Consider the following 144,179-nt stretch of genomic DNA (forward strand, 5'->3'; position numbering starts at 1 on the left):
ATATTACTCAGTCATAAAAAGAACAAAATAATGCCATTTGCAGCAACATAGATGGACCTAGAGAGTGTCATACTGAGTGAAGTCAGTCAGAGAAAGACAAATACCATATGATATCACTTATATGTGGAATCTGAAAAATGATACAAATGAACTTACTTACAAAACAGAAACAGACTCACAAACTTAGAAAAAAACTTACAGTTACCAAAAGGAAAAGGTGGGCAGGGTGACAAGTTAGGAGGTTGTTATTAACAGATACACACTAGTGTATCTAAAATAGATAAACAACAAGGACCCACTGAATAGCACAAGGAACTGTACTCATTACTCTGTAATAACCTATATGTGAAAAGAATCTGAAAAAGAATAGATATATGTAACAGTTCAGTTACTCAGTCAAGTCTGACTCTGCGACCCCATGGACTGCGGCATGACAGGCTTCCGTGTCCATCAACATCAACTCCTGGAGCTACATGTATAATTAAATCTCTTTGCTATACACCTGAAACTAACATAACATTGTTAATCAACTATACTCAAATATAAAATAAAAATTAAAAATTCTTAAAAAAAAAAAACCAAACAAAAACAAATGAGAGTGCTCGCTTCGGCAGCACATATACTAAAATTGGAACGATACAGAGAAGATTAGCATGGCCCCTGCGCAAGGATGACATGCAAATTCGTGAAGCGTTCCATATTTTTAAAAAAGAAAGAAAAAAAAAAAAACAAATGAGAAAGAAAAATTCTGGGTATAGGGAGACCAATTAGGCAGACCTGTTGTTAACGCTGGTAGAGCTGGGGCAAGAGTACAAAGGCCCATACACCATGTGTGAAAATATTTAAGAGTTGCAGATAAAACCGATCGATCATTAAATAAATTATGTTTTATCTTCCTATCTTGACAAATACACATTCGCAACAACCTGAAGAGCCAGGTTGAATTTTAAATTCTCAGAAACTCATATCAAAATGTGACATCACAGAACGAGCTGACCCTGTCTCCCTGCCCCTGCTCCAGCACCCACCCCCTTTTCTTCGTCTGATACCATCCAACTCTGTGACCATCTCTCCCACACCTAAACTGCACGTCCACACCCAATTCAAATAGCTACCTCTAGATCCAGCTACCCCTTTAGATCCAGGGCTGTGCATACTGATTGCAACATTCACGGCAGGGGGACGGATGCCAGGAAAAAGCCTGCACAGGCTCTAGAAGCAGGCTTAAGACTATTTGGACAAGAAATTCCAGGATCTGGACAACAGCATTCCACCAGTGGCCTAGAAGTGGGGGCTTGGACTTGGGGTTGCTGACGATCTCTCAGTTTCGTAGTATCCTCTTTGTGCAGAAGGGCACAGTGGAGGAGGGCCAGGGCCAGGGCCCCTCTTGCCAGGGTCTAAGGATGGCACTGCAGTTAGAAGCCTCTTGTAGAAGTCGCAGGGGAGGGTCACAAGGCTGGGACCAAAGGGATGAAAAAGAGATAGTGATTGGAAAGATCGCACAGGGAAAATTACCAAGTTCTTGGAAACTACCAAGATGTGGGAGAACAAAAAAGAAAAAAGACAATGTTTCAATCCTGGATTACCAGTAGAGCTGGGGGGGAACCCTCTGACCTAGGAATCTCAGATTTTTGTTAGCATGTATGATTTTTTATAACTGAGCAAAACCCTTTCTCTTATGTTTCAGGTGGAATTTTCACCCATTCACATGTACTCATAACAGTGCAGAAATTTAAGCACTGCTCCAAGCATCAGATATAAGGGTACTTTTACTTAGAAATGTTTATGAACAGAAATATCTTAGGGCAATACACTTTAGGAAGATGTGTGATTTCTATTTAAATATCATGTTACCTCAAGTTGTACAATTACTTCATTTTATAGCCTTTATGACTTAGAATTTGATCATCTGCAAAACAGGGCAATTGAAATTGCTTTATTACTAATTTTTAAAGTCCACTGCCAGGGCATTTTCCCAAGCCTGTATTCTCAAAAGTCTGAGACATGACTTTTCCTATTATAGATCAATACAGTTGAACTATATGTGGGTTATATGTAAATGAATATAATTATTCTGATTGGAATAGGACCATGAGAGCTAGCTAGCCAACATTCCAGTCATAAAAACAATGGTTATTTTTTTCATTTCATTGCTTTTTATGAGACACTGCAACAATGGTTTGTGCCAGAAAACTCTGACAATGTAATTGAATTCTAGAGCTACTATTCTAAACTCGGTTACAATATGAGAAACAAAAATGTGTCTTTCTTTAATCCATCAAATTTTGCTTGAAAGATAAAAATATTCGGTGTTATGAAAGGTCTCATTGACAAATAATGATGATATTCCCACAGTGGTTTTTCCTAAAGGATAGGAAGAATTAAAAAAAAAAAAAATTAATATTTATTTATTTGGCTGAACCAGGTCTTGGTTGCAGCATGCATGACCTTTTCTAGCTGCAACATGGAAATTTTTAGTTGCATCATCTGGGATCTAGTTCCCTGACCACAGATGGAACTCAGGTGCCCTGAGTTGCACGTACAGATTCCTAGCCTCTGGGCCACCAGGAAAGTCCCGGGACTTCTAAAATGGTACACTCTTTCCTTGATACTGACGTTGATAACTATGCAGGGAAACCAAATAGATTTAAGTGTTTCTTAGGGGTGAGGGCTCCTAGAGCACTTTGGATAGTCTGGTGATCCATGGTGTGCCCCGAATTAGACCCGGTAGGACACTGGAAGGGAGTAGAACAGGATATAACTTGGGAATGCCTAGGTCTTTATCTCTAGAGTTAGGTGTCCTCCAGGCCACAGAATACATTTGACAAACCCCAGGTCCAAATGAGGAGGACAGGGGAAGATGACGGCTAGGGGTGGAGGCGACGGCAGGGGCAAGATTGCTAAGATAATGTTATCAGAATAGATGCTAGTTCTTCATGGTGCACTGAGAATCTAAGGGGAGAATTCTTTTCTAAGCACATCTCCTCAAGTTGTTGACATCTTAGGGATGCCAGTCAAACCCATGCCTCCTCCCCTCAGGTTCTGAGTCAGTTGAGAAATGGGCAGACCAATCTGGTGGGAGTAAAACCACACCTTTGCTCACGCTAAAGCTGGACTGGAGAACACAGCTTGCACCTGTGGGCTCGGCAGGAACTTCAGCTGTACCTGTGGGTCAGGAGAGCTGCCTGCAGGAAAGAGAGTTTCGGCCCTCACTCCCCATCAGACTCAGGGAGACATCGGACTCCAGAAGACAGGCCCCCACCCTGCTCTGCTTGCCTCATGGAAATGAAGTCAGAGAGAAGAATGCGCGGGCAGGCTTCAGTCCGAGAGAACGAGCAAGCAGTGTGATCTTTACCCCCATCCTCCTGGTCATATCAATCACTCTTCCCCAAAGGGCACTGCCGGGAGCAGCTTTCTCTCCTGCTTCCCAGAGAGAACAAAGTGTGGGCAGAAGTTACTACTTTCGAGGTCAATGATGGGGCATGAGAAGAAGGAGAGACGCAGTCCCTTGGTTGATTGTCACGTGACTCAGTCTTATCCCCACCATAGAACGTTCCAGGACAGTTGGGTCCTGAAAGTTCCATTTTTATTTTTTTTTTATTTTTTGAAAGTTCCATTTTTAAGTGAGCCCAAGTTTTAATCCGGACAGAGCCAGGTGACATTCACTCATTATTGTTCATGGGTGGGTGAGTAGGGGAAAGCATTTGTTGGAGCGTTTGCAATGAAACTCTGAGATGGATCTTCAAAAGGAGCCAAGGAGTCCCACCTGAGAGCCCCACAGGACTTATTTGAGGGAAGAAAGTCATTTATATTTCTTTTCATTGGAAGCTGCCTCTCCCTTTTGAGGCCATCAGGGGAGAAAATCCTGGAGTATAGATGGGGGACTGGAAGGGGAACCTGGTATATATATACACTGGCAAGGCTGAGAGTTGAACAAGCTTGAAAATTAGGTTCATCTTTCTTATCCTCAATCTACTCTTCGGTCTGCTACCTTATAATTCCCTCATCTTCCAGATGACCTTTCCAGCCTTCCAAACTTGTCCAAACAAGCACTCCTGCATTCCTTCAAGTGCAGCTCACAGGTAGACTGTAGGAGAAAAATAAATTAATTAAAATAATTAAAAGTGAAGTGTGAATCTTCACCCTCCTTAACCACCTTGGATGCATTTGGGTTTTAAAGGAAAATGCTGGTTTATAGGTATAGATATTTCAGTGGTTTAAGTTTCAGGCAGAATAATCCTGAAGCCATTTGCCTGGGAATCGGGGATGGAATTGTTCCCAGTGCCGAGTAGACAATACAGCCTTCTGTGAACACATGGGATGAGTAAGGACCAGGCACAGATTCAGCAGAGGTCAAAAAGGATGAAGACAAAGAAATGACCATTGGTTGGCATCGAATGAGATCACTGCTAACTTAAAAGAGCTGGGGAACAGCAGTAGCAGTGATGACGAAAGATACTACAGATGGCATGGGTTTAGTTCAACCATCAAGATTCGGGGTACCAGTTATCTGCTAAGCCCTGGGCTGGGTACAAACAAAGCCACAGGAAAAGGGTATACTCACTTGGAAGAAGAGGATAATGCTTGAGAAAAGTAGTAGAATAAGCATTCTTTTTTTTTTTTTTGGCCCACCATGCAACATTTGGGGGTCTTAGTTCACCAACCAGGAATGAACCCACACCCCCTACAGTGAAAGCTTGGAATTTTAACCACTGGACCCCTGTGGAAGTCCCTAGAACGAGCATTTTAATTCTCTAGACTGGTAAATATACTTTGCTGTTTTCTAAGCAAACCTCTAGTCTTGAACAAAGGAAATGCCAATTTCTCCCTTTCCAACTGCAGGATTTATGTTCTGTGGGGATGGTAAGGTCTGCCCTGGGTCAGTCTCCTTATCCACCCAATATGTGTTCTGTTCCTCCCCACAGTGGTCCCTCTGCACAGCCAAGCAGGCACCTGATAGATGCCTCACATCATTCACACTCTCTCCTTGCCTCGGCCCTGGCCATTCCCCCTACCACCTCAAGGTATTCATGCCCCTTCTGAATCCTGCACATCCTTCCAGGCTGACTCAGGTTTCCACACACTTCCTCCTCTGAGCAGGCTTCCCTTCGTACCAGGACCCCTCCTTTCTCTGAACTCTAGGTATTGTATTAATAATCAAAGCGGCAATGATCACAGCAATAATAATAAAGCCCTACATTAGAATAGTAGGGGCTTCCCTGAATGGCTCAATGGGAAAGAATCTGCCTGCCAATCTGGGAGATGCAGGTTCAATCTCTGGTCCCGGAAGATCCCCTGGAGAAGGAAATGAATACCCATTCCAGTATTCTTGCCTGGAAAATCCCATGGACAGAGGAGCCTGGCAGGCTATAGTCCACGGGGTTGCAAAGAGTCGGACACGACTTAGCGACTAAACGACATTAGAATAGTGCTAAGAGTTTTTCAGAGTGCTGACACATACTGTGTTACATTTGTGCATCCCAGGATCACTCAAAAGATAGGGATTAATATTACCCTTACCTAAAAACAAAACAAAAATCAACAAGGAAACTGAAGTTCAGAAAGAGTAAATTCTTCTCCCCAAACCACATATTCCAGGATGCCTTGTAGTATCTGCCACTTGGGTTTCTCTGATTTAATTTATGATTTCTGATTAAAGGTTACCTCTGTTTTCACATTCTTTCCTGTTGCTAGTCTTGCCTCTCTAATAAGATAATGCTTTTCTTCAGAGCAGAAGAAATCTCATACATTTTTGTATTGTCTCAAAATCCCATGGACGGAGGAGCCTGGTAGGCCACAGTCCATGGGGTCCCTAAGAGTCGGACATGACTGAACGACTTCACTTTCACTTTTCACTTTCATGCATTGGAGAAGGAAATGGCAACCCACTCCAGTGTTCTTGCCTGGAGAATCCCAGGGATGGGGGAGCCTGGTGGGCTGCCGTCCATGGGGTCGCACAGAGTTGGATGCGACTGAGCGACTTAGCAGCAGCAGCAGCAACATATCATACTGAGAATCATATTGAGTGCACAATTTTGGTTTAGAAAATGCTGCATTGATGATGTGAAGGGTCATGTGTTTATATTTCACACATTGTGTGACGTGGACATCAGAGTTCACTGGAAGGTACTGTGGCCCATTTGACCCTACTTTGGGTTTTGGAGATCACAGGGCACATATAGACCACATATAGGAGGAGCTCTCTGAGACGGTAGTTACCGTGAGCAATCTAAAAGGCCTTCAGTATTGGTATAAAGCTAGGAAGGATTGAAACATCTCTGTTTAATGTGTCACCTCCATAGCTCCTACATTATTAAGTGTACTTGGAAACATGCATCCTGCCCTCATCTGATTTCAAATTCTTTGCCTTCTTCTCTCCCATCAATAGTGGTATCTGATGAAAACTCTAATTTGAAAAGACACATATACCCCAATGTTCATTGCAGCACTATTTACAATAACCAAGACATGGAAGCTACATAAGTGTCTATTGACAGAGGAATGGGTAAAGAAGATGTTGTACAGATATACTGTGGAATATTACTGAGCCATGAAAAATAGTGAAATAATACCACTTTCAGCAGCATGGATGGACTAGAGATTGGCTAAGTGAAGTAAGTCAGACAAAGAAAGACAGATATATGATATCACTTATATGTAGAATCTAAAAAAAATGATACAAATGAACTTAGTTACAAAACAGAAATAGACTCATGGACATAGAAAACAAGCTTATGGTTACCAAAGGGGAAAGTAGGGGTGTAGGGAGGGATAAATTAGGAGTTTGGGCTTAACAAACACATACCACTATATAAAAAATAGATGAACAACATGGAGCTACTTACTGAACATCACAGGGGTTATAAAATATAGTCAATATTTTGTAATAACCTATATGGAAAAAAATCTTAAAAAGAATATAAATATATATGTATTTGAGGAGAAGGGGGCTACAGAGGATGAGATAGTTGGATGGCATCATCGACTCAATGGACATGAGTTTGAGCAAACTTCGGGAGACAGTGAGTGACAGGGAAGCCTGACATGCTGCAGTCAATGGGGTCACAGAGAGTCGGACATGACTGAGTGACTGAACAACAATAGCTGAGTATCTTGTAGCAACCTATAATGGAAAATAATCATAAGAATATTATATTATATTTTATATTTATATAAATAATATGTATACATATCTGAATCACTTTGCTGTACATACACCTGAAACTAACTCAGCACTGTAAATCAACTATACTTCAATAAAAAAAGAGTAGTATCTGAGCTGTATGAGGTTCAGTGAAATCCCCGATTCCATGACCGATGGTGATAATGCTGGCAAAGAGAACGAGTCGGGAAGATGAGTGACTATGCTGATGGCTTTAGGGTTTTTTAGAGGCAAACGGGGAGGCATGAGTTGGCTCTCTCTCTCTCTCTCCCAGGGCTTTGAGGAAAAAGGAGGTTCTATGGGTTACTGCTCTGGTTCAGTGGTTGACCCTTGAGGGAGAAGAAAGAGGAGACCTGCATAAGCTCCAAACCAGATTCCTAGAAGGTGAAACCACTGAAAATGGTTGCAGTTGACATGGTCAGGGAAATTTGGGTTTCAGTTCAGGGATGGGCCAACCCCATATCTCAGAAGTGATGAAGCCACTGGTTGATGTATCTACTGGCATGTTGCCATACGGCTTTATGTCCTACACTTAGGGTGTGCAATCTCAAAATATAATGATATTGGAAGCTTTGCTTAAATTTATATCTGAAAATATAGTGGAACATTGCAGTTTCAAATACTTGGAGCAAATCCTACTAACTATTGATTACTATATAAAATGTTCATTTAAAACAGCATTCAAATTCAAGTATGGAAACAAGCCAGTAAGATTTTTGAGGCAAAAAATATCAGTGCCTTTTGGTTTCTGGAGCATTCTCATGGATAACTTTTAATAAACATGTAACACCTACTTCACCTCAAAGTAATGACATCAAATGTTCCAGAGAAATTTGACATTCTCCTGAGGGAAAATGATCAAACTATGATAAAATAACAAACACCATGAAACAAAGATAAGAGCAAAGGAAATGAAAAGAATATTTATTATAAGTATTATTTCCTTTTCCAGAATTTTGACCCTCTGATTGAGCAGACTAAGAAGTCTTAGTATAGGCTATAAAATAAAAACAAATAATAGTTTTAAAATCTGAGTGAAAAATATTTTTCATACTGTTTAAGTATAAAATCTTACTAGTGAGCCAAGACTGGCAACAGGAAATAATTTGAAAACAGTTAAAGATGACATTTAGTCAGAGACTAAATTTAGAGAGACCAAAATAATAGATATAATGCTGGTACGTAGTTGGAGCAAATACTCAAATAGCAAATACTCATCTAGTGTTAATTGTATGCCAGGCACTGTTCTAAGTGATGTAAATATATTAATGAATTCAGTTCTCATAACAACCCAGCAAGATAGACTTTATTATACTCATTTTATAGGTGAGGAAACTGTGGCACAGCTCAGTTAATTAATTTGCCCGAGGTCACACAGCCAGTCAGTGACAACGTTGAGGATCTGACCCCAGGCAATCTAGTCCCAAAGTTTGTGATATTAACCACTTGGCTTTTCATGCTTCTTCTACTATTAGTATTAACAATAATTTAAAATTGTTATTTCCTATGTTAATACCTGAAGCAAAGCTTTGGGGGTTAAGTAAAATACATGCATGCATGTTACTGGCCTTTGCTTTATAACAAGCTACAACCAGAATATCCCATCTCCCAGATTATAATGGACACGCTGTATAAGCAGCTTATAGCCTCGAGGTGTTTGTGGGCCCACAGCCTAGGAAGTTGCTTTGGTTGCTCTTCAGGAATCTTGATCACATAGGTTACTCTTATTTGTGCCTCGGAGACATGATCCACCATCTCAGGCACAAACACCCACTCCATAAACAACCATCTTAAAGACTGGCCGGTGACCTAAGTAAGGATTGGCCTCACCTGAGACCTCCAGCCAACATAGTGGTGACTGGACAAGTCAGACTCTCTCCCTTGGAGATACGTAGTAAGGCAGAGGGGAGATGCTGAAGGAGTGAACTGGTGTGGGCTTAGAGAAAGACACAGAGAGCAGTAATGAGGAGGCAGGAGCCACAGAAAATATGAATCAGCAGGGGCCTAGAGGTGGGCAGGGGTAGCAGGGCAGTCGGTCTGCTGTGGAGGAGAAGGGAAGAAACAGGAGAATGGCAGGCTTTACTTGGAGGAACTGTCACAAACACAGCCACGATGGAGATTGCAGTTGAGCCCTGAACTGATACTGGTCACCAGGGCCATATGGTATCTTGAAATGACGTGAGTGACATTTTTATGAAGCCAGCATTGCAATTATGGAAATGGCTCCTTGTCCCCTTTAAGTTTCCAGGTATCCTTATAATTCACTCCCACTCACAGAGGTGTTCTGATGATACTTTTGCATCTTGCAACCTGAAAGGACCTGACAAGCCCAGGGGTTCCAGTCCTAGCTTCTCCTCCTTGTTTCCCCTCCTTCCAAATGCCAGTACCAACTCCTGCCACCTCTGTCCTCACATCCCTCCTTTCTGCACCTTCCTCTTGATGGAAGAGGTCCTTAGTCCTATCAGCACAGATGCTGTGAACTGGCAGAGCTGGCTTTAAAAACTCAGAAATATAACTTTCCAATTTATTTAGAATTTGTTCTAATGAAGATTTTTAATGGAGTTTGGACTCATTTCTTTTAAAAAAAAAAAACAAAAAACACAACCTGTAAATCAGGCCCATCTGCATGCTCAGTCATCAGTCGTGTCCGACTCCTTTGCAACCCCATGGACTGTAGCCCACCAGGCTCCTCTGTCCATGGGATTTTCCAGGCAAGGGTACTGGAGCAGGTTGCTGTTTCCTTCTGCAGAGGATATTCTTGACCCAGGGGTTGAACCTGCGTCTCCTGCATTTGGAGGTGAATTCTTTACCACTGAGCCACCTGGGAAACCCTTCTGACTAGTATGCTATTAATATTACCACTGATTGAAATCAGAGAACATGGAAACTTCCTAGCCAAATTTCAACAAGAATGCTTGCATCATGGGTATGTTGGATTGAAATAATAATAATAATTATCATGACGTATAAGCACCCTTCTTCCTTTGGGTCTGCTTTGCTTTGGTGAGGTGTCTTTCATCAGCCATGACAGCCACTGAAACCCAATGTCAAAATATACTTGTCTTCTGTAAGTCATTATTTCCAAACTAATGACTCATAGCCCATCTCATTGCTCAGCGGAAATTATTCATTTTGTTTTTAGAAAAAAATATTAAAAATAATTTTAAATGCTTATTTAACTAATCTCCTTTAAATTTTTTTGAGTATATGCTTTATAGTGAGCATATTAGTAGAGAGTACAAATGTTCTATATGGGGTACAAGATTTAAATATTTTAATGTGATTTTAAAAAAATACCCTGGCCTAAATGATAAAGTGCTAGGTCTTCAAGACTTTTCTCTAGTCACCCTCCCCTTGCCTCACCTGTGCAGCCTTATCCATCACAGTTCCTCCCGCCGTCAGGCTTGCCTTTGCACCCGTGCTCCTCCAAGCTTCTCTCCACTCTTCTAGCCCATCAGGCAACCTCAGTTGACATACTTTTTTATCCTCCTTCCACCAATCCAGATGGCCAAATGTTATTCTTTTAGAAAAGACTTATGGTTCCTAACTTTTAATTTCTTGCCCATGATTGCAGACTCTAGTTTAAAATACACTAGTATCCAATACCACAGTTAGGACCTATTTAATTTTTTGTTGGACTGCAAATTAGATACTAATGTCATAATGTTACACCAGCAGCGTGTGTCTAGATGTACCTCCGTGGTGGCAAACTTACTGGCTCATCCTTCTTTAAAGCACACCAGACTTTCTTCCACAATCAATTTCCCAGTTTTCCTGCAGTTACATGAATAGCGGGGCTTTACTGGTGGCCCTTCATATCAGCCCAGGGCCCGCTTCTAATTCTCGGCACCTGTCACGGCTTGAGGGCTCTGTCTGGCTGCTGCCACCCTGCTGCTCCCGTCATGTGCAGGCAAGGGATATGTGGGAGTAATGCCTCCTGGGGAGCAGCCCTCCAGGAGGTCTGGAGGGAGTTGGTGGATGGCCCAGCTCTCTTGCCCTTTGGCAAGGAAAACCGGGACGCTTCACGCTGGACCCAGGTCCCTCAAAATGATGAAGCTCCCGTCATCCATAGTGGTGACCTGCTTGATGATACGTCTTTTCCAGCCTCCTTTTCTTTCCCCTCTCATATCCCCACTTGCCTACAAGTGTTTCCTGGGGTCACCTCTCAAACTACTTTCGCTCAATCCAGAGCATTTTCTTCAGGGAACCCAAAGACAAGATCATTTAGAAGTTCTCTTAATACAGGTTTATTGGTAACAAATTCAGTTTCTGTTTATCAGAAAACACCTTCATTTTATTATTGCTCTTGGAAAATGGTTTTGCTGGATCACTATCCTAGGTTGTCAACAGTTTTCTCTCAAACTTTGAAAGTATTATTTCATTATCTACTGTCATTCTAATTACCATCCTTTTGTAGGTGACCTGCCTTTTCTCTTAGAGAAAAGATCTCTTTGTCTCTGGTGTTCTGCAGGTTTCATTATGATACAACTGGGTTTAGATTTTTAAGAAATTAAACTTCCTTGGCATAGATTATTTCTTCCTCTATCTGTGGACTCTTTCATCCTTCTGGAAAATCCTCAGCAATGATCTCTTTAAATACTGCCTTTTGCATTCTCTTATTCCTTCTGAGACACCGATTAGACATATTCTAGACATTGTTCTTTTTTCTGTCTTTTCTCTCTTTGCTACATTCTGGTATATTTTTTAAGACTTCTCATTCAGTTAGCTGATTTTTGCTTCAACTGTTTCCAATCTGTTATTTCATCCCTCCATAGAGTTTTAAAATTTTTCTATACTTATGTTTTGTGTTTTAAAAGTTCTTTATAGATCTTTTCTCAATCAAAGTCATTTTTTTCCCACTTCTGTGATTCGGACTTTCATTTATCTAGATACTTCATATATTATTTATTATTTATTTGATAATTCCAGCAGTGAAATAAAATTTATATTTTAAGGCAGGTCAAGAAAAAGGTTAAACACAAAATTCCCTGTGTGTGTTTGGTCCTCCTGCTTCCCTCCCCTCCTCTTTCCCTAAAGTGCAGTGTGCATTACACATGAACCAGAGCCCCTCAAAGCTGGGAGTGCCTGCTCAACCCTGAAGAGCAATTCTTTTTCTTTCTTCTGATGCTAGCAAGGCAATTTCTTAAAAGAACAGTGTTCTTTTGTGGCTCTGTAGTGGGTCATGGTGACTTCCTGCTGGCTTTGTATATGCTTACCTAGGCTATGTATCCTTGGTGAAAGTGAAAGTGTTAGTCGCTCAGTTGTGTCTGACTCTTCACAACCCCATGGACTGTAGCCTGCCAGGCTCCTCTGTCCATGGGATTCTCCAGGCAAGAACACTGGAGTGAGTTGCCATTTCCTTCTCCAGGGGAACTTCCCAATCCAGGGATACAGCCCACGTCTCCCGCGTTATAGGCAGATTCTTTACCATCTGAGCCACCAGGGAAACCCAATCCTTGGTGAACTTTACAAAAAATGTCAGTATATCATGTTGATATACGATCCTTTGTCTTGAAAATGTATATGATTGTACCTTCTAACAGATGGAACAGTTCTCAGAGCTTTCTGAGAATCTGCTTCCTAGGTTATACTCCTCAGTTTGAGTCAAATAAAATCCCCCCTTTTTCTTAACTTAATAATTAATTGAATGTTCGTTGACACTAATATTTGTTTAAAGTTTTGAGCGGTTCTAACCCTGCTGTCTGTTGTTTTTGCAGATGCTCACTCATGGTGCCTATTTTTCTTATTGATCATTGGTAAGGAGTGCATATGTATTTGCTACTAATCTACAAGGACACTTATGGCCTAAGACTGGGTTACTTTCTTTCAGGGAATGTTTTCATTTATCTCTGCATACAGGGAGCACTTGGGTTTCTCTTACCTTGGACGTGGGGTCTGACCTGCCTCTTGAGAAACCTGTATGCAGGTCATGAAGCAACAGTTAGAACTGGACATGGAACAACAGACTGGTTCCAAATAGGAAAAGGAGTACGTCAAGGCTGTATATTGTCACCCTGCTTATTTAACTCATGTGCAGAGTACATCATGAGAAATGCTGGGCTGGAGGAAGCACAAGCTGGAATCAAAATTGCTGGGAGAAATATCAATAACCTCAGATATGTAGATGACACCACCCTTATGGCAGGAAGTGAAGAAGAACTAAAGAGCCTCTTGATGAAAGTGAAAGAGGAGAGTGAAAAGATTGGCTTAAAGCTCAACATTCAGAAAACTAAGATCATGGCATCTGGTCCCATCACTTCATGGCAAGTAGATGGGGAAACAGTGGAAACAATGGCTGACTTTATATTTTGGGCTCCAAAATCACTGCAGATGGTGATTGTAGCCATGAAATTAAAAGACACTTACTCCTTGGAAGGAAAGTTATGACCAAACTAGGCAGCATATTAAAAAACAGAGACATTACTTTGCCAGCAAAGGTCCATCTAGTCAAGGCTATGGTTTTTCCAGTGGTCATGTATGGATGCAAGAGTTGGACTGTGAAGAACACTGAGGGCTGAAGAATTGATGCTTTTGAACTATGGTGTTGGAGAAGACTCTTGAGAGTCCCTTGGACTGCAAGGAGATCCAACCAGTCCATCCTAAAGGAGATCAGGCCTGGGTGTTCATTGGAAGGACTGATGCTGAAGCTGAAACTCCAATACTTTGGCCACCTCATGCGAAGAGCTGACCCATTGGAAAAGACCCTGATGCTGGGAAAGATTGGGAGCAGGAGGAGAAGGGGATGACAGAGGATGAGATGGTTGGATGGCATCACTGACTCGATGGACATGGGTTTGTGTGGACTCCAGGAGTTGGTGATGGACAGGGTGGCCTGGCGTGCTGCGGTTCATGGGGTCGCAAAGAGTCGGACACGACTGAGCGACTGAACTGAACTGAACAGGGATCACTACTGACTAGGACCTTTTGGTCCCTTCCAGGATTTTTGGCCTCATCTGGAGCCAGGACTCAGGGCTTAGACTCTGTTATGGGCTGGACTCTGCCTCCCTCTACTTCCCAATTTCTCTGTTGAAGTCCTGGTTCTCAAAACCACAGAGTATAACCACGCTAGGAGATAAGGTCTTTGAAGAGGTGATAAAGTTAAAAAAGAAACTGTTAGGATGGGACCCTCATCCAACATGACTGGTTTTCTTATAAGAAGAAAAGATGCTAGGGAGGCCTGAGAACAGGGACAGCCATGTGAAGAGACAGCAAGAGGGTGACAGTCTTCAGGCCAAGGAGAGAAACCTCAGAAGAACCGAATCTTAGGATTTGGCACCTAGATCTTGGACATCTAACCCCCAGAAATGTTAGAACATACATTTCTGTTTCAACCCCCTCCCGGTCTGTGCTATTGTCTTACAGCAGCCTGAGCAGACTGATACAGGCTCCACAGCTCCTTCATTAGGATTTCCCCCCAGGGTAACCACAGTTTCGCTCCTGTGTTCTCATTTACCACTCTGGTTTTAGCCAGCATTTTAATTTCTGCTCCAGGGAAATTCCCCTTACTTCTACAAGCTCCCTGATGCAAAGGAGAGTATATTTCATTGTAGGTCTAGTTGTTTTGTTGGAGGATCTGTTCAGAGTATCTAGTCTGACATACTGCCAGCAATGCCTCAAATTCTATTGTTTTCTTAAGTACCAAATTCCCTGTTCTTTCTTCTACATCTGCTTGAGTCATCTCCCACGGTAACTGCTTTACTTTTTAAACTCTCAGCATTTATACATACATTATTCATTGCCATTTATGCTACCCTAGAATTACTCCCCAACTATTTCCTTGAAATCAGAGGTCAAATCCTATACCTTCCTCTCTCCCACAGCTCACAAGGTAATCCCAGACACTGTAGGCACTGATTTCATGTTTATGAAATGAGTAAATGTAAAATGAGAAACAAAAGACCAGAAATCTGTTAGCTGTCAAACCCATGCCCTTAGAGCCCGTGCTCTGCAATAACAGAAGCCACCGCAGTAAGAAACCTGAACACCCCATCAGAAAGTAGCCCCCACTCACCGCAACTAGAGAAAGCCCGCATGCACCAATGAAGACCCAGCACAGCCAAAAATAAATCAGCACATCTTTTTAAAAAATGTACACTTAAAAAAAAAATCCATTGGCTGTTAAAACTACATTGAACAGAATACATGAGTCATAGAACTGATGGTGGCTATTAAGTGGTCCAAATATGTTTTAACCACAAAAAGATCACATTTGAGGCCTGATTCCCAGAGCCTTTGAGGAGTTAATGAAAAGATCTTGCATTATTCCTTAGAAACAACCCTGTAAGGACATGAACATTGAAGTAAATCAGATCCATGAGCCTAAGCTATTCTGCAAGTTCTGCTCTTACTGAGAAACAACAAAAGTAATAGAAACCAACTTTACCTTGCACTGCCTCGTGCTAGAACCTGCCATGACTCATGCAGCCTATTTGGCAATGATTTCCAGATTCCTCTTCCAGTTAAGAAGTAAGACAGAAAAACCACAGTTGTTTAGTTAAGTCTGTGTGGCAATAGATTTAGACTCTAACCACATGAAGTCCTTTGTCATTATGGGGACTTAGTCCATAAATGAATTCTGAGTTTTAAAGTTTCTGAGATTTCAGATGTCTTCTAGCAACTGTGTCATTTTACATTGCTGAAGAAATTTTAAAAAAAATGTTAGGTGGAATAAAAAAATTTAATAGTTATAGAGCCACGTGGTCAAAATTATTTTATGATTTTAGAGCTTGACTTTTAAAAGGTTAACAATGAGATCCAACGTAAAGAAGAGAGATGAGCAATCAAGAAGCAGGAATGGAGGTGAGAGATGAAGAGAGGCCTCAGCCAAGAACCCTTGGGTACCAAGGTTACTTCTTGGAGGTGACTCAGAAATCTGGAAGTGACCTCCCTCCCCTCCAGCCCTGAGGACTCCTTGAGAGGTTCCAAAAAGGTATCTGGAGTCTGGAATAAGGCAGATAGCTAGACGATATGTATTACCCTTCCCTGGCCCATAACTGCAAGCATTCTGTGTCAGCAACAGGTGAGCAGCCAGTGTTTAGTTTGCCATGATCTGAGAAACTACTAGAAGCAAGCGTATCCTTAGACCAGTGTGAACACAAAAATCCTGGATTGAATTTTATTTAGATTTTTCAGTGGGCTCCATTTTCTAGAAGGCTGTGGAATGAAAGGATCATGTAGCAGTCTAGTCAAAATTTTGATGATCTCTATAAGCGTATAACTTCCTATTTTTCTTTTTCAAAACAAACTCACTACTTCCTTTAGTTTACCTTCCTTTCATCTAAGGGAAGGGGTGATAATCTTTAAACGGGCCTGGACAAGTTCCTTTCTAGCCTAACTCTTGTGTCATTAGTGGCTTACAGAGATGTATTTTGACTTAAGTGATATGTCTGCATCCTTCCTTTGTTAATGGATCTGTAAATCAGTACCCCTTCACTCTCTCATTTGGTGAGAAAAAAAATCCATAATCCCAATTTCCTAAGAATCTGTGTAGCACACATACTTCAACTTCCGTCTTCATCTCATAGACAGCATGATCAATTTCCTGTTGACTTGATTTGTCTCATGCATGTGCCATTATATCTTATGACTAATGTACACCACCTTCTCAAGAGGACTTCAATAGCCTACCTGTAATTCTAGTTCTTTTGTAATAGACCCACATCTGGTTTGTCTGCCTGGTGTAGTTAAGGCAGGTGATACGAAGGTAATTTTTCTCTCCCTTTCCCCATGGGGATGGGGGGCTCTGGTTAGCTGCCCATCCCTGCACTTTCTTTTGTCAGAAATAAAAGAAAGATGATATCCAAGGTGTTTTGGAGGTGGGGGAAGCACAATAAATAGTTTTCATTTATTACAGCTTTTACAGTGCAATTCTCCAGGAGCATAAAAGCAGTACACTGAGGTAGGGCAAATGAGTCTAAGTGTCAGATCTCAGCTTTCCTGTCTCAGAGTACACCCAGAGAATACCTGAACCTCTGTGTAAGCCAACACCAAGGTTAAAAATACCACTCTGCGCTCTGGCTGGGAGAGAGCAGGGCTTTACTCTGCTGAGGGGCGGCAAAGGCCAAGCTGCCCCTGCCTAACCAGGGCATTCTCCTTCTGTAAGGCTGCCCAAATATTAATACAAGCATAGCCCCCACTATGCTCTCTCAGAAGTGTTGTAGGACTAGTCCAGTCCTGAGATGTCATAGAAAGTTGAGGAGAGTTGGGAAAGACTTTCTTCTGCGTAAAATAGTATATTTTCCCTTCCCTGATAGCCAGCCACCTGAAATGCTATCACTGACAAATGCCTTTAGCTGAAGACGTGAAAAAGCAACTCCTTTTGAGAGTGGTTGCCTTATGGATGGTTTGTTTAATGGTTGCATTAAACAACCAACCAACAAACTCATGATTGTTGAAAAAGTCATATGTGACATGGTAAAAGAAATCAAATAGTACAAAAGATCATACAGTAAAATTAATCTTCCACCCCATATTCTCAAAAGTTACTTAGTCATGTCTGACTCTTTGTGACCGCATGGACTGCAGCCCACCAGGCTCTTCTGTCCATGGAATTCTCATCCTCAACTCCCTGCAATTATACCCATCAGGCTCTTACATATCCTTCCAGAAATAGACCATGTATATGCAACCATATGTAAAATCGGTGTTCCTTTTTAGCACACCACCCTCCATTTTTTACCTGCCTGTAAGCACACAAGCGTGGGTCCTTGCCTCATTCCCCCCCCTTTTTTTTGGCCCCTGACTTTTTTTTACTGACTAATTTACTCTGAGTATAACTGAGCAGTTGAAGAAGGAGCATATCCTTCCTTCCAAGCTGCTCACCAGTGTTCCATGATTACCATCACAGAAAGCAAAGCTGACCCTGCTTAAGGAAGGTCCAGAGGCTCCGTCTTTCTTGGAACAGAAGAAATGGCCGAGATCACTTGGAATTGGCTTGTTCCTGTAAGACACAAGCTCATAGAACGAATTATCCATGCCACAAAACACAGGATATTATTTAGAACTTGGGGTAAATGAAATTTTGAAATGAGGACTCTTGAAAACTGTGAGAACAAGGTAGAATTTCGATCTGGATTTGTGTTTGCTTCTCTTGATCTGTCCCCTAGGGGGTTAGGGTGAGGTAGGGACTGGGCAGAGCAGGCGTGAAGTGGATGGGCTAGATGGGGGCCAGAACCAGGAGTTGGGTTGGGCTAGGGCTGTGAGTCAAAAACTGGAGATAGATCCATTCCTAAGAGAAAACAGGCATGTTTCCTGATTTCTTTTATATCAATATCTTCTAAGCCATATGAGACTACAAGTTTGTGACTTACAAGATTTTAAAGGTAGAATTAAAAGTAAACTCCGTCCATACAATGGATAAGGAACTAGGTTTTGTGTTTCAGGAGATTAAGATAAGTGTGGCCTAACAGTTATAGCAGTTCATGCATATGTGAGACTTTATGTATTAATATGATTGTCATTTATGCCATTTGGCTTTTCTGTGGGACACTTTCTCCATTTTACAAAATACATTTAGATTCAGGTTTCACCTGAAACTCTAACTTTCAGATATAGCTTCCAGGTTACAGGAAAGTCAAGGGATAGAGAGATAAGCCAAACCTTATCTAGAATAAGTCTTTAGAAACACTCAGGAGGCAGGCATTCTGCAGTCAACTGACCCCATGTCTCCAAATAGTCAGTCAGTAGCCTGAGAAAAGAGAATGTTGTAGATTAAGACAATAGGGGACTTCCCTCACGGTCCAGTAGTTAAGAACCGCCTGCCAATGCAGGGGACACAGGTTCAATACCAGGTTCCGGAAGATCCCACGTGCTGCAGGACAGCTGAGCCCATGGGCCACAACTATTGAGCCCATGATCTCTAGAGCCTGTGCTCTGTCATGAAGAGAAGCCCCTGCTCACCACAACTAGAGAAAGCCTATCCTCAGCAACGAAGACCCAGAGCAGCCAAAAATAATCTTAAAAAAAAAAAAAGACAATAGGGGCTTAAGAGAATGTGCAATGAAGGATCTTGTTATTGGGTCCTAGTTTATACAAATCAGCTACAAAGGACATTTTTAAGGACAGTTTGAGAAATTTTAATTTTAACTGGAAATTATATATTGAGGAATATAATTATATAATTTAACTTGGCTAAATATGAAAATGTTCTTTTGACTCTAAAAAATGTTATTTTAAAAAGATGTCCACTGAAGTTAAAAAACAAAATGTGGGTTTCCCCCACCTCCCACCCCAAGACCTTGGAGTTCTTAAAATGAAGGTTACCAGATCAGGATAGGGTGACGGGACGGGGCTACAGTTTCACTTTCATCCTGGTGGAAACAAGTATCACCGTGGGCAATCTCAGGTGGGGTGTGTTTGCAGCCTTGCCTGGCTGTCTTTCTTGAGTTGCCTCTTTGAAGGAGTTGAATTCTTGTATTAAGTTTTGCACACTCAGCAGAGTGGACATGTGTTATGTAAAACCAAGAGTTCTTGCGTCACACTCCTCAAGCCCTCTTACCCACATCCTGTTTCATTCAGCTGCAGATGTGGCAAGAGCCTCAGAGGCAGCACAGAAGGCCTGGACAGCAGGCAACCTGTGTTTGGGCCTCAGTCTACCATGGGTCAGAGTGAGCTGCGGGGACTCTGGGTGGGAGGGAAGGCAGAAATGGGGTGTGTGGGACTTCAGGGCTTCCTGGTGGCTCAGACAGTGAGTAATCTGCCTGCAATGCAGAAGACGCAGCTTCCATCCCTGGGTTGGGAAGATCCCCTGGAGAAGGGAATGGCTACCCATTCCAGTATTTCTTGCCCTGAGAATCCATGGATAGAGGAGCCTGGCGGGCTATACTCCATGGGGTTGCAAACAGTCGGACACCATTGAGCGATTAACACTTTCACTCTTCAGTGTCCCCCAAGCAGACAGGCCTTAGGATCGTGTCTGTGCCTTGACATTCTAAGTAAGGCATCCTTTCTTGGGAGGAGCCAAGGAGAGGGACCACTTGTGATCTGGGCCCTCCAGCTCCCTGACGACTGGCTTGGACTAGACCTTGAGACACTCACAGTGACGGTTGCCTTTGGTGGCCCCCAACCTGGACTGGATGAGACACTCAGGAACCTCTCCTGCTGCGGCTGGTTCCTGAAGTTCTCCCTGTCAGTCCTAACACCTCTTGAGCTAGGATCCCTGCTGTCTCTGAAGGCCGTGTCCTTCCACACATCCTTCTAACCTGCTGCTTTGTTGGGAGGCTGGGGGGCAGTCAGGATGCCAGGTGGTAAGTGTTCACTGGGCAGGCAGCACAACGCTCATCTGTCCATTAGCAGGAGGTTATGGATTAGGAGTGGTAGAAAGGGCATCTTTAAATAGACTTCTGTTTTGTTTGTTTGGTTTCGGGCCTAGTGACTGAAGTCTCTCTGGGAGAAGCTTCACAAGTACCAGGAAGGTCTGTTCACAAGTTTTGGGCTCTATGTTTCACAACAATTATCCTCCCATTGCAGTGGGGTAAAGTTAAGTCAGGTTCTGTAGTGGAACAAGGAACAAAGTTTCCCAGGTTAGAAAAATCAGAATATAATGCATCATTAAAATACTTATTTTAGGGAATTCCCTGGCAGTCCAGTCGTTAAGACTCTGAGCTTCCACTGCAGGGGTGTGCCAGGTTGCTTCCGATGTGTCTGACTCTTCGTGACCCCATGGACTGTAGCCTACTAGGCTCCTCTATACATGGGATTCTCCAGGCAAGAATTCTGGAGTGGGTTGCTATACCCTCTTCCAAAGGATCTTCCTGACCCAAGGATTGAACCCAAGTCTCCTGCATTGGCAGGTGGATTCTTTACCACTAGCATCATCTGGGAAACCCTCCACTGCAGGGGGCATGGGTTCAATTCCTGATTGGGGAACTAAAATCCTGCAAGCTGTGTGGCTCAGCCAAAAACACTGAAAACCAACCAAACAAACAAAAATCGAAATTAAAAAATCCCCAAACCCAAATCAGAAATAACCATATCTTATATGTCTTAACCATTATGGGGAGGTTCATCTTGGTTAGCATACCTGAACTTCATCAGGGACTCCTTGGTGCCCAGTACCAGAAATCATCCACCCCTGTCACCTGGGAGCCCACACCAGCACAGATGAAAGGCAGGAGCTTAGGATGGGCTTCCTCTGCCCCATGGAAGGGGGATTGGACTCGTCAAAGTCTTGGCTTGAAGTTCTAGTTCTAGCACTTGCTGGCTGTGGTCTCTCCTGCCCGCTTGGGGTTCACAGCTACCAAAAATGGCTGAGACACTGAGGTCAGGTTTTTGATGATGGGAGAGGTTCTGGGGTTTGGGAGAGAAGACAGCAGAGAGAAAAAGAGAAATGAGTGGAGTTCCTCCCAGGTCCACTGTTCTCAGAAAAACCAACAAGACATTTGGTTAACAGTCTCATTTAAAAATTATTAAACTTTTATACTGTTACTGAGTTACAGTTTCTTTGAAGGTCTCTCAAATGTGGCATTAGCACCTGGTGGAGGCAGTGCCCAGGGCTCCTTCCTGATGCCCCAGGCTGGGGTGAGAGCAGGGTGGGGGTAGGGTGGAGTGGATAAATCTGCCTCCAAGCCTTAGATCACTGTTTACAAGTTCTTTCCTCTATGCCTCATCACTTAAGTGTTCATAAATAATGGCATCACCCTAGAGTGACTATATCAAACAATGACAATGTCACCTTTATCCCCTATCTCCAGGACATCTCAGGGCTTCACCTACCTCTTTAAGCTCATCTCTCTCTTCTTGGGGTTCACTGATGAGAAACTGATCAAGTGCTGCCACCTGCTGGCCAAAGGGTAATATAACTAAGGAGTTGCAGCCTGGACAATGTTAAAACCTTGGGTTCTCAACCACCAGGCCATTCAGGCATGACCTAAATCAAATCCCTTATGATTATACAGTGGAAGTGACAAATAGATTCAAGGGATTAGGTCTGATAGGTTCAAAACATTGTACAAGAGGCAGTGATCAAAACCATCTCCAAGAAAAAGAAATTTAAAAAAGGCAAAATGGTTGTCTGAGGAGGCCTTAAAAATAGCTGAGAAAAGAAGTGAAAGGCAAAGGAGAAAAGGAAAGATATACTTATCTGAATGAAGAGCTACAAAACATAGCAAGGAGAGATAAGAAAGCCTTCCTCAGTGATCAGTGCAAAGAAATAGAGGAAAACCATAGAATGGGAAAGACTAGAGATTTCTTCAAGAGAATTAGAGATACCCAGGGAACATTTCATGCAAAGATGGGCTCAATAAAGGACAGAAATGGTAGAAAGGACAGAAGCAGAAGATATTAAGAAGAGGTGGCAAGAATACATAGAACTCTACAAAAAAGGTCTTAATGACGCATACAACCACGATGGTGTGGTCACTCACCTAGAACCAGACAACCTGGAATGTGAAGTCAAGTGGGCCTTAGGAAGCATTACTACAAATAAAGCTAGTGGAGGTGATGGAATTCCACCTGAGCAATGTCAAATCCTGAAAGATGATGCTATGAAAGTGCTGTACTCAACATGCCAGCAAATTTGGAAAACTTAGCAGTGGCCACAGGACTGGAAAAGGTCAGTTTTCATTCCAATCTCAAAGCAGGGCAATGCCAAAGAATGCTCAAACTACTGCACAGTTGCACTCATTTCACATGCTAGCAAACTAATGCTCAAAATTCTTCAAGTTAGGCTTCAACAGTTGGTTGAATGAGAATTTCAAATGTACAAGCTGGATTTCGAAAAGGCAGTGAAACCAGAGGTCAAATTGCCAGCATCTGTTGGATCACAGAAAAGGCAAGGGAATTCCAGGAAAACATCTACTTATGCTTCATTGACTACACTAAAGCCTTTGACTGTGTGGATCACAAAAAATTGTGCAAGTTTTTAAAGAGATGGGAATACCAGACCACCTTACCTGCCTCCTGAGAAACCTGTATGCAGGTTAAGAAGCAACAGTTAGAACTGGACATGGAACAAAGGACTGGTTCCATTGTTAGGAAAAGGAGTACATCAAGGCTGTTTATTGTCACCCTGCTTATTTAACTTATATGAAGAGTACATCATGAGAAATTCTGGACTGGATGAAGCACAAGCTGGAATCAAGATTGCCAGGAGAAATATCAGCAACCTCAGATATGCAGATGACACCACACTAATGGCAGAAAGTGAAGAAGAACTAAAGAATCTCTTGATGAAGGTGAAAGAAGAGAGTGAAAAAGCTGGCTTAAAATTCAGCATTCAAAAAACTAAGATCATAGCATCTGGTCCCATCACTTCATGGCAAATAGATGGGGAAAAAATTGAAACAGTGACAAACTTCATTTTGTTGGGTTTCAAAATCACTGTAGATGGTGGCTACAGCCATGAAATTAAGAGACACTTATTCCTTGGAAGAAAAGCTATGACAAACCTAGATAGTGTATTCAAAAGCAGGAGACATCACGTTACCAACAAAGGTCCCCCTAGTCAAAGCTATGGTTTTTCCAGTAGTCATACGAGAGTTGGACCATAAAGAAGGCTGAGCTCTGAAGAACTGATGCTTTCAAATTGTGGTGCTGTAGAAGACTTTTGAGTGTCCCTTGAACAGCAAGGAGATCAAATCAGTCAATGCTAAAGGAAATCAACTCTGATTACTCTTTGGAAGGACTGATGTTGAAGCAGAAGCTCCAATACTTTGGCCACCTGACAAGAAGAGCTGACTCATTGGAAAAGACCCTGATGCCTGGACAGATTGAGGACAGGAGGAAAAGGGGGTGACAGATGGTTGGATGGCATCATCAACTCAATGGATATGAGTTTGAGCAGACTCTGGGAGATAGTGAAGGACAGCGAAGCCTGGTGTGCTATAGTCCATGCCATCGCAAAGTGTCAGACATGACCGAGAGACTGAACAAAACAACAAAGTTTCCAAGTCAAGGTGCTTCGCTGTAAGTGACTGGGCTACTGGTTTTCACACTATTCTGTTAGCAACCTATAAAGCAAAGAAGGAACCCACAACTGGACTTTAAGAGAAAAATGAATTTGGACATAGTTGTTTAAATCAAATAGTTTAAACTTTTTATGTTGAAATAATTTTAGACACATAGAAAAGTTGCACAGATGGTACAGGGAGTCCTGTTTACCCTTTATCCAGCTATGTCTAATATTCACATTTTACATAACCATAGTGCAATTGTTGAAACCAGGAAATTAATGTAGACACAATACTTTTAGCTATTCTAAAGACTTAATGTGAACTTGGACTGGTTTTCCACTACTATCCTTTTTCTTGTCCAGAATTCAGTCCAAGAGCTCACATTGTCATGTCTCCTAGTCTCCTCCAATAGTGACAATTCTTCAGTCTTTCTTGACCTTAACACTTTTGAAGAGTACCAGTCAATTAATTTTGTATAATGTTCCTCAGTTGTCTGATACTTTCTCATGATTAGATTGAAGAAATTTATTTTGGATAGTATACTGATGTTCATATGTGTTATTTATAGGTGACTCAGACAGTAAAGAATCTACCTGAAATGCAGGAGACTTGGGTTCAATCCCTAGGTCAGGAAGATCCCCTGGAGAAAGAAATGACAACACATTGCAGTTTTCTTGCCTGGAGATTTCCATGGACAGAGGAACCTGGCGGGGTCCATGGGGTTACAAAAGAGCCTGACATGATTGAGCAACTAACGTCTCCACTTTTTTACTTTTCACTAATGCTAACTTTGATCTCTTGGTTGAGGAGCTATCAGGTTTCTCTGTTGTAAAGTTACTATCTTTCCCCTCTGTAATTAGTAAGCATCTTCTATGGAGATACTTTGAGATTTTGCACATATCCGATTTCTTATCTTTTACCGATTTTAGCATTCATCAATAGTTGTTGCTTGTAGCACTTATTATGGAGATATTTGCTTAGTGGTGATTAACTATTTCAGTCTCTCATTTTACATTTTTTAAATTGAAATTCTACTCTAGTAAAGGCTGCCCCTCCTTCCCATTTATTTATTCAGTTATATATTTATGTTAGTATGAACTGGTAGATATTTATTTTATTGTATGGGTTATAATCCAATACTCATTATTTATTTTGCAGTTCAAATTGTTCAAACTGAAGCCTTTGGGAGCTCTTTTAAAGTCTTCTCCTATACCCTTCAACAGGTCTTATTGTTTAAAAAGTAATAGCATAATTAAGATATAATTCACATAAAATTCATCCTTTTATATTGTACAGTTCAGTGGCTTTTCACATTTTAAAAAGACTGTGAAACTATCACCACTGTCTAATTCTACAACATTTTAATCACCCTGCCCAAAAGAAACCCCACAGCCATTATCAGTCATTCCACATTTCTCCATTCCCTCAGGCCCTGGCAACCACTAATCCACTTTTTTCTTCTGTGGACTTGCTTATTCTGGACATTTCATGTAAATGGGATTGTACAATATTTGGTCTTTTATGTCTGTTTCCTTTCACTTAGCATAGCATTTTTGAAATCCATCCATGTTGTAGCATGCATCAGTTCTTTTTATAGCTGAATAACAGCTCAATATATGGGCATAATACAAACTGTTTATTCACTTAGCCAGTTAATGAACACTTGGGTTGTTTCCACTTTTTTGCTGTTATGATTAATGATGTTATAAGCATTTGTGTACAGCCTTTTGGGTGAACATATGTTTTCAGTTCTTGGTTCTATACCTACTAGTAGAATTTCTGGATCAAAGGGTAACTCTATGACTTACAGTTTGTAGAACTGCCAATTTGTTTTCTGAAGTAGCTGTACCTAACACCCCCACTGGTAACATATGACCATTTCAATTTCTCTACGTCCTTGCCAACACTCGGTATTATCTTTTTTAATATAGCCACTCTAGTGGGCATGAATCGTTCCTGGTGGGTTGGATTTGCACTTCCCCAATGATTAATGATGTAGCATGTGGGATCAGGTTCTCTAAGTGAACCTGGGCCCCCTGCATTGGGAGCATGTAGTCCTACCCACTGGACCACCAGGGAAGTCCCTAGTTACTTCTAATACTTTTGTCTTTTAACCTTTATACTAGAGGTAATTGGTTAACCTGCCACCATATTATATATTATAGTATTCTAAACTTGAATATATACTTACCTTTACTGGTGTGTTGTATTTTCATATATTTTCACTTTAATTAGCATTACGCAAACCGTGAACTGCTAGATGTCCAAGTTGGGTTTAGAAAAGGAAGAGGAATCAGAGATCAAATTGTCAACATCCACTGAATCATAGAGAAAGCTAGAGAATTCCAGAAAAATATCTACCTCTGTTTCGTCGACTACACCAAAGCCTCTGTGTTGATCATAATAAACTATGGAAAGAACCTAAAGAGATGGGAATACCGGACCATCTTACCTGTCTCCTGAGAAACCTGTATGCAGGTCAAGAAGCCGAAGTTAGAACCCCGTATGGAACAACCGATTGGTTTAAGATGGAGAAAGGAGCACAACAGAGCTGTCTGCTGTCACCCTGTTTGTTTAATCTGTATGCTGAGCACATCATGAGAAATGCCAGGCTAGATAAGTTACAAGCTAGAATCAAGATAGGTGGAAGAAACATCAACAACCTCAGATATGTGGATGATATCACTTTAATGGCAGAAAGCGAAAAGAGCCTCTTGATGAGGGTGAAGGAGAAGGGTGAAAGAGCCAGTTTAAAACTAAATATCAAAAAAACTAAGCTATTATTTCATGGCAAATAGAGGGGGAAAAGGTGGAAGTAGTGACAGATTTCCTCTTACTGGGCTCTAAAATCACTGTGGATGGTGACTGCAGCCATGAGATCAGATGTTTCCTTCTTGGCAGGAAAGCTATGACAAACCTAGACAGTGTGATGAAAAGCAGACACATTACTCTGCTGACAAACGTCCATATAGTCGAGACTATAGTCTTCCCAGTGGTCATGTACGATTTTGAGAGCCGGACCCTAAAGGCAGAGCGTGGAAGAATCGATGCCTTCGAACTGTGGTGTTGGAGAAGACTGCTGAGAGTCCCTTGGACACCAAGGAGATCAAACCAATCAATCTTAAAGGAAATCAACCCTGAATACTTGTTGGAAGTACCGATGCTAAAGCTGAAATTCCAGTATTTTGGTCATCTGATGTGAACAGCTGACTCATTGGAAAAGTCCCTGATGCTGGGAAAGATTGAAGGCAGAAGAAGGTGTCAGAGAATGAGATGGCTGGATGGCATCACCAATGCAATGGACATGAGCTTGGGCAAACTTCGGGAGATGGTGAGGGACAGAGAGGCCTGGCATGCTGCAGTCCATGAGGTCACAAAGAGTTGGGCATGACTGGGCGACTGAACAACAACAGCATCTTTTCATTTCAGCTTAAAAAATGCCCTTCAGCATTTCTTAAAAGGCAGGTGTAGAGGTAATGAACTCCTTTAGCTTTTGTTTGTCTGGGAAAGTCTCTTTATCTCTCTACTTATGAAGAAATGTCTTTGCTGGATAGTATGTTTTTGACTGACATTTTTCTTTCAGCACTTCGGAATATATCACCCTATTCTTTCCTGATCTGTAAGGTTTCTGTGGAAAAAATCTGCTGATAGCCTTATGAAGTCTCCCTTGTAAGTTACAAGTTTTTCTCTTCCTGTTTTAAGATGTTCTCTTTGATTTTTGACAGTTTTATTATAGTGTGTCTAGAGAAGATCTCTGAGTTTTTGAGGGTACCTATGAGTTTTGAACTGTGGTGTTGGAGAAGACTCTTGAGAGTCCCTTGGACTGCAAGGAGATCCAACCTGTCCATCCTGAAGGAGATAAGTTCTGGGTGTTCATTGGAAGGACTGATGCTGAAGCTGAAAGTCCAATACTTTGGCCACCTCATGCAAAGAGTTGACTCATTGGAAAAGACCCTGATGCTGGGAGGGATTGGGGGCAGGAGGAGAAGGGGATGACAGAGGATGAGATGGCTGGATGGCATCACTGACTCAATGGGCATGAGTTTGCGTAAACTCCGGGAGTTTGTGATGGACAGGGAGGCCTGGCGTGCTGTGATTCATGGGGTTGCAAAGAGTCGAACACGGCTGAGCAACTGAACTGAACTGATGAGTTTCATGAACTTGGATATCTAAACAGCTGAGAAAAGAGCAAGGCGCATTCTCTTCCATCACCTTCTTTGTACCCATGCATACATACTGAGGGCATCATACTCCGCACAAGTGTAATCACTGGAAGTGAGGACCTGCTCAGGAGGGAAGAAATAGGAAAAACTGTTTTAGAAGGAATTGAAACCAAATAAAATTTATAAATTATGTTTGCCATCAGCAAGGAGTATGTATACACCTTGTTTTCAGCTCTTTAATGAAACAGAAGAGAAATGCTGACCCCATCTGGAGGCTTCCATATTTCTTCTGGCTTTCTTCCCCTGGACTTCATTTGTAACCCTTCCTCATGAGTGCATGCTCAGTTGCTCGGTCACGTCCCACTCCGGGACTGTAGATTGTAAGGCTCCTCTGTCCATGGAATTCCCTAGGTAAGAACACTGGATTGGGTTGCCATTTCCTCCTCCAAGGGATCTTCTCAACCCAGGGATCAAATCCATGTCTCTTGCATCTCCTGCATTGCAGGTGGATTCTTTACCACTAACCACCTGGGAAGCCCCAAGGGGGTTTTAATCCTCCAAGGTCCTCTCTGTGGAGCTTTCCAAATCTCTCCAAATTAACTCCAGTCTCTTACAGAATCTACAGTTGAAGCCTTTAGGGAATGGTGTTTGAGATGCTTCCAGGAGTCTCCCCATCCTCTGTAAGTCTCAAAGTCAACTCACCCCTCAAAAACTGCTACCCAGTGGATAATTCTTCTTTCCTTTCTGGTACCTTGGTCCTTAGATATTAAGATAGACATCTTTTTTCTTGGGGACGGTCTTGATCCCTGCTTCCTGTACAATTCATGAACCTTCATCCATAGTTCTTCAGTCACTTTGTCTGTCAGATCTAATCCCTTGAATTTATTTCTCACTTCTACTGTATAATCATAAGGGATATGTTTTAGGTCATACCTGAATGGTCTAGTGGTTTTCCCTACTTTCTTCAATTTAAGTCTGAATTTGGCAATAAGGAGTTCATGATCTGAGCCACAGTCAACTCCCGGTCTTGTTTTTGCTGACTGTATAGAGTTTCTTCATCTTTGGCTGCAAGGCATATAATCAATCTGATTTCGATATTGACCATCTGGTGATGTCCAGGTGTAGAGTCTTCTCTTGTGTTGTTGGAAGAGGGTGTTTGCTGTGACCAGTGTGTTCTCTTGGCAAAACTTCGTTAGCCTTTGCCCTCCTCCATTCTGTACTCCAAGGCCAAATTTGCCTGTTACTCCAGGTATCTTTTGAATTCCTACCTTTGCATTCCAGTCCCCTATAATGAAAAGGACATCTATTTTGGGTGTTAGTTCTAGAAGGTCTTGTAGGTCTTCATAGAACCATTCAACTTCAGCTTCTTCAGCATTACTGGTGAGGGCATAGACTTGGATTACTGGGATATTGAATGGTTTGCCTTAGAAATGAACAGAGATCATTCTGTCATTTTTGAGATTGCATCCAAGTACTGCATTTTGGACTTTTTCATTGACTGTGATGGCTACTCCATTTCTTCTAAGGGATTCTTGTCCACAGTAGTAGATATAATCGTCATCTGAGTTAAATTCACCCATTCCAGTCCAGTTTAGTTCGCTGATTCCTAAAATGTCGATGTTCACTCTTGTCATCTCCTGTTTGACTACTTACAATTTGCCTTGATTCATGGACCTAACATTCCAGGTTCCTATGAAATATTGCTCTTTACAGCATCAGACTTTACTTCCACCACCAGTCACATCCACAACTGGGTGTTGTTGTTGTTTTGGCTCCGTCTCTTCATTCTTTCTGGAATTATTTCTCCACTGATCTCCAGTAGCATACTGGGCACCTACCGACCTGGGGAGTTCATATTTCAGTGTCCTATCTTTTTGCCTTTTCATACTGTTCATGGGGTTCTCAAGGCCAGGAGAACTATCAATAACTTCAGATAAGCAGATGACACCACCTTTATGGCAGAAAGTGAAGAAGAACTAAAGAACCTTCTGATGAAAGTGAAAGAGAAAAGTGAAAAAATTGGTTTAAAACTCAACAGTCAGAAAACTAAGATCATGACATCTGGGCCCATCACTTCATGGCAAATAGATGGGAAAACAGTGGAAACAGTGACAGACTTTATTTTTGGGGGCTCCAAAATCACTGCAGATGGTGACTGCAGCCATGAAATTAAAAGATGCTTGCTCTTTGGAAGAAAATTTATGACCTAGACATAGGTCATAACATATGACAGCATATTAAACCTAGACAGCATATTAAAAAGCAGAGACATTACTTTGCCAGCAAAGGTCCATCTAGTCAAAGCTATGGTTTTTCCAGTAGTCATGTATGGATGTGAGAGTTGGACCATAAAGAAAGTTGAGCGCCAAAGAATTGATGCTTTTGAACTGTGGCGTTGGAGAAGACTTTCGAGAGTCCCTTAGACTGCAAGGAGATTCAACCAGTCCATCTTAAAGGAAATCAGTCCTGAATATTCATTTGAAGGACTGATGCTGAAGCTGAAACTCCAATGCTTTGGCCACTTGATGCAAAGAACTGACTCATCTAAAAAGACCCTGATGCTGGAAAAGATTGAAGGCAGGAGGAGAAGGGGTCAACAGAGGATGAGATGGTTGGTTGGCATTACTGACTCAATGGACATAAGTTTGAGTAAACTCTGGGAGTTAGTAATGGACAGGGAGGCCTGGCGTGCTGCAGTTCATGGGGTTGCAAAGAGTTGGACACAACTGAGCGACTGAACTGAACTAATAGAGACCCTTCCAGGGTCAACCCACTGGACCACTTGAGAGAGCCCCACTCATATTTTATTCTACAGCTTCTCCCCACTCCCACCTTTGGAGAGTATAATGTAATTACTGGGATCATGTCAGGAAATAACCCTGCTTTTATATTAAAAAAATCTTTTTAAACTGAGTTAGAAATTAGTGTTTTCCTTAAACTGGAAAAAATCTGCATTTTAAGATTAAATTTACCAATAATAATGAAAATAGATAAGATTTACTGAAGATTTGTCATATGCCAGACACTATGCTAAGCTTTACTTACTTCAAATTTCTAGTCTTCACAGCAGCCTTGTAATATATTTATTCCCATTTTACAGATGAGGAAGCTGAGATTTAGGGAAGTTAAATAATTAAATTATCTGCTCAAAGTCACATAGCTAGTAATCAGTATAGCAGGAATTCAAACTCAGTTTCTGTTTTTCCTGAGCCAAGCCTCTTAATCAATCAGTATATTCTATCATTCCATAAAATATAAGAATCTTGATTTCTTAGCCCTCCCTTAGCTCCACACACATATGACACATGCACACACACACACACACACACACACACACACATGTTATTTTATCGGAGAGGACTTTTAAAGGCCATGCTCTCTAATAATAATTTTCATTTCTTCTGAGGGTCAACTAGGTTAATATAAATGGCTAACATCTTCAAATAAATTGTCCAGCTTCCTTTTAAAAAATCCTTCTGCTCCAGTAGAGAATACCTCTTTCTTCCCCCCACCTTAATTTTTCTTTAGGTCATGGCACTGGCTTGAGTTTTCAAGCATGTTGTCCCCTTAACTTCACCCTTCCTCCAAAGAAAACCCACAAGCTACTCACTGAGGATTGCAGAGAGAATAAAAACAAAAGAAGGCAAGAATTGTCTAAATTTAAAGTGCTGGAAAATCCAACATTTTATTTACTACATTTTGGTGACTACATAAATGCTGAAACATTTTAACACTGAAAAGCATGATGGCATCATCACTTGCTTTTTTTTCTTTTTTTCTTTTTTGCTTAGCAAACACAGCAGATGATATTGCACGGCATAAAGTGAGAACAGTAGCGAAGCTTAAAGAAAATGAAAGAAACCTTGACGTGGTACAGGAGATACTCATAAACAAACCAGGGTAATGCCTAATGCATCACACTTTTCGTTGCTACACACGAAAATACAGAAGAAGCATTGGACAGAGAGAAAGAGAGAGAGACAAAATATTAGCAAACAACCATAACTGGGTACAATAATCATTTAGTCTGAAATGTAGATGCAACGTAGAAACTACCACTGCTTTCTAATTGACAAAGAAAATGACAGCAACATTTGTCTTTTATCAAAAATCTTCTAAGCCCCTCATGATTAGGTTTTAAAATTAATTAATTATGTATTTACCTTTTTTTTTTTTTTCATTACTAAGGAAGAACTCCCTCTGCTCTTGGAAGATATTCTACTCTACTGATCTTTTTTTTTTTTAATTTAATTTTTTTTTTTTTTTTTTTACCTGATGATTGTCTTAGGCACCCTCCTTACATAATAAACCATCAAGCTAACTTGAACAGGGAAACTGAGTCACACTCAAACATGAGCTAAGGTCAAAGGTACTGAAAATAGGAGAGGGAAAGGGACAGGTCTACGTGAGTGACAGATGGGCTGACTTTAGAAGGAACGAGAAACTCAGGGAGATATGAAGACAACTACCGAAGCAAGTGGAAGACAATGTTTTAAAGTTTATTTTGTTAAAAAATACTTGTCACTTGGTTCAGACGGCAAATGTCAAATGAGCCCACAATGATTATGTAATAAATGCAGAACATACCACAAAAAAATTGAGACTAACACAGAAACAGAAAATAAGACCTTATGAATACAACTCTGTTCAGCGTTTCATTGCTGATGGTGAAAGTCAACTCCCTCAACCATTTTCCTGGGCTTTCTGTAACTCACTACACAGCATTTGTATTAAAAACAAATAATTAATCAATGCTTACCAATAGAGCACTGAATGATCCTGCAACTCAGAGCAGATTTATTGCCCTATTAAAATACATAACAAGTATAAAAATGTTTCTAAGAAAATGTAACATTTGACCCAAAGTCTAAACCCTCCCTTTCCTTCCCCCACCCCAAACACCCCTGCAAAAGAAAATAAGGTAACATTCTTGTATTGGGAGAAAAAGTATTTACATCTATGGATTTATGTCATGTAGTTGAAACAACTTACTTAGCAAAATTAAACAAAATAGTGGGCACCGGGTCTTCTGAGGACGCTCTGGTCAGCTGAGAATTCTCTGTGTGTGCTGATCTGAAGCAGGGCCAAGTGTTGATTAAAGGGGCTTGGGGCAGGGACCATCTTTAGTGTGGGCAAGAAAACTAGTGGGAAGATGACCAGTGAGAAGAGACAAACTCAAACAAGTCTGAAGTTCATTCACCCTTGGGACTGTGGCATTTGAGAATTCTTCTAATTTTGGTTGGGGGTGGTGGTTTGGGGAGGGAAAAGGGTAATTGTGGGTAGTAGATGCCAAGAATAAAAAAAAAAAAATGAGGTGGCATCTGTATCTTTGAAATATTTTTCTTAAATTTGATTTCTAACTGGGGTTCAGCAATCGTGTTTTGCTTCTTCTGCAGGTTGGCTGGACAGGCAGAGGCCAGGTCTGCTGCTACTTAGCCTGACTTTCTCTCTAAGGTCACAGGCCTGTGATGATCTCTTAGGTCTGGAAAGGAACTGTCTCCAAGCCCTGCCTTGAAGCACTTCAGAAACTTAGTGATACTTAAGAGGATTTCCAAATTCAAGTTAGCTTGTCTCTTCGAGTTTTTACACTTTTTACTTCTCATACCTGGGCAAATGTTTTTTTTAATTTTTTTTAAAAAGTGGCAAAATATCTCACAAATGCCGGTGCTTTGAAACATTAAACAAGTCTTAAATTCTTTGGAATTTCAGGTCTAACCTGCAAAGCAATCTTTTCTTAAAGAAAAAAAAAATTGATAAATTAAAGGAAGAACATGAACAATGCCTTTCTTCTAAGTGACAGAAAAGACTACCTTGAAACACCCATTTTGGCATGTACAGATTTTTTGAGGGGGGAGCCTGGCAGTGTTCACAACACACACTGAAGTGCCTGCTAAGAAAAGCTGAAGATACACCCTGCAGTTAAGAGAAGTTCTTGCCTTCAGCTAATCTTAGCATAGAGAACAAAAAGATTGTAACATAAAGCTTTGGCCATTTCCATTCTACTATATACATTTTAAAAACTACACAGTCATAAATTAACACAGTGATTAAATAAGCTCATATAAAATGTAATTTAAATTAAAAAAAATCACAGCACATTATAGAGAAAAATAGGAACCAGTTTCACAAAAAAAGATTATATATACTTCTTTACCCTGTGGAAACAAATTTACTACGAAAACACAAAAACTTCATAAGTAACCGTCAGAATGAAAATCATTTCTTATTCCATTCTTGCATTTTTACACAACCCTTCACCCACCTGGGGAACATTTCCAGAAATTAAGTCTTCCTTGAGCAACAGAGCAGTTCTTCTGAGAAAATAAACCCCAAACCAAAGTGGGGGTGGGGTGGGGGACATCCCAAACATACAAACTACAAAATAAATAAGAATTATAAAGTTTTTTTTAAAAGTAACCTTAACAATTATCAAACTAGTAAGTTCTGCCTTATCACATAGACTCTCTATACAACATAACCCTAAAACTTTATTACTATGAGGTATTTGGAGGAATTGGTAAAAGTGATGCACGGCCTGCCTGGGGAAGGGACTCGGTGAAGTTGGGGGGAGCTTTGAGAGGGAATGAGGAGGAGGAGCTTTGGTTTATCAGCAAGAAATTGGGGGAAAAAAGTCATCCTTTGGTATCAAAGAAAGTTTCATTGCATGGTTGCACGGAAAAAGCACCACGGTGATTAATTATTCCTTTTTTTTTTTTTTTTTCATTAGTGGCCTTTCTAAGAGGCTGAGGTATTCAAAGAGTATAAGGTGAGAGAGGTCAACAGCGGTTTAACACTTTGGTTCAAGCAAGGCACTCGTCCTAGGAGTTTACAAAGTTTGCAACATGTTTGCCTAGAGATTTACAAGTAGAACTAGCAGTAGTAAGAGTATATTTCCTAATGTTGTTGTTGTTGTCATTATCGTATCATTATTATTAAGAATGAAGACAAGTTTATACACTGAGTGAAGAGTGAGGCGGGGAGAGGAGGCGGGGGAGCGGGGAGGGGCGGAGTTCCCTCTGCAGACCAAGGCCGTGCATGAAAATATCTTTGGTATTCTTTGGTATCATCAATGTGATTAAAATCACCAATGGAAATCGAGTGAGGTAGCGTCTTTGGTTCACACTATAAATAGTAGATCTTTACACATTTTTTTTTTTTTTTACATGTGGAAGTAGCTATTTCTTACCTTCTGCTTCTTTGTCCTTACTATTTAGTAAATAGTTACCAAATGTACTGTAAAGCTAACCACACCACAAGAATCATCCAGAAGGCCCATGGAGTCTCAAAACGGCCTCTGGTGTTTGAATGCACCCTAAACGACTAGATAGGAAAGGGAGAAGTGCTTTCTCTTTGTTTGCTAAATGCATAGTTTTCATCCTTTATGTACAAAGAAGGGAGGCCCTTTCTTAAGGAAAATGTCTTTATAGCTCGTGTGAAAATGTCCTAGGACTCTTTGGTATAGCAAAGTCTGCATTTAACCTGCAAAGACCGGTTGGTCGTTCACCTGGGGTAGCAATGGGAGTGGCATGAATCTGAAAGTAATATAGAGCTTTACTTTTTTTTTTTCCTGGAAAATTAATTATGCTTTTGGGGGGGTAGAGTGAGTGACATGTTCAGTTGGAACGTCTAAATTTCCCCACACATTTTTTTTTCTTTTGGAGGGGAGGGGTCATCTATTCCGGCTGTATCCAGGAACTGGAATACTCAGTGCTTGACAAAAAGAATTCTTTTACCTGAACATTTACTGATGTCTGGGCTCTTGGGGTGTCCAGACATCATAATTCCCACTCTTTCTCTTGGCCCTTTTTCAGGGAAGCTTCTAGTCATGAGAGGACCTGAATGATTTATGGCCAAAAACAGTCTAACTTCCATTCCACCAAAAAAAAACAAAAAACAAAAACAAACCCAAAACATGCTATTTGAAATACAGTTTTGGAATAAACATGCATACAAAGAAAAGAGTGCGGTATCTTTTTAGGTGGTTTCACTAAAGGACTGAGAAATGCCGGGTGAACAAACAGCACTGTTAAGTGTGGTAGGTGAAGACATCTGAGAAGTAAATTAACGCCAGACTGAACAGGAATGGAAGCATTTTCTATGTGCCAAGTCAGAAGCAAGAAGGAATCAGTCATACATGATGTAATACGTGTATTGCTTGTGAGAAGCTGAGTTTGTCCATTAGGATTTCTAAAAAGCAAAGGTTGTGAGTATGCCTAAATAGTCAAGTAAAAAAACTGCTTTTCAGGCTCTGATTTGTGCATCTGTTTATGAGAAAATATATCTCTAGGCCCTGAAATTGCATAATGGGTGCAAATTCAATGCTGGTATGAAAATTATCTTTGGTGTTAGCAAATAGGATCACTGGTCATTTGAAAAAAAAAAATTATGGGGAAATACATGGCCATCCATCCAGTGGTGAGGATTTAATGCTTTCACTGCTTGGGGGCACGGGCTCGATCTCTAGCTGAGGAACTAAGATCCCGAATGCCATGAGGCTTGGCCAAACAAAACAAAATATTGTGGTGGGAATATTAAAAGTGTAGCAATATTCCTTAAGACTGTGTCTACACAATACCAAAATAATTGGTTGAAAATGTAAATTGTGTTGGTTGAAAATGTAATCTAATCTGAGTGGGTAACATAGGGAAAATGAAGCAAAAGACATGGTTGTCTGAATTCAACTTTTGTTTTTCCTGGGGTACTGAATCTGGTAAGGTTGTGTGTAGACACAGCTTGAATTTCCCTGCATTTAAAATTCTCATGTTTTAAATAAAAAAGGCTTTCTTCCCTCCTAAGTGATAAATATATTGTATTGTATTGTATTGCCCCCCTCTTTTTCTGGAGAGAGAAAAAAATGTTCATCAGTTTTTTTCTTTTTCACTTATGTCATTGAAAAGATGATATTTTTAGCAAATCTGAGAGGATGGCCATTTAAATGGTTTCTTTTAATAGCTGAACTATAATTGTGCCATATTTAGAAGGGGAAATTTAAAGATGGAATTTGGGGTGAGATTAAAAATAAGACAAAGACAAAATGTGTCAAGGCAAATGCAGTTTCATCCAAGGAGGAGTATGTCTTGGTTTCCTTTTCTCATCCCACGGCAGACACAAAGGAGACACAGATGGCTTGTGGGTTCATCTCTCCAGGTGCCTGCCTCTTCTAGACCTGGACAAGATGCTGATATTTGATTCTAAGGAGTTAGGTTTTGTGTCAGAATGGTTCAATTTTTAATTTAGCATTTAAATGAGTCTCAGTAAATAGCTTATTATTGAGATAATATTTAATTTTATATTTCTAGTTAGGTGTGGTGATTAAGAGTACCCAATTCTTTAACCTACTAGTACAAAAGGTATCCACTTACATGGTTACAGTTCAACTGATCCCAAGAGAATTTTTCTGGGAACCAAGTGGTTCACTTGGGTACTACTAGAATAACTGTATTACCTTGTGTGGGTTTTGTTTGTTTGTTTTTTTTTTTTTTGCCTTGATTACTATAGCCCTGATTTAAGTGATTTGGAAAAATAGAAATTTAAAATTTTGTATTTGGAAAATTTTCAGGTCTAGTTTTTAACCTGTCCCTGTTAGAGAGTGGAATCTATGTTATAAAATTTCCAGCTTAATGTGGTAGCAAGAAAGAATGTAGTATGTTTTGGAGGTTATGCTTAGTGAAATAGATAGCTTAATACTTATGGAACCCAAGGTCTTACCTTCCACTAGAATTCTTGCTTTCTCTATGCAGTTCCATAATTTCTTGGTTGCACCTGTTATTTTTATTGGTGTCCAAGTCACAAAATGTCTGGGATTGGCAATCAAATCAGCTCGATTATATTTTCAGGATATAATGAACTGGATAGTTCGTTTTAATAATAATGTTGGTCTGCTTATTTTGTGTGGTTGTAAAGTATTTGAAATAGGTATTTGGTGTCAAATGTATAAGGCAAATTTTAGTCAAATTTACCTAAGTATGGGGTGCTTCATTCAGTGGCATTTTACCGAAAAGAATGACTTTGAACAAATTTTCTAGTTTAGCTACATGTCCTGTTAAACTTAGTTTTCTAAGTTTACAAATGGGTCCTACTTTGGAAGAATCACCAGGTTTTCTCAGCAATGAACAGAGCATGGAGTCATGTCTATATGTTTACTTAAGTGACATTTATAGATCCCAAAAGGGAATGTGCCATCTGGATGTACATGTATACTGCACTGACCTCTCTGTTATGATATAAATTGCTTCCCTGAAGCTACATTCTTTCTTGCCAGTTCTGAAAACTAATATTTCAAATGCTTCAAGAGTCATAAATAATAGTCATGATTCTACGTGGTATGTGTATTATAGCTAGATCAGTTCATACGTATAACTTTACATAGTATCTTGTGTAAAAATAGCTTTGGTTATTAAAATCATTGCAATAAAATACCTGCACTATAATATTAAGTGTGTTCTTTGGTACCTAGGTGATTTTCTTTCTTTAATGGATGGACTCTTGTTTCATTTCTTAAAAAATATCTGAACATTCCTTAACAAACAAAGAGAATGCACTGGTTTAGGTGTCATTCAAATTTCTTTGCTGGGTTTGAATCTGCGTTTAGGTTGTGGGCCTGGCAGGTTCAAACGCTAGGCTAGTTGAGCAAAATCAAGCTCCTAATCCCATGAACTCAGACAACCCCACACTACGTTGGTTGCACTACTGTAGCACAACCCTTCCTGAAGACCAGCCCTGCCTAAGTCCCTAACCACTGGTGGTGGTCGTGGTGGTGTGCGTGTGTATGTGTGGGTGTATTCACGCACACACCCACACACAGTACTGAGACACCATACACCTTCATGGCGCGGTGGAGTGGATGAGAAAGTCTGATCTTAAAGGGGTCCACTCGATGGCTCAAAATCACTGTGCTCCAAACCACAAGACAGCCAAGCACAGCCAGGATGATCGCGGACAGAAGCTGTGAGATCCAGTGGTGCCTTCCTGCTCATAATTTTTCTTGCCAAGTTGTCACCCGGCTGAAGTGTGTGTCTCCGAACAAAGTCAGAATGCAGGTGAGCTATGTCTTTGGTTTCTTTGGACTATAAATAACACTTTTTTTTTTCTTCAAATATTTCTAAGTATAAACCTGCTATCTTGAGGTCCTGGTCTTTAAAAATTTTTTTCTTTTTATTTAAAGCTTTTCCACCGAGGTTTCAGTTCGTGGTTATTCCTTCATGCTTTGGTACAAGTGCTTGATGAAGAAGATGAGTTGCCTGAATTGGAGCCGCCCTCGTCCTGCCACTTGTCCAGACTCCTCCTCCTCGCATTCATGAAGAAGTTGCTGACGGTGCTCAGCTCCAACCCCAGCTGCTGGGAAATGGTGATTTGCAATTCTTTGGATGGACGCTTATTTTCCTTGAATATTGCGTGTAGAGTTCGACGCTGGACATCTGTGAAGACCAACCTGGGCTTTTTGGGTGTGTTGCCTCTATCCTTCCCGTGTTCTTGCTCTTTCCTTTTGCATGCTGCAAAGAGACACAGAGGCTGTTAGAACAGACCGACTGGGAGACTTGAGAGTAGAAAGGCCCAGCCCATTCAATCTGTTAGGCATTCCTCACGGCCACTTTCTATCTGCTGACCTCTGGTTTTAGCACTATCGTGGGCTGGGAGGGAAGTGTAACAAAGGCATGGACAATGAGGAGGAGATAGAGTTTTGTGAGTAGTGGGCATGGGTCCTGGCTTTGACGAGTATCTGTGTTTTTTTGGTGGTAAATCAATTAACGGAGTATGGACCTTGATTTCTCATCTGTGGAATGCTGGGTTTTAGATAAGTGAACTTATTATTTGAACTTTTTCTTTTTTATTACTCTCCATAAAGTAGATGTAAGAACATCTACCTTACTGGGTTGTGGTAAGAATATATGAAACAGTATGTAAAAGTTAACATAAACTAGAGGGCTTCACAAACACAAAGTCTTATCACCTAGAAGTGAGTGTTGCCCTCAAAGGATTTACGGTCTGCTGCTGGTGGAATACTAAGAACCTAATTGAGGGTCTAAAAGCCAAAAAAAAAAAAAGGAAAAAAAAAGGAATTGCATTTGTTTCCCTTCTGGTTGTTTTTGTTCCCTAGGAAACAAACTAGGAAAGAGTTAGTATGCAAGAAAACTCCATAGTGTCCTACCATGCCCAACAGTTTTCCACCGATTCTTTGGTGGAATCAGGACCTGGGGAGCAGGGATGAAGTGCACTTCGTCACCACTGGGGCTAAACTGTGACATTAGCCTTGTCCACTTTGGGGTGTCCCTGTGCTCCTTTCTCTTCTTCACGAGAGTCTTGCTGCTGGAGTTGCCCTCTTCCCTAGCCCCATCTCCCACTGAGAAGGCCCATTTCCTGCCCATGCCCATACAGGCAGCTCCTGTATCATGAAGCTGCCTCTTGGCTGCTAGAGCTATTCTGGTGCATCATCCCAATGTGGTCCTCAGGTCCCCAGGGTTTGGTGCTGGATCGGGGGCTCCTCACCTCAGATGCCATACTCCTCTTTCTCAGCTAAATTGGCTCACTGGCTTCTCCCTGCCAAAGGGGCACTGAATTGCTAATGATGCCCTCCCCTCCCTCTCCTGCCCACCTCCCCCATCAATGAATCCCTGCAGCCATCCCCACAGAACCATGCAACTGAAGTAAAAACAGTGTTCTCTGGCTATGCTAATTCAACTTTAAGACAAGGCTCTGGTGCTGTAATCCCAGTCAGTTTCCGGCCCCTGGCCAGGGTTTGCACCTCCTCCCCCTTCCTGCCGCCTCCCCCACCCGCACCCCCCATCCCTCTGCCACCCACCCAGTGCAGAGGTTCCTGAGCAGCCTCGGTTATCTTCACAGCTGGCTACTGCACCCTGTATGGTGTTCACTCCCACCACAGCAAAAGGCAGACAGGGCATCTTCTCGGTGGAGATGGGGCCTGCCACTCTTTCATGTTGCTGTAGCCGGCTGCCCTATCTACTGCTGTCTCCTGCTCCCTCTTCCTTTTTGAATTCCAGGTTCCTAATTCCTTACTAGGTGGTTCACCACCTCTGGCTGGGTGCAGCCTCCGTTCTCTCCCCAGTTAGCCCTGCCCTTACCTTTTGTACCCTGTTGTTCCACAAGGTGGATTCCCCTAAAGCTTTAGGTGTCCATTTAGCACAAGTCAGTTGAGCAATCAGAGCAGCTAAAAAGCTATTGGGTACAGGTTGAAAAAGCCCCCAGTCTTCAGAGTACAATCTAGGAGTCTCCAAGTCTTTTTTTAAAAAATCATGTGCTATTTAGTAAAGTGCTTTGAGTATTACATTCCCTTATATTATTTCTTTATACATGATATGCATGTGTTACTATACAACTGTGTTACAGACATTATAAAGCAAACACAAAATACAGAAAGTTTTAAAGGGGTAAAATAACATAAATAGATATAGAAATTCTCTTCTACAGTTGCATCAACTTACTCAGGACCCAGAGTGCATCATTTGCCTCACTCCAGGGACCACAGGTCCAATATATTGGAAATATAAGAACAAGAATTTCAGAATGGACATGAGGGATTGTTGTTTAGTTGCTAAGTCATGTCTGACTCTTTTGCAACCACACGGACTGTAGCCCACCAGGCTCCTCTGTCCATGGGATTTCCCAGCAAGAATACTAGAGTGGGTTGCCATTTCTTACTCCAGGGGATCTTCCATACCCGGGGACTGAACCCATGCCTCCTGCATTGGCAGGCAGATTGTTTACCACTGAGCCACCTGGGAAGCCTCGACAGGATGGGAGGCCTCTCTTTTATGTCCTCGGTTATGAAAGGGAGATTTTAGGCTAGTCAGGTCTTCTGGTACCTTTTATAACACATTCCATAGATCACTGGCTATGTCCTTTGCCCACCATGACAGAAAGCGTCTACATAATGGGAAAGATTTATTAAACACCCAACTCCCTCAGAGCATTGAGCTGTGCATACTGAACTAAGTGAGACAGTCCCTCCCCCCAGGGAACCCACAGCCTTCACTGGACAACCAGATTAAGTCCCTGAAAAAATAATCTGACTAGACTAAAGTCAAGTCTAGTTAGTTTGTGTCAACCCAAGTAGCCACAGCTTTACGTAATACTGATGCACATGGCTGGTTGATTCATTCACTTACATTCAAAAACGAATATAACACAAGCCTTTCTCTTAAGGAAGTCAATCTAATGGTTATGTAACCTAATAACTGCAGGAGTATGACAGGAGCCTACAGGATATTATCTCTGCTCGAAGATATTAAAGAAAGCATTGCACAAGAAGGATGCTTATGCTAGGCCCTAAAGGATGAGTAGGAGTTTGCTAGTGAGAAAAGTGGGAAAAACTCATTCCCAGCAGGGGGAGCAGCACTTGTGAAGGGCTGATAAGTGTTAGTAGATGGGTGGTGGAGCAAGAGTGCATGCAAGGAGGAAAGCTGTGGGGGACAAGGCTTCACAGGTAGACCAAGATCAGATACGAATTATATTGTGGGTAAGGTTTTGAGTAAGAGTGCTGTGTGATTGAATTTTAGTTTAGAAAAACCCCTCTGGCAGCGTTGTGGGGGGGTGAGGTGGAAAGCAGCAATTGAGGACATGTATGCTGACATGTGCTACTTTGACTTCCTTTAGGACACTCATTCTTGCACCTGTTGGAAGAAGCTGGTGACTCTCAGCTGAGGTCCATGCTGGGAACTGCCCCTGGCCAAAGGTTATGCCATCCCAGAGACAGGCTGGGGGGCTAGACACATCCAGTGGGGGATTGGCAGAGTAGGGGATGGGAGTATGAGGGCAGAGGTTGAAGACAGTGGAATGAATTGGTTTAAGGCTCCCCCCACACCAAACCCTTGCATCTAGTAGGGACAACTTTGAAGCATTGTCCAGCTCCAGAGTACCCTGTAGGATGGGTTGAGGCTATTTTTGCAACTTCATTAAAGTTCAACTCCATTTGCCTGGTCTTACTTCCTCCATGCCCTTCCCCACTCGAAAAGGGTTAATCTCCATAGCCCTCTTTCTGCATGCAAGTATCAGAGTCTGTTTCTCAGAAAACCTGGCCTAAGACAGAAGCCAATTAGAAAATCAGTGTAATAAGGACCCCAAGATAGACAGTGGCAGTTCAATATGGAAAACAGGAAGCAAATTTAGGAGCTTCTTGGAAGGGAGAACCAAAAGGAATTAGTAACAACAACCCTGCTGGGAGGAAGGAGTTCAGAAGCCTCCCAGGCTTCTGATTGGATGGTAGTAAGGGGCCATGAGGAATGCAGATAGAGAAATGAGTTTTATGAGAGCAGTTGTAAATTCTATGAGGGACAAATCCATCTGAAGTGCATGTCGGACATCCTGTTAAACATCTCCAATAGGTGGGGGTCCAGCAGATAGCAGAATACATGGGGCCTGGAGCTCGGGGGAGAGATCTGCGTTAGGAACATAGACTGGGAGTCGTTAGGGGTATCGACACCTCCCTGTGCAGAAGCTGGAGTGGCCGAGTAAGAAAGGAGAGAGCTCTATGGAGTGAAGAGTGGACTAAATTACACAGAACACATACCTATGTAAAAACACATAACTGAGCATCAGGTGCAGACTCTACTTATTTATCATTTAAAAGGCAGAACTAAGGGAAATCACAAAGAGATATCTATTTTCAACCTCACTAGGGTAACTGAGGGCTTTCCAGGTGGCGCTAATGGTGGAGAACATACCTGCCAATGCAAGAGACATAAGAGACTTGGGTTTGATCCCTGGGTCTGGAAGATCCCCTGCAGGAGGACATGGCAACCCACTCCAGTATTTTTGCCTGCAGAATCCCCATGGACAGAGGAGCCTGGCGGGCTGGGTCCGTAGGGTCACACAGAGTTGGACACGACTGAAGTGACTTAGCATACACACACACAAGGTAACTGAATAACTTCAGTGTGGTCCTTAGCACTTGGAAGGACTTGGCTGAAGCTACTCCAGAGCACCCTTTTCCAAATGGCATCAGAGGCATGATATTGTCTCAAACACGAGTTACTTGAAAAGAGGGTTTGCAGGCCAAGTACTTTCAGAAAAACCTACTATATATAGCATCTTCCTCAAAATGCATAATATGTGTTTAGCACATATAATTATGTTTCTCAAATTTATTTAATTCCAGAACTCTGTTTGGTAGAGACTGTCTGTCTATGTCTTATACAGTACTAATTCTGGGGAAATGCAGTTTGGAAGTTCCTGCCCTGAGCTTTCAAGCATTGCAAATGTCACTATGTCATAACCTGGGAAGTGGGATTCTCCTGGGGCAAGGAGCCTGGAGAACAGAACTCATTCTGTCTCTCCAGGGCAGGCTGCCATAGTGCTTGGCTGTAAGGGGAGCTCAGTACTCATATGGGTACTGGATGGGGTGACTAATTAAATGTGTGTGATTATATCTGGAAAGAGCATTGTACAGAAGTTGAAGTGGCCGAATAAGAAAGTAGAGATATCTATAGAGTGAAGAGTGGACTAAAGCTTGTTGAAGGTCAGTGTGTAACCTCAATGAGGTGCCCAGGAGAAGGAGCCCACAGAAACAAAATCATGCTTCTAGAAGCTTGTATAGAATTATAGATGTGAGACCTGTTCAGAGAATATAAATGAGAGCAATGTTTTGGCATTTCCATGGAACTCATATCAGGGTACATGTTGTTGTTGTTTAGCAGCTCAGTCGTGTCTGACTCTTTTGCGTCCTCTGTCTATGGGATTTCTCAGGCGAGAATACTGGAGTGGGTTGCCATTTTCTTCTCCAGGGTATCTTTCTGACCCAGGGATCAAACCCGCATCTCCTGCATTGGCAGGCAGATTCTTTACCACTGAGCCAGCAGGGAAGCCCCAGAGATTACCTAATATAAGGTTGGAAACCAGAAACTGGTCCATAAAAGTATGCAGTGGACAAAGAGAGAGAATGAGAAAGTGGGAATAAAGTCTGACAATAGGAACCACTGCTTAGGGAACAGTATTACATGTGTTTTATGGGAAAATCATATTTTTGTGTGGGTATATAGTTTTCACTAAAAATAGAGTAGTTATCACAGAACTAGACTAAAGGGAAGAAGATTCCTATTACATGCAAAAGGCAGTCCTGAAGAGGAAGAAGACTCGTCACAAGTCACCTCCATGAAGGTGGGCAAGTAGATATGTTTGCAGGATGCAGGGGCCAAGTGTAATGGGGCTGTCTCAGGTGACTTTGATCTTCTCTGGGAGCCAGGTCCCCTATAGTCAGTACTGTGTGGGAGACAGAACCAGGTATGGAAGATAGTAAAAGGCAGAGAATGATTTTGTGTATCACAAGAATAAAGGATTATAAAGAATTGTTTTTTTTAAAGGCAATGCATGAGGACATGGGCAAAGGACAAGCTTTCATCTCAGGCATGCCTGGGGCCCATGCTTTGCCCAAAGTTGGCAGGAGAGAACTAAGGGTATTTCAAGAAATATGAATTCTGAAAGATGTTGAAAGGCATTCCATGAACAATGAGTTTTGAGGTCAGGCAGTTTGGGAAATGCTGAGTTAATGATTAAGCAAGCTTCTTTAATGCAGGACTTCTCAGAGCCTTTAACATGCTAATACGCACTGATGCTTTCTAGCTTATGGGGTCTCTCAAACTTATTTGATTAAGCAACTCTTTTTACTCAGAGATTCTCTCAGGAATGGTGTTGCTTAGAACCATGTCTCTCAAAATCTGGTTGCCAGACCCATGCTGGTCTGTAAACTGTTACTGATCTGTAGCAAGATCAGAAAATTGAGAATAAACAATTAGAAAGTTTATGGCAGTTTGACATTGCTCCAACATTCTGTGATTATTGTTCTAGTAATACATTTTTTATTGTATTATCAAAACTATTGGTCCAGAACATATGGAAATTAGAGACAAACTTCACTACACAGAGTTGAAGAAGCCCTGTCTTAGAATACACTTTATAAAACATGGCATACAGTAATATCCTAGAATCAGCTGTCACCCAAGCATTAGTGTGTCAACATGTCCATTTTCCTGATATAACGACACAAAGGACTTTACAACATCTAAACTGCTGACTGAGCTGTGCAAAAGACTGCCAAGAATTTGTTTGGGAATAAGTAGGCACCTTGCTGTATATCTGAAAAGAACACAATATTGTAAATCAACTGTAGTTTAATTTAACAATTACAACAAAAAAAGACCTGCTGTGCCATATTCAAAAAAATATGTAGGCACAGACATGTGGGCTTGAGAGACATTTATAAAGTCAGATGGAATTATAAAACAACTTCTTAAATGAACCTGAGCTCACAGGACACAAGCTCAAGTCCCAGCTCTGTGGCCACTGATGGATGTGTGATCTTGGGCAAGTTACTTGTCTTCTAGAGCCTTAGTATACTCAGCTGCAAGGTAGAGGACAATGGCTTTCTTTCCTCTCAGGATTAGAATAAGCATTAAATAAGATAAGCTATGGGCTTCCCAGGTGCCACTAGTGGTAAAGAATCCACCTGCCAATGCATGAAACATAAGAGATGCAGGTCAAGGGTTTGATTCCTGGGTCGGGAAGATCCCTTGGAGGAGGGCATGGCAACTCGCTTCAATATTCTTGCCTGGAGAACCCCATGGACAGAGGAGCCTAACAGGCTACAGTCCATGAGGCTGCACAGAGTAGGACATGACTGAGGCAACTTGGCATGCATACAAGATCTGATTGCTGAAATGACTGTTGAAACGACAAATGCTTAAGAGATATTCTAGATGTTTACAAATTAATTCTCTGATCTTTTCTTCTCTGATCAAGATGCCAAGTATAAACACTGAATTTACACAGCAGGTTTGGGTCTTTGCTCTGTCTCTAGCCTGTGGTATAAACTTAGGCACATCACTTGATCTCTTTTTCTACATCCTTTCAATAAGTAGGCAGTGTTCTAAGGCCCCTGTAGGCTTTAAAGCCCTGTGAGTCAATGAATAAACCCATGCAGTGTCTCTCCTGGTGTCCAAAATTGTATATTATCTGTTAAAAAATTTCCAAGGTAACCTTACTCTGTCTTTTAGAATATATAACCACTATGGTGACTCTTCCATTTTATCTTCTCCATCCTTTTGGCTTCTCAAAAAGAGAAGGTACTGGCTCTGCAGGGAGAGCACCCAGTTTTGCAAATAGTTCGGATTCATGTTTATTTGAATGAAGGTGATCTAATACAAACTCATATTCTTCACAGTGGCTTCAGACTGATGAGCTTTAGAGATGAAAACGATAACTACAGCAGCAACCACAGACCCTGTGAACAGTTAAGCATTCTGAGCCCTTGAACAATAGGTACTTCATATTTTTGCCACTGTCTATTTTTCATTAAAATTGTAGGAAAATTGTCTGAACTTGCTTCTTGAGGTTCTTGGTATATCTGTCCCAGAGTTGGCTGCTTCACATAGCACAGAACTGTGGATTAAAGAGGACCACCACTTCCTTGGTGGTCCAATGGCAAAGCCTCTGGGCTCCCAAGGCAAGTGGTCCAGGTTCGGTTGTGGTCAGGGAAGTAGATCCTGCATTCCACAACTAAGAGTTCATACGCTGCAACTAAGACCCAGCGCAGCCAAATAAATATTTATTTATCTATTTAATAAATTCATTTATTTATCAATAAATAGAAGAGGCTGTCTTCTTGGGGGCACTAGTGGATGTTTCAGTGTGAACTTATGGAAAGTACACCAAGGGTCCGAGTAGACTGAGGGTGTCCATTATATCCTCAGTCTATAAGGGAGAAAAGTTTGCTCTAGGAGAAAGCAATGCTCTAGTTGTTGAAAGTTTTGGGTTCTGGCTCTGTCATTAATTAGTTGAATGGCTGGGCTAAATCCCTTAACTAGGTTAGTCCACGCTCCTTAACTGTATAATAATGAAGGAATTTGACTAAAAACTTTACAGTTCCTTCTGGGTACAGCCCTATGACTTGATGTGAGTAAAGAGCTTTTAATATCACTCCAGGGAAAGACATACAGTTCAGATTTCTATGTCCTAAGTGGGCAGTTGGAGAAGTGAGAGGGTTGAACCGTTCACCCTAGCTGGCCCCCTCCCTGACCCCCTCCCCTCTATTCTCAGAATATCCCCGTGCCACCACCATCTTCTCCCTCCTGGCAAGCGGTGGGGAGGGCAGATCTCTGGGCAGAGCAGCTGCAGAGGAAGGAGGAAAGGGACCGAGACGTGTGTGCCTAGTGAGCAGCATCACTAGGTGGGACCAGAAAGCTGAACTTCATAAGTTGTAATGACAATTTGAAAAGGTCTTCTAGAAAATTTTCACTTTTCTTAGTTACACTAAGGAGGAGTATGGAGAACTGTGTGCGTTTGGTGGGGGTGGTAGATGTACAAACGGACAAGTGATCAAGAAGCCACAGTATCCACTAGAATAAGATGAGGATGGAGTCAGATGAAGGATAAGCTGTGTGTCTCTCACTTTAGACACGTTATTTAATTTTAGCAATAGGTCGGTGAGGTATGACATTTAATAAGAAATTTGGGACTCAACTTGAGGAGAGAACAGTTTTGGCCTCAGTGTTTGGATAGAGACCTCTAGAGAGGCAGGATGAAAGGACTTGAGGGGTGCCAAGACAGAACCAGGCTTGGCTGATTCAAATCAGACTTATTTGGTGATCTGATTATATGGGACTGAGGAAGGAGACTGTATGTCTACAGCTTCCCCAATCACACCTGGCTTTTACCCTGAGAGTCCTTATACTATAGCCATGTACTTTCCGCCTCCATACAACTGCTAAAGAGTCTGCTGTCCTAGCGTGATTGAGGGGAGGTGGGCCAGGGAGCAGAAAGGGGAAGGACTGGGATTCCAGGGCACCATGAAACTGCCCTGTCATCTCAAGACAGTGTGGCACTTTATCAGGGGCCTGTTAGAGACACAATGTCTTCCCCCTGAAGGCTGCCGACAGAGCTGAAAACTGCAACCTGCAGAGCCAAGTGCTCTTGAGCAGGTGAGCCTGCGATGTCACACATCACTCAGGGAAGGCCTGGCCTGGAGTTGGAGGAGGGTCCAGGCAGCTGCTCCTCTCCTGCTCCAGGGTCTCCAGGCCCAGCAGGGTGCATAGGGAGGGCAAAAAGCACAGACTGAAATTCCACCCAGATTCCTGACCGAGTCAGCAGGGGTTTCCTTACACATCCTGCTCGGGGAGCTTGGGACTCCATGGGTAGGAAAAGGGATAAAAAAGCAGCGGGACCAGAATAGGCAAATACATAGGGACTGAAAGTAGTGGGTGGTTGCCTGTGGCTGAGTAGGTAGTGAGGGGCGTGGAATGCAAAGGACTGCTAATGGATACAGGCTTTCTTTTTTGGGAGGAGATAAAAAGGTTCTAAAATTGTGGTTAAGATTGCACAGCTCTGTGAGTATACTAAAAACCACTGACTTACACCCTTTAAATGGGTAAATTGTATCATATGTAAATTATTTTTTAGTGCGTACATGCTAAGTCACTTCAGTCATGCCTGACTCTGCAACCCTGTGGACTGTAGTCCTCCAGGCTCCTCTTTCCATGGGGCTTCTGCAGGCAAGAATACTGGAGTGGGTTTCCATACGCTCCTCCAGGGGATCCTCCTGACCCAGGAATCGAACCCATGTCTTTTATGTCTCCTGCATTGGCAGGTGGGTTCTTTACCACTAGCGCCACCTGGGAAGTCCTTATTTCTTAGTAAAACTATTTAAGAAAGAAGTAGCTGGGCACGCATACAGGGTGAGCTCTCTGCTCTCACTGCCCACATGCCATGGAGAGGAAACCTCTCCTGGACTAACAGGGATGGTGGCGTTGCTGGTCATGTCTACTGAGCCCCCAAACACTGTCTCTTGACAGCTGAAGCTGCTTTTCAAAGTAAACTCTACAAGACAATACATGTTTGAGGAGGAAGCATGCAAATAGCACAGACTTCAGTAAGACAAGAATGGGTAACACACAGGGTAAATTAACTATACTCCAATAAACATTTTTCAAAAAGACAAGAATGGGGGAACTAGGGAAGTGAATATGGGAGGTTCCTGAGCCCATTTAACAGGCCGGCACCCACCTTGTGGAGATCAGAGAGTCAGTGGGTGGGCCACACAGCTTCAGGATTAGAGCTCAGACCGCAGGAGTGCTGGGTCATCGTGTTCGCTGCTTTGCTTTGTGTTATGTTACTGTCCTGTGCATACTTTTTATAAGCCAGGCCCCTCGCTGTTCTGGGGATGGGACGGCTCTTAAGCAGCAAATTTACCCTCCCCACAGTATAAAGTACAATTTGAAAAGCAACTCCAGTGAGTTCTAACTGATACGGCCAAGGGCAGCCTTTACACAGGAAGGGAACACCTGCATGGACTATGTGGTAATGATGATGCCCAGGAGACGGAGGTGGGGCCAGTACAACCTATTGGACACAGGTGAGCTTTGCTGGTGTCTGTGACTGTGGGTAGCTCAAGCACCTGTGGAAACTCTTCTGGGCGTGTGTATGAAACACCCCATACGAACTTGGAAAGAGCAGATGTTCCTAGTCAAGGATGATCGCTGTACCTTACCCCTGTACCATGCTTTACAGCGCTTAAAACACCTCCATTAAACCTTCCCATGTGATCCCACAGAACTCAGGGGAGGTAGAAATGGAGAGTATGTCTTTTTCTGTAAGTGAAGAAACAGTGTTAAAGAGGTGAGGTAACTTGCCTATGGGCACACAGCTGGTTAACCTGGGGACCTCCAACTCCACTGTGCCCTGGAAGCAGATGCAACACAGTGGACACATGAAATCTTTCCCCAGGATGGTTAAATAGGGAAGGAGCAGCTGGTGAGCCTAGGGAACCCAGAGCCATGGTGAGTGGAGCAGAAGCAGGTGGCTAGCCAGGAAGCAGGCAGAAAGGACTGCATTGGCCCACCCAAGAAGGTGGGTTGCACGCAACTTGAGACGGAGGAAGCCCAGGCAGCAACAGGAATTCAAGACCCACGCTGGCCTGGGAGAGGGGCCAGAGGGTGTCTAGTCTCAGTAGGGGCACAGAAGAACACTAGAGGCTGTCTCTGTGTGAATATCGGCTCTGAGAGGAAGCAGAAGAAACCTCAGCTGACCCAAAGCAAAGGAAAGATGGAGAGCAGCTAGAGTCAAGAGAGGTCTGCTGCAGCAGACTCAGGCTGGCAAAGTCGCCCAACCCTCTCACCTCTCCACCCTGTTTGCGTCTATACCTGAGCTGTTCAGGACACAGACCTGCCTTCCCACCCATGTGCTGCCTGGAGTCCTCCAAAACACTTCCATCAATTTCTCTTCTCTAAAGAAGGCTCCAGAACTGTGGCCCAAGGGGTTGGACTTTATGACCAAAGGAGGGCAGAGGCTAGCTGAGCCTGGGAGGGATGGAACAGAATCGACTGAAATGTACAGCTGCTGACAGTAACTGGTAGAGCCCCTCAATAGTTTGGGTCCCGATAATTGGAAATATGTGATATCGATGCCCTAGTTATGATGTTGATTCTGCAAAACAGTCACAACAAACAGCAGACCTGATGAATTACATGCTTATTATGCATTATTATCTCATGCAGGCCCATTGTGAATTGTAAGTCTTAGCTTATTGATCCCATTTCTTTAATTAATAGCCATATATAACACTTCACAATATTCACAGCAATTGAAAGCTGTAAAATGGAACTCCTTCAAAAATAACCTACAATTTTGACTTTTCACTTGGTCATCAGACATTTCTCACAGTTAATTTTAAATTAGTTGTTTTCCTTGTTTTCATTTCCAGAAAGTCATCTGCAGAGTCAGTTGAAAATGCTATTCTTCCAATGACACATGTATCATACAGTTGACCTCACAAGGGTCTCCAGAAAGCCTGAGAGAAAGTCCTTGGTGGCTGCTTCATCATGAGATTCAAGGACCTTGATGTTCTGATCCCAACCACTGTTCCCACCTCACTTCCCACAGCTGCCCACCCACCATCCATACTAAGTCACATTACTCAGAAGTCAGTCCTAAATCTACTATGAATGTTCACACTTCTATTCCTTTGCTCAAGCTGTTTCCTCACCCAGAATGTCCTCTTTCTTTTTCCTAACTCAAGGCCTAGCTCAAGCATCTCACTTTGTATCAAGGTTTCCCCATCCCCTGTCTAATCTAGGGAGAACTGTGGTCTCCTGTGCCCACAGAGCGCCCCAGAAAATTACTTATTACCTACCCATCTCTCTCACTAGGAAACAATGAGTTCTGTCAGAGTAGACTGCAGATTATTACTTTGGCATACTCAGCATCCTTGTTGGATAAATAAGTTGGATGTGGCTCCATAGAAAATGGGGAGCCATCCAAGACATAATCCTTTTAAAGCCCCCAGATGATTCTAACATGTAGCCAAGGTTGAGAGCCACTATTCTAAATCAGTGCTTCTCAAACTTGAGTTCATAAACTTGAGTCATTTGGACATCTTATTAAGATGAAAATTCTGATCTGGCTGGTCAGGGCAGAGTCTGAAATTCTGCACATTTAACAATTTCTCAGTTTCTGGCTACTCAGTCACTGGTCCAGGATGGTCCTCTGAGTGACCAGGGTCTAGAGTCCAGAGCAGAAACTGTAAGGTGTGGGTCAAATATATCAGTGTCATCTGGGAGCATGAAGGGGAGGCTTGTTCAAAATGCACATTCCAGAACCCTATCCTAACCCTACTGAATTAGATTCTCTGAGAGAATGGGATTCACAAACATACATCTTCCCAGGTTTCCCAGGTAGTCTGGAATAAAGTTGGAGGAGATTCTGTCATTAAGTGATAGAACTTCCTAATGCTGAAGGGCAGTGGGGCGGCAACTGTGGAGCTGAAGAGCACCCCCTCTGGAAAATGAGGGTACTTCACACCCACACCTTCCTCTTCCTCCACCAGGCTGGCAAAGGAGCAGAAACAAAGAACTGGGGGCTTATCTTCTTTTATATCACACTTCCACACCCACGCTGACAAAAGGACCCTGATGAGTCTTCACTGGAACTGTTTTATGTTTGTTACATTTAGGGTATTTTAAAGTATTATTGTACACAATAACATGTTGGTACAAAGGTATATACACATATTATAAACCTGTTCCACATATTTTAGGCAGGGCTTCTCAGACTTTAGCATGCTTTAGAATCACTTGGAGAGCTTGTAAGAACTCAGATTACTGAGCTCTTTCCCAGTAGGATTTCTAACAAGTTCCCAAGTGATGTTGGGGCATAGGTATGGGTGAAGAACTGCAAATAAATACTACAGAAAACGTTTTTAGTGGGTTTATTTATTTTATGGGTATGGGTGAAGGAATTTTGAAATGATTTTGGATGTATTACAGGATTGAGCAAATGAGTAACTGTGCATGTGGGTTGGAGGGGTGGATAAGTTGTTGGGTAATAGGGTTCTCGCTGTAGAGGAAGGGACATACAATTATGGAATGTGGGTAGGCAAGAAAAAATCCTATAGGGACATATTGCAGTTAGATGTGGAGGTACTCGTGCAAATTCACGATTTTTAAAAATATGTATGTAAGCATGTTTATGTGTGTGCTTTCATGCCCAGTCACTCAGTTGTGTCCGACTTACGCGACCCAAGGACTGTAGCCTGTCAGGCTCCCCTGACCATGGGATTTCCCAGGCAAGAATACTGGACTGGGTTGCCATTTCCTCATCTAAGGGATCTTCCTGACCTGGGGATCAAACCCACATCTCTTGCATCTCCTGCACTGGCAGGTGGATTCTTTACCACTGTGCCATTTGGGTTTAGGTGCACACGTATATTATATATGTATGAGTGCATATGTACGTGTGTGTGCATAAATATACATACATTTTCCCCCCTGGATTTTTCTGTGAGGGCTGGAAAACAAAGTCACCCCGGTAGCCATGAGCACACTTAGTACCCAGGCCTTCTTGGTCTCTAACACCATTCCTTACCACAATAAGCCATGGCTCATCAAAGAAGAGGTAGACTCTAGAGCTTGGAACATCTTATAAAGAATGCCATAAAGTTTAAAGGAAAAAAAAAGGGAGAAGGAGGGTGAGAAGGAGAAGGAAAAGACAGAAGCATGTCACAAGAACACATGAGCCAGATTAAAGGGGTTCTCACTGTCAAATCTGAGAAAGCTTGAGAGTACCAAAATAGGTATGTACAGAACTGAATTGGAAACCACTGGGAAAGAAGGAATGTGTGAATCCACGCCAATAACAAATGGGTAAGTAAATGAGAGAGAAGGGGCTCTTGCTCACAGAAGAAAGCCGAGAGCTGACTGTCAAACAAGGCAGGAAACCAGAGATGGAAAATCATTTTGAAGCCGTAGTGAAGAAGAGTAGGTCAGGCAAGAATCAATAGATGCTAAATCTGGGGGGAATTTTGATGAGTAGTAGGATATTTGGTCCGTCTAGTCAAGGCTATGGTTTTTCCAGTGGTCATGTATGGATGTGAGAGTTGGACTGTGAAGAAAGCTTAGGCTGAAGAATTGATGCTTTTGAACTGTGGTGTTGGAGAAGACTCTTGAGAGTCCCTTGGACTGCAAGGAGATCCAACTAGTCCATCCTAAAGGAGATCAGGCCTGGGTGTTCATTGGAAGGACTGATGCTGAAGCTGAAACTCCAATACTTTGGCCACCTCATGCAGAGAGTTGACTCATTAGAAAAGACCCTGATGCTGGGAGGGATTGGGGGCAGGAGGAGAAGGGGACGACAGAGGATGAGATGGCTGGATGGCATCACTGACTCGATGGACATGAGTTTGAGTAAACTCTGGGAATTGGTGATGGACAGGGAGGCCTGGCGTGCTGCGATTCATGGGGTTGCAAAGAGTCGGACACAACTGAGCGACTGAACTGAACTGAACTGGATATTTGCATAATCTTATCAATGGACAAAAAAGTGAACTGTGGCTACAGAGGAAAGATCTGTATTCTTGGAAACACATTCCTAAGTACATAGGAGTGAGGGGCCATGATGAATGTAATATACTCTGAAATGGCTCATGAAAACATTTCTGTGCATATGAGTCAGTGAGAGAAACAGAGATTGAGAAATTGGCAGACAGAGAGAGAGCATAGGTGCATAAATGATAAAGCAAATGGGATAAAATGTTAACAATTAGTTAACTGGTGGGTAAAGGGTACATGCTCTTTGTACTATTCGATTTTTGTATCGTTTGAAAAATTTGAAATTTTCAAATAAAATCTTAAATCATGCTTTTGGTTAATATTTACATTGAGGTAAGTTTGATTGTTAACTCTTGATGAGCTTAATTTTGTGAAAAATTAAAATTAAAAATGTATTTTATTTATGTACTTTTAAAACCTAGAAGGAAACAAACCAAGACATAGAGACATAGACGGGTATCATTTCTGGGTTACAGAATTATGGATGATTTGATTCTGTTGTATTGTTTATAGTGTTTCATATTTTTCAAAGTTATTAGAGAAAAAATATTTTTGAAAAAGGAAAATATTCACAAAAGTTTTACATATAATGTTGCTGACTGTTATGTCATTGATTCCTAATAGCAAAAACAAAATAAAATAAAAAACCTGAAATCACTGAAATGTCCAATGACAGGAAAGGTTGTTGGAGAGGTTGTATAAATTATGATACTTCTAAAATATTAGTCATAAAATTTATGTTTGCCCAATCAATTTATGGAACCACCTAAGTATCCACAAATAGGGGGTTGGTTAAATTATAGCATAGCTGTAAAACACAATGTGCAGAATGTTTTCTGATCCAAACTGCTCCAGGAGTAGGGGGAGGGCTTTGACTCTTTGCTGTCTTGCAAACTGTAAACATCCTAGCTATACAAATCTGCTAAATGAGTAAGTGCTATGCATGAGGTATTTGGGAGAGGGCAGGGATGGTGGAATTACCGGGGGGGGGGGGGGGGGGCGGGGTTTCTTGTCTCCATTATTCTTCCGTGTATTTTCAAACATTCTATCATAAATTTGGTAAGAAGGGATTTTAATTTAAAAAATTGTAACAGTACGTATGGATCATCCCATTGAGAAAAGACTGGAAGGATATTCACAAAAATGAGGATTTCCTATGCTTTTGGGTAATTCTTGTCACCTTTTTTTCTTGATTAGTAGTAATACTTGTACAAAGAAGTTATGTTTTAAAAGCATTAGATAATCATTAAGAAGTCTATAAATAATATTGCTGGAGAGGGTGTGCAGGAAAAGGAATCCTTCTATACTGTCAGTGGGAATGTAAGTGGGTGCAGCCACTATGGAGAACAGTATGGGGGTTCCTTAAAAAACTAAAAATACAGTTACCATGTAATCCTGCAGTCCCACTCCTAGGCATATATGCAGAGGAAACTCTGTTTTGAAAAGATACATGCACCCCTATGTTCATTGCAATACTATTTACAACAGCTAAGACATGGAAGCTGCCTAAGTGTCTGAAAACATGTAGTACATATATATAATGGAACATTACCCAGCCATAAAGAAGAAGGAAATAATGCCATTTGGATGGACCTAGAGATATCATATTAAGTGAAGTAAGTCAGAGAAAGACAAATATATAATATTACTTATATGTAGAATCTTAAAAAAAAAAAGATACAAATGAACTTGTTTACAAAACAGAAATTGACCCACAGACATGGCAAACAAATTTATGGTTACCAAAGGGAATAACAGTATGGGGGGGATAAATTAGGAGTTTGGGGTTAATAGATACACAATACTATATATAAAATAGATAAACAGTAAAGACATGCTGTATAACATGGGGATCTATATCCAATGTCTTATAGTAACCTATAATGGAAAAAAACCTGAAAAGAAACATATATTTTTCTCTACCCCTGCTGACAGCAGCATACAATGTGACCCTCGTCATCTATTGCCACCCCTCCTAGTTAGTCCCCTGCTGCTGCTGCTTCTCCTATTGGTTCACACTAGGCTGGCTTCAAAAGCACAAGCCTGACAACTTCACTCCAATAGAGGCCACAACTTCCTTCAGCTCCTGCTGTCACAGACTCCAGTCCCTTGGACTGTCAGACATACAACTATGTACTCCCTTTCCAGCCTTCTTTCCAGTGTCCTCCCTGCTCCCACATAACTGTACTCCCACCTATCCCAGAGATCATCAGGGACACTGTAAGGAATTCTTTACCCTTACTCATCCTTCTGTGAGCTCCTATAGGATATGACTTTTGGGCCGCAGCACTTAGCCCAGCATCTTGCACATAGGAAAAGACCCTGATGCTGGGAAAGATTGAAGGCAGGGGGAGAAGGGGATGACAGAGGATGAGATGGCTGGACAGCATCACCGACTCAACGGACAAGAGCTTGAGCAACCTCTGGGGAGTTGGTGATGGACAGGGAAGACTGCTGCAGTCCATGGGGTTGCAAAGAGTTGGACACGACTGAGCAATTGAATGGAACTGAACTGAACTTGCACATAGGAGGCGCTCCAATAGCATGAGGGCTAATGAAGGAAGATGGACCTTCTGAATGATGTAATGTGACCCTCGGTGACTTGAATGTGCACATGAATCTTCTGGGGATCTTGTCAAGATGCAGGTTCAGATTCAGTAGGTCCAGGGGGGAACCTGAGAGTCTGCATTTCTTACAAGTTCTGCTGTTGTGCTAAGAACCACACGGAGTAGTAAGGACCCAGTGAACAGTAAGAGTTTTTCAGACAGAGGAAAGTATGGATACAACATTCCAATAGGAATATTGAATTTTTGAGTGAACTTTTGATCTCAAAAGAGATAAAATATCATAAAATGATATTAATATAATACATGTTAGATAATAATATTATGTGTCATTAAAATATATATAACTATAGAACTATATAGGTCATTCCAGAAAAAAGGGTAAAATAAATAATAAAGGGGCAAAAATAAAGTCATTTACTCTTAAAGTCTCAATATCAATACTCTTTTTTTAAACTATAGTTGATTTACAATGTTGTGTTAGTTTCTGATGTGCACCAAAGTGAATCAGTTAAATATATATATATATAAACATACATATATATACACATACATATATATATTTTTTCAGATTTTTTTCCACTATAGGTTATTAGAAGATATTGAATATAATTCCCTGTGCCATATACATTAGATCCTTGTTTATTTTATATATAGTAATACTCAATATCAATGTTCTAATTCTCAATTTGGAGTTACATTAGAATCACCTGAAAGACTTTTTAATCGGCATATATTTTCTTCCCACTTCTCTGCCAGCCACCAACCTGATTTGAGGAATACGAAACCCTCCATCCACCCCTCCCCACTACAAAAAACTACAGACTTGGAGGACACTTTTGTTATTGATAGAAAGGTACTGTGTCTTTCAGTTGTGCTGGGGAAGAAACAAGCTTCCAGCTATATAATAACTCACATCCACTAAATCTTCTGCAAAGGGGTTCCAGCCAGGCTGTGCACAGATGCTGTTGTTCCCTCTGCCTGAAAACCTCTTTCTCTATTTCTGACCAAGTCCATTTTTTTTCCTAGATCTTCAAAACTATCCTTTCATCACATTCCAAACCTTTTGTTTTGGCACAAAAATGTAACTAAGAAACAGCCATTTGTCTCTCTTCCCCACTCAACTATGAGTTCCAAAAATGTCTCTGTACACACCATCCCCAGTATTCAGCACAGCGTTGTTATGCTGGTGCTCAAATGAATAAAGAAAGAACCACTCTCTCCAGATCTAGTGAAGTTTCCTCTTCCACATCTTATGCCCTGTCCATAACTGGCCAAATCTAATTCCTAAGAGGGCTGACATTTAGTACAGGACTAAGAACTGTGTAAATAACAACTCAAATGTCCTGGGGTTTGTTTGGTCCAAGTTATTTGGATTGGGGAACCAGACAGAAACAATCTTTTTCCTCCTAAAAGTTAAAATTACATAATATTTACCTCTTACAAATAATATATATTTAAGATAGGAAGCCCAGGAACAAAATGAACACAGGTGAAGGCAGACACAACAAAAGAACCAGAATAACTACTGTTTGGGAAGCTACCAAGGTGTTCCCTCCTTCCATCTTTGACCTTCTCCTATTGGAGGTAACCGCTCTTAGGAACTTGAATTTATTATTAGTTTGTTTTTACCACATACTTATATATCTCTAAACAGTAAATTGTTTAGCATTGCTTGCTTTTGAGCCTTGTAAAAACAGTATTGTTCTGGTGTGACCTTTTGTAGCTTGTTCTTTTTTTTTTTTTAAATTAACATTGTTCCTAAGACTTAACTATGCTGTGGTGTACAGCTGTGGCTCATTCATTTTCTTCACAATATACTCCTGCATTAATATGAATATATCACAATTTATTCCTGCGTTCCTCATCAGTGGACTTTTGGGATGTTTCTGGTTGTTTGCTCTTAGCGCTGTTACAAACCATCCTTGTACTCGTCTTCAAGAGCATCTGCCAGCTTATCTAGGGTACACGCCAAGGAGTAGACCTGGTCCAGGTATGGGTTCCGGTTTATAATCCTAATTATCTTTTGAAGCAACGGTGCCAGTTTACACCCCCACCAGCAGGGCATGAACTCCTGGTGATCTGTACCCTCACCAAACACTTGTATTGTTAGGACCCAGGAACTGTACCCTTAAGCGGCAGCATTTTTGCGCCAGAATACAGTGCCCCTGACTGGACAGGTGTTTCCTCTTGGCCATCTAATAGAAGAGCCTGATCTGAGACTCTGCCCAAGAGATGGGCCCCAGGGACTTACACGTTGTTGAATCCTGACTTTGGGACACAGCACTAAATTGAGATAAGAGACACAGTCATCATAGAAGTCAATCAGTCATAGAACATGGATCTGGAAGGACCCTAAGGCCAAATACTTCATTCTACATTTAAGGAGACAGAGGCCCAGAAAGGTTAAATGACTTGACAAGCTCTCAGAGCTAATTAGTATAAGAACCTGTCTCTGGGGCTCTCAATTCTTAGTCTAGGCCAATTTTTTGTTTGTTTGTTTGTTTGTTTTTAAATGTGTTTATTTGGTTTAGTAATTTAAGATGGTGTAAAAATCTATTAAATTAAAAATGACTCTGTAAATACTTAAATAACTGCCAATTTACTTTCAAAAGGTAGTTCTTTGACGTAAGTGACTGATGAATTTGATATCTTCAGGTCCTTTCCTTGTGAACTAAACAGAAATAATACTGAATTTCAATGGGATGAATAGGGGAAAGATGCACTCTCCATAATAATGGTTTTCAATAGGCAAATTTAACAGTTTTTAAAGACACCAATCTCCCAGGGAAATTAATCTCCAATTTTTTGACTGGTCATCTTCATCCTTGGATCATCCCCCCAGGCAAAATATAGGTTTGGGCTTAAGAAGCCATTTTGTGAGGAAGCAAAAAAGAGTGAAAAAGTGCTAGCTGCTCAGTCATGTCTGACTCTTCACTACCTCATGGACTGCAGCCCACCAGGGTCCTCTGCTGATGGAAGTCTCCAGGCAAGAATACCGGAGTGGGTAGCCATTCCCTTCTCCAGGCAATCTTCCTGACCCAAGGATAGAACCCAGGTCTCTTGCATTGTAGGCAGATTGTTTATCATCTGAGCCACCAGGGAAGCCCCAGACAAACTGCAAATGCAGTGAAATTTCAATTTATCCTCCTCTTCTGAGTACTCAGAATTAAGCTGTTATAGGAGGCTAGGACCTATTTATGGATATTACACATATCCATACAATATAGTCCCAGTAAGCTGATGGTGTATAATCTTAGATGCCTTTACTTGCGAATGTAGAAAAACTCTGAAAAGAGATCAATTTGCAGCTGAAGCTGTTATGCAGGTGTTATGCTCTTGAGTGTGCATAACAAGCACGGTGTGTGTAAAGGAATCTGTCCTCACATAACAGGCAGTCAAAAGCAACTGGGGAGGGGAGAAGGACTGCTAAGTAGGAAGGGTGTAGTGGCTTCAAAAACCTGAAGTGGAAATTTTCATTCTGAAGTTGTTTACTTCAGAGATCCCCCTCCCCACCTCCCTTGCCTTGATCTTCTCTGCCCCAAGAATCCATTTACCATTTGAAAATATCTTTTGGTTTAACAGTGTCTGCAGGCTGGCAATAAAAGCTTTCCAAGAAGCATACCCCTTTTAATGTCAGGATAAAACTCAGGAGCTGCTTATTACTTTGGAGGGGGGGCAGCGGGGGCTTGAAGGGAGAGGCCTTCAAATAATTTTGCTAAGAATGCTGACCAAAGGGTACTATGGTACTCCAGGATCAGGTTTTCCTCCCAGCAGTCATTTTAATCAGCACTTCCCCTCTTTAATGAGCTTGTAGTGCCATTACATAATCACCCAGCTCACTGGATTAATGATGAAAAGAGGAACTGATTTTTCCAGTTGTATCATTTGAAGTAAATGTTAACTTTCTTTCTGAGTCCTTAGTTAACCGCATTAGTGTGACAAATATGTCTCTGTCTAGCATAAGTAATTAGAATTTAATCACTTTAACTGCATCTTAATTACCCCAAATGAATTGAAAGGACATTTAATAGCAAAGATTAAATTGCCTTAATGAACGATTTTTGTGACTCCATCAATACTTGAATCGCGCTAGCCACTCCTCTCACGCACTTCACCTGCAGTGAGCACAGGAGTCACTAGGTGGCGCGTTTCGCTCATTTATTTATTTAATTTCCCCCGTTGATCTGCTTTTAGAAGACAACAGGAAAGAAAGTGAAAAGAAGAGTTTATTATGTTCCTTTAACAACCTCTCTTTGGGACTATGAGGTCACCACCAGATGCAAAAACGAAAGCAGCGATTTCAGAAACTGTCGATTCTGAGGACCCTATGGCGAGTGCAAAGGGAGATGAGAAACACGCGGATAATTGGAAGCTTGCAGTGGTTGAGAGAAACTGTAAGTTACCCTCTGGATGATTGCCAGCATATATACAGAGTTTAAGTCAATTTATTATTTTTTAGTGCAGAGTCCTAAAACATGAGTAACAGGCAAGCTTTGGAATAGCAAGACAGGAACTGATGGGAAGCCAAGAAATATAATTGTTGTGTAAGTGCAGATCAGAACAACAATGCCAGAAAGTATGGGAGGTTTGGGCCTTTGGGCTCTCCTCCAGGCTGGGTCCCAGTGGACTAGTCCTACCCACAGAACACATCTAATGAGATGGGTCTTGCCCATCAATAATTGTTTAAGTGAACAAATGGATAAGGAGACTTGAGTTCCATGGCTAGCTCTGTTACTGCCTCACATTCCCTCTTTCTTCAAAGGAGCAATAAAAGATCTCTCTTATAAGTCTTAATAAAAAAAAGAAAGAAGTTTCCACAAGTATCTCTCTTTGAGCATCCCAGAGGGAAGACACACATTCTCTAATTTCAAGACCTTTATTATGCAGAGACTTTCCAGGTTGGTGTTTATGACAGGGGATCACACATTTCCACATTCTTGGTCCACTGACCTGGTAAACTTGAGCCCGTAATTGAGGCACAGGGTGGAGGGGAAGGGGGTTCTGGGCTTTGAGCTGAGAAAGTTGAGCACAGGGTCTCAGTGATTTCCAGCTCTGTTACCACAGTTAAGTAATTCAACCTCATTGAATAGAGAAGCCAGAAAATAATGGTAACTACCCCATAAACTAGTGGCTCCTAAACTTTGCTGCACATTAAAATCACATCAGAGCTCTTAAAAGTCACAGTGCCCAGGTCATGCCCTATACTACTAACACCCAGAATATTTGAGATTTTAGCCAGGAATAATTTTTTAAGAGATCCCTAAATAAGTTCAAAGTATAGCAAGGTTTTGGAGCCACTGGTACAGGGAGAATTAAATGGTGGCTCAGACAGTAAAGAATCTGCCTATAATGCGGGAGAACTGGGTTTGATCCCTGGCCTGGGAAGATCCCCTGGAGATCCCCATGGCAACCCACTCCAGTATTCTTGCCTGGAGAATCCCCATGGACAGAAGAGCCTGGTGGGCTACAGTCCATGGGGTCACAAAGAGTCAGACACGACTGAGCAACTTAGCACAACACATATGTGCCCAGCAGAGTTCCTGACCAATAATAGGTACACAATGGACACAAGCTCCTTCCTTATCAGCTGACTTCCTTATCACTTGCTAAGGCAAATCTGTGGGTTGAACTTCAGGGTCTTGTTCTGTTCAGCTGTTATCTTATCAAACTATCTCATCTAAAGGAGAGGAAAATTTCTGGAAGTTAATTTGTTTCAGCTTTATGATCACATTACATCTTTGGGGAGGAACACACTGTGGATGTTTCTGTAGCAAGACCCTGTGATAAAATAGATTTACATGTTTGTATCAAAATAATCAGATTGTCCTGTGATTGGCCTGGTCATCTAAGCCAATTCTACAATTTCAAAATAAAATTAAGCTTCATTCATATTAGCATACTTGTGTTAAAGTAAAAATCTATGCAAATCTATTGATAGAAGACAAGAATGTATGATTATGCATTAAATTAATTTACATTAGAAATCAGGTTTTTCCTTTTTGCTAAACTCTATAAGGCTGACACTTTTCAGGAAATGACTTCTCTTAAAGGTGCTTACCCATATTATTTAAACACAAACACAATGAAAATAGTATTTAATTAATACTTGTTGAATCCTTTATCTCAAGTTATAGGAAATCTATACTTTAACTGTTATGACTTCAATAAGACTCTCCTTCTGTTGGTACCCTAGATTGAGGACCATTCAAATTTGTCAAGAGTGTGGAAACTTCTGTTTTTATGGAGACTGAATGAAATTAGAAATTTCTCATCCTGTCCATCTAAGCTCCTTGGTTGACTTAAAATATTAAACTGGTGAAGTTTACAAAGAGCACTGAGCACTGTTACCTGAAGGGCAATGATTCTAACTATGTATTTTGAGGCAAGACACCCGAGAACCTCCTTTTTAATTACCCACTTTCACTAGACTTGAGGATTTTCTTTCTTATAAGGAAATCAAGAATAAATTTTACCGATATACTCTGCAAGAACTCTTTCTTCTGAGAACTTTGGGTAGCAGCATCTGTTTGATTAGCTGAATTTGCCATGAATGTGGAAATGATGACATCAAAACAGCTCATGTAACAACCTCCTTAAAGACCTCATAGATTAGAGATGACTATAGATTTTCCCCAGCACGGATCAAAGGGACTGAATTGAACGTTTTAGCTTAATGATCCAACCCCTGTCACACCCATAGGGACTCAAATTCCGATTGTATAAGCAGGTGTGCAGTGCACTCAGATGCATGCAGAAAGCTGCTGGGGGAGGGAAGAAAAGATCAACCACCTGATCGACGAGGATAGGTTTGATCTTTTCCATTATTACTTGATTGCGCCCATGGATACTACTGGCAGGGCCTCATGATTTCGCATAAGCTTTGAAATATTAGCTGTTAATTTTTGTTTCCTCACCACAACTCTTCAAAGCCATCTTAGCCACTTTCCAAGGGCAAGAGAAACCCAGACAACAGGACTGACTGGGCCCTGTCCAGGGTCCTGACGCCATACTGGGGCTTCAGGCTGCCAGGCCTCCAAGCACATCCCACCAGACAGCAAACAAAGAGCTTCAAGCTCAGAGCCTCAGGGCGGCCTTCTAACTCCCATCAGTTAGCTGGAAGGGGAAACAACAAAACAAAGGGAACGCTAATCCACCCTCCCTTCATTACACCCCGAGCCCCAATCTCTGATTTCAGATTGCCAGGGTCACCTTCTCTACTGTGACCCTGATATTCTCAACATGGCAGCAAAAGTATAATTTGGATATAAATTCCAAACATGCTATCTTGTTTGGAGAGGTTAGAGTTGGGGTATCATTTGGGGGAACGGCGATTTTGTCTCACCAGTGGGGTAATACCCAGGAAGTGGGTAGGACCAAGACAGATCCATTAAGTATCCTTTCCTCCCTCCACTACACTATACCAATCAAAACAGTTATCGGTTGAAAATCACTAGGACATCAGTGTTCTAAAACAAAGCCTCTTCTTTTCGCGTTTGATTGAGACGCCGAGGTTTGCTGGGTGCCTGGCCCTGTGGCCCGCAGGGGGCGCGCGCAGTTACTGGAGCACAGTCCCGATCCCCTAAGCTACTGGGGGAAGCTGAGTCCAGATGGAGGGCATCGAGGGCAGGAGTTTAGCTCCCCACCTGGCGCTGAGCACTGGAAGCTTGAAGATAAAGATGCAGCCCGGGATTTGAGTTGCTCTGCTGCTACAACACAACCTTGCTGTTGTTGGCACAGATCGTCCCAAGTGTCGGGTACAAAACAGCTATGGTAGGATTGGGTTTCTACTGACCCTGATTGCCCTCTGACTTGGGGCTGCGCCCGCTGGTGGGAGAGCCAACCGCCCTAGGAACAGGCCGCAGAGTTTATTGTCTCTGGCGGCCGTGCTCAATGCCCCGACACCAGGTCACCACACAACGACCAGCAAGTCTCCTCCACTCTAGTCAAACTATCTGCTGTGATCTTCACCACATGCACACTTAACTCCATGTGTTGCCTCCTCTTCTCCCTGGAGTTTGTGCTCCCCAGTGGGGACCCCAAGGGAGAACTATTATCACAAGGCCTCCAGGACTCAGAGATGGGCTGGGAGAAAGGTGCAGGCAAAGCCATCTGGTGATCGGACTCCAAGAGCCAGACCTGTTCGGCTGGTGTGTCAGGGGGTCCCAAACCAACTCCCCGGGAGCAAGGCGATCACTGGGCCTGAGTTGGTGAGGGGACTCTGCCTCTGCCTGACAACTGGCTGCCCCCCAGGCCACGCTGGAGGGAGTCTATAAGAAAGCTTCAGAAGAGGCCCTCCTCCCTGGCAGCCAGCCCCCCTCGCCCCCAGGCTGTGAGGCTGACTCGGTCCGCGGCGCCCCAAGGGCCCTTTGTTCGCGCCACAGCCGGCTGGGAGCAGCTGCACTGCCCGAGACCCGCGGCGCTGAGACGCCCGCCCGGGCGTGGGGGGAACTAGTCCATTTGGCACCTTCTCCTCCTACTCTTGGGCCCAGGAACCCTTCTGCTCCTGCATTCCGCACGCCCAGTCCTGGCTTTTCTCCCGGCCCAGAGTCCTCGAGGATTCGGGAAGTGGGGTTCCCAGGGCCCAGTAATGCACTCCTTCTGCTTGGCTCCCTTGATCCAGGGAAATGAGGGGACAGTTGAAGTGTCACCCGCTGGGATAAATATTAACAAAAAGCAAATGGACTTGTGCGGGGGCCAGTTATCAATCAACCAGACCACAAGGCCACTTACGGCAAACATGGCCCAGGTTGGCCGAGGAGAGACTTTTCTCATGGCTACCTTCTGGCCAGACTGCCACCCCCTCACCCCCACCCCTGCCCTTCTCTAGGTGGCCCTGAGGCAAGTGCCAGCCTGGAAATAGGAGCAGTCCTGGGTGCTGCAGACCCGTGTGGCTCCCGGGCGCTGCAGTTTGGAGGTTTCTTCACCTCCAGGTGCCTCAGGGCGGGAGTCGGGCACCAGACTCCCGGCCATGCCCGCTGGTGGGTGTGCACTTGCAGCCACTTACTGCACTGGCAGCTCCCCTAATGTGGCCAGAGTCTTCTGGAATCTTTAATTGGAAACTAATCTCTTCCCCTCTTAATAGGCGACCACGTCAGAGGCGGGCGCCCACCCACCCGCACAGCCCAGCCCACTCTCCCCACCTGGGAGGAGACGCAACGTGAGCCTAGTTGCACTGCACTTAAATGGGGCAGCAGCAAGTACTACATTGAGGGAACATATATTGATTTTTTTTTAAAGGTAGTTAATTTGGTGAAAATTTCCTCCTGTCTCCTGTCTTCCACCAGCCGATGTAATTTCGTGAAGAGAAAGCGTCTCTCCAAACAGGCTGCCACCTGCCCGGAACCTGGGGTACCAGGAGGGGCACGAAGAAGCTACTCTTCCGCCACCCAGCCAAGGAACCGACCTCGATGGGCCTTGCCTGGAATGGGGTAGAAACGAGTGTGAGGGGGTCTTTGAATGCAAAGGCGAGCAGAGCTGCAAGTGGCACCTTCCTCTGTGCATCGGATGGAGCTGGCAGCGGGAAGGGGGCGGCGATGTCCCACCGCTGGGGCCAACATGCCCTGCAATCTGTTTGAAGTCACCTGCAGTTAGGACCTACTAGAGATCATTTGAACGGCCCAGGAATCTGACCCCCCCCTTTTTTTTCCCGTAAAAGAAAATGTTAACAGGACGGCTCGCTGTTAGTCGGTGTCTTCAAAACAAGTCGTGGTTCTTCCTGCATAATGGGATTGATCCCGGCTGGCTCCGCAAGCACGCTCATCCCAGCCAGCCCCACCCCTTTAATGAAGTTAAAGAAAGGAAAATGGAAGAGACGACTCTCCATCCGGGTCTTAGGATGCAGAGTTCGCTGGGGGTTTGGCGCCAAACGCCCGTTCCGCCACAGTCTCCGATTTTCCTTCCCCACCCCCACCTCACCGAGGAAAAGGCCACGCGCTTCGGCGCAGCGGCTGAGCACGACTCTCTACTGGCTGCCAGGCAGCGGCCCCTTGGATAACTCGGGTCCCCGAGAGCCCTGGTGGGGACGCCGCCCGCACCTCCCCCGGCCTGCCCACGCAAGGAGGTCAGAGGACGCTGCTCCTGCGGGACAGGGCGCCAGGGCGGGCTCCGGGGTCGTCTCTGAACCTAACTTCTCAGTCAGTCTTTCGAGGGGGAGATAGGAGGCCCTGGGGAAAGAGAGTCGTTGAAGTCCTGAAGAAGTGCCTTCCCGAGGTAGGGGGTGTGGAGCGAGTTTTCCTGAGGGGACGGCTTTCCACCTGCACCCCCTCCTTGCATTCCCCTAACCCCACTAACCGGGGCTTGTGTGGACACCGCCTGGGTCGAAGGTCCTGAAGCCCGACTCGAGGCTGTCCTGGCGTGCGCGCGTGTGAAAAGGCACCACCTTGGGCGCCCGTAGAGGCGAAGCAGTCAGGGAGAGGAATAGCCTTTTCGGCCGTTCCTTCTAGAACTTCAAGTGTCCTGGGGTCTCGGTCAACCCATGGGATAGGGGGGCGATCTGGTGGCTGCACACACAACCACAGAATGGAATTGCGGGAGCCCCAGAGGGTACCCGGTCAACTCTTTCTTGCCCCTCCCGTCCCCTTACCCCAGCCTCTCCAGACTTCTGGGCGAAGGCTGCAAGAGTCCTCCTGGGGACTGCTTGGAGCCTACGAGCCCGGGGTTGGGCTGGAAAACCTGGCGGGGGCAGAGGCTCCGGCGGCGAGGCGCTCGGGCAGCTAGGCCACAAGAGCTCACACGCCAGGAGTGCTTTGAGTCCTCTCCGGCTCTAGACGCAGGCTCGCGGGGACGCCGGCACCTGCTCCCCTCGAGCTTCTCATTGGCCCGCACGATGCGGGGGAGGGGGCCCTGGCCTCTTGCTTTGATTTTAGACTGTGAAACGGCTCAGTGCCCCCGGCTCTGAGCGGATTGACTGTCTCTCGTACTCCAGGGACGAATTAATGGAGAACGATCAGTTAATTAACAAACCCTCATTCCGGCTTTTACCTTTTTCTTCTCCAGGACTCAGGCGATGGCGCCGGGCTAGGATGGGGTGGGGAGCGGCAGCATGTACCCAAGAGTCAATCAACTCAGCCCCAGTCTCATCAAACCGAGTCCCCCCTCAGCTCCCCTTGGCTCTACCTCTCCGCTTGTCCTCTGCCCTAGGTGGTGGCTGAATCTGTTTGAAGCCCCCCGTGTGATTCAAGCTGACGTCTCTTGTCCCCTCCGCCAGTCGGCCGGCCAGAGCCTTCCCCATATCCTTGGCCTAGAGAGGCTGGGGAAGCTGAGCGCTGTGTGTATGCAGCGCCACCGAGACCTTCCCGCCCAACTCAGAAACACTAGTGCCTCGGGGTTTGGGGCCAGGAGACCTCTGCTCGAAGACTTGGTTTTTTCCTCTCACACTCCCACCCCGAAAATTCATGCGGAAGAATAAAACAAAATGAGACGTACTAAGCGAATCGGCAACGAAAGCGGTCTCTGGGCTCAGCTAGAAGCCCCCTTGTTCCTTGGCCGCCCTCACCTGGACCTTGGCACGGTCTGCCTCCGACTCAACATTCGGTCACCCGCGCAAAGTGCGTGCTAAATCTTAAGAAGCATCTGCGCCACACACCCACCGCCGCGGTTCCATAACCTTTTGCTGGAACTCCCAGAGTGCGCTCCCCACTCCCCAGACCCCTGCCCTTCTCCGTGCCACTAGAGTGAGCGCCGGAGGGGGGAGTCAACGCAGCGAGTTCAGATAAACATTGGCAGGCAGCTCCTGCACGCTCCAGCGCAGCGCCCAGGTATGTGCCAGGGATACTGGTTGGCAGCATCTGCGCGCAGTTTCACGCACGTTTCGCCTGTCTCTCCCCAAACCCGAGTGCGAAACCCAGAAGCGACGCACAAATCGTATCCATCCAGGTGTGGGGATTTCTCTCCTCCTATGGTTGTGCGAGCTTCCTGCTCTGTTTCCCAGCACAAATGCGCCCCCGCAATCACCCAGGCCGCGCCGCTCAGCTCCCGGTACCTTCCACAGCCCAATGCACTGAGTCCTGGAAGAGGCTGTCTGCTCCCGGGAGCCACGCTCTGGCTCTTCCAGGCCTAGGAACCCCCCCCTCTCGGTGAAAGAAGGACGGGATGAAGCGTGCACAGAAGGCTGTCCTTCCCTTCCTCCTTGGGTCCCTTTAGCTTCCCCAACACCTTATCTGCTCTTGCGCCCAACAACTTGGCCGCTCACCTGCTAAGCGGAGCGCAGACATACGCTGGAACTCCGGCTCCTGCAGCCACTTCCACATTCTCCTGAAGGTCTCCCGGCCGGACTTGAGTTTGCTCCAGGGTTTGGGGTTGCGTAGCAGGTCCGAGAGGGTCCCTTGGGAACGGCAGAGCACCCTCTGCGCGAAGATGGCCTGTGGGATGCTGTAGCGCTTGAGCTCGGTGGTGATACGCTGCGCCACCTCTTTGGTATTGATCTCTTCCATCTGCCCTGAATTACTTCCATTGCTGACCTGCGCACCGGTTACCGAAGGGTTGGGCTCCCGGGCCGTGCCCAGGAGTTGCCCGTGGCCCTGGGCGTTCAGGTGGGCGTGGGGGTGGTGCGGAGGAAGGCCGTTGATGGGAACCATGCCTGCTGAAGTGGGCGTGAGGTGCTGCTCCCCGTGACGACCGAGCATGGCCGGGTGGTGGGCTTCGAAGCCGTTAGGGGTGAGCATCTTGTCGGTGGGCATGGCGGCACCCGGGTGGGCATAGTGTGGGAGCCCTTGCTGGGAGTTGTGGATGCCGCCCAGACCGGAGCCGGAAAGGGGCGAGAGGCTCTGGCCCATGCCGGCCACGTCCTTGTGGTAGGGGGTATAGAGGTTGTTCATGGAGGCCAGCCCGCGCTCGTCCCGCATGAGCGTGAAGCTGCCGCTCACGTTGCCCGCCAGGCGCTGGTGGTGGTGCGGGTGGTGGTGGTGGTGGTGGTGATGGTGATGGTGGGGGAACTTGTCCGAGACGGTGGAGATGGGCGGCAGCGGCTGCAGCGGGGTCAGGGTGGTGTAGGTGGTGGGCATGCTCATACCTGGCGGCGTCTCGCAGGCCATGGTCATGGTGGGGTGCAGCGGGCCGGCCAGGCTGTGCTCGGGGGCTCGGTGGTGGTGGTGGTAATCGCCGCTCCCGCTGCCGCCGTCCAGCAAGGACGCCATGCCCATGGAGCGCGGGTGCGCCGGGGGCAGGTGGCTGCCGCGGTGAGCCACCGAGCTTCGCGCGTGGGGGCTGCCGCCCAGCAAGTCGGCAGGGGCCGGCACCGGCTCATGGCTCACCCCGTGCAGCTCCCCGATTGCCTCCATGGTCAGCTGCGCGTTCATCGTGATCTGGGCGAGCGGGCGGCGGACACAACATCGATGAGGCCGGGCAGAGGCGGCGAAGGGCGCACGCAGTCCGGTTTTCACATCGGCTGCTAGCGACTGTTGCCTTCCTTCCTTCCTCTCACTGTGGGGCTCTGTCTCCCTCTCAGAGTGTCTCGCCTTCCCTCTTGCCCCCACCTTCCCCTCTGCGTCCTCGTTTTTTTTTTTTTTTTTAATATTAATTTCCAAAAAGGATCCGCGCCGTTGGGCGAGCGCGGTGCCCCCAGCCCTCCCGCCCCTGGCCCCCTCTCGCCCCTCTCCTTCTTAGAATTGTGAGGCCCCCGGCTCCCCTGACGCAGCCCGCGCGCCTTCCGCGGCTGCTGCCTGTCCGTGCCGCTGGCCAGCTCCAGCCATGGCTCGGTTACTGTTGCAGACTCTGTGGCCGCTGTTCCGCCGCCGCCGCCGCCGCCGCCGCCGCCGCGGCCCACCCTCCCGCCAGCCGGGCGCAGCGCGCAGGCGCGCCAATCGGCCCCGCCCCCTCGGTCCCCGCGCTCTCGGTCGGTGACGTCCCCGTACAAATGAAGGTGGGGGGCCTCCACGCCTTACCAGCAGCGCCGGGTGGCGGGGAAGCGGCGGGCGCGTGCGAGTGTCTAACGTAGAGCGCGACCTGGGGTTGCTACCCCGCGCTGGGAAACTGGCGCCCCCCTTGGCTCCCTGGGTTGGGTGGGCTCTCCTCCCAGTCCCCGGCCGCGCTTGCTGGGCTCGCATCCCCAGTGGCGCACGATACCTAAAGAGCCATCGCCCCTCTCTCCAGTTGCTGCCTCCGGGTGAAGGTTACCCAGGGAGCCTCAGCTGGTGTCATCACTTCTTCCACCCTGGCCTGTTTCCCGGGAGGGCCTCTGGGAGTCCACGCTCTCCCCAGCTTCAGGTGTTTGACCTTTTGCCGGGGAGGGGAGCAAATATTTTAAAGGCCTTGGTCAACCCAGTGGCTGTTCAGCCGACAACCTCTATGCTCCCTAACGCTTTGCCCACCCTTCCTCTTCCATGCTCTGCGAAGAGGCGCGCTTAGTGCCAAGAGTCCCGGCCGGGCCATACCTCTCTGTCCTCCGCCGCCTGGGTCCTTCTCCCGTTCAGCTGATAATTAAGCGGTGCGCCACTTCGTGAATGATTCGGCGTGTGTGTGTGTGTGTGTGTGTGTGTGTGTGTTTTAAGTGCCCTGGGTGGGTTCCTATGTTAACTCGTGGGTTCTGATGGGGCCGCAGAGGTTCGTGCTGTTCCTGCGGCTTCTTCATGGCCCTCTTGGTAAAGCACCCAGAGGCCGCTGCTTGCGGAAGGACTGACGCCCGCAGGGTGGACCAGGCGCGCCGGTCTCTGCTTGGCCCGTAGGGACGCCCTCTTCCCGGCGTCCCTGCGAGAAGCCTCCAGATTTGAAAATCAATTCAGCTTCGGGAGTAATTGTTCGCTTTCCACAATCACGCTCCAATCCGGAATCGAACCTGGTCCTTGGGCCTGGTTGGGGACGCGTGGGGAAGCCCCCGGTTTGGGACGTATTCCGGCTGCCACATGCCGGCTTTCTTTCATTTACAAAAGAAAGAAAAAAAAGTCCGTAAAAAAAGGCAGAGCGTGTCCGCTTAGGTGCTTTCATCCCTCAGAGAAAGGACAGATGTGCCCATTGTCAGGCCCTTGGCAGTTACGACCCGGTCAGTGCCGAGCCTCAGCCCCGGGCGAGTGGTGGTCACAATGGGGGAAGAACTCCTCGGAGCCTGGGTGTCTATGTGGGCTGGGATATGAAATAAAGTGTTTGTGACCTGAGCAGAGCCAAACTCCAACTGTGTGTTCTGATCAGAGCCCACCACGGGTGTCTCTCCTGGGATCGTTCCCAGACCCTAGGAAAGCTCAGGTTGGTGCGGTGGTAGTAGTGGTGGTGGCTGAGTCCCTTAGGCAAAAGCTTGGGCTGGCCTATACTTGGGGAGGGGGAGGAGGTGGGGAGACTTCCCACCAGCTAAGGCATAAGCAGGCCAACCTCTTTGCCCAGGTCCCTACCACAGCCCAGGAAACATGAAGATCAAGGTAGGTTAAGACCAGTGGGTTCACTCTAGCTGACTTCTTTGAAAGCTGTCCTGTTCAGAGATGGGTTAACCTGTTTGGTTTCATCACCACAGTCACTCCTATTTTGTCCAAACAATGCCTATGGAGGTCCTAGAAATGGGGGTCCATCTCCCGGGACTTAGAATCAACTTGAACAATGAATATTTAGGATTTAAAATTTACCTCTGGAGGGTAAAAGGTCTTTGGGAAACATAGACTGACAAAAAGGAACTCAGAAAACAAAAATTAATTTTAAAATTATTCATATCTACATCTATTTATACATACATACATACAAGCATAAAACATATTTTCTGCCTAGTGGATCACAATATGTCGGTGGCAAGCTGAATTCTTGGTTCCTTAATGTTTCTGATCTCCTTTCTTACAACACAGAGCATGTAGCTCTCATATGAGACCAAACAATGGGTTAACATAGAAGGCAGACTTTGAGCTAAACCATTTGCCTCCCCTTTGCACCCCCCTCTTCATTCTAATCCTCCTGAAGTGATTGATTTGCCCTTATGACAACTCTGTTCCCAAAAGGCAGTTTGTTAAAAGAAAGAAGTAAATACCACCAAATGCACAAATTGTTCATGGTTTTCTCTTTGTGTAACTAATTAGGGACTTGATCCTAGAAACCTTTCCTCCTGTGAGGCTCCTGGTTGAACCTCTAGAGTCTACCTGAAGAGAGCTGGGATCAGGTGAGCTTAACTCTCCCTCTCCCCACCTTATGAAAGGGGGCCTGGTTCAGTGCTGGTCCTAAAGGAGGAGCCAAAGTAAAAATCTGGAGAAGTATTTATATGGTGGACTAAAGTGTGTACAGGACTTGCTTGGGGAGGAAATCTTAATTTTTCTTGGTCATTTATGCCTTCTATTTAACCTTTGTTTTCCTGGAGTTGACTGAATTGCAGTGATTTCTCAGGAACATTTTATTCTTATTCAATGTCTTGGAAAACTTTCCTGTTACTAAGAATGTATGTTGGGCAGGATGGGTGCTCTTAGGCCTAGTTAGGGTGAATGCATATCTATGTGTGTGCGTGTGCATGTGTGTGTGTGTGTGTGTGTGTGTGTGTGTATAGGGGGGAACCAGAGAACTGGGATAGCTTTTTGTCATTTTGTCCCTCTCTGCCCTTCCACCTCCCACTGCCCAGCCTGGCACCCATCAGGTGCACTATGGAGGACTGAAGAGCCCAAGAATGGGTCTCTTGAAATTACTTGATGGGTTTAATGTATGTGGTTACAGGATGTGTACAGTTCTATATAATAGCCAAGAAGCTTGAGGGGAGGGCTCATTGTTAGCTGGTTAGATTTTGAGTACTTAAAAAAAAATGTTATTCACCACTCTGTTTCATACACGTATATATTTAAGAAAAAAGGAAACAAGACTATGGACTGGATGCTTGTTGCTGGCAATATTTTCAGTGTGGAAACAAGGATTTCAGACTACTTATTTTGTAGATGTTGGAGTGCTGCTTGGTGGTGGTCAGGCAGGTCCAGTCCTTCCTATGCTACGTGGGCTAGAGCTTGCCCGGTGACCCCAGAAGGCTTAGAAAAGAGAATGAGAATAAGGTCTTTCCTCCAAATGCTGGCTACACAAGGTTCTTTGAGAACCTTCTATCGGTCTCAGAGTTGCTGCTTTGGTGTTCTTTGTGAGTAACAGAGATGTGGCATATGACTCAGTCCCAGTTTTCAGTACCCTTCCAAAGAACTGTTTCCAGCCCCTCTGAGTCATTAAATGTTTGCTTCCTGTTTGTAGACAGCACAAAGAGCAAACCTGAGTGTTGGGGTGGATTCCCTCACCCAGGGCTTCATGGCAAGGCTGGTTCCTTGACCAGGGCCTCAGAATGTAACTCACCAGCCTTTCTGATGCCTGTAGCAAGTCTAGAATTAAACTCTTGGTGAGGAACCATTTCTTTGGTACCGGGTAGAGTTAGGCACCTGATAACTGTGGGTGAAGAATTTGGTCCTGGGTGCTTCTAGCCTGGGTGCTTCCTGTCTTCCTCCCACCTCTGCAGAATTTTTTTTTATCCAGAAAATTGCTATTGGCTTAGAATAGGAAAAATTCAGAAGAGGGTGGCCTGTGATTCCCTATTGACAACTATTAAAAAAATTTAGTCAGTGGCTTCTCTCCACTTTATGAGGGCCAAGGAAATGCTAATCAATTATTTGAGCCCTCTTCATCAATCTTTGACCTTCATATACTTCTTATTCATCTGTTGTTAGTTTTTTCCTTTTTAATGTAAATTATGTTTTGCACACTATATATAGTGTGGGTTCACACTTTCCTTTGTGGCATTTCCTACCTCCACTTTCCAAATCCTAAAGAGAAGATGCTCTGGTGAAGAGCTCTTTGACAGCTCCTGCCAGCTCAGCAGACTCCGGGTTATAGGAGATGCCCAGGTGGTCCAACATTCTAGGACCTCAGATGGGTCTGTGAGCCTCTCCCTGTTCATTCTTGGGCAATTGGGCAACCAGATAAGCTAGAGGCGGCTTTTCCTGGACTTAAATTCATTCCAATGGCTGCCTTTTCAAGATCTCTGGCTAAGAGCTTTTGGCTAGGGCTTTTCAAGATCTCTGGCTAAGAGCCCTAAAGGGAGAGGGGCTTCCTGATGCCCTGGGGCTTGGGATGGGGTCCAAGGCTCCCAGGTGGAACACACTGTTTTCAAGACCCCGCTATGGATGCAGCCAGCTAGATTGTGGGGCAGGTGACCTTCTCTGGCCAACCCTTCAGTGGATTTTCTTTCCTAGTCTTTGTATTGTTGAAGTATATTACAAAGGAGCCCTATCTGGGCTGCGGGTGCAGTAGGGCAATGAATTTACCAGATTTGGGGCGGTGGTAAATGCTCTTCCAGTGCTTCCTTTCTGGGGCTCTATTCCAGGTTAGCCGGTGAGCCCCTGATGTAGAGAACGACAGGGCTGGAGACTGGGGAGGACAGGGGAAAGGGAAAAGGGGTCCTTTCACTGGAGCAGATCAAAGTGAGGACAACTCTGAGCAAAAGGGTTGGAGAGAGGGCAAATTTGGCTTACGATGATCTCCAGGTGCACCAAGCTTCGGACCTGGTGGACAGCAAGGATGGAAGTCGAGGGTGGCAGGTCAGCCCAGAATCTGAGGTGGACGGGTGTGGACTAGCCCCCAGAGCCCTGGGCTGGTTGCAGCCTCTGCAGCCAGGAGCGTGGCCCATTTGGTGAGCTCCTCCGCAGCCTTGCAGGATCACGCCGACCCGCTGGAGAGCAGCTGCACTTGGGAAGGAAAACTCTTTAAACAAATCATTTTGGTGTCTAATCAATTAGTGTTTGCGAAGTCAAGTACCATAGATTTAACAGAATAATCGTTACTGCCCTTGTCTTTATTTGACCCGCAGACACCTAGAAGATTTAAAAATGAAACGCTGGTGTTGGTGTTCTGGGCTCCCCATCCCTTTCCTGTACCTCCCGCCCGGGTTGCACCTGGCCATGTGTTTTCTCGAGGTTGAGCCGCCTTTTCCCCTCCCAACCTTCATCTCTCCTTTCCCCTTCACAGTTTCTACACGTTCCCTTCTTTCTTTGCCCATCCGGCCCTGTTCATCTTGCAAGTCTTGGCCTTCTTATTCCTTTGTCCCTGCAGATGACAAGAGAACCAGCCTCAGCTGTGTGACTCTTGGGCTCTGGGCAAGTGTCTGCCCCGGTGCCATCTGGGCAATGGTGCCCAGAAGTCTTTCCCCTTACAATCCTTACCCTCTAACCCTTTTGTCCCCTTCTGAACCATCCAAGGCCCAAAGGGTCCTGTGCAAGCCCTTTAACATGAGTGGAGCTCGTAAAAGACCTTCACCTTCACTTCCTGGGAACTTCATGTCGCAGGGTCTTGCTCCATAAATGCAGTGAGCCAGGGTGCAGGAGAGGGGATGAGGAAAAAAAAGCAGAGTGTGTGGTCTTAGAACCCCTCCCCCCAACTGTGGGGTGGGGGGGCAAGGCGCCAGGGCCAGTGAGGAGTGGGCCTGCGGTTGCCTTGGGGTGAGGGGATGACTGGGGACTATTATGTGGGGGGTGTCTGTTGTCTCAGAGGCACACTTCCCAGGGCTGCACCAGCACCCAAGATCCAGAGTCAGGACTGGGAGGGTCTCCAGGTGTCTCTCTCCCCAGTCCGTATCTTTTTTTCAGGTCTAACTGGTGTGGATGCATGTGCATGTACTCGTGTAGGCACACCAATGTGCTCCGCCAGGCCTCAGGCCACCTACTGGGATGTGGGAGTTCCCAGCCTTAGGTCAAGACCCAAGAGGGTTGTAGGGATGGTCACCAGGACCAATAGACCCGGAAGCTGGGCTAGGAGGCTGTGGGAAAATGCCTGGGGCTGGTGGAGAATTTTCGGTGTCAAGAATGTCTCCACCTCTCCAGATAACCCACTCTAGTATTCTTGCCTGGAAAATCCCATGGACAGTGGAACCTGCAGGCTGCAGTTCATGAGGCTGCAAAGAGTCGGATGCAACTGAGATGACTTAGCTTGTACATTTCTGTAGTCACCTACGCAGCTAGAGATTGAGTCTGACATACCTAGCTAGTAGATTGGTTAAATAAGCCTGTAATTCTAAAAGGAGCGGGAGGAAGAGCAAGCTGGGGTTGAGGTTGCCTTCTTTCTGCACCACCAGCCCCTGTGGGCTCCCGGATGCCCCTATCTGGGCCTGGATGCTCTTGAGCCCCTGGAAGTGCTTCGCAGTCCTGAGTCTCCAGCACTCACCTGAGAAAGGTTGCTCTCAACAATAGATGATTATAATGTACTTGACTAATGCCTGTATTTCCCTGTTTAACATACATTAATCCAAGTAACAAAAAAAATCAATATTGCTAACAATATTGCAAACAAATCCTAGTCGCTCTCACACAAACCCTTGTCTGATTCTCAGTCACTTTGACCCACTTAAATTTTGTTATCTTTCCTAGCCCACTGGTAGCTCCCAGCTAGCCTGGAGTCCAGAACTGGCTTTCAATAGTTTTTCTTTAAAAATTCTATTTCCCCCTCCTCCCAGGGGGAGTTGTAGCCGGGAGGACCTGGGACACTCCCTGGGTCCCCTTGGGAACTCTGAGTTTACCTAAAACTTTGTTCCTTCCAGTACCAGTGAATGTCCCAAGTCACTGCCACTGACTTTAGATTTTTTTGTTTTCTCTAATAACCCCTCCCCCTCAAGCCCCCCACAGGGCAGCTCTTTGCTCCTCTGAAAACCCCATATGCCTCTCTTCCAGCCAATCTGCCCCCACCCTTGCCACCTTTAAACTAATCATAGCCAGTGGTTCTTGGGAGTTTATTGTGATTCTTATTTTGATTACTGTTTTTTTAAATTGGTGTTTTCCACCTGGAAGGAACAAACCCGAGGGCCTGGCTAATGAAGGAACTTAGGTTTGCAAAAACACTGTAAATAATTTAGTATTGTATTTCAAGGAAAAAAAATAGCTTTCTTAAATCATCCCTGCAATATAAATTGCAGACTTACAGTATGGTCCTGGTAAGTCTAAATTTTTAAAGGAGCAATATTCAAAGAGACATAGATGTCTGTATTAATTATTTATTCGCCGGTGCCTTCCTTCGTTTCTAACTTATTATTAATTAGGCGCCTCTAGTCTTTCGCAGAGCGCTCCACCGAGCCGGTTGCAGCTTTAAATATGAATTAAAAGCAAATCCAAGCTACTGTAATGCGAAAATTATTCCGTGTCTTGCATGGCAGAGATGAATAGCCGCGTGGATCAATACCGTGAAACTCGGCTCCGAACGACAGGGTTATTGATAGCTTATATTAATGATGTTAATGATGGAAAAAGGAAAACAACAGCCCACCCGACTTAGAAACTTTTTAGCCGCTGAAACCCCGCAATAAAAACGGGAAGGGGGCAGGAATCGGGCTTAAGTGTAATAAGAAAATTATTTATGAAACCGGATAAATGACTTCAGAGCCTTGATGCATTTGAACCTAACGCTCTCGGCTCCTGGCGGCCCCGGCTCCAGCTAGGGAGACCGCGAAAACCCCAAGCAGCGGTGAGCTGGGGGCTGGGGGCGCTTCGCCAGCCTCGGCAGCCTCCGGCTTGCGCCCGCTTCCCCCACCCGCCACCGCACCCCCCCCACCCTCGTCCCCGCCGGGAGAGCCCTCTGGGGCGCCGGTCGCAGGCGCTTTTGGAAGTGGGATGGGGCAGGCGCTAGGCTGGTTCCCGTAGTCCCGGAGGGAACAGGAGGCGGTCAGCTGGGCCCCGTAGCATGGACTTTGGCCCGATTTCTTCACTGGTTCTCTTGGCACCTGCTCCCAGAGACTAGTCCAAGGTTTCGGGCTTGAAGGGGACACAAGGCTAACTCCACACTGCTCCCTCTCTCATCCAAGGCTCTTTGAATTCCCCAAATGCAAAAGGGTGGGTGGCTGGTGTCTGAAGGGTGTGTAACACTTTGAATGAAGATACATTGCTCTAAACAGGTCAGGAAAAACTGAGAAAGATGCCCACTCTCTTCCTACGTGCCTTAGCGGGTTCATTACCAGGCACGGGGTTAACTGGGCCTTGGCATTGAGCGCCGGGCAAGCGAGGGATCTCTGAGGCTGGGTCTTCTGGGTGTGGGGAACGGAATGAGCACGCAGGTTTGGGCTCCATCCTTCTGCAATCCTGCTTGGACGCCTCTCCCTGCCCCACGCTGGTCCCAAATATTGACGCACTCTCCCTAGCCCGGGGCCGCTGAGTGACCGGGGCGGGAAGGGAAGAGGGGCGGGGAGCGATAGGTTAACTGCTGACCCCAGAGGACGGCGGCAAAGGTCAGAGCCCTAGGGTCTCTCTAAGGCCCGAGGTTCCATCCCCCTCCGCAGGGCATAGAACCATCAAGACCCCTTCCCTTAGCCAGGGTCGGAAATTGGTGGTGGGGGGTGGAATGGGGTGGTGGTGACCTCTGCCTTTCACTGCGGGGGCAGGGGAGGGGTGTGGCTGGGGGAGTTGGTGGATGGTAGGGTTGCCAGTGGGTCCGCGGTCCTCGCGCCCTGAGTCCAGCCTTTTGGATTGGAGTAGGAGTTTCGGGGATTTTAATTTATGCTGGCGACTGTAATTTGTTCTGCATTTCAGGAGGGAGGAGAAACTACCCAGAGCTGTGGGAAAATTCCCACGTAGTCCACAGAGCAAACAATTCCCTCCGAGGGACGGGGTAATTTTATTAGGTCTTTTGAAATCTTTTTTCCTTCTTTTCCTTTCTTCCTCTCCTTCACCATCCTTTTTACTTCTCTTTCCCCCTTTTATTTCTCTCTTACCCTCTTCCTCCAGTTTCATTTTCCTCTCCATCTCTTTTCATTTTTTTTTTCTTTCTTCCTCTCTCCACCTCATTCTTTTCTTCTCTGAAGCTTTCTCCCCTCATCCCCCCCCCCTTCCTTCTATAGGTAGGTGGAGGCCAGGCCCACCTCCCTGCACCTCAAGACTTTCACATGAAAGGTGCCAACACCATTTGGCATCAGCATCAAATATCACCTTGTTTTTGACAAAGGAAAGAGAGAACACCAGAATTCAGAGAAATCATCCATGTCTCTGAGCCCGTTAGCAGGAACTTGCATCCCCTGCCACTTCTCTACTCAGCTTTTGCAGTCGTCCAAGGTCGGCCAGCTCAGGGTCATACTCCTTTCCTAAACTTGGGGCTGCTGGGAGAGTGTGCTTCCCTTGCTAATGCTTCTCGCGGTGCTGTCTGGGACCAATAACATTAAGATTTTGGGGTTATTGGTTTTATTTTTATTTATTTGATTTTATTTTGAAAAAAATTGCCATGAAACTCTGAGGCCATAACTTCTAAAAGCACCAGCTGAGTCTTAAATCTATCCTAGGGCACCAGAGGTTGAAACCATTATCTAGATAACTAGACAAAAACCAAACTTCCTGCCACACAGGCAGAACCCCATTTTAGCTATCTGGCTTCAAAGTCCACAATCAGCTACATGTTTCAGATAAGCACCTGCCCACTGGAGTGCAGTCTTAGAGCCACACCATCTACCAACAAACGGCTCTTCCTCAGAAAGGAAATAAAACAGACACTGCACAAAATCACTTGATTCTGGAAAAATCAATATCAAGATTAGGTTTATTGTCTGCTTATATGATTAAAAATGACAAAGTGTTGCCTTTTATTTTCATAAAAAGACAGAAGTCTGAACAAAATAATTTACTATTGAGTTCTTGTTTCATTTGCCTGGCAAAACCTGGAGGAGGCCGACAAAGCAGTTAGGAGGTGCAGTGGCCCTTGCTGGGCATGGGTGAGCTTGCCATCGGAGGATGTGTGCTGCTGTGTGCGCGAGGAGAGTAGTTTCCTAATGTCCAGATTGCCCTAATGCCAGGCCAGCTGGGTAGGTCTCAGTTCTTCCTCATTTCAAAGAAATGCTTGGTCATCTGTCACTTGCCCTTACTTTCTTTAGCTCAAACCTGGGTTCCAGGTCCGCCCCCCCCCCCAACCCCAAAATAACTATCAGGATCAGGCTGCTTCAGTGGCTGCACGACTCTGGCAGGGGCAGCACCAGGGCCTTGCTGGCTCCCTCAGCCGTGGCCTCCCAGACCCGCTTCCAGCCACTCTGGATCTTAGATCCTATGAAGCACTGCTCTCTGCCTGTGTGTGCATGTGCGTGCGTGCGTGCGTGTTTGTGTGCCCCCGACCCACTACTTGGCCCGATTCAGGCTCCCTCTCTGGGGCGGCTCTCGGGGTTCCAGAGTCTGAGCTGCAATCAGGAAAATGGGGTTTTCGAAACCACTGTGGGCTGGATTCTCCAAGTGTTGCCGGCGGTGAGCGCATTCGAGGGACAAGACGGCTTTGGGCGCGCGCGCTGGTTACACCACTGCCGGGGTTATCTATCTACGTTAAAAACAAAAAGAAAAACAAAGAAAAAAAAATCCACCGTATGAATCCCAGCTTCAATTCCCCTCCCCTATCTCCCAATCCCTGAAAGCCCACTTAGAATCTACTCTCATCTCTAGGCTGCTGCTCTTGGGCGAGAGTCTCGCGTGCTCAGAGCATGCTCCCAACCCGTTACTAACTTGTTCTAGAACAAGAGTGGCTCCCATACGCACAAGGTTCATGGAGCGCGGTCCCCGAGAGAACAGTTTCACGCTCATTTAGCAACATTAGGAAAATAAACTACCTAGACGGTCCCTAAGAGCCCCAAATCCGCCTTCGGATTTGGAGTTGGAGCCGTTTGGCGGGCTGCAAGCGCCGACTCATTTGTTAAACGCATTAATTTGCTCTCCGTTTGTTCTGGAACCTAGTGGAAAACCTGGTGGTTGTGGAAATGAAACCTAACCAAACCATCTCCTCTACCGAGTCCCCACGGGCATAGCTTCTCCAAGACCGTCCTGGCCTCCTCTTGGGGTGGAGGGCTTACCGTGTAGCGGCCGTGGATTATGTACTACTGGGGAATGTGACAAGCCCGGCGGGCTAGCGGTGGTCGGGCCCCGCTCGCTGTCAGGCTTGACGGCTCTCTCTGCGCTTCGGGAGTGCCAGTTCAGCGCACCCTCGAATCGGGGCACTTTTCAGGGAGACGCCCGAAGGGAGACCAAAAGGGCGCCTGGGTCCGGACAGGCAGATCTGAGGAAGCCACTTTGGGAAAGGCGAAGGCAGCCCGAGAGTTGAGACCTCGCCTGGCGCCTGCTTGGGGCAGCTCTGGACTCCTTTACGTGCCACTAACTTCTCGGGAAACAAGTCTGGTCTCTCCTTTCCTCTCCTGGACCCTCTCTCCAGTCTCTTTTCTCTACCTTCCTCCCTCTTTAGCCATGAGTACTCCGAAGCTGCTAGCCCTAGGGTCAAAGGTCAGGCCTTCACTGGGGTCTTGGGGGCGCAGGCGGCAGGGGACGCTTTCTTCCTGCACTGGCGGGAGCACCGGAGTCGCCTGGCCTGTCTTTCGGGGCTGGACACCCATTGCCAACCAAAGAGAAAACAGACATTGAACTCAGAGCTCTCTCGTCCAGTACTTAGACCTCTTTGATGACAAGGAGAGTTGAAGGGGATGGTAGTTTAATTTAGAAAGTTGTATCCAGACCATAAAGTCGCTCATCTGGATATTTTAGGAGTCTTTTTTGGGGGGGAGGGTGTGGGTAATGATTTCCATAGGTGTCTACATTGGGGTGGTTTTGAGCACAGGACTGACCTTAAGAGCAGGCTTTTGTTGCATCATTTCCCTTGCCCTAACCCTGGTCAGAGTTGGAAAGAAGTTGCCAGAAGGGCTCCAGGAGAGGTTAACGAATGCCCAGCTCTCCAAGTAGGCAGATCTGTTCCAAAGGGACCGACCTTTTGCATGAGTGGGGGCAAGGCAGGCAGAGTAAAAAGCAGATCTCTATGCACATTCACGTGGCTTCATGTAATGAACATATCTCCATCAATTCCGGGAGGCAGAGGGCTCAATTTACTTGGGTTTTAGCCGAGGAATGTTCTCAGCCTCAGCTCTGACTACAGAGGAGCCAAGTAGTTAGAATTCTCTCTCCAACGAAAGCGATGGTCAATAGAATTCTCGGTATCAAATGAGCAATAATTTGCTGTGGCTACATGCTGGATAATGAAAGATGTTAGTGGGATCAATAAAAAATGAAAACACTTTTACTTACATCTTGAGTTACTGTTTTAAGCGAGCAAGAGGGATGCAACAAACCCAAAGCTAGGCTCAGAGCCTCTGCAGACCCCCTCAGACTCAAAAAGCTGTGTCACCACCGGAGCCTTTTTGTTGCCAGGACCTCTAACTTCCACCTTCTGTGCTCACAGGCAAGTGGGTTATTTATATGAAATTAACCCCTTGGAATCTGGTAATAGTTTAACTGTTAGGATTTTATATTTTTTCTTTTTTTTCTACAACCCGAATTAATTTTAAATTGTTTTCCATCAGAACTAAACTGGTTGTGGTTTACGGAAAAAGTAGGAAAACATCCCAAAGCTGATTTGTCCATTGAAATGCTTAGAAATGTGCGCTTGACAGACAAACCCAGGAGGGCCTGTGTTCTTCCATTGTGCATAAAGAAAACACAGGTAAAAGGATAGACTAAATTCCTTTCAATTTGTTATTTGTGACCATGAAATCTGGAAAATTCAGACATTAAAATCACTTTTTCCCAGACTAGTTAATTCCCTCATCTTCATTCATAATCATTTCTTCTGTTCAATGTGTTTTTAATTTGCATTGGGTTTATTTATACCTTCCCAGGCAGCTTCTCTCACCATTCAATCCCGAACACTTACGAACATATCTGTTCCTTAAGAAACCTATTGCAAAACCATCCAGAAAGCATTCTATATATATATATATATATATATATATATATATGTATATATATTTAAGATACAAGACTGAAAAATATCCCAAGTGCTCTGCATAAAACAGGCTCAACGAAAAATCTCGTTGTCAGACAGCTTCCAGCACCCGAACCGATATAAACAAAGAACATTGGGAAATGTGTGTTTGGTTGCTTCTGCGGATTTGAGAAGCCTATATTTTCTCACCATTAAAGGGCGGGGAGGGTGGGTGGGGAAAGACACGAATTTAGCCGCCGCTTTATGCTCTCTGACCAGAGGAGCTGGTTCTTCCATCGCAATAATGGTCAGTGCTGCAAGGACAGTGGCCTGGGATAATCCTGAGCAGGTTTGGGTTGGATTTGCAGAGACAACAAGCCACCTGGGGGATTTAGAAAGCAGGAACCAGCCTAGGGAAGTGTAGACAAGTTCTAACTCGGGGTTTTCCCCAGGTCAGTGACCCTGGCTATCTCCATTTCTACGACTTGCACGGATGCAGGTGCAGTTCTGCCGCCGCACGCGTCTTCGCGGGAGAACCGCTCGTAGACCGCAGACGCGCTCTCGCGTACCCGCCGCCACGCTTGGCACGCCCGGATATTTACACCCTGTTTGGGAGGCCTCCTCCCCGCCCTCATTTGCTACTTTAAATTTGCCAGGAGGACCTGTTAGCGCCGAAGCTGGGTGGGCAGGGTGGGAGGGGGGCGCCCTCGCTCGGCTCCCTGACCGTGACGCGGCTTCTGCCCTCCGCCCTCGGTTCCCACCCAGTCTGCGTGGCTACAGGCTCAGCAGTGGACCAGCGACTCCGGGCCCCTGGAGCCCCTGCCCCGGCCTGTCCCCCACCCCCACCTCCGCACGCGCCTGTGAGAGAGGCTTACCCGGGTGGGCGAGTCGCGGCGCATTAGCGGATTTCATGGCAAGTTGCTTCTGTGACAAGTGATCAGGTTCGCGTTTGAGGATTTGCCCCCTAGGAGGGAGGAAACGAGAGTCAATCTGCATAATTTCAAATGAGAAAGAAACCGGGAAACTGGGGAGCCTAACTTCTAACCTCCTAATTCCCCGCTCCCCGGGATCCTATAAGGCCCCCCATAAGCGCCCCCCCCCACCGCCCCTCCGACTCCGGAAACTGTACTCTCCGCTCCCGCCCCCGAGCCAGTGCACAGTAAGAAAAAGTGATCCGCACAAGTCGCAGGTGATACCTTTTATTGCGCTCATTTTAAAGACGGGGACGGGATGGCTCCCTCCATGAAGCCTTTCTCGGTAGCTCGGCCCCGGGGAGGTGGGTCAGCCAGGCCGCTTCAGGACCCCTCAGATTCCTGAAAGGTCGCGAGGTGAGGGGTGCGGAAAAGAGCGACCTCGGGCTTCGTGCCAAACGGCCCCCTTCGGCGCCCCGGTCTGAGCTAGGCGCACAAACCCAAATTCCCTCCAGCGCCTTCGGCTCCATCTTTAAGTCCAGGCAAAGATCAATTCTCCCTCTCTCTCGCACGCACACATTTGCAGCCATAAATAAACAGCTCCCAGCTAAATCAGGAACCCGAGAAGAGAAAGAGAAAAAAAGAAGAGAGAAGGATGAGATCCAAAGCACGGGTCTCGCTTCTCCCGAGCGCCGGAAGGCTCTTTTTGGTCCGGCTAGCCTTGCATTTGGGGTTGCAACTTGCATTTGAATAGCTGCCTGGGCTTGTTATGGACCCGGGAAAGCTCTGAAAGGGAATCACTATGCAAATTGTCCCAGTTACAATCGAAAGGTTCGATCTCCAGGAGCTGCCTGACGGAAGTTGATGTCAGCTATCTGTGCATTAGGGTTGCATTACCGCCTTCGCCGGCCTCCTCAACACCCCCGCTCGCGCCTGCCGGGGAGGCTTTTTTTTTTTTGCTTATGTGTATATTTTCCCTCAGTAATTAAAAACAAAGGAAGAAAGAAAAAAAAGGGTGGGGGGCTTAAGGTGGCGATGTAGTTGGCTCGGGCCTGGGAGGCCCACGGGCGGAGGGGAGGAGGTGAGGTGCAGGCGGGGAGGGGGGGGTGGTGGTCGTACTTTTGCAGCAGGTGTTGATGGTGCGTTTGAAATCAAACATTTAGAAACGGTTTTTTAGCGCTTTGCAGGCCTAGGCGGCGGCTAAGGGGTGGGAACGGCGATGTCTGCCTCCGCCCGCCTGCTTGATCCTACAATGCCGGCTGCAGATCAATACCCGCTCACTGTAATCCCAGTAATTGTAGGGCTCGCAGCTTTTATTTTAAAGAAATAGGACACTAGGGCGCGGACGAGCGGCTGAGGCAGCGCTGCTGGACTCTGGTGCCTCCAGGCCCTTTTTGGGGCGCCCACCTCTTACTCTAGAGCCCTGAAAGCTCCTTGCAGTGGGGTGGTTTTGGGGCGCCAGCGCTCGAACATCAGCGTGGCTCGCGTGGCCTCCGGCCGAGAATGGCGCTCGCCCGAAGGCGCTCTTGATGACTCAGGGCAGGCCGCCTGCGGCATGGGATCGGTCTTTTTCGGGCCTTCTCGCCGGCTCAGGAGGGCGGACCCACCTGGGGATGAGCACCCTGGGCTTGGACGGTGGCCTGTTTGCCTTAGGCCGCACGGACTCCAGAACTCGACGCTTGGGGCCCGCGGTTGTTGGAATACGGGCCTTCGACACTGAGGCGAGACGTTTTGTCCCTTCTCGGCTGCCTTCCGGGGCCCGAGGCCTATAGGGCCTGCACTGTTGGGGCGCTCTGCCTGGGAGGCTGGTTAGGGCGCCAGGAACCAGGTATTCGCCCGTGTGACCACTTAGGCGCTTGTTTCCTCAGGGGGCGCGGGGCCACGCCTTTGGCCGAGACCCACCAAGCCCGCCGCTCCCGCGGGCCTCCTGCTGCCTCTGCTGCCCGCCCCTTGTTGGCAGGGCTGGGGCAGGACCGCTGGGGCCTGGGGCCGCAGCCCCTGCGCGGCTGGCAGCCCGCAGCTTCTGGCGCCCCCGAAGATGACCATCTGTCATTCAATTAAGGTTTCAGGGCAGCTGATGGGGGAGCCAGGGTCAGCGACCTCAGGACAAAACGGCCTGCTGCCTTGGATAGGAGAAGTTCAAATGTTAAATGCAGAACATTGTGCCCACTCCCAGTCCTGGCCCCTACCCGGCCTCAGGTCCGGCCGGTGGACAGCAGCGGGGTGAAGGGCAGCGGTCATTAGCACTTAGATTTCAGCTCTGGGCCGGGCTCCTTCTGTTGGGTCATTTTGACCAGACAACCTTTAACCCTTTCACGCCAGCCCACCCTCTAGGGAAGGCCAGCTTGTCTGATGGAGGAAAGAAAGAGGGCGATCAGATGCACCCATATAAAGAGGGGTCACATTGTATTTCGGGTCACTTAATTGGAGAAGAAAACCTACAAGACAGAAGGAAAACAGTTCATTATAACCAAAACAAACTGAGGTCTTAATAGTTTTATTTTTTAATTTTTAGTTTTGGGGGAGAAGTGCATTCATCAGGTATGATCAGGGAACTAACTACTGGGTCAGTGTCTGGAGAATGGATTTGCTTAAAAAAGTTCCAAACTTTCCACCCATATTTAAGTGTATTGACCCAAACTCGAGTGAGTGGTGATGAGCTTAAGCCAGCCACACACTTCATTTAAAATGTTGGTGATGAGGTCTCCATTGCAGCTAGCCTCATCTACAGTTGAAAATAGATTGGACAGTTGATCTTTCCCTTTGGGGACTTTCTCATAATAAAATGAGATTAAAAATAATTTTAATTTAATGGAATTCATAAAAGACACTAGTTAGGCATTCACAGGCTATGGGCATTTAGGTGTTAATATTTCTGGCTTCCTTACATGGGACAGAAGGGGAAGCAGCCACATACGTAGCAATTTTCAGTGGAAGATCCAACTATTCCTCTCAATTATTAACCATGAAGCCTGAAAACTATTCTATTAGCAAGATATCATTTAAAGGCTTGGAAAACTAGGTCTTTCAGCAGGCTAGTTGGTAATAAAAGAAGGAATTGGGGCTTCTGGCTTCCAGCCCCACTTCTCAATATCAAATTTAGCCTTTACTTTTTGGAAGTAACTATCAAGAAATCAATGAATCAATCAGACATTCAGCATGGAAACACCTTAGCAAATTTTTCATTGGATAACAATGAATAATACATGGCCCTCCAGTATATTGACTGTGGTAAATGGTCTTTAAGGTAAGGTGCTGCAACAAGTATCTTTAAATAAAATCAAAATAAAAAGTTTACCACAATCATAATAAATTGTTCAGTCATCCTCCTATTGACTCACATAGCATCTTTCTTCAGGGGCATTTGGAGTTATTTTTCCCCCTTACAAACAGACCAGAACAAATTGATGAATTGAGCTTTCACTATGCTAATTTAGACATTATAAATATTTAATTAACATCCCTAATAGCCAGTCATAGAGGGCCCCAGCTCTACTTTACACTATTCTTAATCTAAAGTAAATGCTTTTCCCATTAATAGCCTGATGCCATATTAGCAGCTTCCTCGGTAAAAGGGCCCCACTTAGACTAAAAGGAGGCGGCATTGAGTAGTCTGCATTAGATAGGGGTTTATTCTTGTTTGTAAAGAATCCAGAGAATGGTATCAACTCTCTACAAATTCCACGTTTCCCAGTTCTTGCTTAGACTATTCTAATAGGGACAACCTTGCAATTTTACTTTTCTAGACAAGGTAATATTTTGAGTTTGTACTAGAATAAAAATGAATTTATTTTAGTAAGGTTTATATTAAAAAGTGAATCATAGGTAGTGGATGACAAATTGCCAACTGTAGAATTACTAGTCTTTTCAACAGCGTGCAGCAGGGAAAAGAATTCTGTACTAGGAGTCTTGTAACGCTCACTAGTGATGGGACTCTTGGGCAAGGCGATTAACCACTGCGAGCCTCAGTTTTCTCTTTTAATGAGTCACATAGTGCCTATGCCACAAGGTTACTTTAATGATTAAATGGGAGAATATATGTGAAATTACTTGGCATATAGTAGATACTCAATATTGGGTTAATTCCTAAATGACTGCCAAATATTCATTAACCTTTCTCTCCCCTTATGTTTATTCTTGTCTTCTGTAAACTATTTTCTTATCATAATCTAACATTATCTTTGCAAATGCAGTTTGTCTCATCAATTCTTGGATCTAGTTTCTTTAATGTGAAGTGGGGGAAAACTGGGAGGCTTAAACTCTAACCAGGACACAATTCAAGAACAGATACAAGAATTTAGACTTTTTAAAGCTCTGAGTCATGAATTCTGATCACTGAAATGTCCTTACACGACAGTCCTTGTGTGGTTTAGAAAGATTCTAGAAGTAGCATTATATTTCCCAGGGGGTAGGAATCAGGCCAGAACTGAGAGTTCAAGAAATTAGAAACTCTCCAGGCTGATCTAACTCTGGGACTAAAATCTGCAGATGCCAAATATTAAAGAGCCAAAGAAAGGAAAAGAAGTTTCAGACACAATTTAAATTTAAAACATTAAAAAGATAAGCCATCTTATTCTAAGAGTATTTCTCAAAGAATGTGAAGAAAAACCAAAGTGACTTGTTGGACATTGCTGGTTACAGAGACAATATAAACCCTGAATTATTCTTATTTGTCAGAACAAAATAAATACTACTGAATGTAATATAGGCATTTATATTGATAAAATAAATATTTAGTCTAGATACAGTAAATATCCTAGTAAAATCACATCATTTGGATTTTTTGGTATAACTCAAATTTTCCTTTTTATTTTTGGTTAGCAGTGGAAAATCCCAGATAGAAAGTTCAATAGGAAAGGGGCAAGGCATTGGCTGGGATGACTTCTCAAGGAAAAGACAGTAGTCAGGAGGTATAGGTAGGTAAACAGCATAATCTGAAATTGGAGAGCTTTTTTCTCTTCCTTGTGCTGCTCTTTCTCCTCTCTCTAGAGGTCTCTCCTACCGCTGCCCACCCAACCTCACTTTCTCTTTCTGCTCTGTGATAATCCATTAAATAGAAAGGGAAATACTTTTTATTGTCCCTTCCACTAGAGGTTTTGTCGGGCTTCCCTAGTGGCTCAGTGGTAAAGAATCTGCCTGCCAGTGCAGGAAATGTAGGTTTGATTCTTGGGTTGGGAACACCCACTGGATAACTTGTGGCAGCATGAGAAGATGGGGATAGGAAGGCCAGTATAAAAATGACAAAACAGAAAACCAAACCAAAATTAGTACTCATATTCTTGGTGTATATAAAACCCTAATTCATTAAATGATTTTCCAAATTTCCATTTTTTCTGATTTAACCAGAGAGAAATTGCAGTATTAAATTTTATATGAGGAGAATGTATAATTTTTTTTTTTGTTTACTATTACTTTTGGTTAATTTCCCCTTCTATTACAATAAGTACCCCTTAGCTTTGCCTTTGAATCTTATTGTTCTCGACTGAATTTGATTTGTATGTTTTGGGGGGACAACCATTGCCCCAGGACAAGAAACTTGTCTTCAGGGAAGTGTGAGCTGGTCATATTAAAATGAAACACAAAGCAATTAAAAAAGCCTTGAAAAATAAAGTGGATCTTTACTATCTGTCTTCTTGAAAGTGTCTTAAAGTTTGCACTACCCTTTTTTACTTAGCTCTTCATAGCAAAACTTCCTAAATTTCATTTTTAGATATCTCTTTATTCTTCCCCCAGAATTTCCCCCTTTTTTCCTCAGCAGTAAAACTCCTAGATTGTCGGGTGTAGCAATGTGCCCAAATGTGCAGCTGAATCTCCCCCTCTCTCTTGCAGTCAAGGAGAGTGGTCCATGAGTGGTAAGCATGTATCACATGGTGAGACTTCCAGGGAAGTACTTTAAAGGAGGCTGAATCAGTTGGAATGTGTGACCTTGGTCCTTGCCCTTCTCTTTTTCCTGATGCCTGGGTCATACACTTGATGGTTGGATCTGCAGTGATCATCTTGCAATAATGAGGCAATTTTAAGGATAAAAGCTATATGTTAAAGGTGGCATGGCAGAAATATAGAAGCCTGGTTCCTGATGATTATTCTAACTTTAGGTTTTCTTTTTGAGAGAGGCCTTTATCATATTTAAGTCAAGGTTATTTCAGAGATGTTACTGGCAGCTGAATGTATTTCTAAGTGATACTACCTTCACATACATTGAAAGTAAATTCTAAAATCTGGTAGTCTTGGCAGGGGTATATTGACATTATTAATTATATCTTAATTTAATTTGGCAGTCTGTAACTTATGGACTATTGGTTATTTCCTTTGTCTTGTTGCATACAGGTACATTTTGGTTTCTTGTTACTTCTCCTAACGCTAGATTTTATTGTATGTTCTTTCTTTCATATCCCTCTTTTATCTCTGTTTCTTATATAAAATGTATTTGGTTTAAGATTTTTATAATATTTTCTTATATTTCTTAAACCAAACATTCATTATTGGTAAGCTGTAAGCTTCCAATTACTTTATTAGTTCTTCAGTGATGTCTGAATATTTACATTTTGAAATATTTACTCTTAAATGATAAATTGCTTTATTTTTTCTTTACATCATTATTGGAACCTTATGAAATATGTGCATTAGTAGGCTATAGTATTAATTTTACTTTAGAGAGTAAAGGAAACATACCAAAATATTTCTTAATAAAGCAGGTTTTGGGTATGATTGGATTGCAGAGATAATGGGGAGACCCAGACCCATGCTATACAAAATGCCTGTTTACCCTGGCTGACATGGGCTATCCCTGAGGCAGGCCTGCATCCAGGGGGTACTTAAAATAATGGAGACTATTATCCACCTACTGAAAAAATAAAACATTGGTTAGTGGGGGGCTATCCTAAATGACTTTGTCTTCAAGCCATGTAATTAAGGATTTCTCTTATGTTTGAGTTTGATATCTATTCCTCTTGTGTTTGAATTTCATCTATTACTGACTTCTTTGAAATTTATAACATTATTTTTTTTCTGTTAAGATATATTTTCTTCTATTTGGATTTATTGATATAAATAGCAAAATCCCCCAGAAACTCGTGTTCACATGCCTTTTTCTGTTATTGTTTCAGCGCTGGAGCATTTGGCTTCAAACTCCTGACTTTTGTTCTTATTTCTGAGCCAGGTGCCCAGCCGTACATCACAACGGCCAGTGTCTTATGGCTCACTGGATCTAAAGTTTCTAGGACAAAATATTAATACATGAAAATGCTGAATCTCTTCCTTAAAATGTATGTTTCTTCCCCTTTGTATTTTAGAAATTCATAGCTTATAGTCACTGAAAATGGAAACAGAATGACAATAGAGTTAATCATATAAGAAAAAAGAGAGCAAGAAACAATTTGAAATAGAAATACTACTTTAAGTAAAAAATAAAACCAAGCTATGATACTTGTTAAATTTGTGTTATAAAATCCATCATTTTCATTTGGACCAAAAGTAAAATTTCAGCAACTTCTGTGGATTATAAAGCAGGAATCTAACAGACCCTAGGTTCTTAGGGAGACTGGAATGAGGAGGTGACTCTGCTGGTGGATTGCTGGGTTTTTATCCCCACTCAAACCACAGTAGCTCTATTTTATAAAATACTTTGGGTATGAATTAGTTTCGGTAAAGAATTTATTTACAAAAGCAATAAGAAAGCATTATTTAGTACTGTACCTCAAATAGGCATACATAATTAGTATCTTCAGCACCTCTGGGTAATTTAGTTCTCCTCATTCTTAGTGATTACTAACAAATGAGCAAATACAATAGAAATTCTCTTCTAAAATTAATTTTAGCATTGAAATAAGAATAAACCTTAACCTATATTGATAAAAATATCCCACTTGTTTTTCTGAATTTTTGTTTTGAAATGTCAAAGATCACTAACTAGATTTTTGACTTAAGAAAATTAATGATAGTCCCCTATTAACATGGGTGGTTTATGTATTTCAAGACTTTCTTTTGCCATAATGACGATACAAATGCAATTTTGCTCTATGGAGACAATCCAAATTGTAATAATAACACAATTTTCAGAGGGAGAATGATGCAGATGTTTAAAAATGGTTCTTTAAAAATGAATGTAAGCAATATAACATTATAGTTCTTAAGACTTTTGTAATATAGGGCATATATTTGATGCTGACTTAATATTACTCTGAAGGATGAATTGTAGTCTGAAGTTCCATTAAGATTTAATTTACATTTAAATTGAGGTAGTTATGACTACTTCATGTATCATGACTTTTTCTGCATGTTTCAGTTTTCTAGTTGTCAAAGGAGAGCAATGGTATCTGCCTACTTGTTTTGAATTTTATTCCTGATGTACAAAAAAGCTATGCAAATGTTGGATTTTTAAAAAGGATAATTATTTATTTTGGTTGGTGATACAAATAGTATTTACCTTCCTTCTGCTGACTCCAAGAAAGTTGATACATGTGTGCATGCTAAGTCGCTTCAGTGGTGTCCAACTCTTTGTGACCCCATGAACTGTAGCTCTTCAGGCTCCTCTCTCCATGGGATTCTCCAGGCAAGAATACTGGAGTGGGTTGTCATGCCCTCCTCCAGGGGATCCTTCTGATCCAGGGATCAAACCCGCGTCTCATATCTCCTGCATTGGCAGACCGGTTCTTTATACCACTAGTACCACCTGGGAAGCCCAAAAGTTGACATATATTTGCTCAAATCAATAAATGTGTCTGTTAAGATGGACTACTTAGATAAAGAATTGTGGCTGAGTGCTATAGTGGCACAAGGTTGGAGACTTGGGTAGGGATTGGACCACACAGAGCCTTGTGGCCAATGATAAAGACATCTACATTGTATTCCAAAGGTGGTATGAAGCCCCTAAAGGATTTCTAACAGAGTGACATGATCTAATCTGTGAGTTAAAAGATTCCTCTGGCTGCTCCAAGAGGAAAGAATAGTAGAAGTTCAAGAGAGGATGTAGTGAATAGGGGGCTATTGCAGTTTCAGGTGAGAAATGATGATTTGGACTCAGGTGGCTGTGGAGAAGGATAAAAATGTAACTTTTGAATGCTAGTCCTTCTCAAACTCTTCCAAAAAACTGAAGAGAAGGGAACCCTTCTAAACTCATTTTATGAGGTCAAGATTCCAAGTCTAGGTAAAGACTCCAAGAGAAAACTACAGGCCAGTATTCCCTGAGGAACATTGTGACGTGGTTTATAATAAGAAATATATATTTGTTGTCTTCCCCATTTCTGGTACAGAACTCCTAAAACCTAGAATTTGCTAAGTGTTGAGAGCTATAAAAATGTCTTTTATTATGTTCATGAAGACACTTGCATAGCACTTAAGGATGGGGGCTGGTTGCCAGGAGAATCAGCCATGTGATTAGAGGGTTGGAACTTTCAGCCCACCACCTGACCTCTGGGGAAAGGAATAGGGCTGGAGGTTGACTAAGCTGCTGATGGCCAAGAATTTAGTCATGCCTGCGTAATGAAGTCTCTATAAAAACCCCAAAGAATGGGGTTTGGAGAGATTCCAGGTTGGTGAACAAATCGAGGTTTGGGGAGAGTGGCACCCTCTGAAAGGGCATGGAAGCCACATGTTCTTTCCTGATTCCTAGCCCTGCATATCTCTTCTATCTGGTATCTCATTGAGGTTTGAGTTTATATTCCCCTAATGACTAGTCATGTTGAGCATCTTTTCATGTGCTTATTGGCAATTTGTATACCTTCTTTGGAGAAATGTCTCACTCCTTTGCCTGTTTATTTCAGAAGCAGAATAACGCACACTTAAAGACAAGTTAGCACTGGATAAAAGGAAAGGAAGAAATTTAAGATGTGTCTGACAACCTAAAATTATCATTTTTGTGTGTCTCTTCCATCTGGCTGTTCTTGAGTTATATCCTTCTATAATAAACCATTGATGTAGTATTGTTTCTTTGAGTTTTTTGAGTCACTCTAGCAAATTAATATTACCAAAGGAGAGGGTTGTGGGAAAGTCTGATTTATAAGCAGTCAGTTAGAAGTACAGATAACAACCTAGACTTGTGACTGGCATTGAAAAGTCTGAGGAGTAGTTATGGGAACTTTTAATCTAAAACTGGTAAATCAGAAGCATAAAATGACTATTATATATTAAAAAAAGGTAAGCAATAGCCAGTGCAGGTGAGGATGTGGAGAAAAGGGAACCCTTGGTGCATTGCTGATGAGAATGTAAATTAGTGCAGCCACTATGGAAAACAGTATGCAGGTTCCTCAAAAAATTAAAAATAGAACTACCACATGATCCAGCAACCCCATTTATGGGTATTTATCCCCCCAAGTTGAAATCAGGGTCCTGAAGAGATATTTGCTTTTAAAAGTTCACTGTAGCATTATTCACAGTAGTCAAGAAGTGGGAAAAATGTAAATGTTTACAGACAGGTGAACAAATAAAGAAAACATGGCATATACATACATATTACTCAGGCATAAAAAAGGAAGGAAATCCTGGCTTATGCAACAACATGAATGAACTTGAAGGACATTACGCTAAGTGAAATAAGTTAGTCACAGAAGGACAAATACTGCATAATTCCACTTACAGGAGGTATCTAAAATAGTTAAACTCATGAAAGCAAATAATAGAATTGTAATTGCCCGGGGCTGGGAGTGGGGAAGACAGGGAGTTGCTAATCAATAGGTATAAAATTTCAGTTATGCAAGATAAGTTCCAGAATCTGCTATACAACATTGTACCTATAGATAACAATATAGTATTGTTACACTATATAATGTTAAGTGGGTAAATTTCATAAGTGTTCTTACCACAGTTAAATTATAGAAAAAGTATAAAGTAACATGAATAAAAAGAAAAATGAAGACTTTTGGAGTGTGATTCAGAAGTGGAGTTGATAACAATTGTAGATGAAATGAAAGTGGAGAGGTAGTTGCTCAGTTGTGTCCGACTCTTTGCAACCCTATGTAGCCTGCCAGGCTCCTCTGTCCATGGAATTTTTCAGGCAAGAAATTGGAATGGGTTACCTTCCTTACTCCAGGGGATTTTCCCCATCCAGGGATTGAACCTGTGTCTCTTGCATCTCCTGTATTGGCAGGTGGATTCTTTCCCACTAGCGCCACCTGGGAAGCAGTAGTGAGGGAAAAGAGTTTAAAAGATAACTCTTAAGGAGAAGAGAATCCAGATGGTAGGCTATGAAGATGCAGAGCTCACATCCCCCCACAAACACGTCAAAAATGCGTCCACATGTGGAACAATTCTCACAGAAAACTAATTGGAAAGTGGCAGCAGATCTCCTATACAACAAAGCTGCAAAGAAGATCTCCACATAAACAAGTAGGATGGGGAAAAACAGGCATCAGGTCAGGACCTATGCCCCTGGCAGAGATCTGTAAGGAAAAGAAGGTCCACACAGGTGGACCCTCACCCTGGGGAGGGAGTAGACTGACTCACAATCTGGGCATCACAGTCCCGGGGCCCTGCATGGAGAAGACGAGCCCCTTGCCTGCTGGGAAATCCACTGAGACAGATAGAAAGGCTAGAGAAGCCTAGCCTCACTCATGAGGAGTGTGCCCATGCTGGCTTGCTAATAATCTGGGCAAAGAGAGCCTTGTATTGGTGGCTGCACTTCCTTATTGTACCTCCCTATCTGAAGGGGCAAGTGCCCTGGCCTCGCTCACTCCACACTACAACCTGGTGTGAAATCAGGGCAAAGATTTGGTCTCGCTACACAGAGACAGAACCAGGTGCCTGGGGTGTGATTAGGGCAGAACTGCCGAGGCCATTGTCAGTACATGCATTGGGGTGGCAGGTGGAGACTGGTAGACATTGTCAGCATGCACACTGGGTGAGCCACAAGCATGCACGGTGGCCAAGTGCTGACTCTCAGGGCACAGAGAGAGTGCACTGGCCCCTCCCACTCTATACTGCAGCGTAGCATCAGATCTGGAGCAGACAGGTCCTGGGAGAGGTCTGCCACAGAAGCAGTCCAGATCCCAGCTGGGCACAGACACCTCAGTTCCTGCAGCCACAGTGTCCCGATCCCCAGCTGCAGCCTAATCCACACTACAGCTTTGCACTAGATCCAGGACGAACAAAACAGAGAAAGGGATGCAACCTTAGGCCACTTCTGAAATGAATGGTGGATGTCTACACAGACAGTGCATAGGAACTCTGTGACTGCACGGGCCTCACTTGTTTCAGCTATTCCCTCCTTTGGGAAAAGGCACATACTCAAGGGCAATGGAGCCTGATTGAACCCAAACCTCAGGGTTTCTCCAACAACTGGGGAGCAAACTCTACCTCAAAAGGTCAGTGATAGCCAATACCCTGCCTCACATTCAGCACAAGGTCTAGTCACTACAACACCAATCACACCCCTTATCAAGGGGATAATGGCCAGCACACTCTGGGGAAAGATATGGCTGTCATCCATACCAAAACCAGCCCTCACACCAAAAATATTGGACACATATAGTCTATGTGACCCCATGAACTGGAGCCTGCCAGGATCCTTTGTCCATAGAGTTCTCCAGGCAAGAATACTGGAGTGGGTATCCATTCCCTTCTCCAGGGGGTCTTCCCTACCCAGGGATCAAACCTATGTCTCCCATGTCTCCTGCATTGCAGGAGGATTCTTTACTGTCTGAGCCACCCAGAAAGTCATTTGTTGAAACCTATAGAAGGTTCACCATCTGGAGTGAGACCTAATGTAAACTATAAACTTTGGATGATAATGATGCATCAAGGTAAGTTCTTTAATTGTGACAAATGTACCACCCTGGTTGGGGATGTTGATGATGGGGCAGGCTGTGCTTATGTGCAGTCAAAGTATATGGAAAATCTCTGTACTTTCTTTTCCGTTTTGCTGTGAATTTAAAACTCCTCTAAAAAAATAGTCTTGAAAAATAATAGGAGCCACAACAATAATTCTATTTTTTTTTGTAATGCTGCAAACATATTTCAGAGACCTGTATGTAAGGGTATCTATATTCATTATCTACATTATCTATCTATCATATATACCTATCTATTTGTCCTTATATTTGTTTACCTACCTCTGTGTTACTGTAATGAATGTTTTCCTAGTTTGCCTAGGACTATTCTGGTTTCAGTATCAAAAGTCCTGCATCCAGGGAAGCCATTCAGTTCAGTTCAGTTCAGTCGCTCAGTCGTGTCCGACTCTTTGCGACCCCATGAATCACAGCACGCCAGGCCTCCCTCTCAATCACCAACTCCCAGAGATCACTCAAACTCAGGTCCATCGAGTCGGTGATGCCATCCAGCCATCTCATCTTCTGTCGTCCCCTTCTCCTCTTGCCCCCAATCCCTCCCAGCATTAGGGTCTTTTCCAATGAGTCAACTCTTCACATGAGGTGGCCAAAGTATTGGAGTTTCAGCTTCAGCATCAGTCCTTCCAATGAACAATCAGGACTGATCTCCTTTAGGATGGACTGGTTGGATCTCCTTGCAGTCCAAGGGACTCTCAAGAGTCTTCTCCAACACCATAGTTCAAAAGCATCAATTTTTCGGTGCTCAGCTTTCTTCACAGTTCAACTCTCACATCCATACATGACCGCTGGAAAAACCATAGCCTTGACTAGATGGACCTTTGTTGGCAAAGTAGTGTCTCTGCTTTTTAATATGCTATCTAGGTTGGTCATAACTTTCCTTCCAAGGAGTAAGCATCTTTTAATTTCATACAGATGGTGATTGCAGCCATGATATTAAAAGACGCTTACTCCTTGGAAGGGAACCCATTAGTTCCAGGCAAATTGGGATGATTGGTCATCGCACTTTGTGTATATACGAGTGTACATAAGCATGTAATCCCTATTCCAAGGGATCTTTAAAAATACAGCAGGCACGCATCTATTTTTGCCTACTTTTGACTAAGACTGCTTTTACTGATATACACAGGGTATAGATTTACATTCTTATGATGTTTAATTTTGCCTCACATGTTTTCAGAATCTTATATGTCATCAAACAATTGCTACTCTTTTCAACACTCTAGGAAATCTCTTGGAGTTTCTTACAGCAATATTACCTTTTCAAATACAGTCTGTTCCAACTGTCATATCTTAATGTCCTTCCTGCCAAGTTTCAGTTACAAAGAAACCCCTCTTCCTGTGTAATCACGTTTACTTCCCACAACCATCCCCAACATTCACAGAAATGTTTTCTTGTCTTGTCTAGCTTTTCTTTTCAGTTTTTAACTTTCTTCCCTAAATATTCTCTTCTTTTTACAACTGCGTTCCTACTTAGTCATCAGTTGTTCTTCTGAATACTCATATTCTTCAAGAAGCCTCCATAATAATGGGTAGTTGTAGGATCACAAAGGAAGCATTCTAAGATGTGACTGATTTGGACTATTTATTTGAGATTTACAATAGTTGGAATGGGCTTTATACTATTCAGGGGAAACAGTTTGCCATTCTAATTAAAAGCACAAACAAAATGTATGGAGGTGGAAGGAAGGGAAGTGAAAAGAGTGTTTAAGAAATAGAATTATATTTTCAAGTGTTCAAAGTCTGTATCATTTAACCCAGAATAATGCTGTATACTATTTGTATGCCTCTTTAATGTAGATCCAGTGATGCTTCTTTTGTCTGTTTTTTTACACGCATACACATAAACATGTACATATGTACATATTAGGGCTTCCCAGATATGTACGTGCCAATGGTGAAGGATCCACGTCCCAATGCAGGGGACCTAGGTTTGATCCCTAGGTTAGGAAGATCCCCTGGAGAAAGAAATGGCCACCTACTCCAGTATTCTTGCCTGAAAAATTCCAGGGACAGAGGAATTTGGTGGGCTACAGTCCATGGGGTTGCAAAGAGTTGGACACATCTGAGCATACAGCACATATGTGTATTTGAAAAAACACAGTAATAGCTACTTATTGCTAAACAAATCAAAGAAACATTTAAAAGAAAAGCAATATAGCTGAAGTCAATATACATAAATATTAAAAATTCAAAACACCTTAGGGTATGAAAAGAAAAATAAACCTCTTTCTCCATTATTCCTCTCCTCCAGGAATCATTCTTAACAGCTTCTCATGTAATCTTTTATACATTAAAAATATTTTAAATTCTTCCATGTGTATGCAGGCATATGCTTTAAAAATATTTACACAAATAGAGCATACTAAACCTATTATTGTTAGTCTTTTTAAAGTTTGTTTCATTTGGTAATTTATTTTAAACATATTTCCATTCTTTTATTTTTTATAACTTTATTTTTTATTGATGTATAGTTGGTTTACAATGTTGTGTTAGTTATAAGTGTACAGCAAGAGCAAAGTGATTCAGTTATACAATGTCTATTATTTTAAGATTCTTTTCCCTTATAGGATGTTGTGAAATATTGAGTTATTTCCCTGTGGTATACAGCAGGTCCTTGTTGGTTATCTGCTTTATATATGGTAGTGTATACATGTTAATCCCAAACTTCCCCTTTGGTAGCCATAAGTCAGTTTTTTATGTCTCTGAGTCTATTTCTGTTTTGTATATAAATTTGTATCATTTTTTTTTAGACTCCACATAGAAGTGATGTCATATGACATTTGTCTTTTTCTGTCTAGCTTGCTTCACTTAGTATGATTATCTCTAGGTCCATCCATGTCACTGCAAATGGCATTATTTCATTCTTTTCATGGCTGAGTACTATTCCATTGTATATGTCTACCACACCTTTATCCATTCATCTATCCGTGGACATCCAGGTTGCTTCCACGTCTTGGCTACTGTAATCAGGACAGCCGTGAACACTGGGGTGCCCACAGCCACTCCCCGCCTCCCCAGGAAGCCCTTGAAGACCTCTATAGGTATGGCTGAGATGCCTCTGAAATTACTGCTTTTGCCCTTGGTCCTGGAGTGTGTGACATTTTGTGTGCATCTTTTAAGAGTAAAGTCTCTATTTCCCTCCTTTCTGTGGAGATTCTGTTACCAAGCCCTGCTGACCTTCAGAGTCAAATGCTCTGGGGGTTCATGTTCCCAGTGTTGGACCCCTGGGCTGGGGAGCCTGATGCAGGGCTCATAACTCTCACTTCTGTGGAAGAACCTCTGTAACATAATTATTCTCCAGTTTGTGGGTCACCTACCTGGGGGTATGGATTTGATTATATTGTGAGTCTATTCCTCCTACCAGTCTCTTTGTGGTTCCTTCTTAATGTCCTTAGTTGTAGATCTTTTCACACTTTTTCAATGATAGTTGTTCTGCAAGTTGTTGTGATTTGGTGTGCTCATGAGAGAAGGTGAGCTTGGGATCCTTCTACTTCACCATCTTGGCTGCTCTCTGGAAATTTAGAAGTGTTGCTCTTGAAACCCTGCTAAGTTGATTGGATAGAGTAAAAAAGGGAAGATTTCAAGTCAAACATAGTATGTGTATGAAGGATAGTCCAGTGGGTCTCATGTGCTGGCTGGGGCTATCCTTTCCAACACTGTATGAGAATGCGCATTTCTCCAGCCATCATAAAAAAGTTTACATATTCAGTAAAAAAACGTATGCTATCCCAGCCCAAGAGTTTTGTTTTTCTATAGCCTCATCAACACTTCTATTGTCAGACTTTAAATTCTGCAATTTCATGTTGTGAAGTAGTATCTCATTGTAATTTTTATTCGCACTTCGTTTAGTGAAATTGAGCCCGTTATTTTTATGCATATATTTTAATAAGTTAAAATAAGTTAATATCACCCTATATACACATACTTTCTTACTTATAATGAAAACATAACGATTCCTCTTTGTTACATGCTTTTCATAAATAATCTTTAAATGGTTGTATAGTGTTTCAACATGTGAATGGATTAAAACATTTGTCATTGGTTAGTAAGTCAGGTTGCATCCAGATTTTCATTGTTACAGATGTGGCTCTGAATACATTCAACTAGAAAGCCTTTTATGTATTTGGGATGACTTCATTAGGTTAGCTTTCCAGAAGGTGACTTATTGGACCAAATGAAATGCACAGTTCTAGAGCTCTTGCTAGTATATTGCCAAACTGCTCTTCAAAACACTTGTACCAATATTCTTGCCAACCAGCAGTATATGACTGGAACCTGGAACTTAAAGGGCATTGCTGATATTTTTTTCCAGATTCTGGGGAAAGTGGTTCCAAGTACTTTCCATAAGCGATTCAGAGTCTGTCATGGACCAGAGGACAAAGAGAAGAAATGGGCACTTAAAAGAAGAGTCAGAGGCTTGAATATGAATTTTTTTTTTTTTCCCTAAAGACGAAGATTGCTCTTCATGCTTTAGCAGGGAGGACTGACTGCAGGAAGGAGGGACAGGGTGACTTGTCACTGACCTTGTACAGCTGCTCAGAGGCTCTCTTCTTCTCCTTAGTCTTTCCTCTGGTGTATCCATCTCTGAATTTTTGCTGTCTCCTTTTTTTGTGATTTTCAAGTAAATGATGATATCTGCAGATAAAAACATATGAGAGTCAGAAATCATTTTCAAGAAATTGCATCTTTATTCTTGGAAGTAAGACAGTATGTTATGTATCATATTGTATGTAATACTCAGATTCAACCAGTATTGGGCACCTGCCACATCCCAGGCTAGTCCCTGGGGTTCCAGTGGTGAGCAAAATATTTATGACAGTTTATAATCATTAGCATGAGTGCTATGGTAGTATATTCAGTATATATACACTATGATGAACATACTGGTTGTAGAGAGTAACAGTCATGTTTATATTAGCAATAATACTAAGATTAGTATAGTGACTAGCAGTGCCTGAGAATTTGTTGTTATGGAAAGTGTTTTTTAGGCATTGCTGGAAATGAGGTGTTACAGTATAGATGGTTATTTTTTCCTTAGTTTCTAGATGTTTCATAGCTGAAAAGTCTTGCAGATTGGTTGCTTATTAAAATTGGCACAGTGCCCTGCAGGTCTAACATATTAATAAAAGCAGAGCCCTGCCCCTCATTAGCATCCCCCAGGATCTGCCGCTGCAACATGGGTCTCCATTCTGCCCCTAACATTTCACTGAGTGCCTCCAGGAGTGGGATTTCAGTGCTGCTCATACATCATAGGTGACTCTTTAAAAAGGGATCTTAGAGATGGCAGGATAATTTAACGGCCACATGTAACATTTGTAGTTCCAGAGGCTAAGACAATGATGAAAGCAATGCAACCGTGGGGTCCAGAGCAGGGTCTTTTCACCAGAAAGGGTGAAGAAGGCAGTCCACGTATGCTGTGGAAGGGTTTCTTTTAGTTTTTAAAATCTTCTTTGAATGTTCATGTATTTGCTAACAGATGGTGAAGAAGGAAAGATACAGAAGTAGCTAAAGAGGGAGCCATGGTGTCTTGAGTTAGTATGACAGAGTGAGTGCTTTCCTTGTATGGTGGAAAGTGGAAGAGGGATGACATCTTCCACAGACTTGTGCAAACCTGGCCACACAGCTCAGTCTGGGGACCTCTTAGCTATAAATACCATGTTCTAGTTCTTCACTGAAAGGCCTTTCTCAGGCGATATCATATCTTGAACAGGCCAGTTTTTATTCCATCTATGCACACATTTCCAGCAAGTACTTACTGATATAATTTATACAATTGTAAGATTTAATGATAAATTTATTGCAATGTTTCAGCTTATGCTATTTGGCAATACTTTTCAATAATAATCCTGGATAAAAAGCTGAGAGCTCACATTGTTAGTGAACTGATAGAATTTATACACTTGGATAAAATTTCTCAACATGAAAAATTATATCTGATCTATTAATTTTATAAGCATATTCATTATTATTACTATTATTAAAAGTAATGAATTCAACTTGGCATTGGATCACCATATAATTAGAGGAATAAAATTCTCTTTATGAATGCTGAACTCCTTGGGAATGGATAATTTGACTACTCCAGCTAGTTCTATTATTAATTTCAGGGTTGTTCAGTTCAGTTTCAATTAAAGTCAAACATTTATTACTTTCAATTTAATTGAATTGAATTGTTATCTTTGCATAGGTAATGTGGACAATTTATGTACAAGGTAATACATGCAATGGTAATAAAATTCAAACACTATGAAATGGTATACAGAGAAAATAAGACTCTGTCCCACCACTGACCCTGTGTATCTGTTCCCTCCTCAGTTCCAACCACTGTTATCAGAGGCTTTCTGTTTTTGCTTTTGTTTTGGTCTATGTATGTAAGTATTTCTTTTGAGAGAGATATCAGAGATCAATCTATTTATATCTCTATCCATATTTTATTTTATTTTACATAAATGGCAATATAGTATAAATACTTTCCTGCCTTTGCTTTTTTCTTTTCATTTATTTATATTAGTTGGAGGCTAATTACTTTACAGTATTGTAGTGGTTTTTGCCATACATTGGTATGAACCAGCCATGGATTTACATGTGTTCCCCATCCCGATCCCCCCTCCCACCTCCCTCCTCATCCCATCCCTCTGGGTCATCCGAGTGCACCAGCCCTGAGCACTTGTCTCATGCATCAAACCTGGACTGGCGATCTGTTTCACAACTGATAGTATACATGTTTCAGTGATATTCTCTCAGATCATCTCACCCTCACCTTCTCCCACAGAGTCCAAAAGTCTGTTCTATACATCTGTGTCTCTTTTTCTGTCTTGCATATAGGGTTATCATTACCATCTTTCTAAGTTCCATATATATGCATTAGTATACTGTATTAGTGTTTTTCTTTCTGGCTTACTTCACTCTGTATAATGGGCTCCAGTTTCATCCACCTCATTAGAACTGATTAAAATGTATTCTTTTTAATGGCTGAGTAATATTCCATTGTGTATATGTACCACAGCTTTCTTATCCATTTGTCTGCTGATGGGCATCTAGGTTGCTTCCATGTCCTGGCTATTATAACAGTGCTGCAATGAATACTGGGGTACACATGTCTCTTTCAGTTCCGGTTCCTCAGTTCCTTACAGCCCAGGAACCTACGGGACACTGTAAAAGCAGTGCTAAGGGGAAGGTTCATAGCAATACAGGCTTACCTCAAGAAACAAGAAAAAAGTCAAATAAATAACCTAACTCTACACCTAAAGCAACTAGAGAAGGAAGAAATGAAGAACCCCAGGGTTAGTATAAGGAAAGAAATCTTAAAAATTAGGGCAGAAATAAATGCAAAAGAAACAAAAGAAACCATAGCAAAAATCAACAAAGCTAAAAGCTGGTTTTTTGAAAAGATAAATAAAATTGACAAACCATTAGCCAGACTCATCAAGAAACAAAGGGAGAAGAATCAAATCAACAAAACTAGAAATGAAAATGGAGAGATCACAACAGACAACACAGAAATACATAAGAGACTACTACCAATAGCTCTATGCCAATAAAATGGACAACTTGGAAGAAATGGACAAATTCTTAGAAAAGTATAACTTTCCAAAACTGAACCAGGAAGAAATAGAAGATCTTAACAGACCCATCACAAGCATGGAAATTGAAACTGTAATCAGAAATCTTCCAGCAAACAAAAGCCCAGGACCAGATGGCTTCACAGCTGAATTCTACCAAAAATTTAGAGAAGAGCTAACACTTATCTTACTCAAACTCTTCCAGAAAATTGCAGAAGGTAAACTTCCGAACTCATTCTATGAGGCCACCATCACCCTAATACCAAAGCCAGACAAAGATGCCACAGAAAAAGAAAACTACAGGCCAACATCACTGATGAACATAGATGCAAAAATCCTTAACAAAATTCTAGCAAACAGAATCCAACAACATATTAAAAAGATCATACATCATGACCAAGTGGGCTTTATCCCAGGAATGCAAGGATTCTTTAATATCTGCAAATCAAATCAATGTAATATACCACATTAACAAATTGAAAGATAAAAACCATGTGATTATCTCAATAGATGCAGAAAAAGCCTTTGACAAAATTCAACATCATTTATGATAAAAACTCTCCAGAAAGCAAGAATAGAAGGAACATACCTCAACATAATAAAAGCTATATATGACAAACCCACAGCAAACATTATCCTCAATGGTGAAAAATTGAAAGCATTTCCCCTAAAGTCAGGAACAAGGCAAGGGTGCCCAATCTCACCACTACTATTCAACATAGTTTTGGAAGTTTTGGCCACAGCAATCAGAGCAGAAAAAGAAATAAAAGGAATTCAGATAGGAAAAGAAGAAGTAAAACTGCCTTTGCTTTTTACTTAATGTTATATCTTGTTTATAGTTTCATGTGTTATTTTGAATGGCTGCCTAGCATTTCACTGTAACCCTGAAATATTTGGGACATTTGCCATGTGCCAGGTAGGTGTTGCCTGAGAAGCAAAGGTGAATATGACAGGTCTCTGTCTCCCACGACTCGTGTTCTGGTGGAGGAGAAGGTATGTACCTGAATAGTTATAAAATTTATAGGCTATTGGTGTATTGTAAGAATGGTGTAAGGAGAGTTAAATGAATGAAGGAAGAGATTAGCTATTTAGAGAACATGAAAAGTTCTCCTAGAAGTGGGTTAGGGACATTCAGGCAGGAAGGAGTGGCAAGGGATACATACTAATTCAGGCAGAAAGGAGTGGCAAGAGATACATACTAAATCTATTCAGGACATGGTAACCGTGGGATGTGTTTGGGATATCAGTTTAGCGATGTAGTGGGGGCCTTGATGGGAAGATGGGAGTAGGGATAAAGCCAGAAAGATGGTTGTTTGTTGTTTAATCACCAAGTCGTGTCTGACTCTTTTGTGACCCCATGGACAGTAGCCTGCCAGTCTCCTCTTTCCAAGGGATTTCCCTGGCAAGTATACTGGAGTGGGTTGCCATTTCCTTCTCCAGGGGATCTTCCTGACCCAGGGATCAAGCCCATGTCTACTGCATTGGCAGGCAAATTCTTTACCATTGAACCACCAGGGAAGAAAATGGTTTGATTTAAATGTCAAAGTGAAAAGCAAAGCTCTGTGTGTGTGTGTGTGTGTGTGTGTGTGTGTGTGTGTGTGTGTGTGTGTGTGTGTGTGTGTGTGAAGTGGATGGAGATGGAGGAGAGAAGACTTTTTTGTGTGCCAGAGGTAGGGAGGGTCTGAATTTGAGTAAGATATATGGGGGAAGAAAGGAAGAGATGGATTCCTGAGACATCACAGAACCAGTTTTTCTTATGAATAAGGGTTGGCAGCTTTGTAGTATCATTAGCCAATCTAAATCTATTCCCTGATGAACTTGGAGTTTTGAATGCCTAATGAGGGCAATCTGACTGACAACCCATTTAGAGTAATATACCTTAATAGAAAAGTCAAACACACTCATTTTAATAGAGACATGCAACACCATTAATTTGCAGAAGAAAAATAACTGTGAGGTGGCACCCTTGCCAGGCAGCCATCATAAACATGGCTGATTGGAAAAGTCACTGAATAACTCTGTGTGTGGTTCTGAATTGGGACAGGGAGCTCACTTCTGAGTTCAATCACGCCACTATTTGCAAAGGTGATTTTTACAGGCCAAGGTGCTAGAAAACCTTTAAAGGGCAAAAAATGAAGGAAAATAAAATGCTCCAGATAACCTTAAGAGCAAAGTATAACTGACACTTGGCAAGCCAACTTCATTAGCCTGTCTCCAGCTTCAGCTGTGATGAATGGACATCTCTTGTTTTTCTTCATTATTTGGTATCTCTCACAGTTTCAGCTGGTTCTCTATTAGGATGTAGAGGAGCTAGACAATTAGCACATGAGTTTGTCAAATTCAAATTGAACATATTCCTAAACCATCATACTTAAAAATTTATAGATTCCTCCTAGCCCACAGTAGCTTTTTCTTTTTAAAAAACTAAATCTCTCCTTGCCCTCCAGGGACAAATACATGTAGTACAGTAAGTGAAATTAATATCCTTTTCTATGTGCCCCTAATAAATAGTTTCTTGCCCTGAGCAAGTGACTATTTGCAAGGCCTGTCAAATATTTCAAATAACTGGCTGGAGAGGCTCTCACATGAGTGATCCACTGCCTTTGTCTGGGACAAGCCACTTTAAGTTCAAAGCGGGTGGTAAGTCTCACCAAAAACTTTATGGGCCCTCACCATCCTCAGAGTCGGAGATTAGACATGTTATAACATGGAAGCTGTGACTATGCTGAATGAGGATAGTTGGCTGGAACTTGGTAACCTTCATGTTCCCTGGAGGGCAGGTGGCCAGGAATGGTGAAGGAAAGGCATTGGATTGCACAAGCTGCTAGCTATGTGGATCATTGTCCAGTCCCCCTAAACAATGCAGAAAGGCCCTCTGCAGCTTCCTTTATCCCTGACCTTCTCCTAAACACTCTCAGAGTCAGATATATCTGACTGTTAGAAGACTTCTGAAATAGTGAGTTGATTTCTGGTTCTTTATTACCCACTTGTCCTAGCACCACTTGGAGAGCAAAACTTCAGAATGCGTAAGAATCATCCAGAGGTGCTTTTTCCTTTTATCTTTTCTTAAATATTTTTTATCATGGAACAATGTAATAAACAGTTGAGAAAATTATATTTAAAATTATGCCCTCATCACCCACTTTCAACTATTATCAATATTTGCAAACATTTCATCTTTATAACTTTTTAAATGGAGTAATTAAGGAAAATCTCAGTTATCATATAATGGTATCATATAATGGTATACGTATATGTATCATCTGCATGTACTTCAATATGCATCTCTCCCAGATGATACTTCTTTGTACACAGTCACAATACCATTATCTCATATAATAAAATTAAAAATAATTCCCTCATATTAGCTAGTACACAATCTTTCCCGATGGCTCAGTGGGTAAAGAATTCACCTGCAATGCAGGAGACACAGGAAATTTGGGTTGTTCCCTGAGTCAGGAAGATCCCCTGGAGAAGGAAATAGCAGTCCACTTCAGCATTTTTGCCTGAAAAATCCCATGGATAGAGGAACCTGGAGGGTTATAGTCCATGGGGTTGCAGAGTGGCACACGACTGAGGGACTAAGCATGCATGCATAATCGATATTCATATTGTCCTGATTGTTTCATATTTGTCTCCAAAATATCTTTTAAAGATGGTTTCTACATATTACACATTGCACTGAGTTTTATATTTCTTAAGTTTCTGTTAATCTATGATAGTCCCCCAACAATTTAAAAAATACCACTTATTTGTTGAAGAAGAAAAAAAGTGAGTGTTACTCACTCGGTCATGTCTGACTCTTTGAGACCTCGTGGAAACTGTAGCCCACCAGGTTCCTCTGTCCATGGTATTCTCCAGGCAAGAATACTTGTGGGTAGTCATTCCCCCCTCCAGGGGATCTTCCCAATCTAGGGACTGAACCCAGGTTCTCTTGTGTAGCGGGCAGATTCTTTAATGTCTGAGCCACCAGGGAAGCCCATACCACTTATTTGTTGAAGAAATCAAATAATTAATCCTATGGAATATGCAACATTTTGAATTTGGCTTACTGTATTCCAATAGTGAGTTTTAATTAGTTTGCCATTATTTCCTATTAACTGATAATCACTTAGATTTAAGACTTGTTTAGATTTGGTTCTGCTTAGGAGCAAGAATACATGACAGGTGGTGCAGTGTGTTTTCTACTGTATCACAGCAAGAGGAGTCCCACTTTTAGTGGCACTGAGATTGATCCATGGGTTCACGTGTTATGGTCCTGAAAATGCTGCTTCATGGGTCTAACTCCAACTCTGAATCAGAATCTCTAGAGAGCAGTTCAGGGAATTCTGAGATAGGTGACCCACGGAACACCATGGCCTGAAACACTGTTCTAGAGAGGCATTCTGAGGTCAGATAAGTTTTGGGAACACTACGTGAGGTAATTAAATTTATGTGTCAACCTAATTAGGACATGGAGTGCCCAGACATTGGGTCAAACATTATTTCTCTATGCATCTGTGAGGTTATTTCCAGATGAGATTAACATTTGAATTGGTAGACTGGGTAAAGCATATTACCTTCCTTAATGTTGGTGGGTCTTATCCAATCAATTGAAAAATCTGAATAAAATGAAAAGGCTAAGTCAGAGGGAACTCCTTCCGTCTGAATGTTTGAGCTAGAACATCAGTCTTTTCCTACCTTTGGACTCAAACTGAAAACTGGGCTCCTTGAACTTTTGGACTAAGACTTACACCATGCTTCCAAGTTTTCCTTATGTTCCATACCAACATCTTCAGTTTCCTTTTCTCTTCTTGGAGTGTTCTCTGGTTAGTCAGGGGGCCTCTTAAATAGTTATGAATCACTTCTCTTATGGAACAATGGACTGGTTCCAAACTGGGAAAGGAGTACATCAAGGCTGGATACTATCACCCTGCTTATTTAACTTATAGGCAGAGTATATGATGTGAAAAATACCAGGCTGGATGAAGCACAAGCTGGAATCAAGATTGCAGGGAAAAATATCAATAGCCTCTGATATGTAGATGACACCACCCTAATGGCAGAAAGTGAAGAGGAACTAAAGAGCCTCCTGAAGGTGAAGGAGGAGAGTGAAAAAGTTGGCTTAAAACTCAACATTCAAAAAACAAAGATCATGGCATCCGATCCCATCACTTCATGGCAAATAGAGGGGGAAGAAATTGAAACAGTGACAGACTTTATTTTCTTGGTCTCCAAAATCACTGCAGATGGTGACTGCAGCCATGAAATTAAAAGACACTTGTTCCTTGGAAGAAAAGCTATGACCAAACTAGACAGCATATTAAAAAGCAGAGATATTATTTTGCCAAGAAAGGTCCTTCTAGTCAAAGCTATGATTTTTCCAGTAGTCATGTGTGGATGTGAGAGTTGGACCATAAAGAAGGCTGATCACTGAAGAATTGATGCCTTTGAACTGTGGTATTGGAGAAGACTCTTGAGAGTCCCTTGGACAACAAGGAGATCAAACCAGTCAATCCTAAAGAAAATCAAGCCTGAGTGTTCATTGGAAGGACTGATGCTGAAGCTGAAGCTCCAACATTTTGACTACCTGATGAAAAGAGCCTACTCATTGGAAAAGACCATGATGCTGAAAAAGATTGAAGGCAGGAAGATAAGGGGGCAACAGAGGACGGGACGGTTGGATGGCATCACTGACTCAATAGCTGTGAGTTTGAGCAAGCTCCAGGAGATGGTGAAGGACAGGGAAGACTGGCGTGCTGCAGTCAGTGGGGTCACAAAGAATCAGACTCGATTGAGCGACTGAAGAACAGTAACACCTCTCATATGACGTGAGGACTATCAGGAAGGCCTTGGGAAAGGCTTCAAGAAACAGCTGGTGTTCATCTGGTTCAGACATTCCATGTCTCAGGACACAAAATGAGACCAAAAAGAAGACATTAGTTGTTTCCAAGAGAGAGAAAGGAGCAATAGCCTGATTTTTTTTCTGCCAATCTGCATTTGGAAAGAAAGGAACAATGTGAAATTTTACCTTCCTCTCTTTTAAAAATTTATTTATTTATTTATATATTTATGACTTTGCTGTGTCTTTGCTACTGGTCACGGGCTTTTTCTAGTTGTGGTGAGTGGGGGCTACTCTCTAATTTCGGTGTGGTGGCTTCTCTGGTTGAGGAGCACAGCCTTTAGGGTGCTCTGGCTTCAGTAGTTGTGGCACACAGGCTTAGTCGCTTGGGGAATGTGGGATCTTCCTGGATTAGGGATCGAACCCATGTCTCCTGTATCGGCAGGTGTATTCTTAACCATGGAGTCACCAGGGAAGCCCTTACCTTTCTCTCTTGCCCAGTCACCACAGAAAGAGATCTGGGAGAGCTGACTTCATTAAGAATCTTTACCTTTCAACAGCTACTGCAAGTTTTCCCAAAGCTGTAGTGTCTGGAGTGAGACATCCAGTGGGTCTCATCTTGATCACTAGAACTGTAGAAGAGGAAAAATAATTTTCTCTCTACCCATTATGCTAAGAGTTTGGCTTAAGACCCCCCTTTTCCCTAGGGCACCTTGCAGATGGATAAGCTCATCTAAGATGGTTCAAAGTTTTCCACTGTGGCCACTGTAATTCAAGATTATCTTTGGTCAGTTTAACCAACTGGTTCATCCTTAAAACAAAATTTTATTCACCCAAGACCTTACAATGGACCCAGTCTACTTTAAGTTGGACCTAGTCAGACTGTGGACCTGGTCCAGTTTCTAAGTCAAAACCAGGCAGACCTGCCACTGGTTTCAGACCCAGTCCAGGAAAAGAAATGCTTAAATAAAGTCTCCGAAAACTCATAATGTAAAGGCTATGGAGCTAGGATCCAAAAGGGACTTACCTACATGTGACCTCTAGAGGCAGCGAGAAAGAAGCAAGCTCAGGGGGCTCATGGGTGCCTACACCTGGTTGTTCATTGCTCCTGGGAGTTATTGGGGGGGTCTTCTCAGGTCCTCTCTGACACCAGAGCTGTTAAAAGATGAACTGAGACATATTAAGCATTTTATTTGCGCAAAAATCAATTTGATTTGGCAGCACCAAACCAGACGTGGTTAGGTGTGTTTTCACTTCATATTTATTTAGTGTGCATTGGGTTAGATCCTCTGAGGAAACTAGGTGACTCAGTTTCCGTCCTCCACCAGCTTTGAAGCTAAAAGGCACCACTTTACTAATGGAAGTACTCATGTTGTTGAAGAAGATTTGCTTCTTCAGTGACATCTGCTTTTCTATCTGTTTAATGATTTTGGTTTTCTCTAGCACACTGCATCAGTGCGGATGTGGTGAGGTTAGACTTTTGGCTTGACCTCTGGCTTCCTTTGCCTCTGCTGTTTTTAACTTTTTCATAGGTATGGTTTGCTGGATTTTCTTTCTTTATTTTCCTTCTGGTTTTTCTCTTTTCTTTTCTCTCTTTTCCCCCTCTGATTGTCTCTTCTTTCATCTCCCATTCCTTCTTTACTCCCTCCATCCCTATTCTTTCAATACCATTTCATTCAATTTCAATACAATTTTTGTTTTGTATTCCAATACAATTTCACCTACTATGTGAAAAAGGGTAAATAAACCACAGATAGTCATATTGATAAATAAATATTTACAATATAAAACAATACATGCTAATGTAAATTTGTAGGCAAAGTAATTTATTTGTGTAATGTAAGAGAAACTGACTTTGACTTAGGATTAGGAGAAAGGTTTCACAAAAGATGTAAACTTTAGTATGGGTTTTGAAGGATGTGTGGTTCATCCAATGTATAGTGGAGGGAAGAGGTACCTAAATGTGTCATAGAGCCAGCAAATCTGGAGAACACAAGAGTTCTGGAGTAACAGAGAGCATCAGGAATGTGAAGGCATGATTAAGGTAGGTCAAACCCTGGTTCTAAAGAGTTTATAAGTGATGCTAAGGTTGTTAGACTGTTATTTTGGCCAAAAGCCTCCAATGACATTGCAAGCTTTCTAATCAGCGAATACACATTATAAGTTCTGAATCTTATTTAAAACTCAAAATTATATTATCAGAAGAGCCAATAATGATAATAGTAAGAGCTGACATTTACTGTGTAGAGACTCTCTTTTAGCTACTTATACATATTACTGCATTTGCTTCTTACCATCACGTCAGCGTCAGAGTGTTATGGGTTGAATCGTGTCCCCCTTTCCCACTCCTAAAATTTGTTTGTTGAAGTTCTAACCCCTAGTATCTCAGAATGAAATCACATTTGGAGACAAGGTCTTTAAAGAGGTAATTAAGCTAAAATGAAGCCATTAGGGTGGACTCTAAACCAATCTGACAGATTTCCTTACAAGGAAAGGAAATTTGGGTGCACAGAGAGATACCAGAGATGTGCGAGCACAGAGAAAAGGCCATGTGAGAACATAGGGAGAGAGCGGCCACACGCATGCCAAGGAGAGAGGCCTTAGCATGAAATCAACCTTGCTGATGTCTCAATCTTGAACGTCTAGCTTCCAGAACTGTGGGGAAAAAGAACTGTTATTTAAGCCCCTCAGTCCATGGCATTTTGTCATGGTGGCCCTGGTAAGCTAATACAGGAAGGCTGTTATCCCCATTTTGTGACTGTGATGACCAAAACACAAAGAACCAATTTTGCATGATTGCACAGTAAACCTCCAGGGACAGGGTGATAGCCAAGTCACTATACCTCAAGGCCTTCTCAGGGTCCTGGAGGGGCCTGGAGACTGTGAGAAGTCTGTAAGTCATTAAAGGTCATATAAAAGAGGTAGACGGTTGAGTTTGAGGGACCCATGCTTCAGGTTAACTGTGTTTCCCAAATACTCTTTTCATCAGAAACATGGTGCCTAACTCATCTCTTTAACCTGTCTTGTATTAGTAATGTCACAAAGAAATGCTATAGTTTCTCTCTAGATCAAGGGTGAGAATCTGGAGGTATTTTTTAAAACTCAGGAAATAATCCATATTAAGATGATCAAGATCTATGAGGCTGCCTTCCTTGGTATTAATTGTGACTTTATGTTAAATATGATCACAGCTCTCATTCACATGGCAGCTGCTAAGGAGATGGCAGCTGCTAACGAGCTCCACCAGCCCATTGGATCATCCAGCTGTCAGGCTGGCTTTGCAGAGTGCACAGTTTTGGTTTTTCAGGGTATAATTCAATGTCAGAAGAGTTTATGTGCTGTTTAAGCCCCTGCAGCCTATAGATAGGAAGAACACTGTAAATGCAGTAATTATATTTTTAGAGTGCTGGGTTTGTGCTAATAAATCAGAGAGGAAGGGCTGGCAGGATTGGGGACAAGTGCCAAAGACAATAATGTCAAAAATCTGGCCTCCTACCCACATGCTTAGCCTACCCATGCTAGCTAGCAGGAGGGCTAGGTGCCCGTACCTAGCAGGGGGAGCTTTGCTTTCAGTATCTAGTTATATAGTCACTTATGAATTTCATGTTTTCATTTGTGAGTTTCATGTCTTCTTTTCAGGAAAACAAGGGAATTTACAAAAGCCTTTTACTGCTTGTGCTGGGGGATTCATTGGAAATATGACCAAGATTTATGAATGAATATTGCTTTTCAGTTCCCCTTTCTCTGCCTCCTCATCCTTTCATTTCATTCTCATTTGTCTTATGAAAATGAATTATAAATATATGAGAAGACTACAATACTAGTAAAAAAAATACACATGTATACTCAGGAGACCTTGGTTTTAGTTCTGACATTGCTGCTAATTGGCTGTGTGACCTTGGGGAAGCCATTTTACCTCTCTGAGCATCTACTGCTGATTCTACAAAATGAAGGCGTTAGGCCATGTAATTCTAATATTTGATGATTCCAACTTCTCACAAAACTTTTTACTTTTGAAGTAAAAGGTTGAAGGGTATCAACTAGCATGCATTGTCAGTGATGGCTCTTTTTTTTTTTTTTTCTTTTGCCTGCACTGGGTCTTAGTTGCAGCATATGGGATCTAGTTCCCTGACCAAGGATTGAACCCAGGCCCCCCGCATTGGAAGCATGGAGTCTTAACCAGTGGACCACCAGGGACGTCCCTGCTTCTTTGTTTTGACAGTCTCCTTTCTCCCACCTTGTTGCTCCACTTACTCCATTTTCCTTGTTTCCCACTGGTGGTAAGGACCTTACACATGGGTGTCCTGTGGACCATGCTTTAGGTATTTTCCAGTCCTAACCTTACCTATCTAACTTTGTCAGTTCTGGGTCCTCTGGAGCACCTTCAGGTAAAAGAAACACATGGATAAATGATTTCATAGTTAAGCAATGATTCATAGCATAGCCTCTTCAATCCAATAACCACTTAGTGAGCACCCATTATGTGCAAAGCAGGCTTCCTAGATGGCTAAAAGGGTAAAGAATCCATCTGCAATACAGGAGATACAGGAGAGGTGGGTTTGATCCCTGGGTCAGGAAGATTCCCCTGGAGAAGGAAAAAAGCAACCTACTCTAGTATTCTTGCCTGGGAAATTCTCATGCACAGAGAGGAGCCTGGTGGGCTCCAAAGGGTTGCAAAGAGTCAGACATGACTGAGCAACTAAGCACATACACACAATACTACGTGCAAAGCAATCTGTTATTGACAGTAGTGTTAGTCGTTCAGTCATGTCCGACTCTTTCTGACCCCATGGACTGTAACCCAATGGGCAAGAATACTAGAGTGGGTTGCCATTTCCTTCTCCAGGAGATCTTCCCGACCCAGCAATTGAACCTGAGTCTCCTGCATTGAAGGTGGACTCTTTACCATTTGAGCCACCAGGGAAGCCCTACTGACCATAGGGATTTAGATAAAAAAGATGTGGTCCTTGCTCCCCAGGGAGTATGCTTTAGGAAGGGACCCACACCACTGACTGTGATATAAGCTGGTTTGCAATGACAGGAAGGAGGAAAGCCTGAGCTGCGTCTTGCTGTCTGATAAGCTGGATTTTGAAAGGCCTATGAGTAGGGTAGAGGGGAGGGACATCAACTGCAGGAACCCTAGGATAAAGGCACGTGGCAGGAAGCATTCAAAATGTGTTTAGTGAAAGGTGTATAGTCTAGGAGGTGGGTGATGAGTTGGATTTAAGGATTGATTTGCAGAAAGAAGAACTGCAGTGGAAATGGAGTGACTCGGGCTTTGAATGCCAGGGTGAAGAATTTGGGCTGCATTGTGTACATGGTTTGAGCTGAGAGAGAGATGGAAGCCCGGTGCAAGCAAGTTCAGTTGCTCAGTTGTGTCTGACTCTTTATAGCCCACTAGGCTTCTCTGTCTATAGGATTCTCCAGGCAAAAATACTGGGGTTGGTTGCCATTTCCTCCTCCAGGGGATCTTCCCTACCCAGGGATTGAATCCATGTTTTCTGTATCTCCTGGATTGGCAGGTGGATTCTTTACCACTGAACCACCTGGGAAGTGTACATGGTTTAGAGCCATTAAAAGTGAGCTAGGCCCTGGTGTGAACTGAAGCTCTATTCCCTCTAGCATGTGCCATGTTTGGAGAACTGGGATAGGGATTGGACATCCATCCGCAGACCACTTGCACAAGGGATCCAGAGTTCTAGACTTCAGGAGGCACACAGGTGCTACTTTTGGTGCTAGCTCTGATGGAAGATACTTCCTACAACTCTTGTAAATGTGGTAGGTCTAGGGGACATTGGTAACCCATAACTTTGGTTTTGAAGCAGCACCTAGGAAGTACCCTTGGGGCTTCTTGGGATGATTTGGGAGGCTCTGGAGGGGTCTGCAGGTCCTGCAGAGTGAGTGGGGGTAGAGTCAGAGAAAAGCTTTTGTGTAATGTCACTGTCTCTCTGAGACGCTGTGGTTAAGAGGAGAGGAGGGGGTTTCAGAGGGCAGTGAACTAGGGAGAAAAGAAGGGGACTAATGACCAACACTTTGTGGAGCAACAGTGGTGGAGATGCCTCAGTTTGACGCATCCCATTTTGAGGGTTGGTGAGCTTGTTTGGTCTCAGCACAAGGCTGATGCTATCCCGACTCTCCTTTCTATGCTTCCAAAAGTGAGAGTGGGTGGGAGAAATACAGTGAGCTCTTTGTTACTTTTGGGTTGAACCAGCAAACATTCTGGGAGACACCATTGTTCTAGCAGCTTTAAAAAATTTATTGGTATCTTTAAAAGCCTAGGGAGTACCCAATGAGCTTCCTCATGTCACAGAAAGGACTAAAGGAAGATTTGAGGGAAGAGCTGGCCTCTCTGCTTTCCTCCTGGACCTGCTAAACAAACAGGTTCAGGTAGCTCACTTACCCACTTTTTTGCTTAGAAACATGAAGAGTGAGCACAGGGGAGGGGGAAGACCCTTTAGTTTGGCACAGTAACTCCAGAGAGCGATGGAGAATGGGTATGAAAGGGCTGAGGGCTTATTTCAGTTGAGGTAGGGTCGCCTTTCACATTTCAATGCCCCGATCTTGTATTCTCACAGCATCACCCTCTCAGATGCGTTCAACACATCCACTTAAGTAACTTGATTACTCTTGCAGGAGCTTTTACATAATGCACCTCCTATCAGGTGGGGCGCTCAATCATTCAGCACAGGACCCAGCGTCTCTGCTCTAATATCACTTTACACACAGCTAATGAACACAGGTTCCCAACAAGTGACTGCACTAGTCAATAAAGGAAGGCACGATCCTACCTGCCTGCACGACTGTCGCTGCCTCTGGAGCCAATTAGCCCACTCTTTCTCGGGTGCTGCGGGAATACATTTCCCAAAGTGGTTCTCTTGCTCACCCCGGGGTTATCTTCTCTCCTTTTCCTTCTTTGCAGAGTGCATGCAAAACAGAGAGGCTGTGGCAAATTCCTCTGACAGGCTAGACAGGTTAGCGCTGGGAGCTGGGGACATGATTTAAATTCACCATCCAACTCCACTGCCTATATCCAAAAGGGGTGTGCAGGGGATGTGAGGGAACACCACCATTCCTTATGCTCTGAAAAGCAAGGAAGCTGCCGAGAGAACAGGCTGGTGTGTACATCAGCCCCTCTCCTCTTCTAGTCTCATGGTTTGAATTGCTACCTGACAGGTAGAGATCCAGGAAGAAGTGAAAGTGCACGTACCTTTTTCCTGTTACCCCTGTCCTTTTTCTTGCTCACCCCACCATGAAATCACAGCTAGATGTGAATCAGTGGTCCCTGTGCTGGGGAGTCGGGATGCAACAACAATCTCTGGTTGGATGGCTTCATGCGGGAAAGCTCACCAGCGTCCGTGTTTGCTCTCCTGTGGAATTTTTGCCTTTCCTTTCACATCAGGCACTGAGAGGACCAAATAATAAAATGCCCATGAAAATGTTTTGTGAAAATGAAGCTCTGCACAGGTATATGTGTTGAGTGATTATGTGGGAAAGTGGAAACAATGATGCCTAGATGTCAGCAGGTTAGAGCCCTAAATTATTTTCTGTTCAGCTCTGCCACTCACTAGGGCTGTGGAGAAGTCACCTCATCCTTACGGGGCTGTTTTCTCATCAAGAAACTGGGGAATATAAAACCTATTTCATAAAATTGTTTGAAAATTAAGAGGTGATATGTGTGAATTAGAAAACTGTGGAGTATTGTACACATGGAAGGAATTATTTGTTATTGCCTATGTTGACTTAATTGCTGCTTTAATCCAACTCTTCCTGGCCCTTGAGTATTTCATTAGCATTTTATTATTTGCCACTATTTTTTTTTTTTAAATTACTTTTTAGTAATATATTCAACTACTTTTTTTTTTTTTAAGCTATGCCAGGTAGCATGTGGGATCTTAGATTCCCGACCAGGGATCGAACCAGTGCCCCAATTTGCCACTATTTTTTATGCTGCTCTTTCTTTGAAAAAAACCTCTGCTCTGTTTTAAGTCTTCTCAATGAGATAATAAGGTTCTCATGCAAAGAATGCACGGTCAGGTCTGCAGTAGGTTCTTCGGTAGCAGCTATCATCCCATTGAAGGATTTGTATACAGCTAGTGCTTAATGAGGTTTCCCTGATGGCTCAGACGGGAAAGTGTCTGCCTACAATGCGGGAGACCCGGGTTCAACCCCTGGGTCGGGAAGATGAGGGGCTTCCCTGGTAGCTTAGATGGTAAAGAATCCACCTGCAATGCGGAAGATCTGGATTCAGTCCCTGGGTTGGGAAGATCCCCCTGGAGAAGGAAAAGGCTACCCACTTCAGTATTCTGGCCTGGACTGTATTCAGTATTCTGGACTGTATAGTCCACGGGGTCACAAAGAGTCAGACACGACTGAGCACCTTTCACTCACTCACGCACTCGGTGCTTAATGAATACTGCAGACCCACTGAAGTTACTTGAGCTCTCAGATCTTTGTTCTGGAATGTTACCTCATTTCTAAGAAAGATGCTAGTGGTCTGACTCAAGGAAATAAATAAAAAATGTGAGCCTAGAAAATTATTCTTTGATGTTCTCTTATTCCTTGATGTTCTTTTTCTTTGATTCAATGAATGAGTCTGGTTCCCTAAGCCAATTGTCAGAGTCAGTCACTCATTACTTCTCTCCCAGCAAGGGTAAAGTCTTTAATGATGGGCCCTGATGTAGCTAATGGAATGAGGCTGGAAGAGATATCTCTTGAGTAAGAGTTATAATTTCTGTTCTAGTCTAATATAATATCTGAAAGTGAAAGATGCAATAGGATTAAAATATCTTTATTTCTCCAGATTGGAAATATCAGTGCTTTTGAAAGTTTAAGGTTACAACTCCATTGCATGTATATATAGTTTTGAGCTGGATCAATTCCTAGAGGCAGTAGCAATGGTAAGTGTTGTGAATTTTGTGCCTGGTGTGAGATTGCTAACAGTAACTCTCCACTTCAATCTATTAATTGCTTATTGAGTTCCTATGAGGTGGAAAACACTGCTGAACCTTGTGGGAGCAAGAAAGAAGTGGGACATATGGGCTCTGCACCCACATTAACTCCTACCAATTCAGGGTCTATATCACAGAGGGTAGGGGAGGTATATTCCTTTGTAATTATTAATAGATGCTTTCTCTCAGAGGACACTAAGAAAATTAAACCCTACAACTTCATGCCTCTATGCTCTGTTTTCTGAAGTCCAAGCCTTGGTACAGAGATCATGCTTCTCCACAATGACATTGGTCACTAATTTTTGGCAAGTTTCTGACTTGTCAAAGGGATTTCTGTGGTGACTGACAGCATCATTGATGTTGAAACATGAATTGGAAAGCAGCAGAAAAAGAAGATGGGGAAGGTTGGGATTGGAAAGGGAGCAAATGAGATAGGTTCAAGTTGAAATTCTCTTTGGTTGAAGGTAATTTATATACTCCTGATCATGTTAAGACATTTCCCAAGGCTGTTTTGATGTTTTTTTCCCCTCCTGCCCACCCCCCCCCCACCCCCCCCCCCACCCCCCCCCCCCCCCTTCTGCTCTCCTTTAATTCTAGTCTACTTTATCAAGTCACTGGGTGGAGCCCTATGAATGCTCTCGGATTCACTGCTATCAGCTATTAGATTGAGATTCCAATAGAGTGTGTGCGAGCTCCCGCTCAGTCGTGTGGGTCTCTTTGCCAGCTGTGTACTGTAGCCCACCAGGCTCCTCTGTCCATGGAATTTTCCAGGCAAGAATATTGGAGTGGGTTGCCATTTCCTTCTCCAGGGTATCTTCCCAACCCAGAAATTGATCTTGTGTCTCCTGCATTGGCAGAAGACAGAGTCTTTATCACTGCACCACCTGGGAAGAGATTCAAGTCCAAAGTTATTTCATATATTCCGCAAAGACTAGTTACTTTCATTATGAAAGGTCAGTGTCATATTCTCTAGGAATAACCGCCAGCTGCCCTGAAGTCTACTGCTGCCACTACAGCTGCTCCTCTTGTGGTTTCACAGCTAGAATCTGGAACCTTCCCTAACCAGATCCAATAACCTTCTGGGATCCGGGACCTCGGCTGGTGGCTGATCCCAGGGCAACCACAGCTTCTCACAGAGTAATTCCATGTTAACCTGCCTACCTCTGCTGTGTAACACAGACTCTCCTCTGTGTGTGAACACCTGTCATTCCCACACAGGGGAGCTCCCTCGCGGAAGCGGCGGGTCTGAGGTGGCAGGTGATGGTCTGGAAGGTGACGATCTGGATGTTCTGCGCAGGCGCTGCCCCACTCCTCACCCCGCCTCCCATCCCCGCCCCTCCCACCCGCTGCGCGAAGTCCACTGGGAAGTCTCCCAGGGTTACTGCGTGCCGCTTCACGAACTCCAGTGGGAAGTCTAGTGTAGTCACATGCTCTCTACTGCTGCAGAGATCTTGAGGAGACTGAAAAGGAGATTGCTGCTGACAAGGCTATGACCCAGGAGGCGTCTCAGAGACTATGGGCTGCGCCAACTTCCGATTTTCTGCTTCTCAACCTGTGCGAGGAGGAATCACAGCCCACCACCACCCGCCACCCGGGACTGGACTGCGGCCCCAACCGCTCAGGTTGTTCCAGGCAGGAGCAACCACTGACTGGTGGTTAAGCTGGCCTTCCACAGACTCTTAAACAGAAACTGAAAATATGGCTGACAGAAAATGGTCTTTTAAAAAAACGAAGCAGAGCAAGGCCCAGACAGAGGGAGTTTGAGGCGGGAAAGCTTCCAGTGAGGAGGACCTCGTGAGGGGCTAATCTGAACTGAAGGGGCTGCCAACCACCCGCCGCGCCCCGACACCTCAGACCCGCCTCAGTGGGAGATTCCTTGTGGTTGGAGGTGACAGTGTCCAGTCACAGAGGAAGGTCTGTGTTACACAGTAGCGGTAGGCGGGCTAACATGGGACGCCTCTGCAAGAAGCTGTGGTCGCCCTGGAATCAACCACAAGCCGAGATCCAGGCTTCCAGAAGGCTGCCTGGGTCTAGTTAGGGAAGGTTCCAGGTTCCAGATGTGAAGCGGCAAGAGGAGCAGATCTTGCGGCGGGAGCAGCTTTCAGCACTGCTGGCAGGCCAGCATTCCTGGAGGATGTGGTACGGACCTCAGCCGGGTTTTAAATGGCAAACAGTGGTAGGAGCAAAATCTTTTACCATGTTTTCTTCAGATTTATATTTCAGATGCCATTGCCTTTTCTCTTGTAGACTTACAGCTCCATTGGTAAGCTGACCGCCTCAGTTGGTTTCTGCTGTAAGGAATTTGAGATGTCCTCTTCCCTCATTTGCAACGTCCTCTTCCTTCATTTGCAGTCATCAAGGGCTCTGCACTTGGTGAAAGTTTCTCTTTAAGTTATGGCAGGAACCTAGAACAACACCATATGGATCCCTCTCTAGTCAGAAAAGCCTTGCTCTATTTTCTTTTATAAAGATATCTTAGCTTTCATGTGACAACTTTCCAACTGACTGAGGACTTTGGCTCTACTTATGTTTGTCTTCTTTGGCCAAGGACCTTCAACCACTCCCAGTGGTGGTGTTGCCATCCCACTGCCCCAGCTGCTCTCCCATGGACGTTCTCCACTGGTCAGTCCCCTCATCAAGTGTGGCTCCTACAGTTGGACCCGATATTCCAGGTAGGTGACCAGTGTGGAGCAGGGACTCTCGCTGACCTTGTTCCAGACATTATGTCCGCGTATACAGTCCAGTAGCCTTTATGGGAGCTTTTGGAAACTTATAAAGATGTCTGTGGAAGGGAGGTAGTTTCAGAAAGCAGAAGTCAGAGACATAGGACCCTTCAGATGTTAGCGTTAATGTCCTTCAACCAGAGATGTTTTCACATGCTAAGAAAACCCTGTAAGAGTGTTATAATTGTGAATTTGTATTTCCAAAGACTTTTAGATTGGAAATTCATTCTGAGGAGGTTCTTGTAAAATGTAAAATCTTGTAAAATTTCATGTTTATGCAGAATTCCTTGGGATAACCTATGAGTTTCCTTCTTAGAAATTTACCCACAATAAATTTCTAAGCTGTTCTACCAGGGAAGGAGGATTGTGGTATTGTGCTGGTTTCAGATGGTATTGGTTTCATATGGCAGTGCATGAAATTCTCCTGAAACATGCAGCTTGCTTTCTTCTTTAAAGTAGAAGAATGTGGGTGGAAGTTGGCACCTTGAAAGAGCTTAGAATCAGAGGATGGCCTCTGGGAGTGCCTTCAGGAAACCATGGAATGACTGAGGCTCTAAAGAGATAATGGGAGTGAAAATCACAGACAAGTATGAAATTCCATGAAAATATGTGGAGGGTAGTATTGTGAGCAGGCTCTTGTCCAGTGTGGTAGGGCAGGTGATAAGAAGCATTGCAGTCTGTTCTGGTTCTTACAGAGTTCCTATCTGGTTTCCTCTTTGCCCTACTCTAATCCTAATTGCTACCCTGGATAAACTGCTTAAACTTTGAGCCGTGTTTTTCTTGGTGCTACAGATTATTTTACTCCCAAAGACCAAAACTAACTTTCCACTTTTCTTTAACTCCTTCCCCTACTCTCATAGTTTTGGAAGTTTGTATCCTAGGAGCTGGTAATATTTATCACCTTCCTGTGGCCCCCATGATGTGAAGACTGCCATGTCTCTTGACGGCAGTGCTGTTCTGAGCAGAGTGGAGGAGGGGATATCTATTATTAGGCTTTGGCTAAATTCCTTGAGTTAATGTCAAGCTTCCTCAGGCAGTATGGAGCTGCAAGGGCCTCCCTAACCTGCACCCCATGTTTTCTTACCCTGCAAGCAGTGGCATGAGATAGGGGAAGGATATAGCTTCGGATATATCTACAGATATGTACAGGATAAAGCTACAGACACATTCCCTTTTCTCTGGAGGAAGAATAACCAAGGAAATTTGAAATGTCCTTGGATACAGGGCCAAAGTCTGTGTCTCCCATAAGCATGGGGCCAGGAGAAGGGAGCTGGATTCATTGGGTGACACCCATAGGTCAGAGCAGCCCACCACATCCTCCTTACTGAGCAAATGTGGTGGTTTCTCTGAGACCCATATAGGGAGAATACTTCCATGATCCTGGGCACTCAGCTTCTGATTCAGCCAAACCGTCAACATAAATCATCTTTGTCTCAGATGTTTGCTTTTTGCCTATCAAAGCCATCAGATTCTTACCTGGAGTTACACAAGAAATGTTTTAAAGGAACCCTGTGAAATGAATTCCCCTTCCCCCTCTTTCCTTCCTCTGTCCCTTTGCAATCCTCATTGTTCAGCAAGGGATTACTAAGGCAACCTCTCTTTCACTCAACAAAGAAATTTAGCAATCTCTAAGGCTATGTCACCTTGCCAGCAGAAACACTGAATGGCAATAGTGCTGAGAGTCAACACTAATAGCCGACACCAAATTAAACTGCCAGACTTGGTGTGATGTAGCTCTGTCACCTCTTGACACTTCTGATGTGAGTACAGGGGCTTCTGTAGGAAATTCATCAGCTGTAGTTCATGACGCATCATCTTTACATATCTGTCCATCTACATTTGTCAGCAACAGGCAAGCTTCAAATGACTTCAGTGATTGGTATATAGATTGCACTACCTCCAGACATAGTAAACAGGTTTTAACTCTTAGGGTTCCTTCAGCTCTACCTTCCCTGTTGACAAAGACTGGTTACTGGTATTGCCATTCTCCTTGTGTTTCATGTGGTAACTGGCAAAGGCTGATTAAGAAGATCTCCTTTCTTTTTTCCTAATAACTAGTATTTAAAATTTGCTCTTTCTTTCCAAGTTAGCTACTCTGTGGATGCACATTTTCTCCGATGTATATTTCTAGAATGTCATCTAAAAATGTGTATTTGCTCATTAATGCCTCCATTTACTATTGCTCTGATGGGGAAAATAATCAGTTTAATATAGGCTCATCTTGTTAGTCAAACTTGTTTGCTTTCCAGTGGAGAATGTCTGTGATTTTTCCATGCCTTCCAGGCAGATTGTTTTAGTATAGCAGTAGCTCCTAATGTGCCAAGATCTGGGGCTTGCTGATTTAAAAAATATTTTTAGACACTTAAAATTCTCACTGCCTTAGATATTTATTTCACACATTTGTTTATATCTTTAAGTTCCTACACACTTTGAGGAGTAAAGTTGCTTTTCATGGAGTGCAAATGTTTTTTTCCGCTTACATGTCTTTCTAATATGATTCTGGAAAGAATAGCTTCAAATATATAAATAGTGGTGATGACATGGGAGTCAGCTTTTGGTATCATAGTACAAGCTGTATTTGAAAAACTTTTTTGGGGGCGTTCATTGCAATGATGTCACTCTCCATGTGTGTTTCTCTACAATGAAGACTACACTTGTTCACAAACCATAGGTGCATGTTTATTTTCTGTTTTTGTTTTAAAGAGAATGAACTTTTCAGTGGTAAGGATGATGCTTTCTTATTTTCAATTCATTGATAATGGAGCATTTGCTGTCAATGCCCTAGTGACTAGGAAATGCTGTCCTGTCATGAAGGCCATTCTCAGGCCAAGGGTAGTGTTGCCCCTCAGGTTGTAGGATTCATCTGGTAGTTGCTTTTACTTGGGGGCACCTAGTCACACCCTTGGATTTTGGGCCACTGATGGGGTTCATAGTGAGTTTGAAGACACCCTGGAAGGACATCTCTGATGGCTGTGTTCAATTTTGAGACCTTCTTGAGGCTGGTAGGAGAAGGAAATGGCAACCCACTCCAGTATTCTTGCCTGGAAAATCCCATGGACAGAGGAGCCTGGTAGGCTACCATCCATGGGGTCACAAAGGGTTGGACACGACTGAGCAACTTCACTTTCACTTTCTGAGGCTGGTAGGGTTATGAGAGTGTAGCAGGGGGTACACCCAGTACACTGGAGGTGGAAATCCATCCAAAATGAACTTTCTAAGGCAGGTGGAATTCCTGTTTAAATTTCTTGAAATAGTCTGAATTTAGCTTTAAACTAATATGGGGGTGGGTGAGTAGAGGTAGTGATGGTGAGTAGAGATGAAACAAGGTTTTTAAGAGTGAAACTGGAGCCTATTATACAGAGTGAAGTAAGTCAGAAAGAAAAACACCAATACAGTATATTAAGGCATATATATGGAATTTAGAAAGATGGTAATGATGACCATATATGTGAGACGGCAAAAGAGACACATATATAAGAACAGACTTTTGGACTCTGTGGGAGAAGGCAAGAGTGGGATGATTTGAGAGAATAGCATTGAAACATGTGTATTACTATATGCGAAATAGATCGCCAGTCCAGGTTTAATGCATGAGACAGGGTGATCAGGGCCGGTGCACTGGGATGACCCTGAGGGATGGGATGGGGAGGGAGGTCGGAGGGGGGTTCAGGATGGGGGACACATGTACACCTATGGTTGATTCATGTCAATGTATGGCAAAAACCACTACAATATTGTAAAGTAATTAGCCTCCAATTAAAATAAATAAATTAATTAAAAATAGAGTGGATGGTGTTGAAGCTGAGTAATGAATACATAGGATTCACTAAACTATTCTCTCTGTTTTTGTCTGCATTTAAAAATCCCTATAATACAAAGATAAAAAATGATATTCAGTTTAAGTGTTGGATTATAACTCTGTAAATTGAAGTGATGTCGATTTGACTATTGTTAATATTCTTGCATTGTTTAATAGATGAATTCACATTAAGCATTTTTAGTATTAATTTTACATGGATCTCAAAAAGGATTCAATGTGGGCTCTATTTTCTTCGTATCTATTGAACTTCTTTTTTTTTCACAAAACCACTGGTTTTGGTGTCAGACTTAAGCTTAGGTCAGCTCCACACTGCCTAAGGGAAGCCTGATATTTGATATACTTACCTAGGGTATTGTCTGGTACTTCAATAAAATAAGGCTCCCCCTCCACACCCCTTCACCCTAGAATTCTCCTGACAATTGTGGCTATAGAAAGCGGGCATTCTAAGAAGGGAGGCAGTGCTCACAAGACTGCATCCACAGGAATCATGTTTTTACACTTATGTAGTTCCATTTGAGTTTTATTCCTGTTCTTCGAAGTTCTCTCTTGATTCAAAATGCAAGATACTCCTTACTTTTAATAAGGTTGGTCTTTAAATAAGGTTGGTCTTTAAGTATCTCACATAGTCTAAATTTCACATGGGTTTCATGAATGAATGAATTTTAAGGAGAGTATGCTTAGGATGAATTCACAGAACAATTTTTGACTCATGCTCAAGACTATAATTTAGCCCAAAGCAGGAACATACTCTTGCTTACTCAGAACTATTGTAAGGTCAAGTCCTAGTATATAAAGCCAGCTTGAGAGAAAACATTAAACAAAGTGGTGGGGAGAAAATGCTTTGAATCTAACTTATAACTTCTATCTCAAAAATATTTGGAAAGAGAATGCTTAGGACATTTTTGTAAAATGGAGATATCTCAACAATAAGACAGCTATGAGAATCCAGTTTATATGATTTGAAATAGCACTGCTTAAATATACATTTGAGATGCATATGAAACAGGAATTACTAGAATAAGTCATGGGGTAATGAAACTGGAGACTCAAGGCTGTGTTTCAGAGACTGTGACTTGAAGTGGCTGAGATAAACACTTAGCTCACTCAACTGGGGATTATAATGGGAGTGCTGACAACCCTCACTAATTAGGATGCTCTCAGGCAGCTCTGTAATAGCTGTGGGGAGCTGCTGTCAGTAAACAGTGTTATATTCGGGGGTCATTGCATCGGGCATCTCTCCGCACCACAGAGACTTTGCTCGCCTTGCTCCTAGCAGTCGTCTTGCTTCCTGCTCTTCCTGTAACACCCCAAGGATCTCAATGCCCTTCTCCAAGAGACACAAAGGATTCTGAGTGTACCCGCAGTCTCCTCCGCAGGCAGAGGGTGAAAGATGACACCTGCAAACACACAAACTAATTATAACCCTATTTAGTTCCTGTGGGTGAATCTCTCTGTCCATCCCCTTTGCCCTTTCCCACATTTAATTCCTATTTGGTGCTGAGAGAAGGATTATTTCTGGAAACCAGCCTTTCCCCTCCAGCTCTCCCCCCGGCCAGCAAACACAGGCAGTCATCCTGTGGTAATTAACAATCTTATCTTGAGGAGTACATTTTATGGTACTCTTGGTCAGGTAAATTCTAAATTAGCTCAGTTAAAACGGCTCATAAGACACAATGCTGCCATCCCTATTAGCTCCTGGACTGCCGCCAAAGTACCACACTATTTCGGGAGCTGAGCTTCTGGCAAAAGGAATCATTACTCAGAGATTATGGGCAGGAAGGGTGGTGTGGGGGACACCCAGTAATGGTGGCCTTCTCTCATTCTGGCTTCACTCTCAAGTTCTGGGGTGATAAATGAAGGGTTAAAGAGAATTGAGTGTGGGCAGAGTAGAATGTGAAGATCCTGGGGGAGTGCTGAGGGACCTGTCACTGAGGTCACTATCCCTGTCATCACCCAAGAACTCTGGGGAAAGGCTGATGTCAGGTACACTCTTGATTTCCCAATGGCCTTTGAAGAGCTTTTCAGATGCTGCTAAGAGTGGTTTGAACACCCCAAGCCATGCATGCAGAGTGTAATTGAGTGAAGAGAGGCTGGGGGCTCCAGGTCCTTCTTGGGCAGAACATCTGGATGACCTTGAGCAAGTCAGTTTCTCTATTCTTGTCCTGTTTCTTCATCTACTGATTGAAGAGGTTGGACAATAGGACCCTTGCAGTCCTTCCTGTCTCAAATATCTTGTGACTCTGGAATTCTTTGCAAACTGGTGGAGATGACTTGGTTGTTTACCTCACTCTCTGGAGACAATTGTGGGCTTTGCGGGCTCAGTTTAGGTGCCCTTGTTAGGGTGGTGTTTAAGGCCTGGCTCTCTATAGTTCTGAAAATACATCTTTCTAAGATTTTTACTGGGCATTTTTGCTCTGAGCTTGGAGGGAGCAAGCAATTCAGCACAAAGTAACTCACTGTGTTCTGAATGCCAAGAGAGGAACATTTAACTTCAAAGAGATATGCAAACGAGCATTTTAAAAAGGATCTACAGTGTGCTACACTTTTCCTGGAGTGTGTGTGTGTGAATTGTGGGAAGGGGTACAAGATCGTTTACTGCCATGAACAAAATACTTTCTCTGCCTTTAAGCAGTTTGCAATATAAGGGAGATCAAAGTGGGCTCAGAGAATTCAAGGGAGTGAAAAGAAATATAGAGGGAGGGTTGAGACTGAACTAAAGTATCCAGAGGAAAACTTGAAATTGGAGTGAGAGTGGGGGAGAAACTTTTATTTTATTTTTTTCCCAATTATTTTTATTAGTTGGAGGCTAATTACTTTACAATATTGTAGTGGGTTTTGCCATACATTGACATGAATCAGCTATGGATTTACATGTGTTCCCCATCCTGAACCCCCCTCCCACCTCCCTCCTCATCCCATCCCTCTGGGTCATCCGAGTGCACCAGCCCCGAGCACTTGTATCATGCATCCAACCTGGACTGGTGATCTATTTCGCATATGGTAATACACATGTTTCAATGCTGTTCTCTGAGATCATCCCACCCTCGCCTTCTCCCATAGAGTCCAAAAGTCTGTTCTATACATCTGTGTCTCTTTTTCTGTCTTTCATACAGGGTTATCGTTACCATCTTTCTAAATTCCATATATATGTGTTAGTATACTGTATTGGTGTTTTTCTTTCTGGCTTACTTCACTCTGTATAATGGGCTCCAGTTTCATCCATCTCATTAGAACTGATTCAAATGAATTCTTTTTAATGGCTGAGTAATATTCCATTGTGTATATGTACCATAGCTTTCTTATCCATTCGTCTGCTGATGGTGGGCATCTAGGTTGTTTCCATGTCCTGGCTATTATAAACAGTGCTGCGATGAACATTGGGGTACACGTGTCTCTTTCATATCTGGTTTCCTTGGTGTGTATGCCCAGGAGTGGGATTGCTGGGTCATATGGCAGTTCTATTTCCAGTTTTTTAAGGAATCTCCACACTGTTTTCCATAGTGGCTGTACTAGTTTGCATTCCCACCAACAGTGTAAGAGGGTTCCCTTTTCTCCACACCCTCTCCAGCATTTATTGCTTGTAGACTTTTGGATAGCAGCCATTCTGACTGGCGTGTAATGGTACCTCATTGTGGTTTTGATTTGCATTTCTCTGATAATGAGTGATGTTGAGCATCTTTTCATGTGTTTGTTAGCCATCTGTATGTCTTCTTTGGAGAAATGTCTGTTTAGATCTTTGGCCCATTTTTTGATTGAGTCATTTATTTTTCTGGAATTGAGCTGCAGGAGTTGCTTGTATATTTTTGAGATTAATCCTTTGTCTGTTTCTTCATTTGCTATTATTTTCTCCCAATCTGAGGGCTGTCTTTTCACCTTGCTTATAGTTTCCTTTGTTGTGCAAAAGCTTTTAAGTTTAATTCGGTCGCATTTGTTTGTTTTTGCTTTTATTTCCAATATTCTGGGAGGTGGGTCATAGAGGATCTTGCTGTGATTTATGTCGGAGAGTGTTTTGCTTATGTTCTCCTGTAGGAGTTTTATAGTTTCTGGTCTTACATTTAGATCTTTAATCCATTTTGAGTTTATTTTTGTGTATGGTGTTAGAAAGTGTTCTAGTTTCATTCTTTTACAAGTGGTTGACCAGTTTTCCCAGCACCACTTGTTAAAGAGGTTGTCTTTTTTCCATTGTATATCCTTGCCTCCTTTGTCGAAGATAAGGTATCCATAGGCACGTGGATTTATCTCTGGGCTTTCTATTTTGTTCCATTGATCTATATTTGGGAGAAACTTTTAAAAGCATAATGGTGTTAGATTCCTATCTAGATCTGGGATGGGAAGCATTTGGTGGCTCTTGATCTTGGGCACTGGTGTCATTAAAGCTTCAACAACTTTACTTCCTCTGGGTATAATTCAGGGGTCCCGAGCCTCTGGGATCTGGGTCTGAGGTGGAGCTGATGTAATAATAATAGAAATAAAATACATAATAAATATAATGTGCTTGAATCATCCTGAAACTGTTGCAGGAAGGGGGACCCCTTCCAGGGGCCGAAACTAGGCTCTTGTCTAACACTCAGAGATGAATTGTCCAAGGAGACACATGTACTGACAAAGCAAGAGATTTTATTGGGAAAGGGCACCCGGGTGGAGAGCAGCAGGGTAAGAGAACCCAGGAGAACAGCTCTGCCATGTGGCTCTCAGTCTTGGGTTTTATGGTGATAGGATTAGTTTCAGGGTTGTCTTTAGCCAATCATTCTGACTCAGAGTCCTTCCTGGTGGTTCACACCTTGTTCAGCCAAGATGGATTCTGGGATGGATTCTCTCAGCCAGAGAGGAGGATTCTGGGAGGTGGTTGGACATGTGGTGTCTTCTTTTGACCTTTTCTGAACTCTTCCCCTTGGTGGTGGCTTATTAGTTCCGTGTTCCTTACCAGGACCTCCTGTTGTAAAACAGCTCATGCAGATGGTTACTATGGTGCCTGGCCAGGGTGGGTGGTTTCAGTCAGTGTGCTTCCCCTAACAAAACCATCCCCACTCCCTGGTCTGTGGAAAAATTGTTTCCACGAAACTGGTCCCTGGTGCCAAAAAAGCTGGGGACTGCTGGTATAATTTATTAAGCAAGGGAGTTTGCAAAATGTAATTTTAAACCTCCTAAGCTCTGTGATTCACAGCTGGGGAATGGGAGAATGACTGTAGGAGGTGATAAAGAGCTTGAATTAGATCCACACAGCAATGAGAAACCACTTTGGCACATTAAAGTGTGGGTTGATGTGCATTGGAAAAAAGAACTTTGGCAGAGGTCAGAAGCTATGATAGAAAAGACGGTCATCATCCTAAGACTTCTAAATTAACAATGGCTCAGATCACAGAAGATGAGATATGTAAAATTTTGAAACCAAGAGTTGAAAGAAAATTTTCATCCATATTTAAATATACTCAATATTTGTTTGAAAACAGTCATGTTTTCCATCTGGAGGATAAGAAGAAAAATAAGTTAACCATCTACTGAATTTTCATTATATGCCATGGTAAAGGAAATGGCAACCCACTCCTATATGCTTGCTTGGGGAATTCCATGGACAGAGGAACCTGGTGGGCTACAGTCCATGGGGTTGCAAAGAGCTGGACAAGGCTTAGTGCAAACAACTGAATTTTTATTATATGCCAGGTATGTTTTTATTTACTTTAAATGTTACATCACTAACCTCACAACAATCCAATGTGGTAGGTAATGTGATCCCAGTCACATATGAAGAAACTAAGACTTATTAAGTGACTTGGCCATGGTATGCAGTTAACAACTATGGAGGATCAGGTTACAAACATGGGAGGGTCCTTCCTTACAGTCTAGGCTTGTCTGATTCCAACTCATATTCCCCATGAGTATAACCTGATTTGTTCATGAAACATTATGCTTGTTATATTTATAACATTTTGCAGTAATTTTAAAGAAAAATATGAATTTTAAGGTCAATGAGTAAAGCATTTAAGGTAAGATGTTAATGAAATACTACTGAGACCCAATGCCCTTCAAATGATTTCTGAAAACCACTGAAAGATATGTAATCAGCATCATCATTACTCTTGCCATTAAGTGCAAGTATCAGAGGACAGATATCCTTCAAGAACTGGAGGAAGATAAATTTGTGTGCCTGAAAGGAGACTGTCATTTTCACAAGGTAAGGAAGGAATTCAGGTGGACTTCTCATGTTGACTTTTGATATAGAGATTTGAGAGAGTTTCCCTAACTTCTTGCTGTGGCTTCAAAAGACCCAGAATAGAAGGGGAACTGAAAGTAAGAAAACAAGAGCTTCTCATGCCCATGTGACATGGAAAGAGTTTTCTTTTGTATTGAAAATAATATTGACATCTTTGTCTTTGCTCAAGTTTTTGTCTGACTCACCTTAAACTGGAAAAAAATGAAGATGATGATTCCTTAATGTCTGGCAGTTGGCAGCTCTCTGTATAATAAAATTAAAAACCATTAAAGGTAAATTCAGTGAGAAAATGAGTTATTTGAGCACATTTTTCTTTTAAACGACTACAGAAAATTCTTGTATCTCCTTGACTACAAAAGTAGAACATTCTGGCATTGGGTGTTGTAGGTTCCTGGAATGGTGTGATTCTTGAAGTGAAAGTGAAATTTGCTCAGTCACGTCCGACTCTTTGTAACCCTATGGAATGCAGGGTTCCAAAGAATAGCAAGGAGAGATAAGAAAGCCTTCCTCAGTGATCAATGCAAAGAAATAGAGGAAAACAATAGAATGGGAAACACTGGAGATCTCTTCAAGAAAATTAGAGATACCAAGGGAACACTTCATGCAAAGATGGGCTCAATAAAGGACAGAAATGGTATGGACCTAACAGAAGCAGAAGATATTAAGAAAAGGTGGCAAGAATACACAGAAGAACTATACAAAAAAGGTCTTCATGAGCCAGGTAATCACGATGGTGTAATCAATCACCTAGAGCCAGACATTCTAGAATGTGAAGTCAAGTGGGCCTTCATCACTACAAACAAAGCTAGTAGAGGTGATAGAATTCCAGTTGAGCTATTTCAAATCCTGAAAGATGATGCTGTGAAAGTGCTGCACTCAATATGCCAGCAAATTTGGAAAACTCAGCAGTGGCCACAGGCCTGGAAAAGGTCAGATTTCATTCTAATCCCAAAGAAAGGTAATGCCAAAGAATGCTCAAACTACCGCACAATTGCACTCATCACACACTAGCAAAGTAATGCTCAAAATTCTCCAAGCCAGGCTTCAACAGTATGTGAACCAAGAACTTCCAGATGTTCAAGCTGGATTTAGAAAAGGCAGAGGTACCAGAGATCAAATTGCCAACATCTGCTGGATCACTGAAAAAGCAAGAGAGTTCCAGAAAAACATCTATTTCTGCTTTATTGACCATGGCAAAGCCTTTGACTGTGTGGACCACAGCAAACTGTGGAAAATTCTTCCAGGATGGGACCAACAGACCACCTGACCTGCCTCTTGAGAAATCTGTATGCAGGTCAGGAAGCAACAGTTAGAACTGAACGTGGAACAACAGACTGGTTCCAAATAGGAAAAGGGGTACGTCAAGGCTGTATATTGTCACCCTGCTTATTTAACTTATATGCAGAGTACATCATGAGAAATGCTGGGCTAGATGAAGCACAAGTTGGAATCAAGATTGCTGGGAGAAATATCAATAACCTCAGATATGCAGAGGACACCACCCTTATGGCAGAAAGTAAAGAAGAACTGAAGAACCTCTTGATGAAAATGAAAGAGGAGGGTGAAAAAGTTGGCTTAAAACTCAACATTCTGAAAAGTAAGATCATGGCATGTGGTCCCATCACTTCATGGCAAATATAGATGGGGAAACTGTGGAAACAGTGAGAGACGTTTTTTTCTTTTGGGGGGAGGGGTCTCCAAAATCACTGCAGATGGTGACTGCAGCAATGAAATTAAAAGACACTTGCTCCTTGGAAGAAAAGTCATGACCAACATAGACAGCCTATTAAAAAGCAGAGATATTACTTTGCCAACAAAGGTCCATCTAGTTAAAGCTATGGTTTTTCCAGTAGTCATGTGTGGATGTGTTCAGTTCAGTCACTTAGTTGTGTCTGACTCTTTGCAACCCCATGAACTGGAGCATGCCAGGCCTCCCTGTCCATCACCAACTCCCAGAGTCTACCCAAACTCATGTCCATTGAGTTGGTGATGCCATCCAACCATCTCATCCTCTGTCATCCCCTTCTCTTTCTGCCCTCAATCTTTCCCAGCATCAGGGTCTTTTCAAATGAGTCAGCTCTTCGCATCAGGTGGCCAAAGTATTGGAGTTTCAGCTTCAATATCAGTCCTTCCTGTGAACACTCAGGACTGATCTCCTTTAGGGTGGACTGGTTAGATCTCCTTGCAGTCCAAGGGACTCTCAAGAGTCTTCTTCAACACCACAGTTCAAAAGCATCAATTCCTTGGTACTTTTTTTATGGTCCAACTCTCACATCCATACATGACCACTGAAAAAACCATAGCCTTGACTAGACAGACCTTTGTTGGCAAAGTAATGTCTCTGCTTTTTAATATGCTGTCTAGTTTGGTCATAACTTTCCCCAAGGATTAAGCGTCTTTTAATTTCATGGTTGCAGTCACCATCTGCGGTGATTTTGGAGCCCCCAGAAATAAAGTCAGCCACTGTTTCCCCTGTTTCCCCATCTATTTGCAATGAAATGATGGGACCACATGCCATGGTCTTAGTTTTCTGACTGTTGAGCTTTAAGCCAACTTTTTCACTCTCCTTTTTCACTTTTATCAAGAGGCTCTTTAGTTCTTCCTCACTTTCTGCCATAATGGTGGTGTCATCTGCATATCTGAGGTTATTGATATTTCTCCTGGCAATCTTGATTCCAGCTTGTGCTTCTTCCAGCCCAGCATTTCTCATGATGTACTCTGCATATAAGTTAAATAACAGAGTGACAATATAGAGCCTTGACATACTCCTTTCCCGATTTGGAACCAGTAAGAGTTGGACTAGAAAGAAAGCTGAGCCACAAAGAATTGATGCTTTTGAACTGTGGTGTTGGAGAAGACTCTTGAGAGTCCCTTAGACTGCAAGGAGATCCAACCAGTCAATCCTAAAGGAAATCAGTCCTGAATATTCACTGGAAGGACTGATGCTGAAGCTGAAACTCCAATACTTTGGCCACCTGATGGGAAGAACTGACTCATTTGAAAAGACCTTGATGCTGGGAAAGTTTGAAGGCAGGAGAAGGGGTCGACAGAGGATGAGATAGTTGGACGACATCACCGACTCAATGGAGATGAGTTTGAGTAAACTCCGGGAGTTGGTGATGGACAGGGACGCCTGGCATTCTGCAGTCCAAGGGGTTGCAAAGAGTTGGACACGACTGAGCACTTAACTGGACTGAACTGAACTGAAAGTCACTCAGTCGAGTCTGACTCTTTGCGACCCTATGAACTATAGTCCACCAGGCTCCTCTGTCCTTGGGAATTCTCCAGGCCAGAATACTGAAGTGGGTATCCATTCACTTCTCCAGGAGATTTTCCCAACCCAGAGATCGAACCCTGGTCTTCCAAATTGCAGGCGAGTTCTTTACCATCTCGACCACCAGGGAGCCTGTGATTCTTTAGGTTGCGCAGAATTTTCTCCCTGGAGACTTGAAAACTAGTTTCTCATTTGAGATAGTTTATAGGTAACCTTTTTTATGAAGATTATGGGGAGACCAAGTGGTCCCTTTGGGTTTCTTTATGCTTTTATAAAATATACCATGTCATACTGGGTACTTTACCATTTGCTTTTTCCACCTGTATCAGCCATGGGCTTAGGCATGAAGCTCAGAGTCCACTCTGACTAGTTAAAGCAAGAAAGGGATTGACATAAAGTATATTAAAGCTGGGGTGGGGGCGAAACACACTTGAGATCAAGCTTCTTGGAGGATCACCCACAGCCAGTGGCAGAAGCTGGCCTGATGGGAAAGCCCTGAAGCTGCTAAGCACCAGATGATGCTGGGAAGTCCAAATTACTGCAATTAGTGCTAAAGTCACTAGTCTCGCTGCCAATTTTGTGTAAAAAATTCTACCCTGAACTACCAGAAAACCACAGGCATTGCTGCCTCTACCACCCCAAACTACATGCCTCTACCTCTCCTCTCCCCAGGAGCAAGGGACATCTCCATCAACCTGTCACAAGCATTGCATGCTTACCCCCCAGATAGTGTCACCTTTGTGCACCAAATTGGCAGAGCCTTAACCTCAGGCCTGTGTCCTAGCTACAAGGGAAACTCGACATTTGTGCTCTACTTTGGAGAGTTTGGATTCACAGTGTAGGTATTTCCCCAAACAGAAGTCAGTTCAAAAGAATGAGCTCTGGGACTTCCATGGCAGTTCGGTGGTTAAGACTCTGTGCTTCCAATGCAGGGGGCACAGGTTCGATCTCTGGTCGGGGAACTATGATCCTGTATGCCACATGGTGAGGCCAAAAAAAAAAAAAAAAAAAGATAATGGGCCCTGTGAATGGAGTGGATATCACTGCTCCATCCCAGCTAACTTCTTGCTTCCAAGGAGTGGCATGTGGGCAAGAAAAGACCAGAGGAAACTTTTATTGAGAGACCTGGTAGTATATGGTGAGTATGCCACCCATATCCATTGGAATTTACCTTTTTAAGATGCTCTGTTGTTTCCAGCAGTCAGCATCTGCATCTCTTCACCTAAAAAGGAAGTTCTAGGGGAATTAACACCACCCCACCATCTGTCAATCAATCACTGCATCCAGTGATTGGACTCCTTTGCCCCTTTGCCCCTCTGCCCCAGAGGCTTTTGTTTTATACAATGTCCCAGACTTTCTCCCTGGACTAAGCTCCCTGGTCATCCACAGTGTAGCTGGCTTGCTATCTGCCCCCTCATTGCTGCCTTCCCTGCCAGGTCTCACTTCCTCACTTGCCTGCTGGTGTTTCTTGTGTCTTTCAAGTATACAACCTCTGCCTCATCTTGGGTCTGCCTCAGGGGGGATCCCAGGCTAAGCTCAACTTTTTGCCCTAGGTGCTTTCACATTGTGAGTTATTTCTTTTATAGTGTTTAATGAAGAAAGCAAGGCTGAATTAGCAACCTGACTTCCTTAGAAGGCTTCTTTGCTCACTCCCTCTGAAGTCTGTCTTGGAGTAGTCTGCTCCAGGGCAGTAATGTGGCTCCAAGAGTCTTCAGGCTTGGCCACAAAAGCCCTCACAGCTTCTCCTTGCTGCCCCCGGCAATAGTTCAGGCTATAGTAAATCACTCCCAGGGCCATCCTCTATACAAATTGCTGCTAGAATACTTTAAAAGGGTTCATCTCACTTCTCTCAGAGTTCCTTCTGTTTCTTTGCAGAAAGCAGAAGAAGAACCAGGGAGTTTAAGCAGAACAATTTTGAGCCCTTTACAATGACAAAATCTATAGGCTCTTTGACTCTTAAGACTAGATTCTCTTTCAACAAAGGAGGTAATTTCCACTTTTCTCTGCAAGAATAAATAAAGCAGTCACCATTCTGTCAGCTTTCTAGCTTGGATTTCTTTCAGGTGATTTTATATCCAGCAGTGCGGCTGTTGACAGAGCCTTAGCTAGGCTGAGCTACCTGACACCTTTCCAACATACCTGTGTAGGAGCACTGGAAACTTCTGAAAGAGCTTGCGTACTATAAAAATCAGAACATTTGTACATAGCTTTTCAACATGGGATGGAACAGTATTTCAGGACCCCTTCAAAGCATGCTTTTTATAAGAAAAGTTTGAACTATGGAGAAAGAAGTCCCTTTTCAAAAGGTGCTGTCTTTCCGAGGCTTGCTCCCTCCTGGCTCCAGCTGCTGACTGGTCCTTCCACCCCTCTATGTGTGTATGGGCTTCCCATGCTTCTGCCCGTTTGCTTTTTCCAGATATAAAAGTCAAACACTCCTACTGCAGTTCCTTTTCTCTGAAAACACTTGACCGGCGAGTTCCACAAACACTCTGTTTTCAAGTTGTGGAAAATGGAGGCACAGAAGAGAGAAGTGATGTCTTTAGAGTTATTTATGGTGTGGAGGGAAGGAGAGCTGCCTTAGAAAATGCTCCTGTAGAAATCAGATAGAAACGTTTTTATGCCACTTAGTACTTGAAAAGAACCACTAGAAGGGGCAAGCATGGAGGGAGCTGAGGATGAATTTGACAAATACTACAAATACTACAGAATATCAGGTTTTGCTTTTTCCTTCTGCAAATTGTTTTTCAGAAAATAAGGAGTATCCTTGTGCCTATATAGTCAATATCAAATTTCTGTTGAATACCTTCTACAGGCTACACAATGCTCTGGACCAGGGATCAGCAAACTTTTTCTGTAAAGGGCCAGGAAGTAGACATTTTAGGCTTTGCAAGTCATACAGTCTCTGTCATAACTGTTCAACTCTGCTGTGACAGAGCAAAAGCAGTCACAGGCAACATGCAAATAAATAAGCCTGCTGGTGTTCCAACGAAACTGTTTATAACTGTTGTTCACAGGTTTGGTTCATAGGCCATATTTGCTGATCCCTGTTCTAGGCACTGGGGATACAGTAGTTCAGAATACAATATCCTTGCTTTCAAAGAATATACATTCTGTTTTAAGTTCTACTTTAAAATTTGAATCTTTACAAATGGGTATTTGTGATTTGGAATAAGCATTCAGCTACAGCATTATGTGTGTGTGTGCGTGCCTGCGTGTGTGTGTGTGTGTGTGTGTGGTGTATGTGTATGTTAGTTGCTCAGTTGTGTCCAGCTCTTTGGGACACCATGGACTACAGCCCACCAGATCCTCTGTCTATGGAAGTCCAAGAATACTGGAGTGGGTAGCCATTCCCTTCTCCAGGGGACCTTCCCAACCCAGTGATCAAACCCAAGTCTCCTGCATTGCAGGCAGATTCTTCATCATCTGAGCCACCAGGGAAGCCCATACATGGGTTCAAAACAGGTATAGAGGGGAGTGAAGATGGCATGCCCTAGAAATTTGTGTGAAGTGACCCAAAAAGTGACTCTTAAAAGATGTCAAACATGCTTGTGATGAGTTTTATCAAAATTACTTCATGTATATGAGATTGGTAAAGAAGAAATACTTGATTGATAAATTGGTATTTTTAGATGGGGTCTGTAGATACAATTTAAATATATATGTGAATGAAATTAAAACACTAGCTTTCTTTAAGTAGAAATTTGACAAATTCACATTCTTGAAATTATATATTCAAGTTGGCTAAAATACTTTTGGGGGACCCTCTCTTTGGAGAAATGGGAGATGCCTTCTATTTCATCTCCTGAGCTATCATTTTCTTCTCATTCTTTTTTTTGTTTAGTTTTTATTTCATAGTCATAAACTTAACTTTGCAATCCAGCTAAACTTGGAGGGGGATAAGGAAAATATGGAACCCAAAGAACAGCAGTGGGAGCACAAATATTATAGGAGTTATTTCAAGAAGATGTGGATGATGGGATGCTCTCCTGAGCTACAGAGGGAATGGTCTGGTGGTTAAATACAAGTCAGATTTATTAGATTTGTCCACAGTCAGCAATTTTGATCTTCTTGCTGGTCTTGCCATTCCTGGACTGCAGCACTCTGTGGCTTCTACAGTATTCATGTCTTCTTTCGCCTTGCCAAAGACCACATGCTTGCCATCCAAACACTCAGTCTTGGCAGATTGTAGATGAAAAACTGGGAACCATTTGTGTTGGTGCCAGCATTAGTCATGGACAAGATGCTATGACCTGTGTGCTACAGGATGAAATTCTTCTCATCAAATTTCTTTCCATAGATGGACTAGCCATCAGAGCCATTATGGTTTGTGAAGTCACCACCCTGCACATACATAAATCCTGGAATTTGTGAAAGCAGGAAAATTTATGTCAAATCTTTTCTCCCCAGTGCTCAGAGTTCAGAAGTTTTCTGCTGTCTTTGGAACTTTGTCTGCAGACAGCCTGAGAGAGAAGTGACCCAAGGACTTGTTGGCAATGTCCAAGACCAGGTGGGGTTGACCATGGTTGGGCAGCGGGTGAGACTCCAGGCAGCTGCATCTGCGAGGTCTTCCTCGCATTCCTTGATCCAGCTTTCTCCCTGCTTCTACACTTTCTCTCACACCCTCCACAGTTCACTCTCTACAAACCTGTCAAAGTGATTATTTTAATATAGAAATCAGATCATGAGGCTTTCCTGCTTAGGACCCTCATATGGCTTCCTCCCACATTTGAAATACTACCCAAAATCCTTCTCATGACTTTCGCATTCACTGGCACTCACCTCTCTCTCCCGCTGGTTTCCCATCCTTCTTTCCTCCCTCACTGTGATCTAGCCTCACTCATATCCTTACTGGTCCTTCACTCAAGACCTTGCATTTGCCCTCTTTCTGCATGATGCTTCCTTATATTTCCTCACTTCATCCAGGTCTCTGCTTGAATGCCGTCTCCCCAGAGAGACCTCCCCAATTGCCCTATCTAAAGAGGCCTCTGAAAAAAATGAAAGTGTTAGTTGCTCAGTTGTGTCCGACTCTTTGCGACCCCATGGACTGTAGCCCACCAGGCTCCTCTGTCCATGGAATTCTCCATGCAAGAATACTGGAGTGGGTAGCCATTCCCTTCTCTAGGGGATCTTCCTGACTCAGGAATTGAACCTGGATCTCCCACATTGCTGGCAGATTCTTCATCATCTGAGCCACCAGAGAAGCCCCAAAGAGACCCCTAGGTGTTCTCTGTGTTCTTAATGTTCTTTTTCTTCATAACACTCATTATACTCTGCCTTTGTTACATGTATTATTTGTGTATTTACCAGTCTCCCCCACTGGAATAGAAGCTTCATGAGGGCCTTGTATTTTTTTTTTTTTTAATGCTGAATTCTCAGTGTCTAGAATAGTGCCTTGCATATAGTATACAGTCAATAAATATTGAATAAATGAATAAATAAGTGAATGTGTGTGTGGGTGCTAAGTTGCTTCATTCATGTCCAACTCTTTGTGACCCTATGGATTATAGCCTGCCAGGCTCCTCTGTCCAAGGGATTCTCCAGGTAAGAATAATGGAGTGGTTTGCCGTGCCCTCCTTCAGGGGATCTTCCCAACCCAGGGATGGAACCTGCATCTCTTTACATCTCCTGAATTGGCAGGCAGGTGCCTTACTAGTGCCACCTAGGAAGCTCCAAGTGAATGACTACAAGCTATCTATTGAATACCAGTTATGGACCAGGCATTATTCCTACTTTCTCAATGTATATTGTTATGTAACTTCTTTTGCATGTGTTATTTCATGTGTGATCTAGAATGAATCACTTTAGTGGAACTAAAGTGGAATTTATTATAACAATAGATACAATAATCTATAAGTGGAATAGATTATAAATGTCATTTGAGGATATAAAATCAAATAAAAGAAAAGAGAACTTTTGTCTTGTGAGCCTCTACGTAGCTGCAGTGTGGACTTTGTTTTATATTTGGTGAAGTCCAGCTTTTCTCAGCATTCCAGGGCTCATCGGCCTCTTTTTCTCTTACCTGCGGGTAATAAGAAAATATATGACCTCTCCCTTTGCTTTCTACATTCTATTTGCAGACTTCTTTTTCAGTTATCTCTGTATTATTGGGATTCCCTTAACAAATTTTTTTCATGGATTTGCCATCAGTGTGGACATCCAGGACAGGGCAATTAATTCTATAGCGACTAAGCCGAAAGTCCTAGTGTGACCCCTCCTTTGACCTAGAAAACCCTTTGGATCACTAACCTGTGTTTCTTAAGCTAATGTTTCCATGAATGTTTGCTACTCATTTTTGCTTTAAGACTCAGACATGTGGCCTGAATTCACTGACTTATTTTATTTCAAAATTTCTTTCAGTGTCTATATTGAAGTGTGCTGATCTTGGAGCACCTAGTCAAAAGCTGGGATGTTAGCTATGAATTATGACAGTCACAAAGCTCAAAACTGGCAGATAATTTCTTCTCTGTCCTGAAGGATTATTGGCCAGTGGCTGAGTCGCTTTACAGAAAAGGTTGTGTATGGTACGGCAACCTCTTCATTTGATGCTCCTTTCCTCTGTCCCTGTGCTCACTTCATCCTTCATCCAGTTCATCCCACTGGCAGCTCTTCCCATCTCACCATCGACCTTTGCCTTCTCCATGTGTTCACTTTGAAGGGTCATGTGGCTCCTCCATTATCGTCTCCTTTCCAGGCATTGTTTTCTCACCTTTAGGCTCATGCAGGTATTTCATGTTGATGCTTCTATCTTTCAAATGATGCCGCGTGCTTTCCATGTATGTCCAGCATTAATCTTGATTATGATTCCCAAGTCCTTGAGGGATTTCTTTCACCCTGTAGACCAGGGCATATTCTAACTCTGTAGCTTCCTTCTTTCTTATCTTTTTGAGAACTTTCTTTCTGAGAAGAATGTCATTTTGAACTTGTTCATTCCTCCTCTAGTGTGGGCTTCAGTTGTTTGGAATCTCCAATATGATTTCTTTTTTAGGTACTCTAAGTAACTAGCCTACAAGTAAGGTTACTTGCTCTTTGCCACTAGGATTTAGCTCCTAGAAAAATGGGTTTCTAGGAAGAAGTGAAACTCCTCATGCTATTCTGCTTGTCTCTGGCTCTTGTTGAGGACAAAGGAATACTTATGCCTCTGTATACTCATGAAGATAAAGTGGCTTGGGCATAGGTGATACAACTTTTTGTATTTAATACTGACTTGGTCATTGCCATTCTCTGCAGTTTTTGAGAGTTAATGCTTTTAGGGGCTAAATTACCTTCCTAGTAAATGTGCCATTAGAGAGGGCTAAGTTTGCTCAATGAGGACTCTTTCTTCTAATTTGGCTATTATTCAGGATTTTCCTTAGAGTTTGTTTTAAAAATTATGATTGCTATAGCAATGTTTTCCTTAGATTTATCTTGAAATGGTAAATGCTTCTTGCAAAAATTTTTGGGATATCATGCAGAAATGTATAAAGAAGCAGCACTAAACATGAAACAACAAAAACAATTCGATCATAATTTCATCATCAATAGGTAGGTACTGTTAATGCTGTGGCATTTTTTTTTCTTTAATCATTTTTGTAATCTGATGACATGGTTCACTGCAACCATTCCTACCAAAAGTTAGCAACCCACAAAGTGATAGGAGACTAAGCAAAAACCTTGAAAGGTTTGCCATTGCTTATCACTTTAAATGGCACATTTTAATTCAAGTCACTTCCCTTGTAGGTGGAGTGGATTTCAGTATTGGAAGGAGTCGTATTTAGCCTTCCAGTCTGACTGCTCCTAATTGATACTTGGATTCCTCCATAATTTTCCTAGAAAGTGTCATAAAGTTTGTTTGCTGGGTTCTGACCTATGCTCTGTATTCTTTCTCCTGGAATGAGCTCCCCCATTCTTTGTAGGTTTAAACGATTTCTTCTCTTGTGTCTCTTTCCT

General features: G+C 43.3%; 1 protein-coding gene, 1 long non-coding RNA gene, 1 other non-coding gene and 1 pseudogene across 3 annotated transcripts; 1 reads left to right on the plus strand and 3 right to left on the minus strand.

Annotated features, from left to right (window-relative positions):
* The first annotated feature begins 598 nt into the window (after positions 1-598).
* On the plus strand, positions 599-705 carry LOC122706094. The gene has a single exon (XR_006344334.1). It is a non-coding gene; the product is annotated as a U6 spliceosomal RNA (small nuclear RNA).
* A 31,159-nt stretch (positions 706-31,864) lies between these two features.
* Positions 31,865-71,327, minus strand: ONECUT1 (one cut homeobox 1). The gene is made up of 2 exons (XM_043921050.1): positions 69,794-71,327; positions 31,865-39,706 (listed from the first exon to the last, which is right to left on the minus strand). Exons 1-2 carry the CDS (start codon positions 70,896-70,898, stop codon positions 39,414-39,416), a joined length of 1,398 nt encoding a protein of 465 aa, XP_043776985.1. The 5' UTR covers positions 70,899-71,327; the 3' UTR covers positions 31,865-39,413.
* Positions 71,328-81,013: 9,686 nt separating this feature from the next.
* LOC122705593 lies at positions 81,014-86,676 on the minus strand. The gene is made up of 4 exons (XR_006344147.1): positions 86,523-86,676; positions 85,401-85,722; positions 85,080-85,168; positions 81,014-81,786 (listed from the first exon to the last, which is right to left on the minus strand). It is a non-coding gene; the product is annotated as an uncharacterized LOC122705593 (long non-coding RNA).
* Positions 86,677-140,287: 53,611 nt separating this feature from the next.
* On the minus strand, positions 140,288-140,829 carry LOC122705640 (annotated as a pseudogene).
* Between the last annotated feature and the right edge of the window lie 3,350 nt (positions 140,830-144,179).

The sequence above is a fragment of the Cervus elaphus genome, chromosome 12, assembly GCF_910594005.1.
Source record: "Cervus elaphus chromosome 12, mCerEla1.1, whole genome shotgun sequence".
Taxonomy (NCBI): domain Eukaryota; kingdom Metazoa; phylum Chordata; class Mammalia; order Artiodactyla; family Cervidae; genus Cervus; species Cervus elaphus.

Coding starts and splice junctions, on each gene's coding strand:
- ONECUT1 (XM_043921050.1), bottom strand. CDS start 70,898: ATGAACGCGCAGCTGACCATGGAGGCAATCGGGGAGCTGCACGGGGTG. Junction 39,707..69,793: donor GTCTGCGCTCCGCTTAGCAG/GTGAGCGGCCAA, acceptor GTCTCTTTGCAG/CATGCAAAAGGAAAGAGCAA.